Source organism: Rhynchophorus ferrugineus, unplaced genomic scaffold (assembly GCF_030347505.1).
Source record: "Rhynchophorus ferrugineus isolate W39M unplaced genomic scaffold, kcgeb_rfMv2 rfM4, whole genome shotgun sequence".
In the NCBI taxonomy this organism is placed as follows: Eukaryota; Metazoa; Arthropoda; class Insecta; order Coleoptera; family Curculionidae; genus Rhynchophorus; species Rhynchophorus ferrugineus.
In genome coordinates, this window is record NW_027472583.1 from 222,106 (window position 1) to 355,380 (window position 133,275).

The window sequence follows — 133,275 nt, forward strand, 5'->3', positions numbered from 1 at the left end:
AGAAAGTAAAAAATAACACATTAAATATATCCAAAATCATATACTTTGCACTAAATAGTTTAAGAATACTATGAAATTTACCGTTGCACAAATATTGCCACAGATAAGTCAACAGTAAAATCGTTTGAACTTTAACAGTCAATAGGTGCAAAAATCGAAAACAAATGGGCCGGTTTGGTAGCGCAGTGGTAAACGCGACCTAACGGCCCTCCTACTGTTACGATAGCCATGGGTTCGAATCCTGCTGGGGCATGGTCGTAAATTTATGTTTGTGATTGTTTGATAAAAAATATATAATATTTTGATGAAAAAAATGATGATGATAAAAAATATATAATACAATACTGAAAAATAGATATATATATATATATTATCTAATTTTATATTTTTTCTTTTGGGTATATTGTTATCCTAGCAAACATATAGACACATTCCTGCACCTATATGAGTCATCAAGAGAGACTCATTTAGTATCTTTATCTATCTTAGAAAAATTATTTCGGTCATATATCTACTTACTTCTTGCTGTTCTTTTTGCCTTATGTAGTTGTATTATCTTAAACCAAATGTGTTTTAGCTTTTATTCAAAGTAAGTTTCAATTTCAAATAATTTTAGAAACAAACGTTTAAGATATAAAAATCTCTAAAATAATATAATTATATAAATAAAAGCTATACATTCTGATTATTCTTATAGTTTTTATGTTAGTTTGACTAGATTACATGGGCGCAAAAATTTAAGAGAAAATACTTTATTTACATGATTTATATAACGTGATTTACACTTTATTTCCTCCTCATTTACATCTACATTTTGCTTACTGATATATTGTGATTGTTATTAGTTGTTTGCTCTATCCCCTTCTTCCCTTTCAAATTTCGCGTCTCTCTTTTTTTCCATTTTCCAAACTTCTCCATTAATGACGAATTAATCTAAAATTATTGCTCGATTTCCTTTTAGATTATCTATTATCAACTGAGACCTGATTTTCTTTCAAATTCTTCTTGTTCTTTTATATTTGTACTAATTTTATTTTATTTACTTTTGTTAACTTACTCATTAAATTGTGCTGTTCTCAAGTTTCAAAAAAATGTATACGTGAAAAACAAGTTTTATCAAACCAAAATGTAATATTGTAAGAGTAGAAGCGTGTTTCGACATCTTTCCCAATAATCACTTTCGAGATGGAATCCCCTAAGATATCACAATTTGTCGCACGACCTGGTATTCACACACTTTACATATAATAAACAAAACAAGTCAAGCAATAAAAATATCGAATTACTGAGAAGCTACGATTTATTATAATTAGTATATGGACTTTATTTGATAATTTTTTATCAGCGGTCACTTATAAAAGTCGTACTTTCTTATTCGTTAAGTTATTGCGCAGCTGACATGACTGCAATTATTTTTCGAATTATTTTGATCGGGGTATTAGTAACAAGCTGTTTTAGTGGGGTACGTATTTTTAAACCAATTATAGCAATATAAAAGTTAATATTTACTTATTCGTTATTCGTGTCCTTATAAAAGGGTTAGAAAATTATAAAACTAAATTTAATTTGAATTATGAAATTAATATGAAATTGGTGATTATATTATAATCACTTGTTACATTATGTTTATCTATTATGAAATTTTTTGTTAAACTCCTTTTAGGAAATTACAAAAGTAACGCCGGATCACTTTCCTTATCAAGCACTTGTTGAGGCCAATATCGAGTCTGCTTCCGGCGCTTTAATTAGCACAAAACATGTAATAACTCTTGCAAACTATATAAATGGGTACGTAAATACTGATATATGAGGGATAGGATTACACTTTTGTAATAAAAATTAACCGCTTATGAAGTGGTATGCCGCTTTTACTGCATACAAATGAGAGAAAAAGAAGAAATAGCTAGAAACAAGCAACAACATCGAAATAAATACAATTTCTTAAAATTAATACAGAATATCTACACTTATTAAATAATTATATAATCGACACTTAGTTTTTTTTAGGTCAGCCACTGTAACAGTTTATTTAGGCTTTCGCAATATTCCCCATTATGCAAAAAATTTGAATGAAATACAAGGACAAATTATTAAATCTAAAGAGATAATAATTCACAAGAATTTCGTCAATATTGGAGGCAAGTACATCAATAATGTGGCCATCGTAGTACTTAATCGGAGAGTTCAGCTAAGCTCATCGGTAAGGCCCATCGATTTAAGTACGGAACCGCCGTTACCAGGTTTATATGCAAACATCAGTGGCTGGAAGGCAAGAGTGGACAACCCATTACAATACTATCCTGTACGTCTGCATGATATTGATACTTGCATTTATCAGTACGGAAACTCAATTCTACAAACGCAGGAGTTATGCTTTCAAAAATTTTCATCATTGTCATTAAATCTAGTGGGAAATCCATTGACTAATAATAACAGGTTAATCGGTTTTTTAACATATAGTTTAAGATGTGTAATTTCATCCACGAATTGTAACGCTGACAACGCGATAATTAATTTATTTCCGTACGTCAAGTGGATTCACACCCAAATTGGGATAGAAGTAAATTCTCTTGATTCTGGAGGTTCTTCCAGTACCCGAGAGCACAAAATGATTAACAAAATATTGAATAATGATATTAAACAAAGCGAGGAATTACAACGGTTAAGCCAATTAATGGAAGTAAAATCGAGCGAATGTAAAACTTGCTGTTCTAATATGTCCGACCTGCAACAGATAGTTCAAGAAATGAAGGAAAATTACGGCCGGGTCAAAAAAGATCTCGGTGCAGTATTGCTTGTCCAAAACAGGGAGGAAAAGGAACATAACGACATCATAACTGATATTAAGAGGATGAATGAAACTGTTCATAATTTACTACAGAAATTATCTGTCATTTCAATGCTCCCGGATGAAACTTAAGAATATTTCTATTTAATGTGTGTATCAAATATAAAAAATAAATCATATAAGCGAAAATGCCACCTTATTTTTATCCTGATTAACAATAAATAATTTATTAAAATCGAGAGGTGCTCAGTGACTGTCAACTTCTAGTTGAATATTCTTTTTAGATTATTCTCAATTTACACAATAAAATACTACTGTCTAGTTTATTTGACTTATTCTTCCACTATTCGTTCATTATTATAGCATTATCTATAATATAGTACCGAGAGGAAATACCAACTCTATTGCCATTAAAAAAACCATAGAATTGCAGGAATGGTCATTCGAAAGGGCTCGATTTTTGTCTCGATTCTAACGTTTATTTTATTTTCTCCATATGCATATCTTATCGACTAAAAAGCTCTTACAGCTTAGCTAATTCCGCATAATAGCTTGAGCCGTGAATACTATAAGTTCTTTGGTCTCCTGTTTATTTATTCTAAAGTTATTTGACTAGGGAATATGGAATATCAAAAACTTCAACATCTGTCTCATGAAAATCAGATGTATTTCAGTTGTAATGTTTACCTTAACATTAATGTGTGTCAGATTAATTGTCCTATGATTTAAATAATGAGTCACAACACTTCCCAAAATCAACACAACGGAAAAGTAGAAGTATTGTTAATATGTATTCAGAGCATCTATTTTCTAAATGACACATTGTCATAAGCATATTAGAAAACATGTAATTGGCAAACATGAAAACATTTTTAAACTTTCAATTCTTTAACTCTTCTATAATCTTGATAACAGATTATAATGTAATATTTTAGATAAGATACAAAAATAAGTGTTTATTTGTATGATTTAGTAGTAATTAAATTTCAAAATAAAAATTATATACAAATATTTCGTGGAACATGTGTTTATTGATATAATTCTCTACATTTAAAAATACTCGATTATGTTTACTAGTTTAGATTTATCTCATTTTCTTTGATAATTATACCAAATTGAGTAATACGAGGGTAGAACTAATATCATTTAGAATATAATATCTAGCGAAATATGAAATACAAATGACTGTTCCTTAAATAATATATTCTGCTATTTCTCCATGTTAGTTTAGTATGTGAAATTCCGAAGAATAGTATTTATGAAAAATACAGTCGCCATAATCTGTTTAAAAAAAAAATATCATGAATAAATAATTGAGGAAATTTATAATTCTGTATTTTTGGCGATCATGGCTGACGAGTGGATAATACAATTACCAAAATACATCTACAGAAATTAATTTAAAAAAGTAGCTCTACGTAAATGGTTATATCCACCAGTCAAGCTTAACAAGTCAAATATGATTGGTTATTGTAAATAAATCACCCTAATATCTAGAGGTGATACTCTATGTTGTAAAATTCGTAAAAATCTTAAAGAATAATCTAAAACGGGAAGCATATTCACCAGATATTCATCCTGGTGATTACTAAATGCTTTTGTTGATGCCAGGTGGTCTTTACCAAAAGCACGTGGGTTTTTAAGTTATAATTCAAATTCTAATAAAAAAACGACTTAACCGTGAAAATGTACACAATTTTCTACCACAAAGACTTATATAATTTTAGGAAATTAATTATAAATAATAAATGACATATAGTTAGTTATTTATAATTCTATAATTATATGTCAGAAAGTTAAGTAAGTTAGTAATTAAAATTAAAACAATATGAAAATTTATATGCACATTTTTATATTATAAAATAAGAAAACGATTTCACATTGAGGTCTACAATTTTGCATTCACATGAATTGCTACAGCCGCTTCATCATCCCCAGAGCTTAGCTCTACATATACAGATCCTCCACTAACAGTAAGAGTTTTTCCGGTGCATTGGCCATCTACGTAGCTGCCAGAAATCACATCGCAGTAAGTGCCATCAGGTAATCCTGTGGAAATGCTAGTGTTTATGTCACCACTCGCGGTGGCTGCGTAGAAGCCTTTGTCTCCTCTGCTAAACGCTATTTGATTGTCGCCATTGTCCCACCAGTTATTTAGTTCTGTGCCAGCAACAGCATTACGGAAGGCAACCATGTTGAATATGGGAGACCAACGATGCTGACAAACCCATCCATTAGTGCAAGTACCATCGCTGTTGAATCCAGGAGAGAGAATATTATCACCGTCAGCAGGTGGAGCTAAAAGTATTATAATGTGATTGAAATTAAATTGAATACTTTTTTCAACTAATACCTTGGTCGTGTCCGTCAAAGTAATAACTGGATAGAATTCTGGTAGTAGTGTCATATGAGTGAGCCAACATGAAAGCAATAGCTGCTTTATACGGTTTTGCTTCCTTGTAATGCAAGTAACTGTTATCGTCTCTTTCATTATCATGGTTATCCACGAAAGATACGGTATCGCCACCGTCCAACAGACCCCAACCAGTACCCCAGTTCTTTAAATAGTGTAATGCATTTTGACCTCTAAAGCAGGCACCTAATTCCTTACCGAACTTAAATTCGCAAACCTTACCAAATGAAGTATACTCGGTGTTGTAAACTGGATCCGAGCCTGTAATATTTTGATATTTAGCAAGGATATTCCCAATAATTTCGTATATTCTTACCAGTATCAATAACTTCTTGGAAAATAAACGCTCTAGCACCACTGGCGAAACCATGATCGGTATTTAAGTTATCCAAACTTCCGAATATTGCGTCCAAATCTGCGGGCCACATATGTTTGGCCGCATCTACACGGAATCCGGCTACTCCCAAACTGATGAGATGGTTCATGTAATCGCGAATCTTGCCTCTCACATAATCCTGGCTCTGGTCTAAATCTTTCAGGCCTGACAGCTCACAGTTTCTGATGGAGGCAGCGTCGTTGTAATCAATATCACAGGATTCGTGGAAATTTTCATAAGAGTATGACACAGCGGGATATGACTTGCTACCAGGATCACAAGTATTTCCTGCAGTTCCTTGTCCAGTGGAACTTGCCATATGGTTAACAACCAAATCTATGTAAATTCTACAAACGAAGAAATTTGTCGGTGAACATTGGTTATTTTAATAGCACATTTTAACGTACCTGACTCCAACCTGGTTACAGCGTTTAGTCATGTCCGCAAAAGCACTTTCATCGCCAGCTCGATTGTTCAGAACATAACTGACAGGTTGATATTTTTCCCACCATGGTCGGCCATCAACAACAGCATTTTCACTAGGTGGCGAAACCTGGTGAACGTAGAAATTATCATCAAATCATGCCGAAACTACACATATTGTGAAACACTCACTCATTTATTTAGAATGTTATTGTATATATAATATACAGATGCAATATATGAGTGACTCATTACAATATCCCCAAACAATTAATACGATTGATTTTTAATATGGTATATTTCTGCTTCTTTGAAGTAGGCCAACTATCTTAACCTACCATCGTTAAATAAATGATGAACTATTTTACTAATTTTTTGATTTAGGCAAGAAAAATATCATAAATAACAGAGTTTATTATAAACGGCAATGATATCTCTACGTTAATGTATTTATAAGCTTCATATTCTCACCTGAACTCCTCCATATCCCTTTTGACTTAGAAAATTCTCGCATTCTGCCGCTACGTCTGACCATTTCCACTCAAACAAATGCACGATAGTATTTCTGCCATCCCAGAAATGGGGATCTTTCTGGCTAATTGCCACTGCGAAACACACAGTCAGTACTAGAAGCTTGTCAAACATGTTTGTAGCAAAATTTCGCTAATAATGTCCGAATTATCGAACATTTCTGTATTTATACTCAAATGTTTGTTAGAATTCTATTATCTGATTTGTTGTTGACTTTTTTTTATAAATAAAACAGAGATAATAAATTTTCTGCAACTATTCATATCGGCACTTAATATTTTAAAAAGGGTTGTTGAAATTGATTTTTAGATAGTCGAAAAATGGAAATATTACCATTACACAAACTATGTGTGTAATTTTTTAATACGTTTTTTTTTTCTCATAAAAATTTAACAAGCATTATAGTTATATTTAAAAACGAAAGTTTCAATTTATACCCAATCCTATCGACATAACCAATTATAATGACAAAAAATGGAAATGAATAAACATTCGGATCATTTTCATATTATAGGTGAATATACCAAGTGTGTCGTGAATTCCTTTCTGGTTTGTTTCGCTAAAGAAAAGACGTTATTAACAATGGATATTTAAATTTTATCTACATTTCGCATACAGCATATTACTGACGATTTTTCGATTTCCTAAGGGCTTGTCATTTAATTTATATAGCACCTATCTACTCATCTTTTGTATCTTTCTTATTACTCCTGCAATTTCTCATCTTTAAAATCTTTAACATCTAAAAATGTTTAAATCACATCTATCTGAAATGGATAACTTATATAGTGTACGCGTTTTTAAACAAAAATGGACCTTTTCAATAAATTATAACGCTGGTGAAACGTAACTTATATAATTTGGAGACTAATATCGATATAACAAAATTAAATTGTACAAAATTATAATATTGCATAGTAATAGCTAATAAACATTGTGACAGAAAACGTAATTACCGACACTGCTGGTATAAGAATGCAATGAATTAAAAGAATGAATCAGTATTTAAATCACTATGATGCTACAAGTTCAACTGATAAATGTATTTTGCATTAATTAGAAACTCATAAAGAAAAATCAGAGTCACCTAACTCACGTTAGTCAGTACTGAGGAAGACTTGAAGCTTCTCTGTTACAATGTTTCTTAACTTGCTCTGTTAATGCATGACATTCGATATGTTTAACACCAGAGAAAAAGTGTATACTTCCAAAATTAATAATCATTTCAGTTATATCAATTAATCTTAGGTAAGTCTTAGTACGGAAACCGTAATTGACAATATGAAATCAATTATATATCTCAAGAAATTAGAGAAAACTTTATAAACAGTATTTTAAAAAATCATAGTTTTTTTTATTAAGTTACAACTTTTACTCAAAATAATTATATTACTAAAATATCAGTTATTTTAAATTAAACTTTATAATTCATTTAGATATATGTAACTTTTAAGTCTTTTTATGTATTGAAGAATGTCCTTGCTCTTAACTCACATCACATCGATTTTTTAAGAAAAAAGTCAAAATGATTTTAGAAGAAATAGTTAACATTCATGAGGCAGCCAGGAATTTTTAACTTACCGTACCTACGATATTAGAGATGCTAAGTTTTGGCCTAAAACTTAGACCCAGCTACTTTAAATATACTACCTTTGTAATCAAACTAATTCAAAATTAAAATCGAATATCTATGTTCAAATAACATGCTCCAACAGTATAATTTTTGCACAGAAGCTTCTTGTGACTGAGAAAATTTTTAACATAAATTTTTTAAACCATCACAATCTTTAGGCAAAGCTTTTCCAAATATTTCAAATTAAGTTTATTTATGTCAAATTTTGTAGTACTCTAATAGAGTAATCTATTTTAGAAAACACAGTTAAATATTTCACGTGATACAGCAGTGATCCTCTTTTAATCTACCTTTTGAAAATTCCACTGCTTACATATTTTTATATTGGCAACCCTTTTAATTTGTTAAAGTATTAAGTAATTTAGATTTCCACACTAAAGATGAATACTTATTAAAATAAATTTACTATTTATAGTTTATTACTAAAAATATAAAAATGATTAAAAAATTAAGTATAAATTATGATAAGTGTATTAATATACTCTGACCATGTGATCTTCACGTGAATTTATCAACAATTGTATTATATTAATAAATTATCAGGTAGAGTGTGTGTGTAAAGTTTAATAACTCTTAATTATTTTTTATTTTTTTTAAATAACAACCATTGCTGGTAATCAGATAATTAATTATATAAATACTGTGAATAAGCCTCATAAAGAGAGCAGTGTCGCTCAACTAGATCATATATCGTTGATCAATTTAAACAGCAATCAAAAAGATTGATATTCCGTAAATACAGTGGGTGAAGTAGGGCTTCCAGTTTATGCTCAAGGTTAGATTGACCATATGCCTTAATCTGCATTTCAATAGCCATGAATAGATAGTAACACTTATTTTGAAGCTTGTCACTAAATAAATTAAATTAGAACGAATAGCACTGAATGAATAAATAGAATGAAAAATACAATTTTGGTCTAAGAAATTTGAATTCAAATTTATTTCTGTTCTAATAACCCCTCTTGGATGGAATACATTTATTACAGGCTTCGTTTTTTAATATGTTTTCAATTTCTCAAGAACGGTTAATAACCGTTCTCAGCTTTCAATTTGAACTAAACAAAAAGACTTACTCTGAATAGATCATTACTAGAATATTTGAGAAAAATAGTAAAATATTTTAGTTTTTTTAATAAAATATAATATATGTTATAATATCCTTTAATATATTAGTTATGTATGTCTTTATGGAATAGAAAATTGTTTAAATAGACGCCACAACGTTTCCTATACAATACTCTTCGTTTGGTATCAATGTACATATATCTTGATACACGGGTGGTGTTCCTTTGAAATTTAATTTTTGACCCATGATAACCATATATATATATATATATATATATATATATATATATATATATATATATATATATATATATATATATATATATATAGATTATAGATTATCAATTACAATTATTTGATGTGAAAAAATACACGACAAGGAAATTTTCACACAGTAATTGTTTTATGTATTACATGTTCCATGATATCGTTTTCTTGAAGCTTCATGTTGTCTACATTAATACCATCAAATTTAGGTAGAAAAATTGTTTTATGCCCAAATGATGCATCAAATTCCAAGCCAGTATAGGTTCTCTTAAAAAAAATAACTTCAGGTTTAATAATCCAGTCAATAAACGTTCGGTGGTATGCATTATTATTAAGTTTCAATACTTATATCAATTGAACTTCATAAGCACGAAGTCGCAGATGTTTAGCAAGTACAAGTATACCGCAATATGATCCGATTTTAGAAGGATATTATTTGAAATCATTCTGTCTTACGCATAGAATATTTTTGAAGGAAATTAAAACATCTTAATAAAACTACTATTCAAGATTTATTACGATCTAAGGGTTTCATATAAAATATATAGTATCAAATACACAGCCATATTTCATATTCCAGTATCAGTTTATAATTTTGCGTTAACATGGAGAGCAATAGCTCCTTCAAATTCATCAGCTCCCAGTTGAACGTACACTTGCCCACCGCTCACCGTAAGAGATTTTCCGGTACATTGACCGTTGACGTAGCTTCCAGAGATAACATCGCAATAAGTTCCATCAGGTAATCCCGTGGAAATGCTGGTGTTTATGTCACCACTCGCGGTGGCTGCGTAGAAGCCTTTGTCTCCTCTGCTAAACGCTATTTGATTGTCGCCATTGTCCCACCAGTTATTTAGTTCTGTACCAGCAACAGCATTACGGAAGGCAACCATGTTGAATATGGGAGACCAACGATGCTGACAAACCCATCCATTAGTGCAAGTACCATCGCTGTTGAATCCAGGAGAAAGAATACTATCACCATCAGCTGGGGGAGCTGTAAAATCAACGAACAGTTATAACTGCGTTACGTAATGAATCTGATGCACCTACCCTGATCATGTCCGTCAAAGTAATAGCTTGATAAAATTCTTGTGGTGGTATCGTAGGGATGAGCCAACATAAAAGCGATGGCAGCTTTGTATGGTTTTGCATCTTTATAGTGCAAATAAGTGTCATCGTCCCTTTCATTATCATGATTATCCACAAAAGATACGGTATCACCACCGTCTAACAATCCCCATCCGGTTCCCCAGTTGGTCAAGTAATGCAATGGATTTTGTCCTCTGAAGCAGGGCCCTAAATCCTTGCCGAATTTAAATTCGCAAACTTTGCCAAATGATGTATACTCAGTATTGTAAACTGGATCCGAGCCTGTAATGTTTTGATATTTAGCAATAGTAAATCCAATAATTATTTGCATACTTACCGGTATCAATAACTTCTTGGAAAATGAAAGCTCTGGCACCACTGGGGAAACCATGATCGGTATTTAAGTTATCCAAACTTCCAAATATCGCGTCCAGATCAGCGGGCCACATATGTTTCGCCGCATCCACACGGAATCCGGCTACTCCCAAACTAATGAGATGGTTCATGTAATCGCGAATCTTGCCTCTCACATAATCCTGGCTCTGGTCTAAGTCTTTCAAACCAGACAGCTCACAGTTTCTGATAGAGGAGGCATCGTTATAGTTAATATCACAGGATGTGTGGAAGTTTTCACTCGAATACGATACAGCTGGGTAATATTTGCTGCCTGGATCACATGTGTTTCCGGCCGTGCCTTGTCCGCTTGAAGTGGCCATGTGATTCACGACTAAGTCAACATATACTCTAAAAATATTATTGTTAGGTTTTTAAATAATGTTAAATTATAAGAATGTTCCGTGCATACCTTACTCCTACATTATTGCAACGTTTCACCATATCAGCAAGAGCACTTTCATCGCCAGCCCGATTGTTTAGGACATAACTCACAGGCTGATATTTTTCCCACCATGGACGCCCATCAACAACAGCATTTTCACTAGGTGGTGAAATCTATAAAAATCATAACCAATTTGATTCATCATTGACATTTAATCTGATAAAACTATATATAAACCAGGTAGCGTATCAATATTTTTAATTTGCATTGCAGGATCAAGTGCTATTTGAAAATAAACTGATATTTCCATCTTTGTTAAGTACCAAACATGTGCTCGTTATAAAGTATCTTATCTCAGCCAGCACTCCCGCATATTAATTCTGTAGTGATAATTATACACTCGTACAAAAATTCAATGATCTTTACAAAATTAAATCAAATATTTGGCTATAATACACATGTAATACCTTTTATGCTCAACAAGAAATACAATCTCGGTAACGATTTTCTCAAGATGAACAACATTTCCTTTCATCATTATTATTTTAAGTAATTTAGTGGAAACTAACTTAAATAGTTCATAGAAAGCATTAAAAAACTACGAATGCTATTAAACAAAGATGGAATATTTAAAATATATTTATATATATACGTAAAAAGACGATACGTAAAAAAAAATTTCACATATACCAAGAATCTAGGCTAACATATGACTTCGATATGATAATTTTTAATATATGAAACAATTCAGAGTAACAGAAGAAAAATAATATTTTATTGAAAATGATAAAGAATTAAAATGGTTGTTCATATTTCGACAATTTACATAAGTGAAAAAGATCCATAACTCCATCTCGAGAGAGTAATTATTCTTTTTTATATTTCAATAAGAACTTAAATAATAATATATTAATATTAATACATTTAAAATACATCTGTTCATTACCAATATCAATAGAAGGTAATAGCGAATTATATACCTGTACACCAGCAAATCCTTTTTGGCTAAGGAAATTTTCGCATTCGGAAGCTATATCGGAGTGTTTCCATTCGAACAGGTGCACTATCGTGTTTCTTCCATCCCAAAAATGGGGATCTTTTTGGGCCGATGCCAAGGTGGCGATCAATAAAATAAGTGATGCTGGGACTTTCATGTTGAACGCGAAAGAATCTGTGAGTCCGAATTGTTAACGGTGAAACTTTTATACTCGTTCGGCAGTCTTAGGTTCAATCTGGATTTTTTATCGCTCATTTTGTCAAGTATATTACTATGATAATATTATTTTCATACACTCTATATTGTTTTCTAAAGAAGATATTTGCGATAACATTGTTTTTTAATTGAAATTGAAAAACAATTAGAACACCGGTAAGTTATAAATAAATATGTGGCGTTATGTAAACCATTTGATTGAGACTGTTTTTAATAGTTTGATTATTATTTCACTATTAAATGAATGTTATATTATCCTAATGTATTACATTTTGAAATAAAACAAAACAAATAATATAAAATAATTTTTATTTATTCCTATTTTGTAAATATATTCGCCTTCAAACACATAAAATAAGAAATTTATGGTTATGTTCAATTCCAATCCAACTTCTTTCACCGAGCCAAACTGTCGACAGAGAATATTATTTAATTGCCATGAGTTCGTACAACAGAACAAGGGTACAGAAAATATAAAACAAGTAATACCTAAAAATAATAAGAAAAATATAAAAAAGACTTAAATAATAATTTGAATACATCTAGATTAACAAACTAATATAAATAAAAAATTCTAAATCTGTATCTAAGGGGTATAAGCGGATATAAGTTAATAAGCGGTATAAGGAAGGAACAAAGAGAAAATAAGACGAAACAGCGATCTAAATATGTAGAAAATCAACAATAGGACAAAACTAAAGAAAACAAATCGGGATTAGAATACAAAAAAAAAACAAATAGTGGTTACATAGTATACGAACAAACAGAGAAGTGAAGAAGAACATGACTGAACTTACTAAAATAAAGAAACAAATAATTAACTGAGTTAAAAAAAGAACAAATCAAATTAAATATATGGAATATAAAAAAAATGTTGGAAGCTTGAAAAATGGAAGAAATACTATACGAACTGGAATGACATATGTTATAAAAGCAATAGTGTGTCAGTAGTGGTGTCAAAAAAAAAGACTGATCTACTGCATAGGATCTATAAATTTTCTTTAGAAGTGGAATATCCTTTCATGGGGTATTACATCAATCATTCACAAGAAGATTAGAAGACGTATTAGAACAAACGGGTAACACTCAAGAGGAATTTCATATCTAATAAAGGAATGTCCTCCTTTAGGAATTACAATATTACTATATTATATAAAACATTGTTGATTAACTAAAATATGTCTTGCAAACTAAACTGATTAAAGAGTAAATAAACTATAAATTATAACTTATACGTAGTTTCTGACTAATATTACATAACTAGATTTGAAATTTATGAATAAGTAATAGATTATCTATAAAAATCATAAAAAGGTTAATAATCGGTATATAATATCTGCTTCCTCAGTTATTAGATTCTTAACTATAGTTTTGTTATAAAAATAGAATATTTGTGAAACAATAAAAAAAGCTAATCGGTAGTTTTTTAGTATGTATAAAATAACAAAAATTTAAAATAGGTAACGTTACTATACAACACCAAGGTTATCGAACAGTCATTTTTATGTTTTACTTTATTTTTAAGTACTATTTAACACATACATACTTATAATTATATTGTCTAAAATAATATAATATTTTTAGCCCTCAACTTTTGTTTTTAAAAGAATGTGAAAAAAATGCTCCAATTTTTTTGTAAAATAATTTCCAAAAAATAAACACGTGTTTCATATTTTTGAGTTTCATAAATTAAAAAAATTAGTTCAAGGTTTGTTAATTTAAGTTTGTTTTATATTTGAGTGTGAATATGTTTTGATCTTAAAAGATTTGAATATAATGTCTTATCTTGATTTTTACATCAAAAAACAAAGTGCAAATTTCAATAATCATTGTGTCGTTATCGCTTGGCTTTTAAGTTTCATCTTCTATGAGTGTATTTGCCCCAATTAAAGAACAATCAAAATATATTTTATGCATATATACAAAATATGTTTAGTTATTAGCCTCAAAAATATGAAACACGTGTTTATTTTTTACAATTTACTTTACAAAAAAAAACTGCAACGTTAAAAATAATATATAATTATAAGTATGTATGGTTCAAATAATTATGTTATTTCTACAATTCAAGATGTAGCTTTATATGACAATAGCCATCACAATAATCAAATAATTGGATGGAGTATTAATAAAATGACATAACACTATTTATAAAAGAATTGATTTTGCTGACTGATGTTCTGATCCAGGATCATGATCAAATGGTGTCGATTTGTCACTAAAACTAAAATATTCAAGTTCTACAAAATATTTACAAGATAAAAATTCACAATTAAATCCCGAAGTAAAATAAATTATGAAATATTAATTTAATCGATTGTTTGATTAAATAAACCCTATATCTCTATTTAAATATCAGATATTCTAAAAGCTAGTGAGCATTAATATAATAGACAGCTTTAACATTTTTAATGTACTCGAACTTATTGAACAACTTAAACTAAAACCGAGCAAAAACAATTTTAAGCCATATTTAAAAATTGTTATAAAATTATATATAGAGATACAAAATACCGTTGAATAATAAATATATCATAAACTATAACTTTAAAAATTAACAAATAAAGATTCTCTAAAAAATATGCTTCCGTTACCTGTCACTGAACTTTCAAAACTGATTTGCTCTATCGTATCATTTCAGTATCTATGAAAATAAATAATCTAAAAAAACAATCTTAAAGTATTTATTTTATCACAACATGCCCTCGTGGAACAGTCATGCGACAAGGTAATCATATTTTTGCAAAAGTTGTTATGACTAAGAATCTATAAAAAGATATTAAATACGTGTACAATTTGCTAAATTTATTTTTGGTCATTTCGCAGCACAAACAATTGAGTTTATCAATCAACAAAAAAACTTCCATTTCTTATCGTCACTTAGCGATTGTCTAGCGATTGTCCACGTCAAGTACAATTACAAAGTCATATTTGTTTAACTGACAAATAAATTTTATACTCAAATCAATTACATGCAAGTATGAACAATGAACTTCGTACTTCGTATTACTCATGCGTTATGACAGTTCCGGGTCCGAAAATTGTTTCATATTCTATTAAACTATTGTACGGTAACAAATGTTTGTAGCTTAAATGAAGCATCAATACAATATATCTCCTTTATTCCAGGGCCAATCTTAAGTATCCTCCCATATCTGTTCTGCAGTCAATCAATAAATTAATATTACGATCAGCTACATAGTTCTGACCTCAGAAGTATTTCTGGCTAGTGTTTCTGCATCTCAAATAATGGATTGCTATCGAAGCCGTAGCACCATTGGTATAAAGCTTTTAATTGAGTGATGAAGTCTCAACTGAACTAAATTCATTATAACGAAATAAATTTATAAATCAATCGATTTTTAGACCGAAAACTTTTTAACTTTGGCGAAAAGAATCCAAGAACCTTTACACATTTTCTTTAGTCTCATTTATATGATTTTTACAAAAATTAAGGTAGACCATGTGTTAAAGATATATTGCACCATAACTCTTATATTGTTAACTAATCAGCTTTGCTTCAAAAGAAATTGAATATTATAACAATTTTCACACTGTATAATCATCGAATTTGAATTTGAATTTTTAAGAACAAAGGATCGATTTCGCCACAAAAGTCTGTTTCACTGTGAGGAATCCGTTCACTTTTCATTCCACAGATATGTCCAAACCATCGTAAACTGAGCCTCTGAATTTGCTTCTCAATTGTGGGATGATTGTCCCACCTTAAACTAATGACTTCATTTCAGTGTTCAACACTTGGAGTCATACAGAAGGATTGGTAAAATGAACACCGAAAGAGGCAGATTTCTTGATAATAATGTTTCCTCCCTTCCACTTGCACTCTTTGATGCAGAAGAAAACACTAACTTCAATAAGTTGATGATAAATATTTTATATAAAAAAAAATATAATTCAGAAATTATCAGCACTTGATCAGTAACTACTTTTTAGGTAAAGTAAGTAAAAAAAACAATAAGAACCATTATATTATTTATATAATTGAAATGCAAATTAATACAATTAAGTAACATAAATCAATAAACAGTATCCATCAATACGTATATATTTTTGCATTAATGTGAGTGGCCACAGCTGCCTCAAAATCAAACGCCCCAATGTAAACATGGACGTATCCACCGCTAACATTCAATGTTTTTCCTGTACATTTCCCTTTGACAAAACTTCCCGATATAATATCACAGTAACTGCCATCAGGAAGACTTGTTGGTATTTTTGTGTTAATATCACCGTAGACAGTAACGGCGTAAAACCCTTTATTGCCTCTGCTAAAAGCTATTTGTCGATCTCCATTGTCCCACCATTTATTTAAGTCGGTTCCTTCAACTGTGTTACGGAACTCGATCATGTTAAAAATCGGCGACCAACGATGTTGACACACCCATCCGTTCGTACAAGTACCATCCGAACTGAAACCTGGAGACAATATAGTATCACCGACATGTGGCGGAGCTGAAAAAACAAAGATGTTAAAAATATTCCCTATATGAACTAAATTTTACCTTGGTCATTGTTATCAAAGAAATAACTGGACATAATTTTAAGAACAGCATCGTACGGATGAGCGAACATGAAGCCAATGGCAGCTTTGTAAGGTTTAGCATTTTTGTAAGATAGGGTTCGATTTCCTCTTTCGGTATCGTGATTTTCAATAAATATAACCGTTTCAGGGCCTTCTAAAAGGCCCCATCCGGTACCCCAACTTTTTAAGTATTTAAGTGGATTGTGTCCATTGAAACATGGTGCTAATTCATGGCCATTTTTGAATTCGCATACTCTTCCGATTGGTAAATAATCTCGGTTATTTACTACATGGTCATCTGTAAGCACAAAATATTACAAGGATCGTCCAAGGATGAAACGCTAAGGCAAAAGAATGTCCAATGCCTAAAGTCGCATACCTCTAGTAATACCCGTTCAGTCAACGAAAATTATAGCGATTTTGAAAGGTAACATTCTGTGGAATACTTTAGATATAAACGTAACGTTTTTCATTTAACCAGCCTTAAATTATTTTAAATGACATTTTGAAAATGGAGATTCGAGAAAGTAATTTTCACCATATATTTCCTTTTCTGAAAACTTTACATCTGAAAGGGAAGACACGAAACATGTGTGAAATAATTTCGTTAAAGCTGAATTTGGTCTTGGCCAACTAATCGATGATAAAGCATATGAAATTCTCAATCGTATCGACATAAAAGCGGTTTATAAATCAATTTATGTATGGGCAATTTTTAAATCACTTCATAAATTTACAATAATTATGAATAACGGATGAAAAGGCAAAGCTTCAAACAATGTTCGTATTATACATTTGTAAGAAAGAGGTTCTGAGTCGTAAGAGTGAGAAATTAATATAAAACAATGTTTCTTTTATGCTCTTCTGAATACCTCTTTTATCAATCCTAAATACTTGGAATAGAAAATAGACTTATAATGGAGATACATAGGAAAGAAAACGTGAAAACATAGGCATTTTGTTGAACAATTGTAAAACCTATTTGTTAAAATTATTAAGAAAGAAACTACATAATATATGATTAAGAACCAGTCATCTATCTTAAATTCAATCGAATAAAGAGACAAATTGATAAGATTAACATCCAAGTAGGTGGAGTAAATGGATAGCAAACAGGTAAATATATATGTTCTTATCATGCTATTCATATTGAAATTTTATTGGTAAAGATTTGTCTATATAATACTTAATCGTTTTATGTCAAACACCAATAATATTAATAACATGTAATGAAATTGATTATGATGAGAAACAAAAGGATATTATAGAGCTATAATGTTATAAATTGCCAACATATAAATGTAGGTATGTATAAAGATAGAAAAAAAATAGTCTAGTTAACCAGTACTTCGAGTAATAACATAAGAGCTAAACATGAAGCTTTCACTGGTTCAGTGCTGATTTGGTGATTAAAATTGCAAATTAGTTTAATTTGAAGTTTTATTAAATATATTTTCCAGCAATCATAAGTGTATATAGAGAGCAGATTCTCCAGAGAACTTCGAATACGCAAGATAGACCTTTGTATGTCATAGCAAAGCTGTAGAGAAAATACGTATCATGTAATTATAAGTATTTCAAATATTATAGGTTTAAGTTCTTGAAACACTCTCAAAACTGCTCTTGTTTGCAATGTTTTTATAATTCTTAGTTCTTAATAAGCTATGATAGTCGCTTACCAATATTGATAACCTCTTGGTAAATAAACGCCCTTGAATGATTAGGAAATCCATGAGCTGTGTTCAAATATTTAACGCTACTGAAAATTTGCTCCAGATCATTTGGCCACATGTGCTTGGCAGCATCAACTCTAAACCCTGCTACACCAAGATCGATCAAATGATTTACGTATTCAATTATCTTTTCCCGAACATAATGTTGACTTTGATCCAAGTCTTTCAACCCAACCAACTCGCAATTTCTTATCGATTCCGCATTGTTGTAATCAATACCGCATGAAGGGTGAAAGTGTCTACTGGTATAGGGTACCGCTGGATAGGATTTCTTCTCTGTATTATATGTACTGTTGGCAGTACCACGTCCAGGTGCGACAGCCATATGGTTAACAACCAAATCAACGTAGATTCTAAATAACGTAATAATTTTCACATAAGTTTATAATATAACATTACCTGATTTATATAAAACGTTACCTGATACCGGCATTGTTACAGCGCCTTGTCATTTCCAAAAAAGTCGTTTCATCTCCAGCCCTATTATTGAGAATGTAACTGACTGGTTGATACTTCTCCCACCAAGGACGTCCAGCAACAATTGCATTTTCACTTGGAGGGGAAATCTATAAATAAAAATAAATAAAAAATGTATTACATTGAAATAATACTATAGCGCGTTTGAAAGATAACATTTATTCATTTACTGAGTTAACAGTTATTGCTCTTTAAAATTTAGTTTTCTAAAAGGTCCTATTTTACTATTTTACTTTTGAAAAGGAAATTCAAAATCCTATTAACTACGATAGGTCTTTAATTAAAGTTATAAACTCCAAAACTCCTTTGTTCAAAAACTTAGCCGCATTAGTGTTAAAGTAGACACTCTGTTCTCTTTATATATACTCATCATTGTCTCGAATATGGAGTAAACCATTACGAATATTAAACCTAACGAAAATTTTAATTTAGCTTATGACAAATGTTCAAATATTCTATGCAAATATTTTAAACAATCGACATAACCAGAGAGCGTATCTCTCTCAAAATCTTAAACACATGAAATGATAGTCAATAAAGGCAATACATAATATGTGGTGGCGGTAGAGCTAGAAATAATAAATATCCAAATTTTGAATGTAAAGATAAAACAACTAAAAGCACTTGAGTATCTGGGTATAGAAATTGAAAGTTATGAAGTCCAGAAGTTTAATTTGTACTTCTCTATAAGTCGCAAATTTATTAATAAATAGAAAAAAGCAAACTAAAATGGAGGTCTACAATTTACAGACCAACACTTCAGCTGAGACAAGTATTTTCAGAAAGAACACTAAGTAAAATACAAACATAAAATGGACAGGACAAGAAGTACAAAAATAAGAAAACAGCCAATATTGAGGGTACATAGAGTACAGTAGGAGAGTAAATAGAATAATACATATAAAAGAAGACAACTCAGATTGATTGGAATATTAGAAGCAAGAAGAGAAATGATAAAAATAAGAAGGCGACCTAAACGAATCGTAACATAATGTATCAGAAGAGAGGCAAAACCTCAGCCGAAGCAAGAAGACTGAGCAGAGACAAAATTACTGGAAGAAATGTATACAAGAAATAAAAGAGAAGAGTAGAAAGAATAGACAAAAATGACTTATCAATATCACTATGTGGAACAACAGGTTGGTCCTCAGCACAAAAATGTAAGCCTAATAAGCCTGTGTTATTGAAACCTGTTACTATTACATTCTAATTCCAAGAGAACCATAAAATTAGGGTAACTAATATTAATTTTATCACGTATTGTTGATTCAATTCAATACCAGCAAGTCAGGAGTTTACATCCTTGTTTTTTATAAGTTAATATTAATTAAACTGATTTATACACAGAAAACTGATAAATATCTTGATGATTTGATTTAACATTATATGAAATAATATTAAAATTGCATGTATGTACTTACCTGAACTCCACCAAAGCCCCTCTTACTGAGAAAGTTTTCACATTCCGTAGCTATATCGATCCATTTCCATTCAAACAGATGCACAATGCCATTCCTGTTTTTCCAGAAATGGGGATCCTTTTGGGCAGCCGCCAATACAATGAGGATTACAAAAATTATATATATCGGCATCACAGCGTTGTTCTCATCTATAAAGCGAATTTGTAGTAACTAAATTTATATAAAAGATTTATTTAAAAAAATGTTATATACAAAAATGTATATTATTACATTAGTGGTAATTTATTTTAAACGGAGAGAGCGGAAACTTCTATTTATAACAGCACGTATGAACTGTGACATAAATACAATAATCTCAAGCGTGCTAAAATATTATTTTAATATAGTTTAAATTGCAATAACTAGTTTAAATAATGATGAATCATCGACAGGGAAACTTATTATTCATAATCACATTAACAATGATAGTTACACTATTTTGTTTATTTTTATACAAGTATTATAATGTTAAACTAAATATTATTAATGTGCAGTTGTATTAATGTCAGATAACAATAAGACATAAGAAAAAATCTATTCCGATATAAAACCTACTGGTATTTAAATATAAAAAACATTCATTGGCGTAAGTCATGAATATAAATGCAAATAATACAAAATTAGAAATATATCAATACCACCTACCATCAACAAGAAATGCTTTTTATTCAAAAATAAAAAAGGTAAATCTTCATTCATTTTCAGACTATACTTCACTTCACTATATTCAGCTAATTCAGCTTTGCCAGATTTTTTATTATTCCCTAAACTCAATTTTTTAAAAATTATTTCTAATAATTTAATGGAGTAAAAAGTGAGTATACACATCATAGTATATAGATCTTAGAAATATCATAACAATATTCCTATTTTTTTAAAGTTCAAAGAGTTTCAAAACCGAAAGTAAGTAAAGCAAGGTATCAACATTAGTACCTATCACCAGAGAAATATTTTGCCTAAAAGTTTAGTAGACCCCAAAAAAATTACTATATTACCACTAGACCTAAATTTACACTTAATTAAAGAAATTGTAACAGTACTACTCAAAATTGGTGATTGTTTTAAGCATTTGTGTACTATTTGTGTAATTATTTTCAGAGGCTAAACCGAAAGAACAGATTAGATCTGACATTACATGTTGAGTTCTTCAAACTTAGAAGTATCCGAAAGAAATAAGTTGCATTTTTGAACAACGTGAAAGGCCATAGTCAAAATTCTTGGTTGTTTCATGAACACATGAAAGTACAATAAACGTACTTCTAGAAGTAAAATTGATAAAGAAAACATACCAGGAGCGACAGAACATCAAACCCATTATACGTATTATGCACAGTTTATCATTGTTATTTTAAATATGTAAAATGTGCTACTACCGACATGTTTAGTTAAAATTAAATATCTATCATTTAAAATTGTTTTAAATGCAGTGCAATGACAAACCCAGAATTTTGGGTTGGTTTCCATTAATTAATCTAGTTATCTTATTATTTCGACAGTGTACATACAACACTGAAAGATTTATTATATGTTTACGATTTAAATAGATTGATTGATTACCATTATTTAAATAATTAACGGATATGCAACCTCTTCGAAAAATTAAATTAAAATATAACCTTACCTAACTAATAGTGATTAAATATTATAAAACACGGCCTGAAATATATCTCTTCAAGTTTACACAGTTAAAAGATACAGTTATAACTGGCGAAATATGTACGGATCGTATAACGTATTACAGAATTATAACGCCTATTTTTAGGAAGCAAAACAGATGGAGCATAGATTATATGTTTTATTTTCAGTTTGCGGAATTTATGATTTTATAAAAAACTAAAAAATATATTAATTCTAATGACATTTTTATCACTATAGAAACGGCTATATTATTATTATAACTTATGTTCTAAGTGCGGCGATATAAAACAAAAATCAAAGAGTATATAGTGAGGACATTTTTTGAATGGTAATAAAGGCATTTCACAGTCAAAAACAGTCAATTTAACATATTTATTATGAACCCAAAATTCACAACTCAATGGTCTAGACTGTCTTTTGAATCATTTAATTTTTATTTAGACTGTTTAGACACATATTTTATAGAAATTATATAGAAATAGTCGCCTTTTCACAATCACCTCTAACATTAAGAAGAAAACAGGTGCAATTAATTTATTTATATGGGTATAATGTATAAAACATTTTAAATTCAAATTTATTACACTCTAGAGATAATCTCCAGGCTTAAATCACACTTTAAATGTATGAAACCCCCTAAACCAAATAACTAGAAAATAAAAATAAATCATCAAATGTATTTGGATTTTCTTTGTCAGTTAAATCTAAAGTAATTTTAGATATAATAGTGAATTACCCTTATTAATAGCTATGTTTGGTTTTTTATGGTTCAATAATATGTGTTATGATTTAGGATAAGTTGTTAAAAATATTTACACGTTTTATTATTCCAAAAAACTTCTTCAAATAACGAAAAGACAGTAATGTGAACCTTTGTATCTTTAATTAGCTCAAATACCCGTGTGCTGTGATTTCTAATAGTGATAATAAAATGCTACGGGCTATAGTCGGCATATAAAAAGGCAAAGCAAGTTTATATGGTAGAAAATAGTGTAATTCTAATATAGAGTTATGGCATACTAATGTGGACATGGCAAAAATCCAACAGAGGGTTTATTCCATCATTGAATGTCAAACTTCTAAACACCAAACTATTATTTTTTTCAAATATTTACCTGAACAATTGCAGCTTATCAGTTAAATATACGTAGGGGATAGTTGAAAAATAAATTGATATTTTGAGAATAAGTAAGTGTCTTGTTTTTCAAAATTGAAGTGCTCCTTAAACCGATATCTTGAATAGTACTTCGTGTTAATTCTTCCTCATATTTCTATCTTATCGGTTATAAAGAAACAAAATACTTAATAAATAACGCGATTGAATTATATCTCAAAAATTTCGCATACAAAAATACCAACTAATAATATTTTGTCAAATAATCGATTTTTTTAGATTTAAAAAATAAGAGTTTATTTACCTTAGGGTATATACATATTAACATATTTTTCTCAGATTCACATTAAAAAAAGTAAAATTAAAATAAATGGGGCTTTTCATAATTTGTATACTCTATGTTATTATTTAAATAAATGAATAAAGTAATTTCGTTTTTTTTCGTTCAGGTACTTTTTTTCGAAAGTTCTAAAACTGAGGCAATTTTCCCAAATTATTGATCTATGAACTGACTACTGATTAAATTACCGAATTACCAAATAAATTCTGGTCCGCCAAGTAAAAAAAATCTAGTATTAATACATTCAACAATAAAATACATTTCCAGTTGCTGCAATCTCAGATATAATTCCTAACAAACGATTGCTCTACCAGACGTGTATATTACGATATTATTCAATTATACTAAATTGAAACCAACTGAGCTGAATATATCTTCTGTGTAGTTGTAAAATTAATAGTGATGTTTATCAACAAATTCCAGATATTAGTTTAACCGTTTAATTTGCATAAATTAGCCCATACAGATAAGAAAAGAAGATGTTGTTTTTTACTAATATTTAGCCCTAATATTAAATTAATTGAAGGTTATGCGGTTGACTTTAATATTAAGAAGGTACCCATACGTTTAAAAACATCTGCGAAAAAGTGAAGGTACTTTTTTATTTATTGTTTTAGTTGGACAGCCTATTAGAACGTTTTAACATAAATTGCATTAATTATGGGTATATTATTAATATTACTGGAATAAGTTATATATTCTCCCAATATTCCCAAGAATATCATCAAGCTACTGATATTTTTTGGTGACTTCTTATTTTACCAATCCGACTCGGGTATGATATTGTAGTTTGTGTTCGGATATGCCTCAATTGTATAGCCTTTCGTTATTATTCTATTACTAATGTACTACTCGCCCACATAATTCTACCCAATTTTTTAGTTAAGAAACCCGCCATCAATAACACTTCAAACATCTTATTAATAGTCTTAAAAGTGTCTGAGGAAGAAAGAAATGAGAGTAAGGCATATTAGAGCAACCATTCTCAATATATGTTTCTATTTAAACAATAAAATCAATGAGTTATGTTAAGTTAATCTCCGTTTTGTTTGTTAAATGTTATTACTATTAGAAATATTTTGTAAAAAAAGATATTTTTTTCAGAATATTTCACAACTTGTTCAAAATTACAGCCCCATTTTATTCAACGATTATTTGACACTAACCTAATATATGTCAATGTCAAGCGCGGTGCTATTTCTATTGTCGAAATAAAATACTTCAAAAACAAATCAACAGACAAGGACCTACTGCATAGCATAAAGCAATATAAGGCACTTGTTTGTGGCTACTCTATTGACTTCCATAAGTGTAATTGTTTAGATTAAAAAACGCTTACTTTAAAAAAAATGCTAGGTAAATAATCATTGAGACAACAAATAATTAATACTTTAGACGATTTTCTAAAGACTCATTCATGTCTATATATAAATTATATTAAAAGAATAGGACTTATTCCAAACATATTAGTTTTTCGATTGTTCCAGAAAAGCACTTCTACACCTGAAGAGACATTTGTTAAATACATAGTTCTAAAGATAAGCATGCCTTAAACATTTGGAGAGGCCCCAAACTTTTCGAAGAATAATACTAATCGTAAAAATCAACCAAACTAGTCGCCAGACCAGATCATAAAAAACAAGATATTGAGTGGCTAGCCAACAGCACTTGTTTATACATTTAATAAATAAAAAACTAGATTACTTAAAAGTCAATAGAACACGGCACTTGTTTTTGAAGTTACTAACTTAGCGAATATTATAATACAGATAAACAATTGATCATACGACCGTAAATAAAATGAAATAAAACACATACTTGAACTTCATCCATTTTAAGCAGCAACGAAAAAAAAACGTTTTTTTTTCTCGATTTTAATTTGAAGAATTTTATTTCGAGGGCATAAAGGACATTTCAAGATCTAAAGGCTATATAATATTTCCCCCATGATTAAATTAAGAGCGAAAAACTGAGAATGAAGAACCTTCAACTTACGTAACAAATGACTCATACAGTGTATCAGATTTTGCAATAATTTTTGTTGTTCAAACGAAAGCATGATATTTATGTATGATTATATGATTAATACTCGATACAATTTTTAATCAACATAACTTGTTTCATCCCCGACATGAAGAAGCTTTTAGAACAAATGTACTATTTATTAAAAATTACAAAACTTGTTCTATATATTTAATGTTACACAGATATAACCGTACGAAAATATTAATAAAATAAAAATTAAAAGTATAAAAACGATATAAGTGACTTTTTAATCTAATTAAATCAAATAAGTACCTTGTTTTTAAACGTTTAAGTGGCTTATAATCAAATATTTGGAAAATATTTGCTAAGTAATAATATTTTAGCAGATATATTTATTTATATTTGATAAGGTATTAAATAGGCCATTCATGTTGGTTCATGATGCTTATTATTGAAACTTGAAACCATGATGAACTTATTTAATGGCTTTAGGAAGGTGTGTCGATTAAAAATTGATTGGCATTAAAAGTAATGTTAGAATAGGTCTAGGAACTACTCATGTAATTATTGATATATGATTTATTAATAGAATTAAAATCGCATTTCTTTGGTAAAATCAATATGATTTTCCTTCAAAGTTTTGAGCTTTAAGAATGTGTCATCCAAAATCCAATTATTTTTGAAGGTACATCGACTTTTGATGCATACGAATTAAACATTCGAAATGAAGCTCATATATTTGCCAACAGATACTCCGGACCGCTCTGAACAGCTCACTTACCCGAACATCAAGAAATATTAAGTTTTTTTTAACTTCATCTACACGATATTTGAAGCCCCACTTAAAATTTAGTAAAATGGGACCAAGGAGCTTATTTTTTACTATTTCCGAAAAACTAATCAAGAAACAGCCGGATATGTTTCAAATCGTTTTTATTTTCTGCCGTTATCATTCTTTTTAATTTGCTCTCCAAGGTGAACGCCATAACTAAGCCTTCACTAATCAATATTTCTTATTTCTTTTATTCAAAATACTATTTTTAGAGCCTAATTGACTAGCCAACTCTAACTCCACTAATAATTACAGAACGTGGATTGTTGTCATATCTAAGCACTCACAATTCATGTTTTATTTGGTGCAGTTTATAGGCCATTTGTGAAACACCCAAACGCTTCCTAATCGCATGTTTGCTATCGTTAAATGAACGGCAATACTCATTTAACGGAATTTATGTTAAGCAATTTTAAATTGTGCTTAATATTTTTGTTATAGTAATATTTTAAATTACGTGTTTTGTATAAATATTACTCCATATATTTTGCATAAACATTAAATGATGTATATGAAGATGAGGATTTCTTCGCATCTTAAATGATAAATATAAACTTGTAATATTTAGCCTTAACGGCTAAAAAAAATTAAAATACGCATGTGTAAAACTGAATTCAACGAACAGACTAGCGAACCTATTTCAAAATTCAACCGAAGTTGCAGTGAACATGGACTTTGCTTAGTTTCAATTGCCGTATTAATTCCAGAGATACTTTAGACCAAGAAGCTTATTTGTGAAATACGAAATATTATTTAACTTTCGTATTCTTTATACATGTTTGTTACACTTTGTATTGCAAAACTTGTCAATATCAAACAATATCATATTTATCGAATTGCACATACTTATATCTGAACTCTAAATGTAATAATTTCGAATAAGGTGAATAAACTTCACAACTTGGAAAAATATACGCTACACAATGTGGAACTCTAGAGAAACTAATATTTCTTGTATAGAACCAGACAACATTTTTTAAGAAATTTGTAAACTGTGGATAATAAACTTTTTAAAGTGGTCAACAAAGACACCTTTTTCTCTTCATTTTAACTTAATTCCTTACTAACTTAAGTATATAATATCATTTCATTTCATTTATAAAGTGAAGTATCCACTTTTTCAACTAAATACTGTATGATGATTGTATATCCATTACCTACGATACTTAGTAGCATATTTTAATGGTAAAGATTACTTGAGAGTCTGATAATTGTTACTTATAGGTTCAACTTTAATTTTTTTATCAAAATATGCCGAGAAATTGACTATTTGAAATTCGGGTCTCTTTGGTTTTATCAGTTTGTATATTACGCATTTTATATTGACGTCAATGTTTATAATTAGCTTTTAAGTGGCGCAAGTACTTGTAATACTTGAAAACTACAAAAAACGTGATTACTATAAAATATAAGTTGAAAAAATTGCTAATTAGACTATTTTTGAAATGAAACTTCTTTCGCTTTGTTCAATGACAATTCAAGTTCAAAAAATAATCTGATAACAGGATTGAAGTCGATTTATTTTAAAATAAATTATTTTACTAAAAATTGCAATGGATACGTCAAATATGTGCAGATATATAAAATCGATTTAAGTGAAATTAATTGTAGAATAAGTAATTGCTCTAGTAATAAGCTTCTTTTGATTCTAGTCTCTAGTAAATTGATTTATTTTCTTCAAATAGAAATTATAGGCTCGTATATCAACATATTTCAATTTATTAATATTGATTAAATTATTAATTTATTTCAGCAATATTAAACTTGACAAGTATCTGAGGTCATTGATCCAAAAAGCCAGTTATAGTATCATTGGAATTAGAAATATGACTGACAACAACATTATTTTTTACAAAATAATGAGCATGTCAATATTAACGTTTAACTTACGATAAGCAATCGGAAAAATTCAAACTCTTTATATATTAGGGGTATGAAAAAACCTCTTCTGTTAGAGAGCTCACAATATGAGCTTTGAAAATTAGTGAAAATCTACATTGGAAATGGATCTCCCTACATGACGTATTCACCAGAAATTTCGCCTTTCGACTGCCACTTTTTCGGGCAATAACTTACGACCTGACTGAATACAGCAAGAACAATATCTTGACTGAAGTAGAAGACACATTTATGTTAATAAAGTTTCAAATTAAAAAAAAAATTATTGCAGTACTCCTTATATGATAGAAATATATGTTTTATGTACTTGCTTTTTCCATTATAAAGAATTAATTAATAATATCTAATGATCATACAAGCAACATTTGGTGCACTAATTAATAAAATTTAGATTATAACAAGACCAATTAAATATTATATTACTGCGAAAGCTACTACAAAACCAGTGCCAGTTTGAGGAATAATTATTTTATTTTAAGAATGTTTTCGGTAATATAATTAATATTAATAGGAGATGCAAAATATATATCTACTGGCTCCCTCTATACAACTTTTTATTTATGAAAATGTATGCTACAGTGGGAGGAACAATTTACTCCAAATTCCTACCTATTGCTGTATGTATTTAATATGAAAACGTAAACGTCCATTAATTTAACATCGATAAACCTTACTTGTCATAATATTTTTGTTATGTCATTTTATAGATGTTATTTTTATTGTATATATAATATATTGTTCCAATTTTTCCAAGTAAAGCTTCTAATTTACAAAGAAACACCTAAACCTACTTATACACCCTATACGAGTGGTATTAATTAGTTTTTAATACCACACAACAACATATAACCTTAATTGTTTTTAATGAATTTATGTTAGATTAAAGCTAACCTAAAAATAAAAATGTACAGTTATTAGCAATAATGTATAATTAATAACAATGTCTAAACTGTTTCAGTCACGCTGGATATCCGTATATAGAAGATTAAATGATTTCTGCTGCTAAAATATTAGCACTTAAAGGTGTTTATTTATACCAATTCCTGCTAAGTGTCTATGTCGATTCTCGCACTACAGTTGATCTTAATTAACCCATTAACATTGCGAAACGGTTATCTTCACAGATGAAGAGCAATACCAATGAGAGCAAGGACTATCTTCAGCGTAGTCCGCTTAGCAAATTGATAGATAAAAGTAGAACGGCCAATTATCTGTGATTTCGCTTAATATGTCAAACGTTCTTATTATGGAATATTATTTAATCTGATTTATTCCGTATTTAAAGGCGGATATGTTCATGACGTTGAGAATCTTTTTATATCTGATGTAATTTGTAATATTTACAGTATGCCTTTATTGCTATAATCCATTCAAAGTTATGCAAAGTATGAAAAGTAACTGAATTTATAACTAACTTTATTCTGACTATTAATTGTACTCCACGATAAAACCTCTGCATACCGCACTTTTTCATTCAAACTTATTTTTTATTATTTAGGTTCTATTATTAAAGACTATTTGTCAAGAAATCCATCTAAACATTACAAAGAGATCGCTATTTGTTCACTTAAGGATTAAGATCATACTACCCAAATGGTGCGACGATTCTATATTATGTCACAATATTACTCGTTTAAACTAACAATTTATTTTTTCATAATACCTTGCAGAAAAAACAATTTGCCGAAGAACATCTCTTGGAAAAAGCATCATGTAATATTTTCGTTTGAAAAGAAACTCAATTTCGATGACGCTATATAAGCATTATTATCATGATTTAAGAGAAAATCAGATGATTTTAAATGGCAGACAGTCGGGTGAAGGACGTGTTATATGAAGGAAAGACAGAAATAAAATTACATACATAAATTATAAATTATTATTAAATTAAAATAATAAATTTTAAAAATAAAGAATATGCTAAGCAATACAAAAGTATAAACATTATTTTTATTATATTTTGAAATATTATGTTACACAAATACGAGGCATACCATTTCACATGCTGTATATTATTACACAAAATCATGATCTACTTTGTTAATTAATATATCGAAATCTGATAAAAATCCTTAATAATAGAAGGTTCGGATATATCGTGAGAACAATTACCTACTGTATGCGCAATCGTATGTAATTATTTATCTTCCTGATTCGTATCTAAATATAGCAATTCATTCACATTGTCACAACAACGCATTTATAACATAATTTTATGAAAGAGATTTACGGTTGATACACAGATCGATTACCGATTCTTAAATGTAACAATACCTACCCGATATAATATTTCATTCCAGTTAAATGAACTTTCGGCCATTGTTTTCAGTATTAAAATCACTTAGAATTACCGTTATAATAAATTGTATTAAAAGGCTTTCTATTTGATTTCACTTTCAAGTGGATTTGTCTTAGTTAACGGATGTTCTTCAGACTCACACAATCATTGATTTTTTGTCGTTTAGTTATTGTACTAATTATAAATGATACGACCATTTAATGAGGATATTTATCTTTATATAGTTTAAATTGTGGAAGTTTATTTAAATTAAATTATGCTTCGTAATGTGCTTACATATGGTGGTTATTTTCGATCTTTCAAAGATACTTTCCATTAGATCAATCTAAGTTTTTGTATAAAATGGCACTTCCTGGGACTTTCTTCTCTGGATTCACCATATGTAACACGTTCTAAAACACAAAGTAATATCTATGGTACGTCCAATAAAGTAGCCAATGTACGTCATAAAAATGTATATCGTTACGCATCGCAATGGTGCCAAATAGACACATTTAAAACAAATATAGCACCAAAAAAAGTTTACCAGTTTGCAATCTCAAATTATTTTCATTAATATTTTGTGGAATTTTGCAAATATTTGGCAAACAGGCCCATAAGTATTGACACAAATTGAACTTCGTTCATCAACATTTTATCTATTTTTAATTTGAAACAAATATCTTTTACAAGCAGACATAATGGAATAATTTATTATATACACCTAGAAGGATTTTAAAATTAAACATACTAGAAAAGTTTTTTTTATTTAAACAAGACATAAATTAATATATAAAATTTACCAGAATTATATCATAAACGTAATGATATAAATATTTAAATCAACTAAGTATTTTCAATTATACGACGGTAGTACAAAGTTGAAACTCGAATACAGTCAGAAGTTAGTTATTCCAGTAAAATTATTTTAATTTATGCAAACAAAGGTATTCCTTGCATTCCTAGGGATATTCAAATTTGCGTGTAACTTTGAAAGTTACCTTGAAGGTAACGTCCCCTGAAATTAACTTAAATTCTAATTTTCACAATTTTTTATTTTCTGTTTTTTATGTTCTAAAAGTTCTACAGTTTTACTACTAAGAGGAACAAAAAATAAAATATATACAATAAGTTTATAATAATATATTAAAGGTATTTATATACAGTTGTGCGTGGAAATAAAAATTAAAATAGAAAATCAAATTTTCTATGTTAGATATAATAGCAGTAGTCACCATCCTCTTCAATTTTTAGCTAATCTCATCTGTAAATCTCAACATAGATCATTTTTAATCGATTGTAATAATGTACTACCAAATTCGATATAGCATAGCCAACATGATTGTGTTATTTAGGCGTTTTCAAACATTCGCTTATTTTGAACAAGCCTTTTTGACTTTACATAAACTTTTATTTAACGAACATTACTCTAACGAGATTTAATTCTAGTACATTACTACCGGCAAGCTAAATTTTTAGCCCGCACGGATATTCACTAGGTCTTTGTTTGTAATAAATGGGCTAAATTAGATAAAAATAAATATTAATCTACCAAGGCAAAACTTTGCCTACACTTTTTAATAAAAAACTATGCACAAAATGCCAATTTACATATGACATAGAAATACATTGGCAACCATACATACCTGTCAATACGGCTCCCAACTCAAGCATGTATTTATTCGCCGTAAGCTCATACCAAGCGAGCCAGCTCTAGCTTTTATGTTATACAGAAAATCATTATTTTCGAATTTTCTTCTATAGTTTTATAAATATAGCGTCACTTTAAATATAGAAATCCAAGAAATGTAATTTCATACGAAAAGTGAGGCTGCTATGATTTAACTATTAACAATTTTTTAAAAATTATTTAGCCTTATAACAAAATTATTGGGTTTTTGTTAATTATTCCAGTATTATTCGAAATGTGAAAAAACACAATTAAGTTCAAAAAATATTAATATTGTAAATAGTAAAATAGACATTCTCTGTAATAACAATATTTAAATTCCCACAGGCGTCTTTTATCTTAATAATATAAATTTTAAGACCATTATTTTGAATTTTAAAATTTTTCATAATTTTTAAATTTGGAAAGCACAAAACTGAGAAAACCAAGAAAAAAATTAGTTTAAAGGTATATTGCAGTCTGGAATCCACAAAAATACCATTTCTTTCATATTTTCAAAATATAACCCTTTACGATAAAACCATTAAGAGGATTTTTAACGAAAGTTTAACGCGTCTTTCTCGAAATTACTTTCTTGGAGACAGTTAGAACTCACAAACTGCCAGAATGACCACCTTATCATCACATTAATCATCCCTCATCACAAACATAGAGAAGTGAAATAAACACTGGAAAAATAATTTAAGAACTTAAGTAAATAATTTATTACTTTGTCCAAAAATAGTCATATATCGATTTTTCTATAATATATTCTAGGTGAAAATATGGGGTAATTTATATGAAATGAACATGACGTAAATAATGAAATTTAAGATGAGTAACTACATCTTGGTAGGTGATATGAATGAAATATGATAAAGATGTTAAACGATATTACCACGAAATTTAAATTGATGAAACACATGACCTAGGGGTGTTAGCGACCGAAAAAATATCGTCCCTTTAAAATTAACCAAAAAATTCAAATATTTAATATTAAGTACCATTTAAAAAAATTTATTAAAAATTATATTTAATTAATTTCGCAAAAAATATCGTAAAATATCGATTAAAAAAATGATATATCGATAGCTTTTTCAGAAAATATTGATATATTTTCTGCATCCCTAGCATGACCAATAGAATAAATAATTTGTATTTGGTATTGTATTTAGAACTAACAACTGCTACCTTCTTGGAATAACTAAAAACTAGTTGGTTATCGTAATTGAAGTTATCCACAGAATTTGATTATTCAATAATTCAGATTAAAAAAAAAGAAAGAAATCATATTAATAAAATATCACCCAAACCGATAAACAAAACCAAGATTTTAAAGATATAATTGCACAATATATACATAATAGTGCAGCTGCACCAGTAACCATTAACGATTAATAAATAAAATCAATCAATTTAATTATATCCGTAACAGAACGATTTGTAAATGTAACGATTTTTTTTGTACTGCACTCGAATATTTATCACTGTGATTCTTAATTTGATTTTGATGATTTTTAAGGTCGGCTTAGCCAACTGTGGCCTAGCAGGAAAAAGTTCTGCTCATTTATCACGATCATTTGTAGTAATTTACGAAATTGGTTGTCGATATAGAAAGATATGGTGATTATATTAACTGAACAATACTGGTGATCGTATTTCTGATTCAAAATTGATTAGAAAGTCCACTAAAGCATTCATTAAAAATAGATAATATAGATAAGTACTATTCAAGAATTTTTGGGATTACTATTACTGTTAAATATAACATTAATTTCAACAATCTTAACAATATAATACTACATATTCTGCTTTTTTATCTGGAGCTATATTGCATGAGATGAGATTAAGGAATATTGCCATATGTGAACTTGTGTTGTCTCGTTATTTTTTGTTATTATCAATTTAATGAAACCTACTTTACCTATATGTATTTTAGAGTAAAACAAATGAAAAATCAACTTTGAAGTACATAAAACTTTATAGTTCTTAAGATACAAAGATACGTGACGTAAACCAAAACCTACTAATTTCTACACCTAGTATATCATATAATCAAATAGTTCTTTAAAAATGCTTACATTACCATCAGGTTAAGTATAAAATCCTTTATAATTCCTGTAGTTTTAATGAACTTAATATATATATTGGGTTGAAAGTAGCGAAAATATAAGTATTAGATTGGTATTGTATAGCGATTTCGTTTGAGTTAGAATAGAACCCTCGGAATCGTTCTTTTTAAAATCACATCCTAACTTTAATACGTTTTAAAGAAAACAAAAAAAAACCTAAATTACTTCTTCGCCAATTACATAATTTTTTATTTGAATGTGATAAATAGATATAAGTGCAAAAATAAATTTTATAGCGCCGAAAGCACATTTATAACATATTATGACTGTTGGGAACAGTTTGCAACATTACACATCTCTTTTGATGTTAGAGATTATTAAATACCTTCAATGTCAATTATGTCGCGTTTGACCTGAACATAAAAAAAATAATTAACAGTTTTATCTCGGCTGAAAGCGAAAAGGTGAAAGTAAACATAAAAATGATATAAATAATATCTACGACAGTTCAATTATTTGGCTATTCTGCGAATATAAAAAGTGAAATTGATGGCTTATATTTTTTTTAACAATTATTTTTTATTTCATTATAGATATATGACTATTGGATTTTATGTAATACTTTATGCAGTAGCAACTTATGTAAACATACAGTATCATTTTATATATTTTTAAATGCTGTTTAAATATTTACAGTTCAAGAAATATTCACCAAAAGCCTACTAATATTCATGTTAATGAACTTAAAATTTTTACTGTTGTATATTCGAATAGTTTAGGCAAATATCAAAGTAATTGTAACCTTGGTATCAACTAACAGAATAATTTATTGAAATAAATACATGACCGTAATGTCTGGTAAATACGGCGCTAAACCAGGATTTCCCATTTAAATTTTGCTATATGTGAACAGCAGTTGTCACGTCGTGTTTTTATGCCAGTTATCTTATTGTTTTTAACAATTTATTTTTTAAACCAATATATAATATGCAATAAGTATATTTGAAACTAACGTTTTTTAAAGATATCTATATAGCTTCAAAACATACAACCATTGCATCAAAACAGTCTTGAAGAAGTCACCATTTAGGGTATGCGATTGGAGATAATGATGTCTACATAAAATTAGACGTAATTTTTCAGTACACAAAGTTTGTCAAAACAGGATGTAAACAAATATTACATATATATTCAATTTTTTTTCACTATAGAGACATATTTCAACCCATAGATATCTTGAATATACAATTCTACCTTCTGTGTATTTTTAGTTATTTACGATATAATATCTCCCTGTTGTGATTTGAAGATAGACAGAGAGTTTATTAAACCTTAATATGAGTACCACTAATAAAAAATGTATTTATTCTCGTAATAATTATACGTGAGCTTTTAAGTTAAAAACTGTAAAAAAAACTACATCATCACGTTTTAAAAATTTTAATTGTAAACGAAAAAGCATACTAAAAATAGATCTATGATCATATTTTCTTGAAGATAAGTGATATGTTAATAATTTAAGTTTATTTAAGGGTTACTAATTGATTACCGAAAGTTCAAGGGCGCGATGATCACCAGGGAACCATTGAAATCATTGTGTGTTAAATCAAATAACATAATAAATATATTTCTTCAAAAAACAAACAAAAAACATTTTCGTCCGACAATACCAAACACATCACCAGTTAAGAAATGTAATATTGATTAATTCAAAACATCATATCGTGCGATCTGTTACAATAATCTTCAAATATGAAGTAATCAAGAGATGAGACCAAGCAATAATTCAAACACTCAGTTGAATTAAACAAATAATTCGACAAGGCAGCGATATCCGTAACAGTCTGCAGTATATAAATTAACATTTTGAGGATACCATTTTTAAAAATTAAGTTACAAATGTATATAAGTAAAAAGTATACGGTAATTTTTTTTTCACAAAAATGACAATAAAATGTCATTCATGAGCCGCCACTGGTCAGTAGTTTAATTGAATTTTTAAGTCATTTCAGTGGACCGATGACCTAACTGCCCTCATATAATGTATTGATATTAGCTTCTTACATTACCTATTATATTCCTCCGAACTCTACATGTGATGCGTTTTAATCCACTTTTACATTTCAAGTGTACGTTGAGAACCTGCACCAACCCATGTTAATTGATTACAAAATGTTTCCATTATGTTGGCGCAGCAGAAGTCTCTGTACCGGTACGATTGCATTGACGTGTGATAGCGTGATTTAATTCACACGCAAAATAAAATTGAGTAATCCCGACCGTGAGAAAAGGAAATCTTGAAGATACCACCTAATATATTTTTATAAACGGATAAATACGCAACTATTTAAAATATTGATTTTTTTTGGAATACATTTATTTAGTTGTTTTATGTAACATAGTACCGTAGGTATTTTGACATATGCATGAAATATAATATTGAGGAAAAAGCAATTTCGGAATTTCTTAAATAGCTTTAAATGTATTACGATGAAATATAGCCCGTTTAACATACATCCGTCCCATACAACATCCCAGATATAAATATAATACTACTCATTGATTGAATAACATTTTCCTGATTTGTTTGAAGTATATTGGATATAAAAATATACGAATTCATATTCGATTTTTTTGTGCCGAATAACTTTATATTTGTTTGGGCATCTAAGTAATCAGTTTTGTCTGTTTTTACAATTTGAAGTAAGTAATTTCTCTTTATGTTAATGCCAATCAAATAAATCATTACCGTCGCTCATAAACACGTAAGAGATGTATTTATAAACCAACTAATTAGTTTATATAATTAGCTGTAATAAATAGGAAATAAAGACCGGTATAGCTGACTAACTTTTTGTGCGTATGAAGAATCATCTGGTACTTTGTACTAAGTTTTAAAAAAGTATTTAAGATTTTTGACATTACTCCGACTATAATATTATACTTACAAATATATACGATGCAAAACGCCATTGGAATGAGTAAATTAAAAAGAATAGAAAAGAACTGGAATTAAAGTACAACAAGAAGTATTGGTTATTTGGAAAAAAATTTAAATTATCCAAACATAATAAGATGCTGCTACACAAACAAATACTGAGACCTATAAGTGCCTGGAATTCAGTTAGGGGGGATGTTCTGCGAGAAGTAATATCAAAGTAATACAAGTATTTCAGAATAAAGTCCTGTGAAATGTTGTGGGTACATCCAGATACTATAAGAATAAATACTAACACCCGAGACCTTCAAATACCAACTCTCATATCGGAAATTAATAGATTTAACACTACATAAGGAAAGACTCCATTCTCATGTTAACACCGAACTGTTGTAACTTTTAGGTAACCCTCAATCCGTGTGATCTTGTGTAATTATGTAGTGAAACGTACTAAATGGTACTGAGAAGTGATACTAACTTCTATTTTATTAAAGTTTAAGTAATTACTAATGAACCTTCTAGATAAGTACTTAGTTTTAAGTCACTGTAGAGACAAATTGTAAATTAGCGGATAATAATAGTAACAGTATATCAAAAAGTTTTTAAAAATATATATAAGCAAATTAATTAATAAGCTTCTTTTTGTTAAATTGCATTTATTAGTATATCAAATATGGAAGCTGCTTTTTACACAAAATTTAGTCAAATTTGTAAAACACCAAAGAAGTAAACACTTTAATTCAAATAATAATCAATAGTTTACTCCCACAGAATATTTACCTTCATTTATAAATATTCAGAACCAGTAATAGAATTTTTTACATATGTCATACATTTTCTGTAATACTTTGTGCACTTTATAAATAATACTACACAACCTTACTTAACAAAGTTCTTTCATATTCTATAATTGGAAACGCAAACAAAAAACAACTAAGATGGCTACCACGTAATAAAATCAATAAATAGTATAAAATGTGACTAATATTAGCTAACGTAGAATAATGTTAAATTGAAAACACTAACATATTTACCAAGCACTATTATGTTGAAGTATAGTAAATCCTGTTTCGAGTTATTACGTAATTACATTTCACACTCTAAATGACTGTAATATCCGGCAACCAAATTGATATTAAGCCAAAACGTTAGATGAATTGAAAAAGCTTTAAATTAAATAAGGTTAACGCACATATTTCCAAAAAGGAAATTATTCTAACCTTTACAAAATTAATCATATTCATAAGCAAGGTCAGTTTTTTATAATAATTAACGTATTATATATCAAAAATATATAGTTTTTTGTTAATATACATTTCGAATGTTTTATTTCGATACTATAAATATACCTATAAATTAAACTTCTTCAAAACACAGCTATGGAACTCACATATAAATTAATTTCATATATAAACTTATAAACAAAAAATTCCGCAAAATACACACGAGCGCATCGAAATTATTTAAAACTTTTAAATCCAACGTAAAATGGAAACTGTGGGAACAGCTCATCAATACTTAGCAGCCCAAGTTTTTTACTTTCTGAATGTTAGAATAAAATCCATAATGCTCTGTGAACGATCCTGATATATTAAATAATAATTACAACATAAAAATATTTCAACAAAGGCATTACTATTTAAATGAATGTCCATTTCCTATATCAGTTATTTTTTATGTTAATTAGATAGGAAATATTCGTGTTATAGCAAAAACATCAGCGATAACATCTGCATTTTTTATTTTCCAGTTCATGGACCTTAGTATCCTCTTATTTTTTGCGGTGCAGATTAATAACACAACAATTCATGGAGAATGATACAAACGAAAGTAAAAAGCGACACATTTTTACGCTGATAGGGACACTCTCTTTTGTCATTACAGTTGAAAGATGCGATGGTAAAAGTTTACATCGTGTTTTTTTGGTAAGGAAAGCGGTACGACAACATCTGATTGGCTACTAATTAATAAGTGAACATTAGACGTCAGTGGGCGTGTTTTTTAACGGTAACAATTTTTCCACTCATCTTGAAACTTTCTCAATGTATCATTTAAATCACTTACCACTTAAATTTTAAGCTATTAACAATGATATTGTAAGTAATTTTAATACATAATAGAAATTACCTCGATATTTTTAAAATTTTATTTTTGGGAAGCAAAAATAGCAAAAACTAAGTGCACAATAAAAATGCACTATGAATTGGTGTTATATTACATAAAACATCACTAATATAACTTTCCTACTCTGATTTATCCTGTGATATTAATCATAATATAATATCACAGGATAAATCAGAGTAGGAAACAAAAAATTGCTTTGTTGAAAATAGACATATACTTAAGAGCGTGGAGGAAGATGTATCATAAATAAATAATAAATATCATTCATGTTGTTCTTTTTTTAATATAATAACAAATTTCGCTAGTGCCAATATGCCTAAAGTTAATATCAGTAAATAAAATGAATACTTTTAATGAAGAATAAATTATTCTTAATAATAATTGAGACAATCAGGCTTGGTTGAATATGTTTTCGTGAGAAAGATATTTCCAGTTTGCTGATGATTTAAATGATGAAATATTGTGTACTAAATATTCAACATCGTTAGTCAGATCCGTTTTTAATTGCTCCTTTATGTTTCTACAATTTCTTTGAGTCTCTTCAACAGTAGCCCAATTCGAATATAAGATTTATGTATTAAAAATGAACATTACATCCGAAAAATACATATGATACCGTTCATATTCAATATATCATATGAAGCAATACAAAGTAGGCAAATTAAAATAATAAGTCATCGACCATGAAAAATGTTGTCATTAGAATTTAGTGTCAACAAACAAAATTACGTTCTGAATAAATACGGGGACCCATAAATATTAAAAATAACTCTATTCATATTCGAGCGGAGTATGTCAGAAGAGAAAGGGCTCGGAAAGGATAATTAATTAACTAATATTAACATATATTTTCGAATATTTTCAAGAACATCCAAGAAAAAGCAGTGTAACAAATTGTTAACGATAGTATGACATAAGCATAGCGTTAAATGGTATTTTTTTATATTACAACAAAGCAACGTCAATATAAACTTAATTAATAACATTTAGTATATTGATCAAGATACAGCTACTGATAAAAATCTAGATAATTATCGCATATAGTAATATAGTTACTAAATAATTCAAGAAGTGTTAAACATCAAATCGACTGCTCCATTAAAAAAGTATTGATTTTACTACTAATGTTTTGGGAAAAATCTAATTCTGGTTTTGTGTGTAAATGTTTTAGTTACAGTATTTTTAACACAAGAATACTGGTGTACTAAATCAGAAGTAGCAATTTAAAAGTGAAATATAGTTCTTTTATGAATGCTCCAAATAATAACAGACTTGAATATCATTAATCTTCAATCTGAACCTTCAACTACTTTTAATATCTTGAATATGATTACCAAGCATCACTTCTAACCACTTGCAACTTGTCTCAATCTATACCTTGAAATATTTTTATATATTTATACGAAAAATCATGGGCTTGAAATAAAATTAATTTTCCGAAAATAAACAATATTTACATTTAAATAAAAACTCCCTATAAAACGATAAAATATTTTAAGTCCAACATTTCATATAAACGTAATTATTAATGGCAATATGGCACAAAAATTCTTCACCGAAGCTTCTTTCGTCGAGAGAGCCTTGCGAAGCGCGATGATCATAAATATTCAGGACCGTCGAATTGCAGGATCGTTACACTTGACCTACCTAAAGCAGTGCGTCGTACGACACCTTATATTGACATTTTTTCGTAATTTAATTGTAACGATAAAAAGGTTAAGACATCTACCGTAAAAAATCCACTGTTTCGTAAGAAACGGCGATTTTGAAGTGCCCATTATTTTAGTATTTTTGATTATCTCGATTTTTCTTTAGATAACGATGATTATAAATATAAAGAAGTACCTTGATTTAAATACAAAAATATATTCGGTTTTTAAATAACTAAAATATAAATGAATCTATGGCTATATAATAAGTGTATAGACGGGATCACAAATAGAGGAATTAAAAATGAAAACTCGAAAATAATTTCGTTTTCTAATATTTATTCTCGAAACTTTAACTTTTTATTACCTATTAACATCTTCGCGGCACTAATTTAATTGAATTGCTCAACTAATTATACAAAGTAAGAAAATTACACAAGAAAAATTGGAAAGCTTCATTATATTGAATTGTTTTAATATATGCACATTTATTAGTATATGTAGTCTCTCCACCACAATATCACTTTCTTTCCAACGAAATTACCTGGCCCTTATTTTTGCCATGATATTTTCAGCCGATCTATCAACCTCCCATTTTTCTTCCTCTTTCCTCCTACAACCAATCCTATGGAACGATATTCTAGAGCTGAAGCTTCATCTATAACTATATCCTATTGGCATCGATTTATCTCCCTATATATTTTTTATCTCCCTCTATCACATCAAACTTCCACAACACCACCTCTATATTTTATAAAATTCAACACAACCATCCTGGCCAGACTTTAATCTTGGATATTCTTTTTATAATAACAACATTGTTTGTTTCATAACAACATTCAAACACCCCTTTCCGATGTTTCGCCTTGTAAATTTGCTTTCATCTACTGTAAGGGTTAAACCAATCAAAACATACAATGAAATATTTTATACTTTTATTAATTTGTTTTATATGATATAATCTAATGTTCTATTAATGTTTATGATTTAATGATTAGAGTTTATTTAAATTAAACCTACTCGTTAACGTCTGCTTCGAATCACGGTCCACAGCATTAAGTCTACCAACTGGCGAGTGATCAACTTAGAGATCATCCCAGAAGGCATACGGCCTTACACATACTTGTTACCAACGTTCCTGTGATTATTTTCCTTGTCAGATTTTGCATTATTATCATATAAATACTCACAATTACTCACAGATCTTATCAGTCACCAAACAGAACAAAAATGCTGCAGCCGCAGAAGTTACAAAAATTGGATAATGCACCTAAAAATAAAACGGCCATAGAAAACTGTATTCTAATTAGAACATATATTAAATGGATTTAAATCTGGCCTAATTTGTTCAACTCATAAGAAAGATATTCACGTAGTAAATGATGAATTAGTAATCAAAGTATAATGTGACGAGAATAGTAAGAATGTGTATATATTTAGCTCATTAGCAGTTTAACCTACTAAGATTAGTTAGGTTAATAAACTGTGAGTGTCCATCGTTTGACCATTTCTACCACTCTATGATGTAACTTTCGAACGAATATATTTCAATTTTAAATATATCGGATTTTTATTATTAGGTGAGAATTACAAATAATAGGACAAAATTAAATTAATATTACTAAAGGAAATGAAAATATGTTTATAAACAGAATTTTTATAAACAGAAGCAGGTTGTTTCAAGTTGATTAAATTTACTTTCGTAACACCAAAACATTACTTAGACAAAAAAAAATATAAGTTCGATTAATTCTAATACTTATTCAACGATTAGTATAGTTTCGTAGGTGATGTAAGGTAAATCTTGTAATAGGTATAGTTAGTTTAACCAATCAAAAGCTGAAAACAGCTCTTAATAAAAATTCCTGAAATTTTTACTCCCTAAAAGACAAAAAACTAGCGTAGGCTCGTCAAAAATTGTATGGTATTTATGGTGATAGGTGATTAGTTTACTAATTCTGACCAATCACAGAACTAATTCTCAACTTCGCCCAGGTAGTGGATCGTTAAGGACCGACTAAATCCTTTAAAATATCAAGATAAATCAACATTTTTTATATCGCTATAGAACGATGCATCGATTATAAAGCACTTTTATATAAAACTGGACATCAGCTCGATAGCTCGATACTTGGGTTCCACATGAATTAACAATGAGACATTTCTATGTTGAATGATTTGGTGTTTCATATATTATATATATGTATGAATTATTGGTCGAAAAAGCCTTTAAGAAAAACACTCATCACAGAAGAATACTTTCCTTAAAATGTCGAAAGAATATGGAGCACAAATGAAAATAATGTTTTGTTATCATTTAAATAAGCTCTCGTTAGGTTCTTAATGGATATAAATGTAATTATAAAGCTATTTAGCTATAAACTTATAATAGCTAATATGGCAAATAAATTCAAAACTCTACTTGCACAGTCACCTTGTTTTTTTTTATACGTAAGCAATGTGAGTGAAAAGGATGGAAACTATTTCATCAGAATTTAACAGAAATGGAAAAATGAGGTGTGATTATTGTTAGTCGCTTGTTGACACCGAACATTTCATTTCATATTTACATTTTAGTAATGTAACCTTATTACAAATAACAACAAAAAATATGTTTTATTTTTTGTATATAAAAAACCGTTACCAAATATGATTTAAATATCCAAAAATTTGAGAAAAATGTTTTTATGAACATATTTTTGTTTGCCTGTGATATTTCTAATATTGCAACCTGCATACGTAACGAAATATTTATCATAAATATTACCTTATCTAAAAAATTAATTAATGATTTACGTATTGCAGATGCCAGATAAGACAAATTTTCTATTTCACAAGAAAAAAGATAAGACAAATTCGGACAAAAAGCCAAAACGGATTTGAAATCACTTATTAATTATCTTAGGCTACAGCTTATTAGAAATTGACAACTGGTTTGATAGCACTAAAACCGTACTGCTTTCCAATTATTATATGGTCATATGTAAAGTACACACAGAACACAAATGCATAATTAAGTTTAATTAGAGTATTAAGTCAAATTTACCTAAATCTTCGGTTTCCGGTTTATTGAAATATGTTACTTAATTAAACTGATTAAAAATTTAATAACAAAAAAGGGGGTTTCAGTCTGTGGCAACATGTGGCGAAGATATTAATTTGGCGATATCTGTTTAATTTACAACTACCTTGGCAAATTACACAATTGAAGAACACATTCAAGCGACTAATTTTATTATCAAAATACCTGTAATCATTTCATGCTCTGTCTCTATTATTTGGCAAAAGCAGTCACTCTTTCAAGTACTCCGTCTACAGTAAAATCTACAATAATAATCTCCAAAACAGCCAAGAACATCGCCGCTGTCCATCAAAACGTGCAGCTGAACAGGTGGTTAATTTTCCACCGTACACGTCACTTTTCACAATTTCAACTAAGCGAATTTTTCTTTCGGGGCTTCACTATAAATAAAATTTACAAAGTTCAGCTAACCCTAGAGCTCAGAACTCTATATTCTAGTTTAAAAATTTGAAAAAATGTTAGTCCTTTAGAAATATGCCCTTAAGAGTATTTTTCAAAGCTTATATTATTATTTTGTATTTCATTATTTTTGGAGATAATAGATAGCTGTTTTAATGACACGGCATCCAAAAATGAAACTTTAAACGCGTTTCTCCCAATACTACTTTTTTCGAGACGGTTAACATAATATATCAAATTCTACTAAACCGACGGACATGAAATTTGGAGACAGCCTTCTCTAGACATTATTCTATCGTATAAGAGTAAAACAAAAATTGATTAATAAAAATTATAACTATCTTTTAAAGATTCGGAAAATGGTAAAAATACTTCTCGCTTTTTCGAGCAACCGTAGTTTGGCGAAAAAATTACCTTCCAAATAAAAAATGAATTTTGTTAACTCAGATGACTATTTCGGAAACCAAATCGTGTTGTTCTTACATCTTCATATTAAAAATAACTTTTTTCGTGTTCGAAGGCGCCAAAGGAGAACCATATACTGAGCATGTTCGTGAAGCTTTTCACGAATGGGATGCCTGATTCTAGGTGTGTGTGCACGTTCCTCACAAACCATGGGGTATTGAGAAACACGTAGTGCAAGTTGTCTCTCAGAGACGTACCTGTACCATACCTGTGATCCATAGAAGCAGACTGGATGGACTAGCATTTTATACAGAGTCGCTTTCTGAGACATTGGGAGATTTTCTGCAAAGCAGTGGAAAGAGTAGGCTGTACACATCATTGTCCTTGCAAATAACGTGCTGTATTCGAGCTGGCTATTGGAACCTACGGTCGAATTGGAGACTGAGGTATGATAGAGCCAAGACATGGTACCTGTTTCGATTTGGAGGCGATATGCATAGAACTCCTTACGGTGGAACAGAATAGCCTGAGTTTTGCTCAGATTAATCTGCAACCGCCAGAATTTGTACCACGCAATCGCCTTGTTAAGTTTGACTACCACGGATGGCCTCGGAACTGTAATTGGTGGTGAAGAAAACTGTGTCATCTACATAAAATACTCTGTGTGAATGTCTGTGGAGTAGGAAATCAGCCATGTAAAGTTTAAACAGGGCTAGGAGCGCCTTACGGGACTCCTGTGGAGATAATATTCTAGAGAGGAAACTACATCGCCAACCTTTACTTGATAGAATATATCTTCCAAATATGACTCAATGAGAGAAATTAGGTCATTCGGTAGACCTAGTTGGTTTGATTTAAAGACTAGATCATTGTGCCATACTTGATCGAAAGCTTTGGATACATGACTTAGAAAGATGACGCCAGCTTTGCGACCTTTTAATAAATAATAATATATTCACAAAGGGTTATTTTAAATTTTGAATTATTTTACAGCGACTCTTACCTGTAATGTGGCATGGTAACTGAATCAATCGTACTAAATAAATGGAGTAATATATGGTTGACATTGCTCCATTGCCTTAGTTCCCTGGAAATACTCTTTTATATTGCATTAATACTCAAAAACTCAAAACAAGTCAGTTTTCAATTACAAACAACAATTACAATTTCAAATAACTGACTCATTCACCATAATATCGATAAAATCAATAAAATTATTTACAAAAACTTAATTAACAAATTAAATAACAATTTATATTTTTGGTATTACTGAGTACTTCTCAGATTATCCATCACATTCAAAGAAAATATGTTATATATTTTCAAAAATGTTCTAAAATCTGTACGCCTCTGAAACACATCGTAAGATATTATATATAAGTTATACGCTATATCTAAAAAAATTAAATATAATTATAGAGCATAAGGAAAGTAACTATATAAAAATGTTTTATTAATTGTTTATAATTATTCATAGTAATTATGTAATAATGATGATAGTATGAAATAGAGCTGTATCAGATTTTATTACCTTATGTCATCACATAAGTTATGAAGTAATTTCTGCTATATATAACAGCATTAAACAATTATTTTTGTATCTAAGAACCTTAAATTTCAAAACATGTATAATATTGTTATTTTATCAATAAGATAATATTCTTTTAGCGGAGATTAATTTTTAGTTGGAAAATTAGTATTTAGTAAACTTCTCTATGAATTACGATGTGATAGAATAAAGATATATTATTGCAAAACTGTTTAATAGTTTTTTGAAAAAATATTGAAATATCTACTTCATTATATAGTGTCTATTTTACGACACTGTTATTTTTTATTGCGTTATTTACTTTGCTATTAATGACTGCAACAAAAAATTTAAAAACTATTAACGATTGTTGCAAAATTATTTTTTCTCTCAATAAGATAGAACACAAAGAAAAATCATCGTTTTATATAATAAAAAAAATGCATGTTGTGTTTGATAATATTTAATTTTTTTTATAATGTTACGTTAAAGCATAAGGTTGAAATACATATAGTACGAAATTTTAACGTACTATTTATATTAAACTAGTTTTCAATTTTTTTCTGAATATATATTTAACTTTTTGATATATTGCAAATCAATCCGAAAAATTTAATTTTAAATCTCTTAAGTACACATTAAGTTTATCTGTAACCAATCAACAAACCTTACAAAGAAACTTTCTAGGTTAGTTATGTGCTCGATTAACGAATATGTGATTTTTTCCACAAACTAAGAAATTCATGTAGAATGAGTAAACAGATATCACTTACATTTACATTTGAAATATCTGAAGGAAAAAGAAAACGTTAATTGTGTGAAATACATTATTTATTTATATTTTTTATTCTGGTATCCTACATTCGGAAATCACAAATATGTTATTTCATTTATTTTATTCTATTCACAATATAAAATCAATTTGGCAATTTATTATATAAAATGCACGAGATACAAACTAATTATACCTAAAACAGTAGATCGTACAAGTTCTTTTTGGAACAATGTTTTTACTACAAAACTCATAATGCAATAGAATAGATCTTAATAGAAAAATATATAGAATTTATATTGATATTAAAGGAAATAGTATTAAATATTAATATACAGTTTTAAAGTCATTTAAAATTATTTTTATACCTTGTGTCTTATAGAAAAGAGAGTTATTCTATTCATGATCAATATTTTAATTGATGGATAATAAGTATTTGTATACAAAACTCTTTTATGTAGAGAAGAAGCAGTTCTTATGTGAGTGAAATACTGGCAATAATTGGAATCATAATAGAAAAATTTTCAGACATTATTTATAAAATAAACTTGTGGAAATATATATATTTTAATATATATCGCCTAAATAATAGAAATTTTAACTAAAACATTTTATATCTTACTAAATAAATAAAAAGACAGAAGATCTGGATACATAATCAATATTTAGTGTTAATGTAAATAACCATACTTACAATCCCTTATTTAATTAAATATATATATGAATAGCATAGCATAAATGATAAAATTTCGAAATAAAAACTAATATATATGACTAAATTTTGTTCTTATTCACTTATTAGAGGTATTCACTATTATTTTCTACTCAAGCAATCCATATCATATACATGTTCGATACCTTAACAGTTAGCAACATCAAAAACAGACAAAAGCCCAATCAACTCGATGGCCGTCTACTACCATCATGAACGGTCCCACACTGCGTCGACCTTGAGATTTTGCCCATCATTGACGCTCTGAAGATTTTGATCGCATCACTTTCACTAGCGGCGTTCTGCTGAAGAATATAAATAAAGCTTGAAGATGGATTTTGGTCAGAAGTCGGCTAGATCTTCACGGGTCTTGTGTGTTAGTTCTTTTAAGTCTTGGTGTGTGAGGTGCTACGTATAAATATGAAGGGCTTCGTGGTAAGAGAGTTAATATAAGAAAGAAAACCCTTAAACTGAGATTTCTACAAAATAACATTGCGATCTAAAATTAGAAGTGTTTAGAAAATTAGAAAATTCAAAATGAATTCTATATTATGAATCATAATTTCTCTTGCTATCAGAAAACTAAAAAATATATTTCTATTATATTTAACAGAAGAAAGAAAGTGCATTTTATCTAGTGAAACATGGCATTCTGTTACGATACTGTGCTATAGGAAGTAAAAGTAAGAAATAATTTATGTCAGTGAAAGAAAACTTAAGGAATGCAGTTTACTGAAGACTTAGATGTTTTTACCTTATTTATATGGCCTTAATCATCAGATACTTATTAGAAAATATCATAGTATGACATGGCCTCTAAAAGTTTTTATCATAAATAAAAATATTTTCTTATTACAGTTAGAATAGGTTTATGATTCCTACTGAAAATTAATCAAATATTTGTTTAAACATCAACTAAACATATAATTATTTAGAAATCATCGCATAATCCAAATATACCCGCAGAGTCTACATAAAAAATAAAAGATTATAGTATCAGCCACAATAATTAAATTTCCCACGTTTCGTGCTAATTACCAACAATAGAGAAAATAAAATAGAATTACACGTCTGGTGTAAAGTCCAAAATAAAAAGGATATTTAACATAAAAAGATTTTCACATTTGTGATATATATTATATGTTAGGTAAATATAATAAATATATTATCTGTTATTTATAATTATTATATAATTATCATATTTTTCATTTTTCTGTTATAACTATATTGAAAAAAAAGAATCAATAGCTAATAAATACTAATTAAATTAAATAAGATATAAGCTCAAGTTTGATAAACAATAGTAACGAACAAGTTGTTGCAAACAGAACGATAAAATAAATAGTCCAAACATAATTTTTGTTGGAAATATATCGGAGAATATTGAAATAATAGATGTAATAGATATACCTCAAGAAAAAAAATTATAAACTACATCTTTCTGTATTTACATACCACCAGAATATGATTAATATTACAGTTATGGAAATTTTGAACATACGTCTTTACGGGCTATAAGCTAAATAAATATTTTTGACTAATCACTGCAAATCCCTTAGGTATATTTGATTTAACTAAAACGAGGATTTTTTATAGATAGTCGAAAAAATAAAGTTAATGAGATTTTATTATGCAACTAAAAAGGTTTCGAGTACTTCATATTGTTTACTACTGTTTCATCTGTATCGTTAAACACACTTTAGTGGACTTCGTAAGATAACACTGGTTCAAGAGATTTATTTTTTTACCTATTCAAAATGTTAGCAATTATTTGCACATTTTCAGTATGCGTCACGCGCATAGTCTGGCTTTTCCAAATTATTTTATTTGTTGATAAGATATTTTTATTTTGATTAGTCTTAATTAACAATATCAAGTCATATGATTAACGTTAATACTATATTGTTAGTGGCCCACTTCTGCCAAATCCTGAAGATATAATATAATGGTTCAACATAATACTTATATATAAGAAAACAGAGTCCACAAGTTTTTAATCAAAATAGTCAAAGAATTACTTCTTGCTGATCTTATTAATATTGCTTATGCTTAATATTGACGCAAGATTTATTTTTAATATATAGATTTGTTTTCAATATCTGATGGAAATATTTTAGCAATTCAGTCCAACTTAAAATTGTCTTGGATATGAAGGAAATTATAATCACAATTCAAATTTAATACTAGTAAAAATGTTCTATTAACAACTTAAAAATTTAGATAGCCAATCAACAGTCATTATATAAAAGATTTCAATTCACAAACTAATTAGTTTATTAATCTAATGCCTTTAATTCTATTGTGGCAACAATGCCACTAGTTAAATTCATTAAAACAAACTTAAAATACGATTAAACTTAAAATACGATTAAATTTAAAATGCTCTTTATCCAAAATATTTTAACTACTATTCGAACATAAACATCGCAAAAAAAAGAACGAATAACAAACGTATACAATAACAAATTCGAAAGGTCCGCGAACTTGAAACCTCAAGAATAAAAACCACGCCAAGTCGTGATGCATCGTTAATAGTACGCTGTAGTACTTTTACTTTTCATTCAAAGATATACGGTCATCCTAGTTGCTTCAACTTTGTAATTTAGACAGCACTTTCACAGAAGGAATTATAGAAACATGGTATACGAATGTATAAAATATAATATGTTGAAAAATCATGAAGTATCAATAAGCTTCATTGTTCTATATGTTAAATCGGTTTATAACAAAGATAATAAGATATTAGAACGGGATTAGAGAAAGTAGTTTACATTCTAGTGATAGTACGAGTAGAGAAAGCATTGTGTGGGATCACATAAATTGCATTGTGTACTTTGTAGAACAAAAGTTCATTTCACTGCTTCGCGAAACTAACAATTTCCATTTAATTTACACTCGAAAACAATTTTCCGAATAGATATATATAGTGATATAATTTATATTATAATGAAACATCAAATTAAATTATCAAAATGTTTCCATCAAACGTTGGACATCAAACAATGGAAATTTTGTGTTAATTTTATTCTAGATGTCTCAATTACGAAAACAATAAATAAAAGAAGACGTGAAAATGACCGTACTACTCAAGCCGGCCTGTGTGATAAACTTAAAGTTTATAGTAAGGTCACAGTTTGTTGCTGTTTTGAATAAAAACAATGCTTAATTCCACTTGTTTCAGAAAGTTTACTCAATAAAGCCATTTAATATGTATAATTGACATTAGTGGAAGATTTCTATTCGCGTATACAGACCGTTCGCAATATCAAATACCCGACTGTGGAGTAATAGACTATTATTCATATTAAAACCCAAAAAGTAATGATGAATAATTTATTAACACGCAATGTATGTTTACTTTTGGTTTTTAAATCACGAAAAGATCAAACATAATGTAGTGGGTCCTAATAAAAGAAATAAATATTAACTCAGTATAGCTTTAAATGGGTTTCCAAAATAGTTTTGCAATAAAGAACTTGATTTCATTAAAATTTGAAAAAATTAAAGAAATAGCAATGTTGATGAAAACAAGAATAATTATTCTATAAGTTAAATAATCAATTTGATACAGTCTTTAAATTGCTCTGAATTCAACAATCGATTTTCATATTGCAAATAATGTCTCCGATTTCATAGGGATAAAAATTTTAAGAAACATAATCGGGTTTCACTTTTTTTCATAAAATTAATCAAATAATATTGTACTATTCCTGAGATTCTTATAATATAATTTGCTGTTACTGTTTTCTATAATTTTATTTAAAAAATAAAGTCGTTACGAGATCTAATTAATCATAAATTACGTGTATGTATCATATATCATATTAGCATATCTTTGACTTTCACTTAAGTTTTTTTTTTCTATAATTGTACATGTGAAAATGTGTTATAATGTAACAAAACGTCCCAATTATTCAAAAAATAAGTAATTTAGATGCTTTTGTAACGCATCTGAAACTAGGAATTGTTACATTTACGTAATAATAAGCTCCAATAAATTTAGAAAAAAGTGAAAACTACCATTTAACTCCCTTCCGTTTTTACTTCCAGATTGCATTGACAGTCTGCTGTCTCTTTTCCGCATCTTGGGCCGGTCAGCTTACAAAGCGTGATGGTGAGTCTTGATTAAGAATAAACACACTAATATTTCGTATTAAATCAGTAATACAGATATTATAATACATAATAAATAATTAAATGTTGCAGCTCCCATCAGCGGTGGATATTCTTCAGGAAAACCTAGCAACGGTTACTTGCCACCATCAGGCGGAGGAGGTGGATTTGGAGGCGGTGCTCCTTCTTCTTCCTACGGTGCTCCCTCTGTGCCTTCATCTAGTTACGGTGCTCCCTCTTTTGGTGGAAACGGCGGTGGATTCGGAGGTGAGACATCACATTTTCGTATTAATTCGGATACCTGACCGTTCATTTCTAATAGGTCACTCCAGTCCATCCAGCAGCTATGGTGCCCCTGCTCCTTCTTCTAGTTACGGTGCTCCTTCTTCTGGATCAAGCTTCGGTTCAGGTAATACAAATCTCTATATTTATGGAGCCTTTTCAAAATTACTCTCTTAGGTGGAGGATCATTCGGAGGTGGTTTCGTAAAAGGAGGAAGAGGCGGCTCAAACGGTGGTGGATCCAGCAAGTACTTACCACCCTCTACCAGTTATGGAACTCCTGTAGGACCATCAAGGTAATATACATAGTTAGTAAAATTATACAAGGAGACTCAAATATACTTGTTCTTAGACCATCTTCGTCATACGGTGCTCCATCAAGACCATCTAGCAGCTACGGTGCCCCATCTAAACCAAGTTCAAGCTACGGTGCTCCATCTTCTGGTGGCTTCGGATCCAGCGGTGGATTCAGCTCATCAGGATCATTCGGTGGCAGCTTCTCAGCCCCATCCAGCAGCTACGGTGCTCCATCATCCGGTTTCGGAGGCAGTAGCTCATTCTCCGCACCATCCAGCAGCTATGGAGCTCCATCCACCGGAGGTAGCTTTGGAAGTAGTTTTTCCGCCCCATCTAGCAGCTATGGCGCCCCATCATCCGGTAGTAGCTTCAGCGGTAGTTATTCAGCACCATCCAGCAGCTACGGAGCTCCATCGTCTGGTGGAAGCTTCGGAGGTAGTTTCTCCTCTCCATCCACTAGCTACGGAGCTCCCTCATCCAGCAGTTTAGGAGGATATAGCTCCAGCGGAAGTGGTGGATACAGTTCTGGTGGAAGCGGCGGATACAGCTCCGGTGGAAGTGGCGGATACAGTTCCGGTGGAAATGGAGGATACAGTTCCGGTGGAAGTGGAGGATACAGTTCCGGAGGAAGTGGCGGATACAGTTCTGGAGGAAGCGGCGGATACAGCTCCGGTGGAAATGGTGGATACAGTTCCGGAGGAAGTGGAGGATACAGTTCCGGAGGAAGCGGCGGATACAGCTCCGGTGGAAATGGTGGATACAGCTCCGGCGGTAGCGGAGGACAAGGATACGCCAGCAACGGAGGTTACGCTTACTAAAAAATAGCGGACTGAGAAAAACAGATTGGATTATGTAAATAACAAGAGCTTTAATTTATTTTAATACATTGTCTTTCAGTATTACGTAATTATATCACGAACATATTTTCTACTATATTAATTTGTAATTCAGTTTCTACTAGATGTAATAAAGGGATTTTTATAATATGTACATGTTTAATTTCTACTTTAAGAATTATTATTCAAGAAGGCATCATCAAGAGCAAAAAATATTTGCTTGGAAAATTGAAAGAAATGCGAAAAGAACCAAGAAGTAAAAATGTCAAAAAGTTATTACCTGAATATTTGATTTTGTTTTAATTACATGTTACATTACATATGCTTAGTCCAATATTAATTTATTACTATTGTTCTGTTGTTCTTGCATCAATATATAAGACGGACGAGAGCATTTTCCAAATTAAAATTAAATTGAAATACTTAAGTTAAGATTAAACACTTAAACTATCTAAAAATTCATGTGGTTTAGTTTGCTTCAAAAACCGAATAAAAAAGTGTATTAAAGGCTTTTGACAATATTAATATCGATATATATGTCTTGTATTTTCAGCATATCGATTACAATACTTATATTGACTATATATTTACTATAGGTATACTTAGTTCAATCACCGATCGAATTACACACACAAACAAAATAAAACAAAATGCTGAAAGATTAATAAATTGTAGTATTTAAAATATTGATGTCGATATATTACGGGTTGTGGAAAATGTAATTTTGATTGGAGTAAATGTATTTTCAAAGTAAATTTAATCATAAAAATTTCATACACTATCAATAATATAGGAATCGTTTTGATCTATAACCTTTAGCCACTTATTGATGTAGGATTTCCGAGATTTTTTAGCCAAAAACTTAACCAAGTGATTTTCACAAGCCTCTTGTTGTTTGTTGATTTTTTAATGTCTACACAAGCATGCAGTGTTACCATCAAGGAGGTTTTGCAGATATTGCAGTATTGACAAGGTAATAGGGCACATACATCATAACTCTACAACTTGTTCTTTAAAATTTTTTCAGGGTCACTAAATATTTGTATGGTCTGATGTTGTCAAGATAGAAAACAATATCTATTCCATAGACTTGCAGGATTTTCAGGGACCTCCCTTGTCTCACAGCGGTTTTATGTAACAGTTTGTGAACTTTTTCGGGGTTAGCGATATTTGTTTTTTATTATTGTCTTTTCAAAACTGTCTATTCCATTTAAAAAAAACTTTGTCAACAATGGCTTCAAATATCCAGAATGAAAATGAACAAACTAATTCTGACGCTGACTTCTCATTTAAATACCTACCATCACAAACACCATTTCGATGAGCTACCTTTCCCAGGAGCGCTGCATTTTGCCCTGTTGAAAAGTAAAGAAAGCAAATTATGACGAAAATGGTCTTTCAGTTCCATAATCAAAGCGTTATAATTTCCAATAGATGTTTTGAGTATTGGAAAAGAATATTTGGCAAAAAGCATTGTATCCAATAGGTTCCTTAGTGGGATTAAGGTTGTTACAATATAATTAAAGCGCCATCATTACATGTGGCTATAGCAATAATATCGATTAGGCTATTCAATATAATATGGATTTTTTTCTTTATTTAATAAATAATAATGAAAACACTTTTTAATCAATTCATTATTATTTTTATTTCTTCCCATTTTACAACAATAATATGATCTAATATTCCTAAGGTTTTTACACTTAGATGTTTTTACAGCGAAACTAAAATTTTACATCCTTTGACGAAGGTAACAGTCTATCTTTAGGTATACACATAATATATGAAATATATACTATACATTCTTTTTCAATACTGGAACAAGGAAACACATAATTTACGTTGTTGAAATATGTGTCTAGTTGCCTAGTTGTGGTACAATGCTTCATCTAAAGTGAACACGTTAAGAAATCGATTGCAAGTCCTTAATGTGATGGTACTTTAACTTTTAATAAAATATTATAAGGAAATAATTGTAAAAATGTGGTATCTTTTCATATTTTAACATTAACATGTTGCACCTTATTTTAAGCATTATATATTTTTCACAAAAGACAGCAACATACCAATATGACATGGCTTAGAGTTATATGAGTTTATCAATGAGTCTGTCTTACATAAAATAACTATTTAAAAACTCATATATTTACGTAATACTGCACACTAAACTAGAACTTTGTGCTCAAGAACCAAACCTAAATAAAATTATTATCTCATTATTTATATCACAACAGCTTTTAAACTATATAAATCAGCTAATAACATTTATTAGAATAAACATCCTTTAAAAAATACTAATAAATTATCTTCAACTAATGAAAGCCAACGTGGTTTTAAGACTAGATATTGTTTTAATCAATCGAGGAATAGCAAACCACCGAGTGTAGATACTTGATTATTGAGAACACCTATATGTAGTTTAAACTTTCCTCATCCTATGCAATATACTTCCTACAAATCTATTTGTTTTAAAAGTAGCATAAAATTCTTAGCAATATCAACAATAAATAATATCTAAAACATTTCTCTGAATGATATGTATTTAAGTGATATGTATCAATTTACACAGCGTGTGTGATATGTATAGATTTTTTTCAAGGGGTCATACAACATTCACAATATAAAATTAAATACAATAATAAAAATAGAAAAATTACTAACATTTAATAGGAATGTTTACGGTGTGAAAAAAAAAACGGTTTACTTTTCATTGAAGTTAAATATGAATAGGCAAAAGTATCTCTATATATCTATAATGTTACATATCTTCACAACTTTACGCTACAATTATGAAATCAAGAACCAAAAAAAATTCAGACGATCGGATCTTAAAACGATCTGATTACATTCTGTAGTCAAACAATTAACTTGCCTATGTTCTAGTCAATATTTCATAAACAAATAACTCTATCATTTAGATCTTATTTTCACCATTGATATTACATAAAAATTCTTGTCCATCTGTCCTTTGTTTAGCACTTTGTCAATTATTAAGAATATTATATAAAAAATATTGTAAATGTAACGTATCAGAATCAGTTATGTCTAAATATTCAGAAATGTAAAAATATGACTTTAGTGTTAGTACATTTTTATATAGACATATATTAGATACTTCCACCAATTTTTATATATATATTGGGCTTTGAATTAGCATTATTTATTGATCGATTGATCGACGATATTCGATGTTCGTTTAGTTAAGCCAGGAATCAAAACAGAAATGTATTGAACATCAGAAACATGTTGAGTGTACAATGTGTCTATACCAAATTCAAATTAGGACTAACTTATTTAAGTAAATTCATTGGATTAATGTAAATACAGTCTTCTGTTTTGTAAGTTCTATTTCTATATGTTTTTATTGGGAGTATATTTAACCCAGATATAACTGACCTTTAAAAATAGAAGAAACATCTATAAGTTCACATGAAAATTAGTTTCACTTTGAATGCTCACCAATTATATACATATATAGTATCTAAAACAATTTGTACAGATAGAAATTCAGCAAAACTCACTGTACTCACCGACTTTTTTTTATTTCCAAACTTGGTTCCAGAAATGGTTCGATGGAAAATAGTGCATATAGATCTAGGTCATGGCCCAAGCAGATTTTATATTCAAAACATTCGCAACTCTTACTTTACATTAAAATAATACTTTAGGTGAATTTTATATTACTTATCATATCTCGCTTTTCGTTCATGTTACTAATATAATTTTCAGTTGCATGATACAATTGCCAGTTGGTTGCATTAATATTTTGAGTTATTTCATTCCTACGTCCAATTTAACAAAGTAATTTATATGAACACACGCGTTTTCTAATTTAATTTTTACACATATATTGTCTGACATTTAGTAGCTTGTTTACTTAGAATCAGTGCATCTGTTACAATGATGCTTATCCATTTTAATGACTCAATTTCGAAAAGTGATATGTTTCAGGATGCATAAATGTCATGTAGTAATCAGTCGTAGTTTTCTTAGTCAATTTATCACGGTAGTACCTTTTTTCAAAGCCTGTTTACTTTATTTTAATTTGTCACGTACAATAAATCATCATTAACATATCAATTAAGTTTTATCGTATGGTATTAGACCTATATTTATTGTTATATAGTTGAATTTGTTTCAAAATTATAATGTATTTGTTTTCATACTCAAATTACTGAATATGTTTAGGAGTTAATCTCCTAGAAAGTCCTTGTTAAACAGAACTCGAAAAGAAAAGAATTATTTATTGAATAGATTTCAGTTTATTCGATTATTTTTAAAAATCAGTTATGCACCATCTGGACTTTAAAAATAAATAAAAAATTTGAACTTGGTATTACCTTCTACCTTATTATCTGCTAATATTCTAACCTCATGGAACTATTACAGCTTTGTTTGGTAGTTTTCTCCTGGATTCGGATTTCCGGCAACATTACGGCTTCCACCGCCGCTCGCTGAAGAAACGGAACTTCTTAGTTTATCCACTTCGGATGCCGGTATGTCGTCGTCAGCCTCCAACGCCGGATTAACTCTTCCATTGCGCTCATCCTTACCAACCAGTGTAGCAGCCCCATACAACTTTCCCATTGCACCAGAAGCCATCACAGACATCTGTTCGCCTTCTTCAGCAGGCTCTCCTACTCGTTGGATGTCCTCGGGGATGTTGACGACACAATGCATGAAATCGTAACCCGGCGCGAGCATGCCCGTTTCGAAGATGTGTTTCGAAGCCCAGGAAACAACCACCAGAGTGACGAGAGAGCATAGCATGGCCATGGTTCTGAAGGGGAATTTCTGCACTTGATTGACTTCGTCGTAACCGGGATAGTGGATGAGGGCGGGGAGATGCATCAGAGGTTCGCCTCCGGATACGCGAACGACGAAAGCGATGATATAGGCTGTTAAACTACCGTAAGTGTTGCAATATTCCTTGAAATGTACCACCATGAGCAGCTGAGGGAATAGTATGACGTATACCAGGTCCGAGCAGATCGACCTGTAACGAAACACAAACATTAGTAAAGTCGTATGCACATGACGCGACGCTATCGTATTGTTCAGCTGACACACCAAGTTTTGTAGATGAAATGTTGAAAATGATTAACATTTCGAGCGACACTATCCACTGTAATGACAGCATACACAAAATATGGTAAAATATCGTCGACGAAGAAGAATAATAGGCAAAACCCAAACCTAACTAACAGAAACCGACGAAAACTTAAAAATAATTGTTGCCAAATTACATAGAACTATCGCTGCAAAAATGACAGCAGAATTCTGTGCCCCATACTATCAAGCTAACAATGCTGTGATTGCAAAGTCCTTTATAACAGAACCCAACGCAAAGCTGCAAAAAAGTGGTGCAACGAAAAATCACACATGTATGGAGAAATGTGGTATATATACCATACCCAAACAAAATCCCAAAAGAAGCCTACCTTCTAGAACTTCTTCCAATAGTCAAGCGTGGGGGAGCTTTTTTATCCTTTAGCTGGCAAAATAATAATTGGTTTTCTCATTCACAACGCTGTCCAGATTACTGCGAATAGATACTTCGACACCCTAAATGATGAAGCTCTTGGTATGACTAACATATTGCTGCCAACACTGTCATATTTCAAGATGATGTGTGTTGGTTTGAATAACAGCAAAATATCATTAAACATCTTCCCTGGCCAGGACAATAGCCAGGCCTCAATATAATTGAAACGTTACGAGGAATTTTAAGGCAGAAAGTGGGAATTTACATTAATTTTCCATCTTCAGCATCATTGAAGAAATTGGCTGATGTTTTGATACAATAGTAGGTTATTATTTCACTGGAAACTATTTTAACACTGTAAGAATTCTGCAATTCTGCGAAGAACTGCAACTATTTTAAAATCGAATAGTAACTCAAAACATTATTTGCATTATAATTATATGTATTGTATGGTATATTGAATAGTGATATGCCAAGTGTTGATATTATTTTCTCCATCCCATGTAATATCAAATATATATTAGCACAAGATTTCATATTGCCCAAAAATGTAATAACAATTTTTCAAAATAATATCCGAGCTTCATTCCTTCGAATTTAGAATCGAACATCAGCTTAAAAATATGTTATCAGACTCATCTAAAATAGCTTATATTAGTTTAACCTCTGATTGTTATTGACCAAGATACACGAGGACAACTTTTAAATCTTCACATATCAACCAATTATGTTATATAGTTAACTTTCTGTAAAATTTGGTTCAGTTTTATATAAGATTCCTTCATATGAACTGAATGACACAAACTGACTGACTGAGCAGACAACAAAGCATAATCATTCTCTTTATGTAATAACACACATTTGTTTTTAATATTAAAATATAAAAAATTGAAAGCCGATATGGCATTCTTATTATTGTTTTCTAAATCAATAAATTAAATATCATAGCAATTTGTTAAGATTTTTCAAAAATATTGTCATTATTAACTCATATAATCATTACATTTTTCCATTTCTTCTTGTGACAAAACTCAATAAGTCTTGAATAACAATCCACACAACGTTAATAACGATTTTAGTCATATAAATTTAGTCAGAAAGCAAAAATCGACATCAAAAATTCTCTTCATATCAAAATCATTCCTTGTAATATAACAATTTACTAAATTTTTGCCAAATATAATAACAACGCTTTTTTATCTTAAATAATTTAATACACCAAATTATAGGTCATACTACGGATTATCAAAACTACAAAATACCCCCGATATAACCGAAAATGTAAGTTGTATAATAAATTAGTAGTAGTAAATTAGTAAAATAAGAAGATGATATGATTTAAAATATCCATTTGATAGTTAATTACTATTATTTATGGAAACTGTTTATGTATTATCTATTTAAAAATCAATGGAAATACTATATTTAATGACTAGTTGTTATAAATGTCCTTTAATAATTACGATAACTAAAGAAACATATAAAATATATTAGAAGTAATATTTTGGTTAAAAGTTATATGAATTAATTTTAAAGTTTCTGTATATTTCATTGAATGACAAATCTTTATTTGAACCTATTCTCGTCCACTGTAACTACCACCATAATAACCCTTAAGCACAGAAATTCGCCATCATCAACAGACTAATTTTTACGTACATTTTTGTCATATTGTCTAGGGTTGATTCTATTTTGTCTAACTACTGTATATATATCTACTTACCATAATCCATAGATTGAAGGTATTGTAAGAGCCATAATAGTTGCCAACACGCCCACGACCAGAATGGACAGCCTCATAACCCAAATGATTTCCATTTCGGATGCTTTCTGTCTAAATATCAGTCTATATACATTCCTAGCAAACATAGAACTGGCGGAAAGGACACTTGAATCCGCCGAAGACATCACCGCCGCCGATACAGCTCCTAATCCAAAGAACGAAACGAAACTGGGGGTCAGGTGTTGTAGTACCATCGGTAGAATCATTCCCGTCTCGTCAGGGGTTAGTGGATATGGCCCGGTGTAACTGGTCTCGTTCCAAGCTGGAGAATCGAGATATCCTAGAGTCATGTTAATTATCATAATATAGAAATATTACCTGTCCCTTTGGCTATAGCACCAATCAAAACAGGTGGTATCGCCATTATGACACAACCAACAGCAGCCACATAACTGAGAACCTGGGCTCTATCCGCGGACTTGCTAGATAACACTCGTTGAAAGTATGCCTGCCATGGTATACCTCCTAGTATCAGCAGCAAGCCGTAATCCAAATAAGCCAACATATCATCTTTCTCCACTTTGCCTATCCAATCAACGTCCATGGAAGATAAGGGCTGGACATGTTCATTGGACCAAGCGAATGGTATACACATCCACAATCCAGCAAATATACAGAACAGTTGGATGACATCAGTATAGGCAACTGCATATAAGCCTCCAAACAACGTATACATAACTGCTATAAAAGCACTAAAAATGATGCTGGTCTTATGGTCCATATCTATAATAACTGATAGGGTAGCACCTAGTGCAGCTAATATACCAGCAGCCCAAAATACCTGAAAGAACAGTAAACACATATACTTTTAATACTTATAATATATGTAAACGTAATAACCTCTCCACATAAAGCCGGTAAAAATAGTAGTCCGCCCATTCTTTCGCCGAAAGTGTCTTGAAGAGGATCAAGCATAGTGATGTAACCTTGTTGTCTCATTTTATTGGCAAAAAAGAATCCTCCAAAAACTAAACTCAGAGCATAGCCGAATGGTGCCTGACACCAAACCAAACCCGAAGTATACACAGCTTCAGCTGTACCATTGATATAACCACCTCCTACCCAGGTAGCTAAAAAAGAGTAAAGGTACTATAACATATTTATGTAGTGTTCAATGATGCTATGCATATAATAAAAATGTTTTTTGATGATAGGTTTTTAGGGAATTAGAAAGTGAAATTAAGAACATCAACACTTCACTGTAAACAAAAAAATATGTCTATTTATAGTGACTCAAACTTTAGCATTAGTTACCTGTCATTGTAAAAATGCCTACAAACAAGCCAATGTTTCTCCCGGCTAACATAACTTCTTCTTCGGTGTTGTTTCCTGTTTCTTTTTTTCTGGCCGCCCATATTCCCACCACCAAAATGAAGATGTAGAAAATAATAATGGACAAAACTCCCGCGATGTTGATCATTGTGGATGGTGAATATATTTACAGTCTGCAATAAAGAATTAATAAATACTACACTGGAACTTTAACTTTAAATAGCTGGACTATAATAAAAGTTCTTCAAAACTGTCTGGAGACATGTTAGTGAATGCCATTACCTAGTAAAATCTATTAACATACGCTAGCTGAAATTAAAATGGTTTTAACTAGACCCCACTGTATGAACTTTTTAAAACAGTTTGTAAATAATACTTAGAACAGTCACAGAGACAAAGTAAGAGCTAACATTAAAATTCTATTATTTTGTTACATTTTCCAATTTATGTTTAACTTCTATGTAGACTGAACGCGATGTTAGCCAAATCAAGTGATAGTCACAAGCAACTATATACAGAAACATTGTTATAACCGTTCATTCATTACAGTTTGATATAAGAATTATCTTCTTTATTTTTGAACGTGTATCATAATATATTTTAATAAAAAATACGGTACTAAATAAAAAGTACTAAAATACAACATTTATAACACAAACTAAAAACTTCCCCCCACAGTCTTATCGAATATAACAGGAAAATGTTTAAAAATTAAATTAGAGATTTTATTCAAAATTAAGTTTCTTTTTATATTCGAAACGTATTTACGAGATTTTTATACCTCTTTTACTAGAAACTATTGTTGTTGAGAAGTAAACTATCTTATATTCATTTATGTTAAAGAAAACTAATTTTCTTATTATCGATCGGTATATAAAGCCGGATAAAACTTCAAACCTTTAGGGAATACCTCGATGCAAATAGCAGTTGGTTGTATGGTTTACCTGGGGTGTGGAAAATCAATATTTCATTAAAATTCATGGAAGAAATCTAGTTCAACAACAGTCTTGTCCCAAATTCATTTTGATGTGAATAAAGTGCTGATATAGCAAGAAAAATGGGTATAATTTTATAAAATAATGACTGTAATGTGAAATATTGAGCTTGATGACATCAGACAATAGGCACCATTCATGACAGACTAAAGGATAAACAATTCCACATCTATCTTAATATTAGAATCATTATAAACATCATATTAGGTACAAAACCAAGAAGATCTAATTCAAATGTAATGTTGTACTTTATTCAAATTGGGCAGCTAATGAGCACAGGCTTATTGTTAAGATTAAAGAAGAAAACACGTAAAAATGCCCCTGATGCTCACCTGTGCCTTGTCATTACAAGCTACGGTTCAAATTAAATAAAGTTATTATAGGGGATTGCTACAAATAATATAGATTACAGATACTATAGATACTTATAGATTTGAGGAGGGAATTGGTATTTATACAAACAGACATAACACCGTAACATTACAAAAAGTTTGTGTTTAATTAATTTAACATTCAAAAAATTTATCAAATACTTGGATCAATTTACTGCATAATAAATAATATCATTATCTTTAATCTGATTATTTAATGATCCATTTGAAACCTACTTGTTATATATTTATGTTAACTTTCTAATATCAAGTTTACCTTTTAAGGTTATATATTATATTTATTAATAATGAAGTTATAATAATGAATTATTATATATCAAGAACAATTACATTAAAAATTAATCATTTGTTAAATATATTAGGTGTACAAAAACGTTCTTTTTTTCAATAAATATCGTATAATTATGAAATCGTAAGATTTTGTAACAGCTTCATACATTTATCATCTAATTATCGTGTAACTTTTTTTCTAGTTATTTTTCCATGTTATTCTTTTTGACAGAGGATGTGTATTAATTATTCTTAGAATACCGCAATTAAGCTGACTTGTGTATAAAACAAATTGTCAGGAGTGGTTTCAATAGTTTGAACATAACAAAGACGTAAGGAGACACAGGAAAGCTATAAAAATGCAGAATTAAATGTTCGGAGATGCGTTTTCCTAGAAACTATAACTCAAACGTATACGTTCGAGATAAGCATTGAATGACAACTTGAAATATCTCCTTATAATGAACATGTTTATTCTGATTATTTTATTCATATATTTTTATTCAGTTGTTTTATCCGTTTTTGTTTTCAGTTGACTCTTGCAACTTGGATGTTCTCTTTTGTTTCGATTTTGTTCGATCCTTCTTTCCTTTGATTCTTTATATTCTTGTTGCCCACTAGCTTCTCCATTGCATTCCTTAATTTCCCTTTCTCTCTCCCTCTATTTCTTTCTCTAGTTCTAATTTTCACCGCTCTGCGACCACAAATAAAATTATTTTACACAATTATTTTATAAGATATTTACTGTTTATAAGAGTCCCTTTAGAGAGTTTTATTTTTCTTATTCTTTAGTATATCCATTCATTCTATTTTTTTAGTCAATATTAAGAAAGCAATTTGTTTCTCCTTTCTCTCATCTTGTCTCCTTTGCACAATGTTTATTTTTTAATAGCTTTTCTGGTTTTGGTTATTAGTTACTTTATACTTTCTATTTTCACTCCAAATATTATCAGGTTTCTGTCTCTTGTTCTTTTTCTCAGTTGAGGGTTAATACAATTCCCTGAAAAAGTGATGTGTGCTTTTTGTCAGATTTTTCCAGTTACGCCACTTTGCCCTTAACGCAGGACGCTCTTTTACTGTCATTCTTATCAATTTCTTCTTCCTTTTAAGAGTAGGAAATAAATATAATCTCGAATTAACTTAACTGCAGACTTACTGGAACAAACTGGTGCGCTGAAATATTACGTACTTCTACACTACGGTTGACATATAGTACAACTGTATATGGTACTTAAATATAATATTACAGTGTATATTTACAAGAAAATCAATACATAATTGTACTGTATGATGAGATTAGTAAAGGACACAATAAAACCTATACTGTTTTAATGCTTGTCATATTAAGTAACAGAGCTGAGGACAAAAGCACCTCAAAATTGTCAGAAGCACTAAAAGAAGTACCAGGAAAATGAAGAAAACCATGAAGCAAAATTATAGTTCTTGATTTTAACCAAGGGGCTACCTAGACCTGAGTGGTCCATACTTAATTTCCTTCAGAGAAGGTATGGCCGCCATAGTGGAGGCAAGATATACAAATGACAAATTCAAGATAGATGTAAGATGCGGTAACAGTAGGTCCAGACCATATGTCCCCTAGTTGGTGAAGCCCCCAAAAGATGATAAACAAAAACAATTATGTATTTACGGAAAATACATAAACAATTACACCTGTTGGACTTCACGTATAGAAATTACATTTATGTATAATGGAAAAAATATATATGTGCAAACATTAAATAGCAAAAACTTGAATTAAACAGAGACATTAGATATATATATTAAATATGGCCCACCAACGCCTATCCGTTTAACTAATTGATATAATCATTATTCACTCCAATAACGCCACCTCCTTACAGTTCGAAATAAACGATTCTGAGCAAGTATTTCTGTATTTTTTTATATAAGGATATTAAAATCAATTGAAATAGCATAGAGATGAACAAAAATTAACTGCTTATAATAAAATTGTTGCAACAATAATTAATTCACTTAATCGATAAAGAAATTTGAAACACCCTAACGTGAACAATAACGTGACAAATAACCTTTGTCAGGAACCACCGCTTCACCCTACATTATTTTTAAACTGTCAACATGGTACCAATTACTACCTGAACAAATTACTAATTACGTAACTGGCAAAAAAATAATATTTTACCTCCTAGATTGATGGTTGCTGTCGGCAACTGATCGAGATGAGTTCACCAAGCGGTTTTTCCTAAGTGAGAGCCCCAAAGACCAGGTTGGGCGTACAGCAGTCTCCCCACCTGAGCGAGGTCTTTTGCGAAGGGCTATTTCTGGTTCTAAATTTCGGCGGCAACATCTGCCCCACGACGAAACATCAACATTGAACTACGTGCACGACCTGGGGGGGACCTCTCTTCGAATTCGACGCGATGGTCGGCGCGAAACTGCTCCTCCGGAACGACGGATATCGATCCAGGACCGATGACGTCACGGCCCGAACGAGCCCCATTGGTTGGGCGGGGCCTGGACGGGGGGCGGCGCGATGGGGTCGCCCACGTCTGCCCAAGGTCGTCCTGAAGGACGGACCACCAAAGCTGGAACGATTCGGAGCGGAGACTACGAACTTTCGCGTGCGTATAGCTGGTAATTAGTTATATTAATTAATTAGTCATCTAGATGTTTGTTCAGGAGATCTGGAAATGGTTGGTCCGTTGGAATCTAGAATTTTATTGGAAAAATTGTTTCTTTTTTACGGTAGTTTTATTGAAAATTAACTGCCAAATGAATAACATAATTAAGTCTAATTGAACATAACTTCATTTCTTATTAGTTAATATCGATATAGAAGAGCAGCAATTCTTACAACATTGGTATTTCTAGTTACGAACAAGCATTAACTTGTACTGAAAATTTGATTCTAATGTACCAATAAAATACACAAGAACAATTACTATATTTTTTATCAACGTATTATCAATACTTTAAACAAACATTAAAATGTACACATATGTCATATTATACTATTACACATTACTATATATACCTTACTAATACTATATTTACTTATTATATAGTTATTTTTAATATTATATATAAATACATAAAATATATGTAGAGGCGCCATCTAGAAATAATAGACTGTATCTCCGTTTCAACGTTCCTCCATTAGAGGGCCACTTAAGGCAAATTAAAATAGACCTCTTGATCCACATACGAAATATTCCCGATATTGGATATACAATTGAAGACTGGGTCCCCTGGAGACAAAACCCTATACTAGCAGATTAGAGAAAAGAAACCTGTAAAATAAAATTACAGGTTTTTCTCTTAGAGATTTGTGATAACCATTATAAAAACGGTTTATGCACTTTACAAAAATTAATTTCCTGATAAACAACACTCTTAAAAACTTTCATTTTTGCTAGGTATTTTTACATATATCAGAAATTGATGTGTTATCACATTAAGCGAACAAAATTTCAACATAATATTTTGTTATATTAGTGTAATTTTTGCTGAAAGATTTTCAAAATAATAAAACTAAAACTATTAATAAAAGAAATATTTTATTAAACAATTATAGCCATATACTAACACATTATTGGGAATGGTTTAATAAGTCATTGAGACAACTATAATTATGCCAATAAATAACATTACACCTTTAAAGAGAAAATATATACAAGCGTATCTTTACAATAAATCTATCTCTCATTCAGGTTACAATGTTTATAAATGAACACCAATAGCAACATCACAGTTAAACATGGTCAATATATAGTCACTAAAACACTACGGCATGGATTTCTTGGTTCCAAAATTTTATAATTTGTTTGATATAACTATTGGCTTTGAAAAATATCTATTGACATTTTGTTTTAATAAATATTTAATATCAAAATCACATGAATATTCTTGCTATAAAACACCAACCCTTACCAGTTATTCCAGCAGGTACAAATTATTCGAAAACAAATGAAACACATACATGTAATGCGTACATCGCACTTATAATGACAGTAGCTATACATTATGTTATATAGTTTAACACCAATATGCAAATAACTTGTTTATAATATATTCCATATGATAAAAAAATATAATATTTATGAGCATATTTTATTAGCTATGATGATTATTTACATTGTTTAGAAATTTAATAGGTATATGATTCTAATGGATTAAAAGCAATTATTTGCCATGTTTAATCCGATAAAGATTTTATAACAATAGATATATAAAAAGATATAATGTCTTTAAACTATTAAAAAATTTGTCGAAGATTTTTTGCCGTGTTGTCTGATTAATATTTGATGCATGGAATGTTGAGATTAATCTTATGTATGATAAACTCCTAAAGTTAATATTAATCTTTTACGATTTGAAACTGACTCAGTAGAAAAGAAATTGTCTACAAAAAGCTTTTGAAAAAGTACCTTTATATGTTTCATTGACTCAAAGCGCGGTCTAGAAAAGTTATTTATGAAGCTTTATTAAATAAATTAAGCTATTTTTTAAAGCCAGATGATCAGGTTAAAACAAACCTTAGAATCTGTTAATAGGAAAGCTAGAAAGGTATATCTTAGAAAGAAATGAGACTGAGGCAAAAGGTTTTGTGAAATCTGTTAAATATTCAAAACTAAAAGACTTGAACATTGATGGAAGTTATAAGAATAGAGAAATCATAAATTTAGAAACAAATCAAGGAGTAAAACGTTTTGGGGGTAAGAAAAGTTTAGTTTAAAATCATTATAGCAACTTGTAAAGTAGCAAAACGGCTTCCAAGGTTAGATTATGTTAACCCTCCCGATTATGCCTTAAGACGATAACAAAAAATCATGTCAAATCATTCCAAATTTTTTAACAAAAGCACACATAACCAACGAACCATCATATCGCATTTCTGTAAACTAATAATTAATTTTATGTCACTAAATAAATGAGAAAAATTATTTTATTAACTTATAATTTATCAAAAAACGAATAACATCAGAAACGCTAGAAATTTAGCATATTAAATCCCTAATATTTTATAAAATCACGCATCAATTACCTCGTTGAAAATGTGCAATTTGCTGGAAACATATTCAGGATAACAAAATTTATCATAATAAATTTGTTACGGACGAAATTATATAATATTAATTGTTGTCACTTACTTACACGTTAATAATATCAAAGATTATTTGGTATACAAACAAATATTAAAAAACAATTGTTGTATAAGATGATGCTTCTAATCATCTAAACCAATATAATATACTTATATTACAATTGAAAAAATAAAATTACCATAAAGACTGTTACAATAAATTGATAATAAATTTCAATTCAGTTTTTTTAAACGTCGAATATAGTGAGGTGAAAAGTTCTAAAATATTAATTTATTTTTTGAATATCAAATAGACCTTCGCCCTTTTGTCAACGTGCAAGGACGAATATTATCTGAAAATTACAACGCCGACTATAGTCACTTTCTTGTTCGTGATGTTACATTAATTATTCCGAAAATAGTTAATGAATGCAAAAGAAATAACTCATAGCCAAACAACAGATTATTAATATGCAAGCAGCGCTACTGAAAGACAGGACGTATTTAATGGGATGTGGCCTTAATCTTTAAAAATAATTTGCTAATACAAAACAACCTTCAATCAATCGACTTAATAAATATTGGGCATTATCATATTTTAATTACTTTGTCATCAATATTTAAGCCTACACATAGTTGATCTATAACATGATCAATAAAAGTACCGACATTATAACATAGATGAAATCCTAATATAACTTGATTTAAATAAAATTCGTTGCTAAACAAGCATCTTAAATATAATATCTAATCTATATATGCCCGTCCAATAAAACAGCCAATATTCGCATGTCATAAATGTGGTCGAATATATTGCCAATTTTATTTTATAAAAATGTAAAATTTGTTTTAAACTCGAAGCGGATTTTAGTTAAAAACAGTTAGAATGCTGTTTTATACATCAGAACATGTATAGTACTGGTAGACTACGTTGCCAAATTTCTGCAAAATTGTTCAAAACATTAGCGATAATAAATAGAGGTTATAAAGCAACAAATGTTGTAGACTAAAAGTCAAATTTGATGAGGCAACATTGCGACGTTAGGACATGATAAATTTAAATGACGCGAACCGGCGAACCGTCAAAACTCGGAGAGCAGTGGATGGATTTACTTAAAACCTTTACACAGTATTGCACTGTTACCATTGCACACCCTTATATAGAAATTAGAATAGAAAGGAGAATTATAAATATCTAAGTGGTTGGTCTATTAGTCATAATTACTCTATCATATCAATCGTTATTAAAAAAATTACTATTTCATTTTATTTCAGTAAAATCTTATTTTTATATATAAATTCAGTTTTGTGTGCATTTGTGTTAACAAGACTCGAAATGTACTCAATAGATTAATATTTTTAAAAAAACCGATATATTCGCTGAACCAATACCCTCTTTTGGTTCCCGTATTAGTAAATTTATAATATACTTGATAAAAAATAATTATATAGTCGATGTTTTTTTCTACTCCACATCACTGAACATTGACGCAATTTTTTTGAATGATATTCAACTTATCATGGTTGAAAACTGTATTTTCTCGTTATATTTCAACAAATAAATTATCAATTTCGATCTAAATATGAAAAAAAAAAATAAGTCCACTAATAAAATTTCACACATACAATATTTTTGTGATAATTGAACACTCTCACTACCCCAACTGAATGTGACTCAATTTTGTAAGACAAAAAATTTATTATTTTACATACTTCCCAATCAATTCACAAAATGAAACATTACATAAGGTTGAACATTAGTGTTGATTAAAAAGTTTTAATAATCAGTAACTCAGTTTTCATGTTGAAACAATTTATTTAAATTTTATTCAAGAAAAATATTATTTGATCCACGAAAACCATTGTCAAACTTATATTATAAGCACATTAAATGTTTGAAAAGTTATTCCTTTAGACTTAATTAATATTTAATTAGCTCCGCTTAGCTATTAGTTACCTAATTTTGTTTGTTACATTTCTGTTTTACCAATCCATTTAACTTTACCAAACTCCACCAAACTAATGGAATATACGGTGACTTATTCGAAGTAGTTATATATAAACACATCGATTACTAAAATAAACGGAAATTTAATATATAACCCGGCCAGAAACTAGAATCATATTGATTATAGGAAACAGTATTGCGACTTTTTTGTGGTAAACCTGTTTACCTTCTATTCTGTTAATATAGCTCGTTGTTTAGAATAATGACTCTCAAGTCGATGTACTAAAAGAATAATGAAACTTTTCCCTAAAGCTCTAGTAGTCAGTAGCAAAAATGCACTGAATAAGACTTTTCAAAAAAAGAATTGCTAATTTTTTTTTGACCAATACTATGGTAAATATCAGCTAATTTATCTTACTTATTAAGTTAACTATGTCATAACGGGGTTCCTCATGGTATTTTAATTAACAAAATTTAATATAAAAAAGCAAAATCTAAACCATACGACTCAAAATTGTATTAATAACTGGCATTATTTCCTCTCATAGAAATACTCATTCTCCTTTCGTTTTTAAAATAAGTGGCTTCATTGGAATTACCGGAACTTCCCGGTCGGTGCCTGAAAACAGAAGAATATACCAATAGTCAATTTCAACATACATATTTAACTAAGAAAAAAATTTTTTTAACAAATATAATTTATTGATGTATATAAAAGAGCTTAAAGAGTACATATAGTCTATCCAAAATAGCAGTGAACTCAAGTCATTAATATACTTAACATATTACAAAAGCTTTCCTTGCAAACAAATGCTTTACAAGCATGCTTTCCTTTTCATTTCATTCTAGTTAAAAAAGACACAGCTATGCAGCTATGTATACGTTCGAACATATAACTGATCAGCCTGCAAAGTCGCCCGGTTGTCAAATGTTTGCAAAATTCTTCAAACTCTTTATGATAATAAGTGGATAATAAACCGGCAAACGTTCTTTGGTGCTTTGCTTGTTTTAATAAAGTTCAAGTCGCTGCTTATTATTTGTGATTACTCTAGTTGAAAATTCCAACCAATAAATCAGTCAGAAACAAACTAGTATTACCGTATTACTAGTAAAATGCGTTAGAGAAGTGATACTGATATAATAAAATATTAAGCTGCTGGGGCTTTTATTGGAAATATTATTATTGTATTGCAGCTGCACTGAATATTAGTATGGACAATATGACTACATCTTTCAAAAAAAGAAAAATAATATAATTTTGGTTTACTACTATTTTAGATATATTATAGTTAATATTTTTTGAATTACCCAAGTTCCACTGTGGTGTGAAGAAAGAGACGTCATAGGGACATGGTAGGTTATAGACATAGGGGTTTGGTTGATATTAAAATAGATTTAAATTTCTGTATCGCTCTTGGGCTTGTCGTTCAACAATAAACATTTCTTTCCATAAAATAGAATATTTTTGAAGAGAAATAAAAGTTTTGTTATATTAAACCCTTTACATTTTATAAATGGCGTAGTCGGAAGCTCATAAGGCTGTCCATTTTTAAAATGTATTCAATTAAAGGAATCAAATGAATTATCAAGAAACGAAGACAGGTGGGCGTTGGATTGCCTATTGTTCCACTGCTACTCGAAGCATTCCTCAATGCAGTTTAGTGGAATTCGGGAAAAAATATCCCAGATAGATACTGTAAGGTCACAAAGATAGATTGAAGGTGCTCAAAGATCCTAGCAATAAACCATATCAGTTAGGAAACATTCAAGTTTTGAAAAGCACCCTTAGTTCGTGGATTGTCGGTTCAAGGTGTAAGACCACCAAAGGTGGATTACGGTACCTCAGATTATCAGCCGTAAACTATTAGAATTTAAAGGCACTAGAACTTTTGAAATTTGGGTAAAACCAGCGCTAGCCAAAAAGTCATCCAGAATAAACAGACGGGCGAAGATACAGGTGTCTCTTTGTTGTTTTCTTTAGAAAGGTGGTGTTATATTCCGCAACTGAAACGGCTACGAAGACTCTATTCCAAGGAATAAATGAAACGTCTAGAGAACAGGTTTAATTCATATTAGAATAGATCTAAACGCTCACTATCGCTTTGTTCTTTCCATTGAACAGTTACCACTTCTTTCCAAAAAATAAAATAGTTTTTAAAGTAAGGAAAAAGTTTTTTAAATCTTTTACATTTCTTAACTTACATACTCCAAAAAGTAAGCTTTATTTTCAGAAACACCGTTAAAGTGTTGCTATATAAATTCCCTTTGTCTCTAGTAGTTTTTCAAATAAATGACTCTAGACAACAACATAGAAAAATAGTTTCCTCTATACCTCCAACGCCAAGATTTGTGCTGCAAATGTCCATCGGTTGACGCTCTCTCACGGAACGGAGTGGCTTCGCTGGGACTGGACGTGTTGCTGTCCTTGAACTCCGATTCGTCCTCCTCTTCCAGTTCGACCTCGGTCCATCTTCGACCTGTAAAAATACGAGGAAAAAAGCGATGAAAAACATTCTCCCTTTGAAATCAGTGCGCGAAAAAAAAACGTTTTAGGTGAGCTTGCCGCTTGGATACACAAACATCGGCGCGTTAGGAAAACTGTCTGTTTACACCGTGTTTAGATGCGGTAAAAAATATAAGCGGACTTTTTTCCTTGCTTTACCGCTGCTTTGTTTAGATTATTATGTTGGAAATGGTTTATGTTATAGTTCATGACATATTTCTTCGTCAACATTATATTTTTGGATATAAATTTTACAATTGTTAAACAATTATACAATTGTCAGGTCATTTATTTTTACTCCACGACAAAACTTTAGCACAGTACAGATTTTCCTTTTTAACTTTAATAAATATTACTATCATGATTTAAGCCAAGATCAGATGATTTTAGTTCCAGACGTTTCAGTGAAGGAAGTGTTGGGCTACTTTTGGTATGGAGGAAAGACAGAAGGTAAAGTTACATTAAATTGATCAGCGAATAGTGAGCCAATTGCCGGTCAGAAAATTAATCTTGAGCAAGACAGTGCTGCTATGCGTACTGCAAAACTAGTTAAAAACTATTTTCCAGAACACAATATTCAAATTTTAAAGTGGCCATTGTGAATCCCTGGTTTGAACATACTTGAAAATTGTTAGGCAAGAGCTTGCAAGTACTGTTTACTCAATTGGTAAACAACTTAACAATGGCAAACAACTAAAAAATATTATCCGAGATTAATGGAATAGCTAGATCAAGATTATGTTAAGAATCTATTTGAAACACATTGTCGAAGAGATCGGTTCCAGTTCCAGTTGCGTTGTTTGGGGAGCCAACCTATTATTTCCTTATAGATTCTGCATGCATAATCTATAACTAGCTATATCTTTGTAACGTTTACATAAATCGTAGAATCTAAACGCTAACAATTTATTTGATTAATGGTTTGAATTTTTTTTGCCATGTTTTAGATAACATTAAAAAACAGTAAAAATTCTAATTTTATTGTTAGAGTTCTACTCTGATACGATAAAATAATGTATAGACAAGGCTCACAACAAAGTTCAAATAAATCGTTTCAGTAGATCTTGAAATATTATATCATGCTAACCGTCATGTCAGACATGAAAGACATGTTTAAAGTTCATACATCCGAAGATTATTTGAAATTTGAAAAATCCTCTTGAGTCAAGCCCTGAGAATATGAAAAAACCAATTTTTTCAAATTTCTAGACTAGAATACTCCACTCAGATGTCACTACTCGCAGAAAATAGGGGCAATTTTTACACTTTGTCATTATATATAATAAACTGATTTTTTTTGGTACACAATTGTGATCGAAACATGTTTTATCTTCAAAACATTTTTTTAAATCTAAATATTCCAAAAGTATACACTGTAAAAGTAGAATGAGCCAGTTAATGAATTTATTGCTATTGAGTTAAAGAACATTTTAATTCTACCTTCTATAAAAAATAGTTTTGATATAACATTTAGTATAAATTAATGTATTTTCCAGTGAATGTCATTATCCATTAAAATTCGTAATTAATATTTGCAGCTTCATTCAACCAACTTACCCAAAATACCGCTCGGTCGGCAACTATAGGGAATTAACGAACTAGGAGACACCGCTATGGAGCAGAGCAATCGATTTGAATCGGGACTCTCTGGCTCTTTATCGCTTCCTGATCGCCTTAACTTACTCGGATTCTTGTTTAATACTCTCCAGAATCTACAGGTATCTCTAAAAACATTCCAAACCTGAAACCGAAACAATATCTTATTATATTTTTTATATGTAAACTGTTCGGATTTAAATTAAATTACAATAACACAGTCTATCACGTAACTAAAATTTATGATATCAGCATGACAATGCTACAGCATCAATTTTAACTTTGGCTCTTACGACGTTCACTTAGTTATAACCTCTAATTATTGTCACTAATGTTTTGAAGAATTTCGCAGATATTTGGCAACATGGTCAATTAGTACCAATACAATTCGAATTTTATAGCCTGATCCCGTTACATGTTTCGACGCATCAAAGTTTCACTCTATCCTTGTTTATAATAATGAATAAGGGAAAATCCGCTTCGATTTTGAAACACGCTTTATATTTTCACAAAATACAATTTGCAATTCGATGCCATCTATGAATTTTGTACCTGAAAAGGTATGTTTGCACCACGCATTACTTTTCTGATTTCATAAAAAAAAACCTTTTCAGAAGCTGCTAAAATCTATCGTTTGCTGGTAGATACTTACTTGAACCAAACCAAGTGATTTCAGCGTTTATGATAAAGAATGTTCTGGCAGGCGGAAAGCGTTTTAAGATGGGGAATTGCAGGAGTTATTGGGTGAACAACATCACAAACTCAAAAACAATTGGAAGAAAAATTATCCAAAAGATGAGTGAATGGGAAGACCTGGTAATTAGAAAATCAAAGGTTTCAAAAGCATGAAAGAAAGTAATTAAAACTCTTGATGTTTGAAATGAGTGCACCGATTATAGCACATTTTTTGAGCAAACCTTATTTTAATTACAAAGTTTACATTAATAAATAATATTTAAAAGAGAATATCTATCTGTTGAATATATGCAGAGATTTTCATTGTATAGCAAAGTTACCGTTGTAATAAATTATTTACGATAACAATAATTTTTGGTAGACAACTTTTAAAATAGACTCTCAAATGATTAATAAATTCCATCAAGAATAGCATGATTTTGTTTTATTTCAGCAACGATTTCGCTACACATTTTTATAGATGCAGAATACCCTTAGGAAAATATGTTTTATTTTGGTTCGATTTAATACTTATTTTGACTGATTATTTTTGGAAATACTATTATGTTTTTTACCTATTAATATTATTGCTTAAACTTTAATAATCTATAAATTATAACAACATCTTAACCTTTTACAGCAATTAATTTTCTTGAATTTCTATTAAAATAAAAGCCGTCGGAAACTAAATTATACTATTCTCATTAATTATGGCATTAATATATACGGCGTTAATTATAACCCAAGAGCAATATAGGCTTAGATGGAAGGCCTAATAAACCATTCTCGCTCTAGCTACAAACTTTTCCTTCACCACTTCACGGAATTTGTATTAAAGAAACATTAGTTAAGTTTAAGCGGCAATTGATACAATCATTAATGAAATTAATTGAGTTAAAAACTTTTTTCAATCTATTTTTTAACCGAACTTTCGAAGTTCCCGACAAGAAATTTTCGCCCTTATATTCTCTGTATTAATTAAAATTCTTATTAAAAGAATATCCGGATATCTTTAACAGAAAGTTATTGCAAAAAATACGGTGTTTCTTGTTTATTAATAAAATATTTTTAACGAAAAAATTGACTCAAAAAATATATAAGAACAAACAATACAAAAATAATACTATAAGTTAAAAAAGCAAACTAAATGGTTTTTGGTGTGAACTACTTCCGATTTTTCGTCACATCAGCTCATCAATAACATTTTACACAAATACCCGTTTATTTTAGGAAAAAATATGTGAAAACTTTGTACGTGCCCTTGAAATTTCAGGGTTTCCCTCGATTTAACCACCTTCCGCCCCCAACATAACCTAATTTGGTTCCAATGGGACCACCTTGGAAATACACTCTTTGGAATAATATAAAGAATTTTGAAAATCGGCCCACAATTGACGGAAAAATCGGCGAACATACATAAAAAAATATACGGCCGAACATAGGACATGGAATATTTTAATTCTATACTTTAAAGAAATCTGAAGTTTTAACACAATGTGACAACCATATAGATAACTATTTAACAACACAATATCACATCTTACAAATCCGTTAAAATTTACATGGAAAAGCTTGACTTGGAAGTTAGATGCCATTGTTCCTTCCAATCATTACCTGTCCTAACCGACTTAAATTTTATCGAACTGATTTAAAACAAAAGAATACAATATCTCGCATGGATCTGAAATACTACCGGAATAATGAAAACACAACTAGTGACAAACAATAACTTGCAAGGCAATATCAGATGATGAATTTAAATCGTAACGTTTTTATTACGAAAAAAAAATTAAAATGAAATTGAAATGTAATAGTTTGAAATAAACTGAAATAAACTTTCTAGAAATTATGTTTAAGTGTTAAAAGCTAAATTAAAATGAATTCACAATCCTTATATGTCATAAGAAGCTAGCAGGAATTTTACGTTTTAATTATTATTTATAATTATATTAATATTTTAAATTGGTACACATTTTACCACATTTCTTTTCAAAATTTATCTTAATTATATCATACTCATTTATTTGAAAGAAAATGCCGGTGGTATTAAATATAAGTAAAAGGGACACACTGTCTCATTTAAATGAATTATAAAGATATTATTTCAAGAGAGCTATCTCCTTTATTTTGGCTGTTTTAATATTCCCAAATTGTAAAAAATACATTATAATAATTCTTGGATATTACGTTAATCGTTTTTAATTTAAAACAAAAATAATCTTTTTCAGAGTACATACATTAAGAGAATAACAATAGAATTTCTTGAAAATATTAAATCACAGTATATAAATTCTTTCCAACGGACAAAATTGTCAGCAAGGAATATTGTCATTGTTTATATGAAGCTCTTTTTCTTAAAACTTGATTATAACTTTTTTCATCACAAAAATGCGACTTCCAACACGGAATTGTTTTTTTATCTGATTTTTTTATAAATGCATATTATTCTGCAACAGCCATATTTGACTATATTAGATCGCTTAAAGAATATTATTACTGGCTCAACTGAAGAAATCGCGGAAAACTCAATTTACAAAAAAAAGTTGACATAAAACATTTATATCCAGTTTAGTTTAGATTCAAAACAGGATCCGGTAGATAGCATTACGATAGAGTTCCACAATCTTTTAAACATCTTTCGATTATGACAACATATTACAGTAAAATTACTTATAGTATATGTTTTATTGCTGAACTAAATTATTCTATCCAAAGAAAAGCTAATATTGGAACAGGTTAACGTCTGTTGGGTGCGCTAGTTTTATTATAAAAAATTTAAATAAACCTACAAAGATACATTTACCAAAAAAAAAACAACTTGCTAACTGTAACTATTGATAAAATATATAGATATAGTACATTTATTGAAGCTGATTTATAGCATATATGGATAAATATGTTGATAAAATATATGGATATAGTACATTTATTGAAGCTGATTTATAGCATATATGGATAAATATGTTGATAAAATATATGGATATAGTACATTTATTGAAGCTGATTTATAGCATATATGGATAAATATGTTGATAAAATATATGGATATAGTACATTTATTGAAGCTGATTTATAGCATATATGGATAAATATGTTGATAAAATATATGGATATAGTACATTTATTGAAGCTGATTTATAGCATATATGGATAAATATGGTTATAATATATATGGATATAGTACATTTATTGAAGCTGATTTATAGCATATATGGATAAATATGTTGATAAAATATATGGATATAGTACATTTATTGAAGCTGATTTATAGCATATATGGATAAATATGGTTATAATATATATGGATATAGTACATTTATTGAAGCTGATTTATAGCATATATGGATAAATATGTTGATAAAATATATGGATATAGTACATTTATTGAAGCTGATTTATAGCATATATGGATAAATATGGTTATAATATATATGGATATAGTACATTTATTGAAGCTGATTTATAGCATATATGGATAAATATGTTGATAAAATATATGGATATAGTACATTTATTGAAGCTGATTTATAGCATATATGGATAAATATGTTGATAAAATATATGGATATAGTACATTTATTGAAGCTGATTTATAGCATATATGGATAAATATGTTGATAAAATATATGGATATAGTACATTTATTGAAGCTGATTTATAGCATATATGGATAAATATGTTGATAAAATATATGGATATAGTACATTTATTGAAGCTGATTTATAGCATATATGGATAAATATGGTTATAATATATATGGATATAGTACATTTATTGAAGCTGATTTATAGCATATATGGATAAATATGTTGATAAAATATATGGATATAGTACATTTATTGAAGCTGATTTATAGCATATATGGATAAATATGTTGATAAAATATATGGATATAGTACATTTATTGAAGCTGATTTATAGCATATATGGATAAATATGTTGATAAAATATATGGATATAGTACATTTATTGAAGCTGATTTATAGCATTGTAATTTCATTACTTTATAGTAAACTTTTGATTAATTCGCTAGAAATTGTGTAGTAATCATGCAATTTTAAAATTACCATTTTAATATATTAAATTTCTTTGGAACTCAGCTCCATTGTGAAATGGGGACGATATTTAGTAACACAATTAATTTGAATTAAGAGCCATTGTCTATTTGATATATCGGTTAAATCGAATATCGATTTTAAATAATGCTACGGCTGAAGCGAAGATAATTACTTAGCTCTTAATTAAACGACCGTTACATTTAAAAATGGCGTATTGAATGATTTCATGACAAATGGCTTAAATAAACAATATTTAATACATTCGAATCAGTCGAATGTTTCCAAATAGATTTCCATTTGATTTAATGACCTATGCTGGAAAGGTAGAGACTAATTTATGAATATTTCATTTTCATTCAACTGTCTTTCAGTTTCAACCGACTAAGAATTTTAAATGAAGACACATAACAAAAAAATGTATTAAATTTATTATAAATAAAATGTTAATATGCATTTCTTTAATTTTTTTTTCAACAACAAAGTTTTCAACAATTGGAAGCTGGAAATATTGTTCTGCAAATATATTTTGTTTTCGTATATAAAATTATTCACACATATATACATAACATTTTTATTTCAAACATATATTATATAATTTTATACATATTAAAAGTTTTGTTTCAAACACTATATGTTATATGTTATTTCAAGTTTTTAACATTTCCGATTATATAGAAAAAAAAACTAAAATCGATGCTCCCGGACAAAGATATGCGAAGAAGATTTCCACTCAATTTTAAGTCCATCGCGTAAATAGAACCTGAGATAACATGCGGATTAGATCGCAAAAGGTTGTTTCGTGTAAAAATTTCGGGAAGCGTAACTCATTCAACCTAACAACACTCCACCTTCTTCCATCTCAGTTCAAGCTTCGTTGCGTCTGATGCCAATCCCAAAATTTTCAAAATTGATTAAATCAATCTATTAACAGTTATGTAAGTAAAAAATTCAATAATAATATTTGATGACATTGTAGCCATCTTGAGGTATGTCGAATTTTACATCTTCGAATAGCGGTTAACAAAATACCCAGAAAATATCCCAGATATTGAACAAGTAGGGGATACCAGCAGTGCTGGCTAGTAAACAATTACGAAGATATGGAATCTCGAGACGTTGATTTCAGATAGTATTGAAGGATAGTTTGCTCAATCAACTTAGTAATCACCTACTATCACTTACTATCGTTCAGATCAGATATTCTACCATCGACTGCCTAAGCCTCGTCTTGAGGTAAAACCAGCGCCGCTCCCTTTCATCTTTTTGTCTATTTGTATTTACTATGTTTTTATAATACCTCAACAAATAACGGTCACATAATTTAGCCCATCACTGATTTTCTTATACCTCCTTTCACCGTATAATTAAGAATATGTAATAAGAAAATGTAGTAGTAGTAGTAGTAGTATGAAATGTCTACAAACTAGACACGGATCTGCAATTTGTAAAGCTGCAGAGTCGATCTATTGAAACAAAAGGAAAAGTGAAGCAATAATGTTATGTATGGTGGAAAGAGTAGAGTAGGAATTCTCATTTAAGAATAACACCAAAACCAAACAAATGACGATCTCGTAACATGTCAATTTAATCTAAAGTCTTCTAAAACTTCGAAACTTCTAAAACCTATATGTGTATATTATTTTAATATGTTATGGGTTATTATTTGACTTCCTGTACTGCTTCTGTACTATAGTCAAAGTGTTACGTACTCTAATTTTCATAAACGATTAATTAAGTTATTTAAAAATAAAACAAATTAATTGTGTAAAGCATTATACATGAAATGAAATTTAACAATATTTTTTTCAGCAGATAAAATGAAAAGCTTTATAAGTTAACATTTTCATGTTCGACATATTTCGAAACAAACAAGGCAAATAATTATACACACATAGTAATGTGTAGGATATAAATTGATTTTTAAACCCATTAAATTTTTATTAATTATGAGTACTGAGCTTGAAAAATATTTCATTAAAAAGGCCTACATAGAGAAGACAAATTATAAACCTAAAACATTTGAAACTTTTGCTTCTATTAGAATTTCAAAATAAAAAAATATATAAATGTTATATCCAAAAACTTGTCTGTTAATATGCAATGTTGTGTAAAAAATTGCAAGCTACTTCATCGACTACTTTCTGGCTTTTGCAGACAAAAATATAGAAAAGCAGGGTTTTACATTTTACATAATACAGACTTTTACATATAAAGGGCCTAAAATAACAACGTTTTAACGATTTAACAAGCTGTTTGAAGTTTTATTGATTAAAACTAAAAAATTAAAATCAAACTGTTGCGGCAATATCACAAAACTCATTTTATATGCATAACATATGCATAACAAATGCATATTTTAATACTTCATTAGTATTAGAAACACAGTATAATATTCTAGATTTTCATTATTACGTATCAAATCAAAAACTCATTATTCTTGGAAATATTAATTTTATTTCATTTGAAGGATATAACACAATTATAATAAAGCCAGAAAATCATATTACCTCATAAATAAATAAATAATTAATGTAATATCATATGTAAATAATTCTGTAATATGATTTAATATATAATGACTATAAAAAAACAAAAAAATTATAACGAAGGGAATTAGAGAAAGTCTATTGTTTCGACATTTATTAGCCATTATTAACGACATATCATTTAATAACTAAAGAAAATATATTTGTTAAGGTTATTTTGTTTTTCTCGTTATATGTTAAATTGATCGATATAATACTTCCACACAAAACGGCATTTTATAGAGAAACATTTTATATCTTCCATTTTTCAACTATTACTAATAAAATGAACCAAATTCTTTAAATAATCTGCAGTCATTTTATATGCGATTTTATTTCATCATCGGCAAATTCGCATATTCGAAATATTACGCACATATAGTTGTAGAAAAACCATTAAAACTGGTAAAAGTGACAGTTCGATTTCATGGATGTTTGAAACTTTTGGAGTATAATATAATACATAATATATAATAAACAGTACTCTCTCTTCTATCCAAAGTGTCGTTAATAAAGTTGCCATTTGGACTAAAAAATGGCGAATTAAATGAAATGAATCAAAATAGACAAACACAGATTTCAAAAATAAGAGGATCACGTCATAGCTTGTCTTCATTAACAGCATGCAAAATCAGATTATCAAAGTGAAGCCTAGTAAAATGTATTGATTGCTTTGTTGAATCTCCAATCAATTTACAACAAACGTATTTTATATACTAATAATTCTACCAAGAATTCTGCTGAGGGATTTCGCCAAAGAATCCAACAAACAAGTGATTCAAAGGTTCCAAAATAAAGTACTAAAGTTTATTGTAAATGCGTATTGGTATGTACACTGGTAAAAATATAATTCTGCAACTATGATATTTGTCTGATTTAACTCTTTCAGATTTCTAGCAATTACATAAACTCCAAAAATCACTTCGAGGACTTCATTAAAAGAAACGAAATATATTGATTATATTATATACTTGATTATACCGAGAACTAAAGGTTATTCCATAAAACTATTTAGAAAGAAAGACTCTTCAGAATTGAACGAAATGAATAAACCGTGTACAGTTTATAACAAAAGTATTTTTAATTCAATAAACTCTTATATTATTATAATATCCTATATTTTATAAAATTTTCCAATTCTCTTTCAAATTTCATTTCTAAGTTTCAAGTTTCGCCAACTTTTAGGAAAAAATCCGTGCAGTGCCAGTGGTTGAATATTCCAATCTTCCATTTCGGAGTTTAGTTCTTTCGACTTCTGCCCACGAACATAACAGCATCGTGATATCAAAAAGTTCCGATACTTCTGATTTGTTTTGAAGTTTGTATATCAAATTAAAAGTTAGAAATTCATTTATCTTTGATGCGTTTAGCAATTAATTTTACTGTAGTGAAAGCTGATTATCGGAAAACTCGACGGACAGTATCTTAATTAATACCTAAAATGTTTCCTTTTTAAACGATGGAGATGTTTCAAAATATTCCATTTATTTTTAAGGTAAATATTTACGGTAATTTTTTATTTTAATACTCGCCTTAATTTGCGAACGTATTTAATATTTTCAACATGATATTTGAATAGGTGGGAAAAAGTAATTTTCTATATTTTTCATGCACTTTTTGACAAAACTATCATTTCGTCACTGTAGAACTTCTGAGATTTCTAGGCGAAAAGCTGAACAAAATGAAATTCATAATCCTCTTTTGAAGCTAGCTTTACACAATTAATAAGAGACCAGAACAAACGGTGGGTTTCTGAGTCACTAAAGATTTTCCTTTTTTCACACGCCTTTCCTATTAATTAACTTTGGTCGTATTTTTTAGTTCATTTTTAGTCAATTAGTCATCACTATAAATACTGCGGTAGTAAAAAAGCAATATATAACGAACATGATATTCTATAATATTCTTATTCAAAGCCCAATTAACAGTTGATAATAAAACGAGTCAAGTTCTGAATCCATATCTAGAAGGTTTTATGGACCTTTCAAAACCACTATAGTATGGCTAGGATTCACTAAAGACTGCAAGAAAAGGTTTTTAGTGCATTTTATAACTTTAAACCTCTCTCCAGAGAAATTAGTATAATGTATTACTAATATTGTCCATTGTTAGCAACTATTTTTCTCTATCTTTAAGGTCCCTCTTACTTTTAACTAGTCTAATCATAGTTTTAATCATAAAAAGTAATTGAAATTTAAAAAAGACATTCCTTGAAAAACAGTACTTATAAAATTTGCAACTTCAATAATATTTGTTCCTGTACATATGTTGTGATAAAAAAGTCCATGTTAATGGATCAAAGGTCTATTTTTGCTTTATATTTCTGAAGAATAGTTATATTATTATGTTATCTTGTTGACAGTTAACTAGTTATCTAATTCTATGATATCGTTTTTTTATAAAGACATTATATTTATTTGTACAATTATTCTGAAAATATATTATTTATAACTTTCATATATTTTAAGTATTATATCATTATGCTATTATAATATATAACAACATAAAAACCATAAATATTAATCTTATATAAGTCTTAGAATTTATTTAAAGGTAATTAGTTGATAATTAAACGAGTAAACTATTTTTATTTTCTTCTATATCAATGTGTACTCTGAAATAATTTAGAAATACATTTCTAAAAAGGAAATTTATATTACGTAAACATTTATTTTCACAATTTATAATTAAAACTATTATCTCCATTAACCTTTTATTTAAAAAAACCAGTAGAGACCATCAAAATGATTGAATTTGTATTTATTGCAAACTATATTAAAGTCACTTATACTCACTCGTATATTAAAGTAGTACAGCTTTGTAATAATTTTGATTGTTAATAGTGAAAACAAGCTCAACTCTGTATTCTGAATAATTTATTTCGGGAATATTACCATTACATTTTACAATTAGTGATATATGTTCATATGTTCTTATAATATCATTAGATATTTTAGATATCATTAGATCGTTAGATATTTTATTCAAATCGTCATCGTTTTATGAGTTGAATTAATTAGCACCAATTAATGTTGAACCGACATAATAAAACACCAAACATATTAGGGCGTTTAATTACTCCAAACATACTAATCAACTTTCACATACTCAGCTTCATTAAAACGTTTAAATAAACGTCTAAAAATATATTGATCAGACTGCGCGTTTCGTCGGTACTCGTTTCAATTCGCTATTAACACGTGTAACGTGCCACGGCAACTATTTGTTCTGTAAACATCTTAAATTTAATCCAGGGGAGATTCCTAATTAACCCTTAAGCTTGCTTACCTGTTCTATACTTTCTCTCACGGATATTTCATGGAAGCAGACGCATCCTATTTCCTTGCTCCTCTTCTGACCGTCTTCTAACGATACCATTCTATCTTCCACCTGCGAAAATTAATTGTTATTTTTTTCTTATTTTTTATATAAGGAATAAATATAGTGTGTTTCGTTTAGCATACTTTATTTTATTATTTATTCATAGAACGGTTGGAATTCAGTGTCACTCTCAAGGCTGTTTTATAATTTCATAGAACCAAAATGTACTGATAAAATACATTTGGCAAACCCATCTATCCTATTGTGGTCATTATTGATATGAAATCTGATGATATGAAAATATTATACATCTCTCAATCACAACAAAATAAATTATTTCGTAAATTATTTTTCTTATATAACATCTTAAGTTAATGTAAATATAACTAGTAACATGATAAGGATTAAAATACCAATAAGTTTAAAATCCAGCTTATTAAGATTATGATAAGAATATCCCATAAAACTATAGGCCATCAAATAAAACAACCAATGCAAGATGTCAATGCAGATTACCTCGAATATACCGCCAATTGTAGTTTGTAAAAATGTAAAATTCGTGCTTGGAGCGGATTTTTTCTTGTCATTTATCCTAGTTAACAGGAGATAAAAGTTAAGGGTTATGAACCGGCAAATGCTGTAAACCAAATGTCAAATTTGATACGCTAAAATTGAGACGTGCTGACGTCATAAACTTTTATTTCTATATTGGCTGTGTTATTGGAAAGTTTATATATTTCTACAATACCTTTTAAAGATATTTACAATATTGTAATGACTACAAAGAGATCTAAAATTGTCAGTTATATATTTTACTAAGCAACAAACAGTGATGACTACCGCCAAAAGAGTATCCTAGATAAGCAAATGACCCGTTTATAGAATCTGCTTGTATTCAATTAGCTGTACTCTATATTTCAGGTAGAAGATGTGATAGTCGCAAAGATCTTTCTAATTGAATACCTTATGGAAAAAAGAAGTAATGGAAAAGGGCTAAAAAAATATTGGTGAATACAGTTTGGTTAATGACTTGCTATTTTTTCATTAGCGTGTTTGATACATTTTAAAACGCCTGCATTGTATTATGAAAGAAATAAAACTAGTAGTAACATGACATAGTATTCTATAATTTGCTAAACCTATCCCCCCCCCCCAAAAAAAAATCCTTCCAACAAAACAGCCAAAGCACGTCATAAGTGACGTAAAAATGTGCTGTCTTATTCAATTTGTAAAAACGTGAAATTCATTTTAAACTCAGGCCGAATTTTTCCTTCTCAATTTACTAATTAGCATTACTCTAATTAAAAAGAGTCAGAATGAAGTCTGATGCGTCCGAACATGTAACTGAATCAGTCTATAAAATTCGGTTTGTGTTGGCACTGATTGACGCTGTTGTATTGTAATATATTGATACTATCAAATATTAAGCTATTATAGTTTAATTTGAAATATTTTTTAGACATACTTAGAGAGAGAGAAATATTTTATGACAAATCAACGGGTAGCCTTTTAGTTATAAAAATGATTTAACATAATTTCAGAGAGAACTGTTTGTACCATAGAAAGCGTAACTCTTTGAAGGATGTAAGTCATCCCTTCATACAATGTTAGAAAATATAGTATTTAATAGGAGCAAAGATAACACACGATAAAGTCCAATGGAATTATAAGATGTATTATTTCGATTTATGTATCTGTAACAGACATGGATATTTCAAAATGAAGCATTGGGCCGCTTTTAGCAAATTCTTTATAATATTTGCATGAATTTAGGCATTAGATGTTAAAGTTAAAATGAATAAAAACCTAAAGTTGATGCGGCATTACTGCGATGCCGTCATAAATGTTGATGAAGTGCAGTGGCTGTTTTTTTGTACAGATTATATGTTCCAAATAATAAAATAGTGACAAATAATATCCTATGTTTAGTCGTACAACTTTTGTGAAACCTAATTTTGTTAAAAGACTACAAAATTATGTTTTATACGTGTTATTCCCTTCAATTTAATGAACAAAAGACATAACTATTCCTATCATCCCTACATCGGTAACTATAACACAAATAAGTTGTTTAAATTGTACTCTTATGACGTTTAATTGTACTTTTATGACACATGTATTTATGTGCAACTTTAATTTTCGGTATTTGTTCAGCCTGAATGTTACAAATCTCTACTCACCGCTATAGAAACTAGTTTATAAGGAATAATATTAGCTTTTCAAACAAATCTAATTAAATTTAACATACCTGATCTGTTTTATTCCCAACCAACACTACTGGAACATCACATAGTGGGTCTTTGGCGCTCGTGCTTATTCTCTTCTTTCTTTTGTTGTAATTTATGAGGAATTTCAGTCGGTAACACTCGTCGAAGGAACACTTATCCGTGACAGAATACATAAGGATGAAAGCCTCGGCCCAACGAATGTTGGCTTCCAAACCGCAGCATTCGTTCTCCTTGTAAAAGAAAAAAAAAGTAATATTGAGAAAATATGACAGCCACCGAGTATATTTTTAATATAAACCTAAAAGCCGGTTTCCCTTTTCTTATAAGAGGGATAATAAATTCTTGTTGATGTAGCGATATCACGGTAAAGCTTTTTTATATCTTCGACAAGTCGAGATATTTAAAAGCTAAATGTATTTCATGTGCTTCCGTAATCTCGTATTAAATCGTATAAAAACATATTGCCCTTTCATTAAACAGGCAGAAAATAAAACTATTAAAAAGATTTTAGGTCGGGATAAAATAATTGCGTGCTTTCTTAATGTATTGTATACCTCCACTTATTCAATATATACAACATTAAGAAACAATTAATGCATTGATAAATCATAAATAAAATACGTGCGTTCGGAGTCTTTTTTTCCGTATTTTTTAACGAAATTGATTTATTACCTGATAATAAAGCAACAAACCATCCAATATAAATACTTACTATTTATAAACCGTGTATTTCACAAAATATTCAGTTTATGCAAGTCCATCGGTGTGCGAGTAATCGTCTAGGAAAGACTAATTTGAAAATATAATCTAAGTAAAATGAGCCTAAATCAATTATCAGGTGAATTGACAGCCGCAAAGGATCCCTCGTTGAGTGAACAAAATCACGAATGTGTTAAAGAGACGACGTTACCAGATTATGGTGTGAAATTCTCACACTTAGAACATGATCGCCTATTGGAAAATAGGGAATTGCAGAATCCTGAAACACGCAGAAAGAGGAAGACGGGGTTTAGTTAGAACATTTGTCAAATCATCTAGGCTAGATAGAGGACCCCGACGCCTGAAGCGTTCCTTATTTTCAATCATTGTTTTTTTTTATTACTATTTTTCCTCATACGGACCGCACCTTTACTTGGTCTACTCATTGTAATGCCTAATAAAAGAGCTGCATACTTCATTGAGTAAATTTCTAATATTAAAAAAAGAAAAATAAAATATGTTTAACATACAAATTGAACCGACTTCAAAGTATATATAAGGAACTAACTAAAATTTGGGAAATAATGAAATTTAGATTTTTAACAAAAAATTTTTTTTTAATTAAATATGTAATCAATCTACTTCCGATTTTTCATCACATCAGTTCAGCAATAACATTATACACAAGTATCTGATTATTTTAGATAAATAATATGTAAAAACATTGTACGGCCTTTGAAATTTAAGGTTCTCCGTCGATGTACCACCCTCCCCCCATCAGATTTTAACTGGGTTCCAATGGGACCACCTCGGAAGTGCACTCTTTCGAATATAGAAAGAATTTTGAAAATCGGTCGATAATTGACGGAGAAATCGGCGAATATATATTTAAAAAAAAAACATATACAGCCGAACATAGAACCTCCTCCTTTTTTGAAGTCGCTTAAAATGGTCTGATTTTAAAACGAATTTGCAAAGTACAACTGGCAGTACATTCGACGTCGTGATGGCGCGAGTTCAATGCAATTTTGGGCGAACCATATGTATATAATTTAGGTGTTAATTAACTTGATTAAACTTACCGGAGGCTGACCGGCCGTATCCAAGATTTCAAAATATACAGTTTCATTATCTATAACGGTGTGGAATGTATATATCTTCTCTAATGTTGGATCATACTCTCCAATATATCTTTTCGTAATAAATCTAACAACCATGGCTGAAAAAAATAGACAATTAATATTTTGTTATGGTATTTAGTTCTCGTAGCCATAGTCTTAAAATGTTAAATGTTCTATGTTCTACTATTGAATCACAAATCTGGTATTGAGATATCTCAAAAGAAAATACATTCTGTCACACGCAAAAATAAACGCAAAATATATATTATTTACGCAAAAGTATTGCATCGATATCAAATTATGTAACTATAGAAGCATCTATTTTACACTCAGCTTCCTGAAATTTGGCACATCATTGTTCCTATAAAATATTAATTACTGCTGATAGATGATAATCCCTGTATAGATACTTTCAATAATGCTTCATAAATTTATTTTGAAACGTTTTCCAACAATGTAAATGTTAGTACCATACCGTGTTGAGTTTATTTCAATTATTTCGTAGCTAATATACGAGTCAGATGAATCGATCTATGAGAGAACAGAAGAAACATAAAGAAACTCAAATAAAATTTATCTAGATATAGAAAATAGAAAGATGAGAAAATTGCATAAAAAAATCAATAACAGTGAATAAAAAATAGACGATAACTAGAGAGATGGAAATTAGAAAAACTAAACACAGAGAAAAAGAGAAATATTATGCCGATGGATGGAAAAGAAAAGAGCAAATTAAATAAAAGAATACAAAAAAAAGGTGACCTAGATAATATTTATAAGAGAGCTTTTTACAAGCTGGAGGAATGGGTGACATACATAACGGGTGAATAGCGGAAGTATCAAAAAAATGAATTAGAACTGAAACTGAAAAATTATAAAATTAACTAATAAGTAAGTAAGTAAGTATTAAATTTAGCTAGATAAAAAACGGTTCACAATCTACGATTTAGTAATATATTTGGATGTTTATTATGTACCAACTGACCTACTCTCAAAGTCCTTCTAAGTTTAAGGGGTTTGTCTGGAAAAACTTATGGATTGTTTGTCTCATTGACGAAAATAAACCCAACTATATTTGCTGCCTTCAGTGGTGTTGTTATGCAATGTTGGACTTTGTTTCACGTGGTAAGTTTGCGTCGTTTAATGTTTAATGTCGTCTAATGTCGTTTCAAATTACGAAACTAGAATTACTTATAAAAATTATATATATATAGACTGACTTTGACAAGGTTTTAATGATCAATACAAATTTCTACAATCAGAATAAATATCATTTAGTATATTACATATTTTGGCATCATCAGACCAGCAGTGATTCGAAACGCTCATACTTAATTTTCCTAAACTGGAACGTTTCTATTAAAATTAATGTCATGTCAATCAAAAAAGGATTTCAGAAGATTATTCGAAAATTCGAGGCAGAAATAATTTTCCTGTATTTCAATAATTTAGATCATTAAATCGGGTCGAGCTGACTTTATATAAAAGTTTTTATGGCCGCCATTGAATGTTGGAAAATAGGAAGCCGTCAAAGAATTCATTATCAAAATGAATCTTCTAAATATGAAAATGGGAGAGATATAAGTTATTGAGTTATTTATTATTTTATTTTTAGAAAATATATCGGTATCCAAATAATCTTGATTTAGTGATCAATTTAGCGTTGATTTTCCGATGTTATAGGCGCATAACAGCTCAAGTTGAAAATTAAGACGAATTCGCAAAAACAATTCAATTATTGACATGTTATAAGGTCATTCAGCAAACATTGTACATTTCTGTCATATAATTAAGGTCTTTATAACTTTTATTAACTTTTTTTTATAGTTTATACACCCGATAAAATACATTATCATGACAACCAATTTGATTTATTTAACCCCTTGCTTAACTCTCTTCCGAAAGAGTCTCAAAAAGCATGTTTAGAATTTATAGTTTTTATTTATATGACATAAATATAAATCAACTAATATTTTAAAAATACATTTCTAATGTTTACCATTCTATTCAGAGTAAAATTTTTTGTGACTTTCATTATTTGAAAATTTAATGAATTATTTGAAAGAAATTTTTTTTTAATCAGTTTGAATACAACTTACTCAATTCAGCGTAAAATTCTTTATAATATCTGTAATTTTCATTCACATCTGTTTAATTGAAACGAAATAAGAACAAGAAACATGAAAATGGCAAAAAATTAAGTGGGTTTAATGTTTTCGGTAATATTTTAATTTAGAAACTTGAATGATACCAATCTATCAAAAAAACTTACCAGATTTACCGACTCCAGCTTGACCCAGAATCATAACCTTCAGAGTCTTCGGCTTGGGATAGAGCCCCAGCTTGGCCAAAGACAATTTCGGAGATGTGGCGTTCATTTTACGTCATCTGGAACAACGAGAAAACGATTGAAATTTCGTGCGTGTCTTTTTGCGAAAATTTTCATTGTGTGTATATATGAATGGTCCTAAAAATAGGATCATGGCTCTATTATTGGTCTTGATAATATTGGGGGACGACTCATCGTGCGATAAATCAAAGGTGAGTTCGGACTTGCGGACGATGCGGAATCTAATAACGCGAGATGTAAATGTTTGTTTTGATGTCGAGAAAAAAATAATTAGGTAAATATGTTCGGATGAAAAACACGTACTACGAATGTGAACTTGCAATGTTAAACAGTCGATAAAATCAGATAAGTTACCTCTAATAACTTATCTGAATGACAGACACTTTAGACCCTGTTCCCAGATGTGTTCTTCCACTTGCCATTATTCACAAATATTACAATATTCACAAATAATTTACTGAAAGGCATAAAAGATAATATAATGAAGAAACCATAAATTACTTTTTTGATTTGGTATGATATTTAATAACAGTGCGGGTAAAAAGTAATTTTTTCTGGTTAAACTACAACTCCGTCAATGTAAAAACTCTAAGACACTAACTCGAAATAATCTCTAATACACACTTCGAAGGAAGAAAACAGAATAAATTTTGAGTGAGAAAATATTACTATTATTGACTATTATTCTTCAAATACATCATAATATAATTTCACTGAATAAGTATTACTACTTAAAAGCCAGTGTTAGTTAAACCATTTATAACTAAAGAACGACTGGACTGATTTTAATGATCTCTGATTTAGGTAATTGGATTAATTTCCGCCCCGAATAGCAGAATAATATATGAAAAGTACACGAAAAAAAATTATACAGAACATTTATAAGTTTTAAAGCTCCTCCATATTCCGCAATTAACAGCTCACGGCATGCAAGCTCATCGCTTATTTGTAATAATTGATCTCCACTGATAAAAAATATTCCCGAATATCTTTATTAACCACCAATATATATATATACAAATATATTAATAACAGTCAATGAATATTGTGTTATCTTTTTGTTAAATTTAATTAAGGATTTTATTAACATGATAAAATGAATTAAACAACATTAAGTTCAATAATTTATTATGATAATATATAAGGAAAATAAATATCAATAAAAGTACTTAAATCAACTATTTCAATGTCCAGCAAGACTTAAAATTTATATTGGTGGTTAATAAAGATATTCGGGAATATTTTTTATCATATATATATATATATATATATATATATATATATATATATATATATATATATATATATATATAATCTGTTTAAAACGTCGATTCTATTCTTCTTCAATGTAATTACACCCAACCGCCAACGGGGCATCTAAATTTCAAAGAAATTTAAATAATATTGAGAAAGTTTGGTGAGTTTTTGGGTAGGTAATAATTTTGGTATATTTAAATATAATTAATTTTATTTGAAATATTATTTCTCCTAAATAATTTCGTATATGTAACATCCTATCATAAAAACCATTCTTCATGTTAAAACGATATATAAATTAGCTTGTAAAACATAAACAAAAAAATCAAATTATTTCTTTTTTCGCCTATTGTTAAATCTAAACTAAACACTATACAGTTGTTATCGTCTCAATGGAAGCACATTAAGTAATCAGTTTAAAAATGTTTTGATTAAATAAAGATGATTAATATTATCGCAACGCATTAGATTAAATTACTTTAAAACCTTTTAAAGTTGAGAGAATGAATGGTATTTTGTTAACTAATTAATTAATCCAAATTGGAAGGAGAAACTCTTGTGAAGTTTGGCAGGGTACGTTATTATCTTAACAGCAACAAAGAAGGTTGTTTACTGAAGAGATAAAACCGACTTAGTGTAATTAAACAATACATAAATTGGTTAAATTATCGTTAATTGATTCTACTAATATCGTTAATTGAGGAACCATATTTATTTCTACGGAATGTTTTATCTATCTTTTTCTTTTTCTTAAAACAACAAGTATCATAAATCATTATTATTGAAATTATTCTATTGCTATATATTTTTAATCCTTTTCCACAATTTTTATTATATACTGATATGATTATAGTCACTTTTCAGCTTTATGGTTTCTGTTTCAACTTGAATACACCCATTCTACTAAATTCATGGAATCTATTGTAATAGTTTCTCTTTGCAGCATCTATTATCTCTTCGCTTGATGCAAACCATTCCACCTTTTGAAATATGAGAAAAACCTTAAGAACCAGCTAAATATGGGGAATAGAATTTTAAGTGATTGCTTTTTGAATTATGTTAATAAGCTTTTTTTAACTGAGAATTTGTTAATGAATCATAGTAATGACCTGTTTATCATTTGTTCCCTAATTTGACGTTTGTCCGAATTCTAAACTCTTACTTTAATAATTAAATATTCAATATTGCTCTAAATTTTTTTTCTAGTCATCCCTGGTGATTAAAAATTTAATTAGCCCTGTAACTGAGTTAATCATAATTCCCCTTCCAATTTCAGGAGATTTCGTTTTAGCTATCACGGCCTCGTTGTTTAATAATTGACGCCAATTAAACGGCAAAAATGTTTCAGTGAATTCGAATTATTTTCGTATTTAAATGTGTTTAATGTAATTTCAGATAATTCTAGCATTTCTTTATCTTGTAAAAAAATGCAATATAAATGTATTTATAATTTAACAAAATATAGCACAATGATATGGGAGTAATCTCTCTTGTTTGTGAAGATGTTTATGTATAGCATCGGTTCTTTTGTATGGCTCATTCTATTATACTTTTTAGGATTTAAAAAACAAAAACTTCAACACAGTGTTCAAGTCTTCATCTGGTTTAGGATATACCTCCACATTTATAAATGAAGCAATTCACTTTAAATATTATTATTTAAATATATTGTCCTATAATAATCTAATTTATTTTTAAGTGATTAAACCAATTAATTAAAGTACTGTATAGCTCTAACTTAACATACTAGCTGTATAGTTTAATTACCATTACAAACATGAGTATGTTTACCATAGTAATAATTCTAAAATGAGAATGTATTTTTTATTTTTTCCCTTTTACTCTATTCGTTCTCTATGAAAGTAAGAATCATTAGAGTAAAGGACGAGAAAAGTGGATTACCTAACAAGCCATCCAACTCTAATTTACTAACATAATTTACTGAGAGCAACAAATTACGTCAAACTTTAGGAAACGGTTTGGTTATGGCACACCGCACTAACAAACTTATTTAATATACGTGTATATTATGCTTGCCCTTTCATGCCCAAAGAACACGTGATGAATTATTTTTAGAGATATAATAAAAAATTGTTATATAAGTTATTAGCGTTATACAAATAATATTGTTCTTAATACAGAGTTTTTCAATGAAAGTGGTCAATATTAAAATGGAATGATGAATGCTATGCGCAAGGTGTTATTTTTATTTTATTTTTTATTCGCAAGGTTCATGTGTGCCATTATGTTTGAAATATAAAGCTTCTCGTGGTGACATGAATCCAGTTTGGATTGATTGATATTTGACAGTGTCTGCTTAACTTGTTTTCATTATGCTGTCATTGAAATCAAACAATCATAACAAGTCAATTGTGCAAGAATTATTTTGACCAAATAAGAAATATATAGAACGAAACGGAACTTCAGCAGTATCCACCTCATATTGCGATGTTGCCGATTACAAGCAATCTAGAACTAGAATCCAATCATATATTGACGCTGAAACCGGATGAATTTCTAGACATCACTGAGTTGTTTATATCGGATATAAAGATTACTAGATTTGTTTCTCATCGATCAAGAATTATAAGATTATATTAAAAGGCGAATAGCTTTGCTTTGTTATCGTAAGGTTTACATAATGATCCATAAATTATATTTGTTATCACAAATATAACAAACAATTTTAATATTAAATATTTTGTAAGATGTTTATAGTAAGTTCTTTACATTACTTTGTGATGCAATGTTTATAAATGATATTGCATGAATTGATGATAATATAATATTATTAATTTCTAAATTGTATTTGTTATTCTATATATCGCTTATTCCTATTTTCCTATAATAAACATTATGTTAAAATTAAATATTTTTATAAAGCTAAAGTTATAAGTTCTTGGTATTAGTTTTGACAGGTCATAGATGACATTAGTACCAATAAACTTATCAAAATTTCAACTTGAATTTAAAGAGATATTTTATGTTAATTTTTGAATATAAGAAAAGATATACTTTATATTGTATTCTTGAAATATACATATGTTCCTATGGACTAGTTATTACCAAACATAATCCCAATATTACTTAAAAATATTCTTATAAAAAGTTACTATACGTTTATATAAAAGTTATTTCTATCCATGAAGTCATACGACACATATGGATATTACAAATAAGCAGAATGCTTTAAAATAATGTCGACTCCGTACTGAATAAAACAAAAATAAAGTTTTCCAATAACCACCAAAAATGCTATTCTTATTCTCTTATTGCGAAAAACGCAATACGTGCCAAATGCTCGGTCTGAACCCAATTTTAGTTTGTCCATTTGTCAATAAATAAAATTACGTTTTTCGACAAAGATTCTTTTAATCGAAATCCAAGGTTTCATGATGAAATACAATACGTTAGATTTTAGGCGCAAAAACCAATTTGTCTTTTAGTTTGCATCTTACTAATATGAAATTGCTGAATAAAACCAACGTTAATAATCACAAAATTATATTATACACCCAACTAAACCATGTCTATCGACGGTAAATAATTGATTAGGTCTTGAGTGCCTGTCAAAATATGTGCCCTTACCTTGTGTGCCTATATACTGTTCAATATGTGTCTCCTCTCAGTCTAAAACATATATCCCAAATTTAGATGTAAGGTTCCTGGCGAGATATTATCTACCTTTTTAATTTTCTCCCCTTTTCAATGCAATTTTAACTCAAAAAAATCAGATTGCTCCTCAGAAAAGAGCGTGATAATATCTCCCCTGCAGGGCTGACTGTTCTCGGCTATAAAAATAAACCTAATTTTTAAATTTGAACAAGTTTCCAAACGCCCAATAAATCTGATTTATTCCCGTTTTCCTTTTTAATTTCAGGCGTGTTGACTCAAGGTATATAAAAAAATACGAATGTTTTTGTGGTAAATTAATTTTACTGGATCTCAAAGAAAAACATATATTAATAAATTTGCATTTATTGTGTAAATGTTTTCAAACAAATTCATTCTCAAGATGATAGTCAAATATTATTTATAGCGATAATAAATTATTTATAAACTCAAACAAGTTAATTGTACTATAAAACTGATGTATTGGGCAGAATGGACATAATCTGGGGGTTTATTTTTTATTTGCGAGCAATATTTTATTATCTTTTTTTAAGTACTAATTATACTGCCTTACAATGAAAATTTATCAGATTTTCGCGAAAAAATAACTATAACACATACCAAGTAGGTCTTATTTTAGAGATATATGTTATATGATATTTTGTTTTTTGTATTTTACATTTTCAGTTTGTTCGAAATTCGTTTGTCACATTAATGGAATTCTTGTTGTAATTGCAGAATATTGTGTTTTAGAGTAAATTTCATTTTTGTGAATTTAATCGACAATTTTTGTTAGAAATATGAAACACCTATTTTGAAGATAGATCACTAGCAATATTTTGATATGAAAACAGAGAACAAGGATACATTATAGACCTCATATATATTTACTTACAACTTATGTTCAATTATATTGGGATTTGACTTTTACCGTGCCTAAGATTTGATGAGAGCCTACAAACTGCTATTTTACCTTAATTCCACCTACCAAAGATGAATTGTCAATAAAAAAAGAACTTTCTTCTACTATTCTCATATTATTCTCTACTATTGAACATTAATCTGAAGAGATTTTACAAGCGATTGAAAGGCCCCCGTTGTAGCAAAAGATGATGATGCTAAAGGGATAATTACACACTAATAATTTTTTTGAGTCCTTTATGCTATTTTTTTACGATGTTCAATATTCAATTTTTTAAAATGCTTTGGCAGGTAAATTTTAAAATGTTTTAGACTAAGATAGAAATAAAACTTTGAATATACTCTTACGAAAGATGAAAAGTTAAAACAGCCTCTGATTTTTGGTTCTACTAATCTAAGGTCAACTGATTCTAAACATATAGAATATTTAGGGTTTCGGTGAATTTGAAACAAATGATAAATCGAAACGGTTGTGGTTGGTACGATTGCAATCTGGTACGGCTGTTGATATCTTCCGGTCCTACAGATACCGTTGCTTCATCGTCGCTTTGGCACTTGAATGTGGTCCATCGACGACGTTGAAAACAAGTTATTTTTCGGACAGGGCTCCCGTAATCGACGCTGTGGGAGGATCGATTGTTCGACGACGTGGTAGCTTATTTTGTTCGACGACGAGATGTTGGCAATTCTGGTACCTCGGCGAAGACATGACGAGTCTACGGTGACTGCAATCGGTACCTAGCTTCTGGAGCTGCTCTGTGACTAATCCGTAGTCACATACGTTACGGTAATTCAGAAAATACAAATAACGATGGTATCCGACCGAAGCTGCCCAAAGCCTTTCAATTCAAAATGTCTACCATTATGATGGAGACGGCGAGCGAAGGAAGACATTGTGATTTAAACATAGTCCCAAAAGAAATGTTTAGCCAAGACGCTGATAATTAAACAGTGATGTAAAAATCTCTAAGAGTTCAAAAGATTGTGAAAGAAATAAAATTTTGACAAAAAATTTAAAAAAAATGAATTGGAAATAATGAAAATAACGGATGGCAGCGGTGTTACCTGGAGACGAGGCTTGGGCAGCCGATGGTGGCACGTCTCAACCAAACGATGGTCGGGTACTGAATGACTCAAAATACCCTTCAATAACATCCCAGATAAAAGTCTCGGGGTTGCCAGCTATTCGTTATCGGGTTCTAGTTGGCGCTCATCAACATCTGGGATTATATATCTAAAAATCACCCTAATTGGAGAGCACTTTTTCAAAATCCTATTTTGCTAATTCTCATTCTAGCTAATAAATTTAATTGGGTTGTTTACCTTTACTAAGAGAAATTTCGTTCGGGAAGTTAATACGTTTACTATCATCCATTATTAGAACCCATTTTGGTATCAGTATAAAAGCACCTTAACTGAAAATTTCGTTATTTTCTACTAACAAAGCTTGAAAAGTAATATAAACTTTTCCAATAAGGTCAAAGGCGGCCCTGTGATTTGTATCCCCGATGTGATAAATGTGTTTCCATTCCAAGGAAAGTTCAATAAATCGGTAGTTGACAGTACTTAAGCCGAAAAGAATCCTTTCGATATTGGAAAACGTCAATTATATCCAGTTTAGTATGCTTTTACGTCTCTTATATCCCCTATTACAAAGATAACTAAACCAAATAATTAAGAATAGAGTGTTAAATGAAACATATAGTCACTTTCATTATAAAATTTATACTGATGAGATAATATAATTTCGCTTTTTTAATATGTTGTTCAAAGAGAATCTATTTATATAAACACTTATTAAGAACCATTTTAATTGATGAACTTGAGAGAACTTTTGAAATGTCTATAGGAAAAAATGAACTAAATAATTTTTGATATTAAGACCGGAGTTTTGCAAAGACATAAAATACGGTAAATGAATCAGAGTTCCCAGCCAGTCTGTTCGGTTTCTTTTGGTACTTGATATCTTTATATCAAGAATATTATGTGGACTGATATATGAGTATAAAACCAAATATCAGAAAAAACATTGCATTGTGATTTTTTAATTAATATTATAAAAATATTGTCCATTATCATTATTCTGGTAGTGTCTTGGAACCATTCTTATATCTTCTCTCCACTGCTGATATCCTAATAACAATAGAAACATTTATTGGAACATTTACCGACGACATACAAAAAAGTACAAGTAGCAGTGAACAAGATGGACTGTAATTTTAGTAGCTCCAAATTTGTCCATGCTAATTTTGTGTTGCGACAAAATCACAAAAAAACTAATTATATTAATTAACGGATGTCCTATTTCTCAAACAGAATCAGCAAAATATATCAGCATCAATCACGATAGCACGTTTGGACAAAAACCTATTTGGACTTATAGGGTTCAAAAAGAGTTTGGAGTAAAACAACGAAACAACTGGTAATCTACCGCTGACAAAATGGAGCTCTTCCATTAGTTTTTAATGATTATCGCTACGTAACCAACGAAGAACCGCGCTATGACTTCGAAATCAAATTCAAACATGAAATAACGTTATTAAATTGCAGCGATGTGGAAGCAATAAAGCTACTGGACAACATGCAGGAAATCAAAAGATAAAGCCAATTAAGCCACATGAACTTGTATAGTGAATATACATATTTTCATGGTTCAAAATTATTTCTGGTTATCAACTAACAAAAATTATTGAACAACTTAATATTATTCTCTTAGCAATTCACAATATTTTTCCAAGATTTGCCAAGATTTACTAAATCATCTCGGTTTTATTGTCTTCACTTTACCTTGAAACGTTTTGTTCTGGAAAATCTGTTTCATACATCTTCATTTCTCAATAGGTAATAAAAATTTAATTGACCGTTAAAACTGAACTGAAACACCAATGCCAACGACTATTTTTGAGAATTATTTTTCTCACTGTTAACAATACGATTTCCTCGAGGTCTCAATTGTAATGTCCGGTAATCAATAAATCGAACATGAAAGTAGGAAAAACGCGTATTATTGGTTTTATCCAGCTTCCTTCGCAGACGTATACAATATAAACACAGACGTTCTGTGTTATTTGGTGTGGTAATACCAAAAATAATAATGAAAATCTCTCTCTTTTTAATTTTTCGATGTCAAATACAAATTTGCTGGATGACGGAAATGCTGATACTTTTTTGTCTATTATTCTTGGAATATGAAACTTACGAAAATCTCAATATACTTTTATAAAAGCTAACTATAAAACTCATTTTTTGATACTGTATCACTACACTAAATGAGAAAAAATCAAGAATGAATCTCTAGAGATTTGGGTCCAGTATTCATAAGTTGATGTTTAATCACAGTTTCGAAGCAGAGATGAACATATAGCAGGAGTAAAAGGTTTCGATAATTCGAAAAGTTTCGATATCATATCTTAGATATCACATCATTAAAGAAGTTTATAGTAAGTTTGTGGGTAATGTGAAAACATTAAACTATAGACTTATCAAGAAGCGGTACCAGGAACAAAAGAATATCAACCAGAACAAGAAAAGGGAACGCACCAAATACGCACTTTAAAAATTTAATATTATTGTTACTCAAAATTGTAACATACAGATATAAAATTCAAATTGCAGTATGGAATCAAATTGCACTCTCACTCTTCTCAAATGAACACTCTCTTTACGTCTAATTTTACATCATTCAAACCTTTAGTATAATATAATTTTGTTCATTTTTTTATTCCTCAATTAGTGTGTCACAAATATGTTTTTTCATTAATCTCCTAGAACGTCATTAATCTGCCCGTGGGCAATAATTATTATTATGTGATTTCTATTATATAATATAACTACCCTGCCATATAGAAGATCACTTCAGTAAGTGATTTATTGTACAACTTATAATCTAAATCTAATTCTAGATACTATTCTAACTTAGTTAACTTAGTCTCTCCTAACTTATTCTCACATCTCTCATATTAAATCTCACTCTATGTGTCTATTAACCAGTTCGTATGGTAGTTTGCGTTTGAGCCTACGCGCTTCACTGTCATCGCGCACATTTAACTGTTTGGCGATTGCATTGGGATGCACTAATAGTCTTTCAGAGTACTTCGCACTAACACTCCGAATTACACTCGTTATGAGTTCTATAGGGATATCGCGCTAAATCAGTTCGTAGGACACATAATATGGGGCATGGACGATGACTCGCAACACTTTATTCTGGAACCTCTGGAATCACAAATATGATACACATTTTTTGTTACATTAATCTATTTTTACCAACTACGGTTTATATAAAATGAACATACGTGGATTCCGAATCACAGTATTCAACCTACAAATTAGCAATCTAAAGACCATCTATCTACTTTTCGAGTTTTACACTCTCCACAAACATAAATTACATATATGCTCTAAATCAAGAGAACATAAGAAGAAAATACATATATTACGTATATTACATTAATCCAACATACAACAAATAAAGGTAGAATGTTTTTAAAATGATTACTATTAAATATTACGCACTTAAACGCAAAATGTATTGATTCTGCTATAACTGTTGTTCATCAAAAACATAATAATGAAAAAAGTATGGCTAGCATCCATTGTTCGGAAAAAAAGAATACATATCATATTAAATGTCTTTTCCCATTATATTTGACGTGATTTTATCATCAAGCCACATAACAATAAAGAACCTGACACGTACAAAACACTCTGGAAGTGCGACAAATTAGAACAAAAAATAACAGAACAATGTGAAACAATTCATTCGTTTTGTTGTTTTGTTACATATATGTTTACAGACCTACAAAATTATTCTATAGAATATAAATATTTCATTTTTACATTAATAGTTAAATTAATGTTCAGACGCAATTTAATTAATATTATATCAAGAAGTTTGAATATTTAGATATAATAAAAAGGAACTTAAAAGAAATATTGAAATTAAAAAAGTAGCACTGCTAGTAAATAAAACTGAGAATATATAAGTTTATACTATTTAATGCATTTAAGAACTGCGTTAACATCATAATATTAATTAGTAATTGAATATTGTTAATGTATGTAACAACATTTATATAATTCATCTTATCAAGAACAAGAAATTATAATAATAAATAAATATACAATATACAAAAGTTAATAAACAGCATAAATGTTCAGACCTTCTCCTTTTACTCCTGATGATATCTTAAATTATGGTTTTGTTATATTTGACACAAGATATGTTTCTTATTAGATGTCTCGACATTACATTTTAAAGGTGACCTGAATATTTACGCAACGTTGCTTTCTTTGTATACAGAAGATAATAATGCAAGAGAATCTAAATTAGAGATCTAAAAATTCGGATTATATTAAAATGTTATACCAAGAAATATTTATATAAATGATTTGATCCAAATATGCAATATAATTATACGTAATTTAAAAAACAACGTTAAATATTTTTGTTAATAAATATATAATGTTTATATACATCGAAATATTTGATATCTGATTTTTGGTATAATTATAATTATGTTAGTATAGATCATATCTAGCCTCCAGTGACTAGTTTTGAGATCTGTAAGGAGTCGAGTAAAGCAACTTGGGCTGAAATAAAGGACAAATTTTCGAAGGTGGTCAACAATATATTATATTCTACAACAATTATATAATTAAGAATAAAAATTATGTTTACTTAAAACGGAAAATACGATATGAAACAATAAATTTCATTATAACAGAAAATAATTATGTAACAATCATAGAATGGTCTCCATATGTTCTAGCATATAACAAATGGAAATAAAATTACTATACTCTCGAAATAAATTCTGTGTAATAATATATTACTTTGATTTCTACCCAAACCTATCATTAACATGATTTTTGCCTTTGACAGTTTCCATGCCATCAAATTATATTGTCGTGCTTCTTAGATAGTATAAATTTACACATATATATTACAGTATAATATGAATACTGTCTGATTTTAAACAATAAAAAAATTAACGTAATGCAAGTAAAATTAATTCATTCAATACTGAGAATGAAAATAATTGGGCTTCATTGTGAAACGACATTATTACATTAAAAGACAAATTGTTATAAAGTTTTTAAGAAAAATATTTTGCATGTATTATGGCAAATACATCTTCGTTCTAATCAATTCTTATAGATACTATTTAGAACCAAGATAATTTATTAAAAATAGCTGTTGATAATGGTCAAATTTTTTCTAAAATTTATTTTATGACTTTTTGTCAACAGGAAAATCTCCAGGGTATTATTTTTCCTCGTCCTTATAAATTAACTTATCCTCAACCTAATATTTAAATGACGTCAGATATTTTGTTCTACCGTTGACCGATAGATGGTACTTACTGAAATTACTGCACAATCTAGTATATATTCGCACAGTTACGTTCTGAATAATGTAAAACCGATAATACCAATCACACGTAAAATACAGGACAACTGAATTGGTAATTTTGACAATTATGCATCCGCGTAGATCAAGTTCGCTTTGTAATTCTGCTATGCACTTCAGTCGGCAAATTTTCTAAAATTCCAAGCCAATATTGTTCAATCTAGTGGAATTCAACGACATATTGAGGTACTCAATTTCAATAAATAAAAAATGAATAGTACGTATATAATAATTTTCATAATATATTAGATGCAGTATTCAATTTTTTCGAAATTTAAATTTTAATTAAAACCCTTAATAAGAATGGGAATTCTCTATTATATTCGATCTCTACTAATGTCCGATAATGTAATTATGTCAATCTCTACTAATAATCTAGATATTATCAGGGCCATTAGATTCTGAGTCCTTCGAAAGTTCCATGATATGAGAGAAACAATCAAATGTATGGAGAAAAAAGCGTGCCATTAATCTCTGTCAAAGCTCCAAAAAACATTAATGGAGAAGATGACAGACGATTTAATATCAAGAATGTAATCTCTCCTACTTTGCTACAATATCATGTCTTCTTTTGTTACAATTTGTAACAAAAGAAGATCTAGCCAAAAACAAACAGCATAGTGATCCGAGGAAGTAAGAATCGAATTAAAACAAAGGAAAATCAGAAAAAAATATCTGAATAAAAATCAGCCGAAAACCACGAAGTAGATAGCAAGCAGACCAACAGTAAAATTAATTTTATAAAAATAAGTACGATAAACTGTAATACCTCAAAAGAGTCAGAGGTGTAATAAAGACGGGCAGAATGAGATGTAGAGATATAAGAAAAGATATAAGAAAGCAACAAGAACTACTGAATTACACAATACCAAACTAAACAACGAGACTTTAAAAAAGAGATTATAAAAAATTCTTCCTAAATTATTAATTTTAGCGTGTGTCAGCTTAATGAACTGGTTTCAAGTTTAATTGTTGTCAATTGCCCGAAACTGTACACAAGACGACGTTATTTAATTTGCATATTTGCGAAAAATATAGATGACGTTATTTTGATCGGATTATGAATAACATTCTCTATAAATAGATTAACGGTGTAAAGACATTTATGAGTTAGAAAGAAGCGCGAAGGATACTTTTATATGTAACTAGCGACCCGCCCCGGCTTCGCACGGGTGCAATGCTGATACTAAATTAAATACACTACAGAAAAAATATGAACGCTGTATATAAAAACATAGCGGCCCGCTCCGACTTTGCACGGGTATAAAATATATATGCCTATGTCACTCAATGAAAACATGATTAAAATCGATCCAGTATTTTTGGTTCATTCATTACTGCCCTTGGCCTGCACGCATTAAATTTGGAGTAAAACAATTCCTCTTCCCCTATACTTACTATGAAGATTTCCTGCTATCTTTGGAATATCTAAATTCATACAATTTTTATTACATTACACATTTTTAAACGCAAATTTTAAATTTGTAATATCTCCGAAAATATTTGTTTAATTTACATGCTGTAAGGAACCATATTGATCTATATTAATTGCACACTGTATTTAAGGTACTTAATTCGATAAGGATTAATGCCGTATTGCTTAAAATAGCTTCGTAAATAAGCCATTTTCTCACGTAAAAAGTAAACAATAAAAATGGTTAATGTGGGTTATCCCTAAAAGATAAACATATACCATCGCGGACTTTTTTGTAGACCTTTTTATGGTGTACAATACTGTAGTACATTAATTTGATCTAACTCGTAGGGTTAGGCAGCGTTTTTGCTAATTGCTAAATAAGCCTAAAAAATAGGTTAATTTACCTTTAATACGTTAGAAACCTCTAAAATTAGCAATGTTGCCTTAGTATATTATGCATGTATTATACATATAAACCTTCCTCTTGAATCACTCTATCTAATGAAAATAACCGCATCAAAATCCGTTGCGTAGTTTTAAAGATTTAAGCGCACATAGGGATATAGGGACAGAAAAGGTGACTTTGTTTTATACTATGTAGTGATGATCAACAGCAACGTGCTTCAATATTTTGACATATAATCTCTTTGAACAGAGAGAAAAATAATTATATGATTTAATCAATATTTGTATCATTAAATTAGAATTAATTTAAATATAGGGAAATATAAATTATCAATTGATTATCAGTTAATATATAAAATTTAATTATATTAGATTGAAGAGGTGTTCTAGTCTAGAAATTCGATTTATTCTCATATTTTCAAAGCTTAACATGGTATTTTTTCAAAGAGGATTTTTTGAAATTATTTTCGAAGATATGGCTGTTTTAGTTACACGGCTTTCATGTTAGTTTCTTGTCAGACATTTCCATGTAATATTATAAGGATGATATTCAGTTTTCAGTCATGTCAATATCAGGATTTTTATGTTCGAACATATAGCAAGTTATGCATATTTTTGATATTTGTATTTTTCGTTTTCTTAGAATAGCCAAAGATACATTTACACTGTCAAAATTGCATCCTTTGTTATCGTATGGATGGAGAAATATATCGAAACCTAATATCTATAAAATCACGTTCAATACGTTTGGAAATGTGCATTTTATATGCCGCTTGGAAATGTTTTCCTATTTAAATCCTATAAATATAGATATAAGTTACAAATACATGGGTTGCCCAGAAAGAAGGAAAAAGGGACTTGACTTATTGTTATAATTTCACTGACATAATGCGACGTTAATATGTAATAAGTAAATAACGAATTCGGGTATTAAATCATTAAAATAATGTATTTGTCAAATTCATTGTGAATTCTAAAGTATATATGCCAGTTCAATAAAACATCCATCAATAATGTCGCAACAAATTTGACTTTTAGTTTACAACGTTTGCCGGTTTATAACCTCTAATTGTTGTCACTAATATTTTTAAGAATTGGACATTTGCAACATGACCAAAACGAATTTTTTACACTGATGCGGTAACATGTTGTGACGCATCAGACAGTATTCTGTCTTTTTTAGCCAGGACAAAATAAGAAGAAAAAATCTGCTCCGAATTTAAAACGAATTTTACATTTTCACAAAATACATTTGGCATTTTATTCGACCATCTTTTATAACATATATTGGCTATTTAATTGGACAGGCTATATGTGATGTTTAAAAGTATTACCTATTATGCCAGTCAAAAGTATCTTACTACTTATCATTTACAATTTAATTTTTTTTCGAAAACGTTCCAAAATGCTGCTATATTAATTTACAATATACAGTTATTCACAAGCAAACTACAAAAAAACATAAACACACATATATTACATATAAATCTATACAAGCATAAATGCGGCGCGTTACTTTCAAGGTCGCGGCTAGGACGGAAGGCCAGAACATTAAAAATCAGTCGAATGAACTAGTAGAACCGAAAATAGTAACTAAAAGTAAACGACTGAAACAGTCGATAGTAAATAGTAATAAAATCAGTCGGACGAAAATAGCGACTGAAAATAGTCGACTGAAAACAGTTACTAGTAAAAACAGTCGAACCAAAAATAGCTACTGAAATAGTCGATAGAAAAAAGCAGTTATTTACTGAACAGTCGATAGTCGATTTCAGTCAATTGTTCCTAACACTAGTAATTACGTTCCCATCAATACGTCATCGCGGTTTTGTTTTTAAACCAACAATGACCACATTGAGCAGCATCGCCATTAAAAAAACAAGAGCTTGTTATAATTAGAACTCGACAAAAATATCTTAAAACCAAAGTGATGTTACATTGCATCAAAAAATAAAAATAATTGGATTCGTTAACCAAAGAGGAATTTTATATATAAAATTTTCAATCAGTTTCATTTAATCGAATTTTTGAATTTTATCTGGCAGTTGGTTTTTGTTGGGGATTAAAATGAACCAACGTGTCAGAGCGAAGGTTTTCAACGCTGACCTACAAAAAAATACCTACAAACCGAAATTAATCAGGCATTGAATGTCAGAGCGAAAATTTGTGGTAAATATTGAAAGTGTGTCCCATAATAAGACCTCACTATATATAGAGGAAATGTCTATGCGTAATAAAAATCTATAAGTAAGTAAAATTTTAATTTACTTCAGTTATTTAACATTCTACCTGTATGTCCAAGTGCAGCGTACAGAGATGAATATAGAAAATTTGTAATATGTTGTTAATTTTAGCGAATTTTAATTATTTAATTTTAATTAATAATTAATCTAACTGCAGTTATTATGATTTTAAAAATCAATTGAAGAATTGTCCTGAGAATAGCTAAAATATCTAAATATGTATGTAGAGCATCCATTTCATAACGGAACAACTAATGTTTTTAAATTTTCGAAACAATAGATCAAAAAGTATTTAATAAACCTCATTTTAATTAGGAAGAAACATGGCTTGATAAGCATTATGTTGAATTTTAATATTACTATTACTAAATGCTCTACCTTAGCACTAAGACCTGTAGCTGATGTTCAACTCTGTCCGGCAGATGGTTGTTTCTTCCAAGACTTTATAGTTACTTGGAAAATAGTTTCAAATAAGTTCCAAAGTAATATGTTGTGAATTCAGATTTTTAAAAATGATGTCGATGTCTAAAGCTTTATATACTTTAAAGTTTTCGTAGAGGGTTACCTCTATATATAACGTCTAGCTATTAAAGATGTAATGTGTCATGTATGATACTACCTTATTTGTTAACCATAACAAATGCTAAAAATTAATTATTAACAGACAAATAAATGTCGAGCAGAATATAAAAATCTTAGTAAACAATATTAAGACGTGTTCCCAGAATTGTATATAATATATATTGAATTTATATACAGTATCTGAAGCCAAATACTCAGTGGTGACATATATTTATATTATGATTTATAAGTCAATTTAAACAAATTATTTTGGCATGATTATATATATTTTTCAATTAAAATTAAAAACGTTATTTATAATTTGAGCTTTGGCAACACTAAGTGTTGTGAGATGTTATCGGACGTTTTGATAGTTTATTTTTGATATTATTATTGATAGTTTAGCATTTTTGGTCCATAACCTTCTTACATTCCTTCATTATTTAAAACCATTTGTTTTGCTTATAGATATAGATATATTAAAGAAGTGTGACTATTAACATGAATTATTATATTAACTTAATAACAAATTATATTTTTTTAGACTCAAGATTTAAATAATATCCCTCGAATATATATATATATATATATATATATATATATATATATATATATATATATTCCGCAAATACATAATATAAGCATTAAGGGCTATTTAATTTACCCCATCTGGCAACTGAATTCATTCACCAAATCCTCTTCAACATTCAGTGAAGACACTTATTAAGCAGCGTTACTGGTAAACCAAAGCAAGTTTGTAATTCAGCCTAATCTGTTTTAATAGCGTTTTGATCACTTAACGTACACAGTAACTAAAAAATTGTGAAAGGTTACACTAAATTAACTTAGTTATTATATTATTTATTTACAGACTAATGATTTGTTAAGCCATTTGATATTTGTTTTTGTGTATGTTCAACTCAAAGGCATTACACACATCTATAAATTCACGAATAGTGTTAAATTTGTTATAAAAGGATAATAAAACATTAACTGTTAAAAAAAACATCTACAGTTCAATGTTTAAGATGTCAATAATGAAATCATCTAAATTATATTACAAACATTCATATTAGAAACAAAATGGCCAAGATACACATTTAATTAAGATTTACTTATTTGAAGGATATTTAAATATCAAAAATCACGTCGCTTCTCAGAATCCGAAGAATCTGAAAAAGTAAATAATTCCGTCTTCGAATCGTCAACAGCATTTACCGGTATTTTATAAGTAAATATTTTACATCATCTCGTTATTTAACAGACGAGATACAATATTACGTATAATGTTGGAGAAAAGGTAATTTCGGCTTTTTCCTATTAGAACAGATAAATAAACACAAACGTAGAAAATGAATACACAGTTAGTTATTGTCATATCAGTTATTTTCGTCATATCTTGCTCCATTACTACGATATCTCAGAAGTTTCAATATAGTACATCTTGTTCCATATTAGCAAGACTGCTTCCGTTTAATTAATAATAATGTAACAGGTCAATTGAAAAGTCCCCGGCCTACCATAGTAAAACATATTTTTTTGGCAAAATTAGTGTTTTTATTCAACATAATTCCCTTCAAGGGTAATACACTGATTATAGCGACCCTCCAACTTTTGGATACCATTTTTGAAATACGATTTGTACTTTGCTTCAAAACAGGCCTCAGTTTCGTCGATCACCTTTTCATTCAACGAAACATTTTTTCCAGCGAGCATTCTTTTGAGATCTGAGAACAGGAAATTGTCGCTGGGGGTCAGGTCTGGAGAATACGGTGGATCTGGAAGCAATTGGAAACCCAATTCATGGATTTTTGACACGGTGCATTGTCTTGGTGAATCAGCAGCAACTTTTTCCTGAATAGGCGGCCGTGTTTCGGCGATTTCGTCCTTAACGGACGGTCCAATAACGCTATGTAGTAGTCGCTGTTGATGGTCCTTCCTATTTCAAGGTAGACAATGAAAATTATTCTAGGCGCATCTCAAAATACAGATGCCATAACCTTGCTAGCCGACTGTTGCGATTTCCCACGCTTTGGAGCGGGTTCATTGTGTGCAGTCCACTCGGATTGGACTTCGGAATGAAATGATGGAGCCATATTTCATCCATTATCACATATCGACGTAAAAACTCGGGTTTATTATGCTTCATCATCTTCAAACACTGCTCCGAATCATAAACTCGTCGTTGTTTTTGGTGAAAAGTGAGCTCGCGCGGCACCCACTTTGTACAGACCTTTCTCATACCCAAATATTCATGCATGATATGATGTACACGTTCAGTTGATATCATTAGAGTGTCTGCTATTTCATTTAGTTTCAATTTACGGTCATTCAAAATCAATTTGTGGATTTTTTTACTGTTTTCGTCGGTAACGACCACTTTTGGCCGTCCATTGCGTTCACCGCCTTCGGTGTTCAATTCACCACGTCTAAACTTAGCACACCAACCCTTGATGGTTGATTTTCATGGGGCAGTGTCCGAAAACTCGGCATCAAGACAAGTTTTTGCTGCAACTGTATTTTTTAGGATCAGGGCTAACTAAAAACATATGGATTTAATTCTAGTAGCGCCATCTATGTGTCAGACCAAGATCCTTTCAATTTACCTGTTATATCTCTACGATGAAATTTTTACTACGATAATGTAATATGAGAATAAGGAGCTGATCTGCATATCCAACATCATTAAAGCAATTAGCAAATGCTTTATTATAAAAGTAAACATTCTACAAATCCATACCGCAAATAATTGCAGCTGCTTTAAAAGCCAAAGCTCTAATTAATATGTAAGTATTGTGTATATGTCAGATATTCATAATAATTTGCCCATCTCCCGTATCACTGGCAAGTGCTTAAAATGTATATGAATAAATTCGCCTTGACAAACATAAGAAAAACGAAATTATTTTTGTCGGGCCCATTATATAACGTTATATAAAGGTTTTCCACTAATTAATTACATTATTAATATATACACCAGAAAATTATGCGGACGATTTTATTATTAGTAGGTAAATTAATAGTACATAATTCAACAAGAACCGTACATAAACGTATAGAATTAAACAAAAATTTCTTATTTTAAGTAACCAAACCCCGTCCCATCCCTAAGTAAATTAACAATCTTCCGAATCCCAATTCTCCATCCAATTTGATCCCAAAACTCTTCAACTTTCCTGGTCAGCATTTTTCCCGGATTGGGAAGTCAAGAGGGTATTTTCTTGATGTTCGCAGGAAACACTTCACATATATAGTAATAAGTTTACATCAGAGGCTGGGTAAATATATCGAGCTCTAGGGATTACATCAGTTATTAACAGTTAATATAAAATATTGAGTTGATATGAAATTAAAGAAACGTAAAAGTGTCCTTTTATTTATTCATTTTATCTTTTTTTTCTATGGTTCGAAAGCAACATTATACTATTAAGAATCAGTTTAGAGAGACCGAACCAAAGGATAGTCCAATTAGGCAAAATCCGGACTACACAATGGATACTTTTAAACCCCCAATCAGTTTTCAGAGCTCAATTTTTGCTGAGCTTCTAAAAATATGTAATGTCTAGCTACAGAGTAAATGGAATTTAACTATGTATGCAATTTTGAAGAAATGTTTGGCGACGTCCAATATCTAGATCATTAGAATCACCTCTTCGATACATTTTTTCGTTTATTTGAATCATTATGCGAAGATACGCGATCTTGTTTGATTGATTCATTAAGTTTATATGGTACGTTTGTTATTTATTTGTTTTGGTCATCATTTTCGTGGCTAAATTATAAGCAAAAGTTCATTATAATGCACCTTCGGTATTAAAAATATTACCGGATATACCGGATTTTTAACTATGTATACAATAGCACACATAGAGCTTTTATTTCTTTTATATGAACATATATTGTTCTTTTTAGAAAATTAACCTATTTTTCACCGAGTTACAATGTTTAAAGTTATCGAGTTGTTACCGAGTTTAAATGGATGATAAATTGGCTAGAATATAAACCCAAAATGCGTTCAAAAGGAACAATATCAATATAATGAAGATAAATTTGGCTACACTGCAAGAAAACTTTTGTCGCAATGTCAGTAAAGCTTTGAATAGTGTTCAACAAATTCTATTGTCCTTTAAAAAACATGCTCGTTACGGTAGCATAAACTTTTAAAGGGTTAATTTATTTAAAAAAATATATTTTAGCCAAGTATGCAAATGTTGTATCTTAAAGCTATTTAAGGCGTATTTATTATATTATTTATGATTTATGCTTCTTTATGACATAAAGCAATAATGCAAATAATGTAACCATTATATAATGTTAGAACAAAATTATCTTTAGTTGGCTCTGTCGATCTTCATTAAATTTAATTGCATCCTAGCTGGGCTTTTCTATTTACTATTAGTCTGATTTAGTCTCCTCTAATCAGGAATTGCTGCTATTTATAACTGTTGCATTCGAGAAATAACATGGAAAAATAAAACAAAGGATTATTTTGCAAGAAAATGTTTTAGTGATTTTGCTTCATTAGTACTATATAGATAAACATCAGTTTTAAAACTACTTTTTACCATACTGCAGTTACTACTGCTTCACGTGGATTACGAACAGTCGTCAGCATTAAGCATACCTTAGAGATCATCCCAGAAGACATAGATCTTACCCAGCCTTGTTACTTGTGTGTTTGGGATAAATTTTCTTGCATTATGGACAATCACAATTATCATTCCCCAACAGCATTCGAACGTTTGACTAATGATATATTTGATCTCGATATTGATCTATTTTTAAGTTTTTGATATTTAGAATTATCTATATGTCTAAATTTTTAAACAAAAGTGTTCACTAAAACCACAGAAATTTTAAACATTTTAAATCCGCAGAGATCCTCGTCAGATTCATAATATTAAGGATACATTCTGTATTTTATCATGTTGGTCATTGTGAAAACTGGAAAAATTATTATTATTTAAGAAATGATAGCAATACAAATTATTCTTACGACACCTGTACAATAAAACAGCCAACTGGCGTCAGCACGTCGTAATGTTTGGATAATTGTAATGTGAAGATATTTGACAACATAGCCCTCCAGTACAAAACAAATAAAATTTTATGGGCTGATTCGGTTACATGACAACATTTGATCTCTTTTTAACTAACAGACTTTATAATTATAAAATAAGAGAGAAAAATCCTCGCCGAGTTTAAAAAAAAACAAAAATTTTATTGGACAGGGTATATCATTGTATTAAAAGTAATTGTAAAGGTTATTAAGATTTTTCTGCGCAAATTTTGTTTAGAATAATATCAATAATATATAATATATATATATATATATATATATATATATATATATATATATATATATATATATATATAATACAATTAGAATAATATTTGCTATGTAAATGCATAGATTTATATAGTTATGTACCGTACCGGATTAAAAGTTAATCTTTCAAAGACTGTTAATTATAAAAAAAAACTATTAATATTACAGACTTTTTACAGTACAGCATTTAAATGATGTGATATTAAACTACGTGGAAGAGCGAAATAAATAAAAATAAGAAAAAAAAACGACCCATTTTCATTTGGGACTATAAGTAAATAAGTTATTCCTCCGTCAAAAAAGGCTGATATATTGATTGTTCTTTATTGGTGATGGAAAATATGTCGAAGATCTCTTATTGGGTTATAGGAATGGAATAATGGAAAAATTAAGGAAACCAGCCATATAATTTAAATTGATGGAATACATGAATAAAATAAGAAAATAAATGATAATTCTTTTATATGTGAGTAGATTTTATTAGATTTTTAAATTTTATTGAATAATATTTATTATTATAATATATATGTAATTTAATAGTTAAGCCAAATATGCTAAATTTTTAAGAAAATATGTCTTTTGAAAATATTGTTCAGTTTTGAAATTATTAATAATATACGAGCTAATTTTTTATTATTATTATTATTATTTTGAAATTTATTTTGATTATTTATGGTACTAGAATAATTTTATTTCAGAATAGTTTCAAAATAGTTAACAAAATTATGATTAAGGAACTAAATTCAAGAAGATTTTTTTATTCAACTCGCATGTTCTTAAATTATGTACTTACCTAATATATATATATCCGGTGGCGATGTAATCACAGAAACTAGGACTTATGACCTAGAAACAAATTATTTTATATAAATACCCATCACTAACCTTAATAAATTGTAACAATTTATGCTATTTCAGCACATGAATTTCATAAAAAAAAAATTAAAATATTTTTCTTCCTCTGTTTAATTTAAATAATATTCTTATTAATTAATAAAGATATCAAATCAATAAAGCCTTTTTTCAACTTTACATTCCTTTTTCTGAAAATTGAGTGGTTCAAAAATGTCAAGAAAATAAAACGAGCATTTGCGACAAATATAAACAAACACCCAACTGGTATGTAGCTCTAAAAATTCCAGAACAAATGTTTCTATTTTCCACTTTATTCTACATATATTACATCTAAGATTTAACTAGCTTTTTCACAGACAAGCATATACAATAAGGACTTTGTCGTTTCAACGTTCGTTTTGCTTTTGCCTCCTAGATCAAATTCAATAATTATATTTATTTATTAGGTATATTACAAAAAAAATAAAACTTTTGTCAAAATAATATGTATTTAATTGAGTAAATAGAATTTATTTTATTTCATTTTATTGTAAGTTAAAATAAGTCTGTAGTATTGATGTAGATGTTAATATCAAATAACAATATAATATTATATTATAAAGTAATGTCTAAAGAATTGTATTATATTGTAACTTTTGCTAGAAGTCTTTATAAGGAGTTTCTTCATCAATTTTCCAAAAAATATAAATATAAACCATACCTAGTTCTACAGAAAAGAAACTAAGGACAATTTTATTCCAGATATACAGAATGTACTCGTTTTCTTCGCTGAAGCAATATGTATTCCAGTTTCCAAGTGTCACGATGATATTTCATATTTTAAACATATATAACAATTTATTTCATATACCTTAAATATACGCGTTCAGCTCAAATTTGCAAGCTTTATTGAAATCCATTAAATAATATTCCAAAAGAATTACATATTATATTTTATGATTTTCGAAGAAACAAAACAGTTTTTTGTATTTATTTTCCTTTAGAACAAGTATTGTGCTTGAACAATTTAATGTAATAATCCAAATGTAATAATATATTATTAACATTAATTATTAATTTAGTATTAATATATTTTTAAAACACTAAAAAGAACAATATATATATATATATATATATATATATATATATATATATATATATATATATATATATATATATATATATATATATATATATATATATATATATATATATATATATATATATATATATATATATATATATATATATATCACACGCAGCAATGCAACAAAACCGTAATTATATACAAATTAATATAAACTCACCAACTATAGAAAAGCAAGTCGACTTTTATCTTGTCATTTTGATCGCGAAAACAGATTCATCGAGTCGACATAAAAAATAAACAAAAGAATCGCAACGCAATGTCAACAAACACGTAACGCGTTTAATTCCGTTCGGATATTTCCAAAGCGCGCGTTTCGATTTTCCCCGTCCTACTGACTACATTTCCCGATATTTCCCGCTTTTTCACAGCTTCCCGTAACAGGCGCACGCGTGGTACTTTTACGTACATAAGTGAAACCACGAAAAAGTGTCATTTTTAAAAAAGAAACCCATTTCGAAAGGACTATTCTCGTAACATAAACATAAAGTTCGTAATGAAATGTCTGAACGTGAATTGTATCCTAAATTATAATGGAAAAACTTATATGATAGAGTATTTCCCGCTATAAATAGACAAGAAAATAAAAAGTTCTTTACATTGTTACATGTTTATACTTGTTGACGTTGTTTATTCTTGTTATGATTTATTCACAATCAATTTTATTTTAAATTTACTACAGTCGTGCTCCAATAGAATTGTGTTATAATAATTTATTTTACTTAATGAATTGAAAACAACCATTTACTATTTTATATTACAACAAACACGAATCATTTATTTTTTATATTAAACTTTTTGAACAAATATTAAGGCCAGCGAGATTCGACCCTAGTACGTTATTGCTAGCGTTGGGAACTATCGACTGAAAACAGTGCAAACAGTCGATAGTCGCAAAACAGTCAAAACAGTCGATAGTCAAAAAACTAGCGACTGAAAATAGTAATTACTATATTCAGTCAAATGCACGGTTTGACTGTTTTTTTTATTCGTGATGTCAGATGAAGATGTACGAACCCTTTCCTGTATAAATTGTGAAAGAGGAAAGGAGGGAGATAATTGCTCTAATAAGTGAAACGGAGATGTACATATTCCTTAATACTAACTTTAACAAAGGAAAGCAAGAAAATAATTTCTGAATACTATTAACAAGCAAATAAATTCATTTTAAACGAAGTAGAAATACTTACTATATTTGAATGTTCTGTGGATCTGTAAAAAGGAATTGAATTTTTTTAAAGAATGAAACAACAGCCCACAAATGTTTTATCATATTTTAATATGTTAATAGCTATTTTTAAATAATATACTATAATAAATACAGACAATACAATAGAACTTAAACAAAACCTAAAAACTAAATATGTACAATAACCATAAATACTAAATAAAAATTAAACATATACCTAATCATAGAAAAAAAAACATGATTTAATTAAAAATGATCACACAATAACTACATATTTTTAACAAAAAAACGAGAAAGTAATCGAAAAATAATAACCAATTATTGCCATAAAAACAGTCAAAAGTGTTTACTAATTATCATTCACAATTTTAATATTTTTACCCTATTACATTAAGAATTTTGAAAAATATCCTTCCAAAATGCTGCTATACTAATATACAACATATTTTTATTAATAAGAACAACGTTAAAAATCAGTCGAATGAAACTAGTAAAACCAAAAGTAGTAAGTAAAAGTACACGACTGAAACAGTTAATAGTAAATAGTAACAAAAACAATCAACTGAAGCAGTCACTGGCAAAAAGTAGTAAAACCAGTCGAACCAAAAATAGCGACTGAAACAGTCGATAGCAAAAAGTAGTCACTTACTAAACAGTCGATAGTCGATTTCAGTCATAATTCCCAACACTAGTTATTGCCATCAAGTTAGACTCTTATGCCGCATGGCTACAGCTTTGAGAACCACGCTGGTTTGATTTTCTGCTTATAGACAAACAAAATTAATACAACGTAATAAAAAGATGGAGAGAAAGTAATTTCGATAGTAAAGAACTTCAAAATCGTGTAACTCTAGTAACACTTGTTCAAGCCAAACAAAACATTCAATTTGGTGTGAAATAAAAATTATAAATATAGAAAAATTAACATCATAAGTAAAGAAAATAAATAAAATGTTATGTAACAAAAGTGGTTGGGCCACAGTTTTGAAGCTATAAGGAAAAAGTAATCAACTTTTAGTGACAATAATGAAGTTAAAAGGAAACCCATATAATCCTTTTGTATATTCTCATATTAATAATAAATATAGCACTAGTTAATATATATTAACAACTAGATGATCCGGTGAACTACATCATGGTACCACCTACATCTATCTCGCATTTTTTCACCAACATTAACAATAGCCACTTCGTCAATCGTCGGTGAATCACTCCTCTCGAAATCTTCGTGTGCTCACCGCCAAATGTTTTGGCAAGTCTGGTGACGATATTATGACCAGATGGCATCCAATCCAATGGTATTCTGAACATTTGACCAAATCGTTATTTTAATAAAGAAATGTTCGTAATCTTTGGACAATAGTTCGTTTAAATACATTTGTAAGAACTGATTATATCCATCTGGTTGTGATAACAGCACTCCTAATAAGTGATATATGCGTCATTGTATCAGCAATTCTTTAAAATTTCGTTAATTTATTTGTAATGTTGGCTAAGAAGTAATTAGAAGCATTTCCCACGACAGAAACTAATGTGTGAAACGGATCTGGTAGCAAAACCAATTCTGGAATTTTTACTTTTCCACCAGCAGAACTTAACAATGTCATTTCTCCAATTGTAAGTGATTTATTGGGATCATAATCTATTTCCGGATCGCAACGGAATACTGATCTTTCCTGGATCGTGAGTCATGACGTCTTCTCCTCGATATTTTTAATAATAAAAGTAGTGTATTCGTTCTATTTTCCTAGCAATAATTCCATATTTTCTCACCGTATATACACTTTTCCTGGACTTCCAATTAGCAAATTAGCTAAATCACAGACAGACTAACTAAATAGTTCATATCAATGATTTATAATACCAATGATAGATCATAGCGATGGTAATTAATAGCAATGATAACTGAATGCATTAACCGCTCCCTGTCTATCATCGAAAACATATATCAACATATCATAAAATAAAAAGCGGTAATATAATGGTAATTGAGGTTAGGGACACCTAATGTTATAACTCAATTTAAGTCGTAACAACATTCATAGCAAATAATATACGTCTTTTAAAAATATTTCCTTAGCTTTGTAAAGAGCGTAAATTTATTATCTTACGACAAAATGCACCGTATTATAATAGAATATTACCGGAATCTTATAATAGCGCGATATAAATAGCTGCGTTTGACCTTTCGTTATCTATGCACTGATCATAACTTCCAAATATAAAAACAAATTTTCCTCCTACTGTTCCTCATTCAATTACCAGTTGCCAGCTTAATTCTTTTTTATATATTTTTTAGAAATTGTTTTTATTTACGTGGACTCCGAACTACGGCCCTCGGCATTAAAGCCTACCGACTGACGACTGATTACCTTAGAGATTATTTCAGAAGATATCCGGTCTTACCCAGCCTCGTTACTAGCGCAATTTTGATGATTTTCCTTGTCAGATTTTGAACTTGATCTAACTGAATTTCGTTCAAATGTACAGTAGTAAGCGATCCATCAATTGTCAATACTCTAAACTTCTCTTCATTAATTGTCAAGCCATCTCTCAAGCTCAAGCTCTTCAGTGCGATCTATAGCATGAAGAATATCAAAAGCCTCAACATCTGTATCAGCGTGTAAGCGCTAGCACCAGCGGTCGTCAAATCGGTTAAGGAGTTTACAACATCATACGGAAACGCTAAGTTTGTTTTAACTATTTTAGCCAATACAGAAAACCAGCGGTAACAACTCTCAGCACCATCATGTAGCAGAAATAAATAGTAACTGAGTGAGTTGGTAGATTACTCTACTGGTTGACTCGCACTTATTTTAAAGCTTTTCCATCATTATTACGATTCCACTTACGAATACGAAATGTGGAATTGATAAAACAATAAATTATAAATTGAATGATAAAAATTATTTTAGTTTTTGTCCTAAACAAAAAATGAATCATAACATATAAAAATGACATATTATGTGTTGCAATGTTATTTGTAATGCATTATAACAAACACAAATAAGGTGATCTTAATTATCTTCCTGTACTGTATTTCCTTAATGAATTAATCTACAAGATCAAATCAGAACGATATACGTTATTATTAGCCGATTTTTTGTTGAACTTTATAAAGATGCTAATTATCCAAACAATAAATAGATCTAACAGAATTTCTCGACATATCCGTTCACAGTAATTTTATGTTCTTCTAAAATATAAACCGACGAACATACATTATGTTTTATATCTATCTTCGTGAAATAACCATTTATGTTATTATATTTATAACGTACAATCAATCATTGGGATTTGGAAATCAATATTTAGGAATGAAATTACATAAACATTAGCGTGAAAATATCTCCACCATACATCTAAAAATTATTTTGTTTTCTATTAGCAATTGTTTAGGAAATGATATTAAATTGACGAAAAAAGAACATTGTTTTTTTTGTATTTTACAAAATGAATTTTTCATATAAATTTTTAACGCTAAATGATGTTATAGGTGCAGTTTTAATCAATGATCTTTTACCAGTTTTCTGAAAAACAAGTAAAACGATCGCCGGCAAATAGTATTCTTTTTAGGTAGCTTTTGGGCAGATTTTGTACTGATTTACAGCAAACACGACTATATTTGACAAAAAAAGTGTTTTTCCATTAAAATAATACATACGGACGTTCACGTCACCATATCAAAAATCCACAAATCGTGTGCCGGCATATTCTCCAGATTTAGTTTCCAGCGACTCTTTCCTGTTTCCAAATATGAAGGAATGGCTAGATGGTAAGAGATTGGGGTCGAATGACGAGGTTATTACTGAAACGAACCCTATATTGAAGGCCTCGAAAAAACCTATCATTTATAAGGAATATATTTTTTTAATGGTGGGCTAAACGTATCGAGTTAAAAGGATATTATGTTGAGTAATAAAAACACTTTTTTCTAAAAAAAAATATTTAATTCAATAAGTCACTGTTTTATCAAGCCGGCCATCGTATATCCAAAAAAAATGTCTTTGTCATTGGAAAAAAAATGTTTATGGATTAAAGGAATGCGATCCGTTTGAAAATCGGCCTTTAAAGTTATCGAGAGGATGCTACAAAGAAAACGAGATGCTTTTATTGTAGATATGACAGAGATAATGAACAAAAACCACAAAAGGATCAAAAGGTATTGTTTAATGAATTGGATAAGAGTACTAAGGAATTTCGGAAAGAATTTTCAAGATAAAATATAGGGACCGTATTTAAAAAATTCCTATCTCGATATATTAAAGAATTTCTTCGACTTTATATAATTGAAGAAAATTGTTAAATGTGTTATTGTATATATTATTTTGGTTGTTTCATGATCGTATCCACAAATAGGTGTTCATATATTGCCTAATGGCATGAGATTATATGTTTTAATTAACAGCTTACAGCTTTTATTAAACTAACAATATATATTTGTACATCTAGTATTTAATAAAGTAGTTTCGGAAGCTATGTGCCATCATTAACAAACAATATGTTGCATTGCATCGAATATTAAAAGATCATTTTATATTTAATTTAGATATATTTAAATTATTTAGTTCCTAATAATTATCCCAACGTAGCCTGCATATTTAACAATCTACCACAAACAATTCTTCAAATTACATGTTTGTCCCAGCAGGACTCAATCCTACAACGATTTGGTTTGTTAACAAGAGAGCCGATATCCTGCTATAATCAATTGGATATGTAATGTTTTCGCCATTATTTAATTCTTTCAAATCTATCTAATTTTTTTTAAACAATGGAATCTATTTAATGATGGAAAAAAGATTTAATTTATGGCAGAAAATAATTTTAGAAAAGAACTAATTTCATAATAAACGTTAATCATTTTCTTATTTCATCTTCACAACAGATATTTCAAATCTATAACCTAACTTCGTTAATTCACATGTTCCAAAATCATTCTTAAATAAAAACGGATAAAAACTGAGCCCTTCTCGAACCTGGCCAATCTCTACTAAATCGAAATTACGTTTTCTTCAATGCATTATTACTGTTTCCTGTTGCAAGTCACTTTGTGAAATAATATACTAATACATTATCATTTTTAAGCCACAGTCATTCTAGTCTAGCAATTTTTTATTATTTAACTGGTGAACATAAATATCACTTTACCATTGTTATGATATTGATTTTTAACTCGAGCCTTTCTAAACAAAAAAAAATCAGATTAATGACACGTGCTATACATGAATTCATTACTGGAAAACTGGGTATGACATGTAGTGACCAACGCAATCAATGTCTGGTGAAACAAAACCCATACACTTATAATAAAATTTTATTTACTAAAAATTTAATTAAAAAATCATATGCAATATTTATATCTGAAAAATTTATGCTATATCAGATCAGATCAATTATTGAAGCTAGAATGTTAATTATTTATAAATTAGTTGCTAGTTTATAGTCATACGAAAAAAGATAGTAAAATAATAGTTAAATATGTTAATTTTACATGCTAATAATAGAAAAACCAAAGGTTTTGACGAAGGCGCCAGTATTAAACACAGTTAATTTTGAAGTTACCGAAAAAAAACATACTTTTGTTATTTTCCAGAATTATAACTAATTATCATGTAAATATATTAAAATAAAAACGGTTTTAGTCGTCATTTTACTCATTTAATGCCTTTTCTTTTGGAGATGAGAACTGTCTCTGTTTACTTTTAATAGAAATCAGATTAACTGTCATTCACAATCATCGAATATCGGATTATTTCCAAAGTCGAGACGCCGAACAAACATCAATTTACAATAATGAGTTATGCGCCCATTGTCAGGACGTAAATTACAGAAATTGAAAAATAAATGGGAACTATTTTTACTGATCCACACAAAACACTTTTTTAACAAAGTATATATAATATTTGTACCACGTATTATATGTTCATTATATAATCATTTTAAAAACCAATATATCCATAAAATATACTATCGTTATGAAAAAAATATATTATAATATTATTATTGTTCAAATTACTGTATACTAAATATTACCTAAACCTAAATATTTATAAAAAAGACGCCGTTATATAACTAATAATTTCGCCATTTCGTCAAGAAACTATAAATATGTATATTTTCATTTGATTTAATTTAAACTTATTGATGAATTATAAAAAACACTCAAGGTCTATACATAAAAAGCCATTAAATATATTGATAAATAACATTACTATGTCTCATCAAAGACTAATTTAATAATTCATTGAGATATTATTTTATTTTCCTGAAATAATTGGTAATTTTATATCATATTATTATTTATTGTTTTAATAACTTGATATATTATATGATTTATTAAGTTATTTAATAATTGATAGTGTTATTTCTGCTTAATTTGGAAATTGTATATACTATTATATAAAGTATATATTGTAATCATATTTCGAAAACAAAAGTACTAATAAAACGAATATGCATTACAACAAAAATATAATACCGAACATTAGGTCAATTGTCTGTCTATTTGGTCTGTATCTATCGTTATAGTTTCATTTATTATTAAAATGCTTTTTACTAAAGATAGAAATAGTATATACTGATTGATGATGAAACCGTTTCACATTAGTATAAATAATGTATTTTGATAGGTAATCGATAACAGTTCCAATGTATTGCATTAAAATATATGTTTATTCAAATTAGATATACGTGAAGTTATGTTTTTTAATTTACTAAAATTTATCAATCAATAAAAAACCGTCAGTATGGAAGAAAGTGAATTTTTGTCTATTCCGATACTGACAATATAAGTTTCTTATACACACTATTGAGGAATAAGTCTCCTAATCAATTGTCGGAAAAGTATTTATGAAAATTATACAAATAAGACTTCAAAAGGCTTGTGACGAAACACGCCAAGAAGATATTTCGTTCTACTTCCGACTATATACACTGGTCTTCAGTTTGAAACTTTGGAAGCTTTATGAAGTGTTAAACAATTTATCTAATTCATTTGAAATCATAGCTTGTGCTCGTATTCACTAAAGGGATGTCCTTTGTTAACTTTCACATTCATTGAACATTACAGCGGGTGCAATTATGTGCAATAAATATTAAAAAAAAAACATAAATGTACAAATTTCTTGAACAATCTGACATTCGCTAATGATGAATAGATTGAAATTTAATCTAGTAAATTGTATTTTTTCAAGCGTATTTTTCAGACTAGTGAATTGAAAAAGTTTTCAACAATAATCTGAATGTAATTACTTTATAGATTTGTAGATAGCCTGCGAACATTATTCAAAACCCTTTAGATAGCTAAAAGCAATTGTCCAGAGTGTTATATGATATTCTTTCAGCTCGTGTAACGGGAATTGAAAGATAAAAGCCAAGACCTGAAGATGCCAGATTCTGGCGAAACGTACATATGTAACGTATACGAACTAGTTTAGACCATTTTGATAACTTTTATAGCAAATGTGTGTTTATATTTCTTTAATTTATCACATCAAAAAATAGAAATGTATCAGCATTATTTCGAAAGCTTTATTTAATTATCTGTCAGAAAATTTCGTACACTAAAAAAATAGATTTATATATATAGATTATTGAAAACAACATTTTCAATTATATTATACCTAACGCTAATTAATACTTAATTAAATTGTAAATGCAGCCTTTAACACGGCTTGGATAGGCATGCATTTTAATGTTTTTATTTAAAATAGTAACCTTCTAAATGTTCTAGTTAGCAAACTGCTTTAAATATACAATATTTTGATATGATGTATTAAATAAATATTAGTGCAAATAGAACTTATCATAGTCAAATACTAAACGTCAAAATGCCAGTCTGTTACGATGATACTTAATTATTTACGTAAATAGTTAATAAATTGGTTTGACATATTTAATTTATATAACGTTTATGTCTATTTATAAAATAGACAAATTTTAAATAACAAAACACTGATTAAGTTTTAAGATATTCTCTAACTATGCGAAATAAATTGACATAAAATAAATGATGATGATGATATGGAGTTACAGTAAAACATCAAACCAACTAGTAATCCAACGCTGCCAAAAAGTTCTCCGACTAATTTACAAATGCTTACCTCTACGTAAATCAAATGGAATTACGAAGTTATTCATGATTTCGCACTAAAAGCATAGCTATTGCACATCATGCAGAAAATCAGAAGATTGAAGCGATATCTAATGTAAAATTTAATTAAAAAAATAATTTCTTCATCCTCACGATGTTATTTCTTGAAAAGTTGAACCAACAAAAAATGGCATGTTCACCAATCAATCATCAGTTGTAATGTAATATTAGTAATACATTGAAGCCCAAAAAAACTCTTGGTATCAAAAGCATGTTGTCTTCATGCAGACTTATAATTCAAATTACCAAATGCCAAATTACAAGAAGCAAAAGACAATGAAAAGTTTGATTGTTTATTAAATACTGTAACAATTTACAAAAGAATAACCAAAAAAACTGCTTGGTAATAATGGTTGTGTAACTGTTGCTGCTGCTGCCCAGATAAGCACGTTTTACTATATCTAACCAAATATAGGCCAAGCCAAATTTTATTTTAAAAAATTCCATCGACATGGTCATAGAAATAGACGCGCCTTCCTTGAACTTGCAAGTATTCCTAGCGTAATATATAAATAAATTGACAAAAAATCCACATACCCTCCTGATAACCCGTTCACCGATAACGAATCAATTAATTTCTTTAATAATTCGAAATCCATCACAATCGGTACCCCACCCACAATAATTGTCTATTAATTAGATTTGGTCCTTATCGCTATTCTGTTCCACTTAATAATTCCGACTTATTAAAAACCAGCGTCCAGTCCGCATTAGGTTCAGTTCGATTCTTGAAATTCGTCCTCTTGAGGAGACCGCGCGGGTCTCGACGACACCCGCTCTCTGTGGAGGTAAGTCTCCTTTGAAAAAATACTAATTTAGGGCCTCGCTCGCATTTTTCCTAAGTGGGTATTCGGAGGCCCCACGAAATAATTAACTTTGCATCGGCACGAATTCGTTTTCTCCCCCTTTTCGATAAAAGCATTCGGATTTCAATTTTCACATAATTTGTAAACATAATACGGAAAATTCAGATACAGCCAAACTGGTCTAATAATTAAAATTTAAAATAAAAGGCTTCACAGCTTTGGTATAATATATGGTTACCAATGAGTTAACATTAAGTGTATATACAGGGGATAGATAAAACAATATGAAGACCTGACATGTAAACAATATTTATTTAATAATAAGGTGTTGAGACTCCATTTTCTTTTAAAACAACTGCAATTGTTGCAGGATATATTCATAGACAATTTTAATTGTTCTCAGCGGAATGTTGTCCCATTCTTATACCAAAACCTCCGCCAATCACTCTACTCTAAAACTCACCATAACGGTTCAATTATATTGAGCTTTGGCGAATATGTTGTCAAGGGAAGATGTTTTATGATATTGTGATGCTTCTGATATTAAATCTGAACCTTTTTAACTATGGGTATGGGCGCATTACCATCTTGGAATATGGTAATGTTTGGCAGATATATTTCAGTTATAGTAAGAACTTCATCATTGAGAATATCGAGATATTCCCAGTAACCCGGGCATTGGATCCATCTAAATATCACAATATTGTCGCTGTCGCTCAAATTATAACAAAACCTCCCCCATGCTTAACGGTAAGAAGCAGACAGTCCGAATCGTAGGCTTCTTTTTGGGTTCTCCATACGTAAACCCGGTCATTTGTAGGAAACAATATAAACGACTATTCGGATCGGAAGATTCTTTCAACCATCAAGTGTCCAGGTTAAATCCTAATAGTTAAATTAAAATTCCATTATAAAATTTTCCTTAAAAAATTAAGCTGTTTTCGCCACAAAAGCTCCTGTTCATCTAGCACCGATTATTTACCATTCTTGCGAACTCTGAAGTCACACATTTCACCAAGCGCTTGTTGTAACCATCTCAAAACTGAATAATATCCTGAAATATAACCGACTTTGCTCATAAACTGAGCACTACTTATGCGTCGCTTTATTTACACGAAAGCAGTGTCGTTAACATACAATAAGACGTACTATATCAAATGGTGTTCATAATATTTCGTCTATCCTCCGTATTGACTGTAATCGAAATTAATATGAATTATTATTACTAATTATTCGCTCTAAAATCATCAAAAAAACTTGATTTAAATAAGATACCGGACCATTTCGGATGTATATAAACGCGAACAAAGTAGTTTTAATATAGTCAGTGGAAAATCGCACAGAAAGAATAATTTCCCCTAACCTGAAATTCGATAGCTTAGCGGAAAATTAGGAAATAATACAACTGAAATATGATTCCCATTCATCCATTATATTCAAATACCATCGGTTTTATGGGATAGCGTTTTCTTTTAAAGCAGATTAGTAATGCATGTTACAAGCAGTATATATAAACAAGTTTACACATCTCAAGAATCACTCCACCAAAATTGTCCATGGGTATTTTCTATTCCAGTACATTATACAATGGACGGTTTGGGCAGTATAACATCTACCACCGTGTGGTTGGTTTTGTTGAACAACGTGATATTGGAATCGGTTACGTGGCCATCGCCAATGTACACGGAAAGCGAACTAACAAGAGAAAAAAGTTACTGCGGTTCAAGGCTAAGTAATATGTTATCAGAACTGTGTCTAGAAACCTTCAGTCCTGAAGAAGGGCAAGTTGGTAAGTGGCCGCTTTTTTACCACTTCATTTTACTATATACAAATCTCACCAATCGTATTCAAATGATTTGAGACTAGATCTTATACCAAACCCATGATATTGTTTAAAGACAAGAAGCAACTATCCTACGAAACATATCGATCTGGCTGTATATTTGTAAATAATTTAAAATACACTGCCGTCAAAAGTTTCGAAACACTATATTTAGTTGACATAAAAAATATTGAAATAAAAATTTAAATAAACATATTGGTACTGGAGTATATTATTTTTACGGATTTTTTATTACAATAATCAACAAAACTACTAACTTCTTACCGTTCCTTATTTTGAAACAAGACCGGTGCATGTATTTTATAACCACAAAGTATAGTATTATAACACTAAATATAGTATTTTTAATATGGGTTCAGAATTTCAAAAACTATCATTTTAGAGTTCAATGTACTGTGTGACTTTTATGTAAAGTAATGTAACAACAGTTCATAAGCGCATAAAAGGCAAGAAGGGAACAGATTTCTCTTGAATTTTTCAACACAACTGTAAAAAGACTTTGATTTTCCAATGGCATGAGAGGATGCATTCTGTAACTGATAATGGTAGTGTAATGGTTTAGAAAACTGAATAAAGAAGACTACCTGCAATTCCTTCTGAAATGAAACTAATTAGCCGACGCTTTATTTTTTAACACAATAATGATCTGAAACATTCGTCAAAATTACGTCAGAACTTCCTAGAGTAAAAACGAAACAAAGAAACTTTGCAAAATAATAAAATATCCATCATAATTGTTAAACCTCTCTTCTATCGAATTAATATAGGATGAACTTGATAGATAAAGTGAATGAAAGACGCTGAACTCCGAATGCTTAAGGGTAGCCATTTTCACGAAGACAAAATTTCATGAAAAATGTATTCAATTTATTTAATGCACTGATTTGCACTAGATTTAACTAGCTTTAGTTAAATTCTAGTCTAGGGCTTACTTAAGATTTAAGTGTAATAAACAGAAAATTATCTGTTTTATACTCGTTTTTACTAATTAAGGTAACCTTTTCCTAACTCTTGCAGTATGCAGTATTTTTGATGAATTTCTGATTAAGACAATGGTTCTAAAAGAAAATGAGCAAAGATGAAGAAAGAGTTCTATTTTATATTTAAATTTTGCGATATATTTTTTTTTTAATTCCAATTCTTGTATATATCAACCATTGTACCAAATTTGAAACGCTAATATAATTTCTAGATACTTATTCCTATTTACCTATTCTGATTCATAGTATTTAATTACTTGAATTTATTGATTTATTTCATAAATTACCTACTAAATAGACAGAAATTGAAAAATAATGTAAATAACCACAAACATTGTGTTATTGAATGAAAATATCTGGGAAACCGAAGCTATTATTGTAAAGTTGGCAAGCAGAAACCAATATTATGTCATATCCAATTTATTTATGGGTGTATATACTTACTAAAGTAATCCCTAACACTTTTTGGCCGTTTCGCCGCGAAATGGAAACAATGTAACATTTAAAACTAATATTTATGTAATTCAATTTGATCAAACTATATAAATTTCAAATGTCAATCGCCTCTATTCGCCATTAATTCTATTTTTATAAAGGAAAAATTTTAGCTATGTAATACTGTTTAAAGAATCACATTAATTGTCACGATTTAAACTTAAAGATTGTAAATTTAAAGATTTACTTTTTACTGTTTCAGATGATAAGGAAAACCGCATTACCGAAGAGTGTTGTTTAAACTCCTGCACCTTGGAGAAGCTCCTCTACTATTTTTGTAAAACCAGAAACGAGTAAAGTATCTTCCAAAATTGTAAATAATGTCAAATTATTTAAATATTGTTAAATATACAGTGTATTTATTGGGAAAGTTCACAGTTCAAGTTCACTACTAAACCTGCTCAATACGCTTGTTCCTTCTTTGCTGTTCCTCCAACTAATATAACAGTAATATCAAGGTATTGCAAAGAGGACATATTAATAGCAAACCTATTAAACCCATTATTCAAACTTAATAAACTAGAAATGATCTATTACCTGTCTAAAAAATCTTAAATTATCTTCTCCTGTATTACTCATGTTAAGAACTTGAAGAAGAACAAGAACGGGAAATCGTGTAGTTGCTCTAACTGGATCCCATTGAGATTTGCAGCATCAGGCGATCTGTCAGTTGATAATGAATTATTAAGTCAAATAACACTGCAGTACGACCTATATCAAGAAGAATGCTAGAAGCGTTAATATCTGAATCAGCGAATATTAGATCTCTCAAGGAACTTCTATTAAAACATTATAAATGCAATGTCTAATTTTTTAATGTATCGCATAACTGCATCCACTACACCACTACATGTTGAAAAATAGAGACGATATCTCCTTGGCGAACATTATTACGAACCCGTAAACTATTAATGAAACCATCGTAATATGTCTGAAGAAGTGTAATACAACATATTCAGCTTCCAAAGTGAATTTCCTAAACTGAAAGCAAGTACATATAGTTCCTCCATGATATATATATATATATATATATATATATATATATATAAAAACGCGAACCAGTTGATCCAGTTCAGATAAACCGTAGTTAATAAAAAGGACACTCTAAAATATATATAAAAAATACCTCGTCAGTTTTATTTAGTTATTTTAAGTTTCATGCTCAATGAAATCAGCAATTTCTGATTCAAATAACATCCTAGGAAACATTTTCTTTTTTTAATATTTTTTCACAAACGTCTTTTGAGTCAGCTTTACACCATTACACAGACTGGAACATAATTTAATTGAAAATATAATATATCTGTAACATATTAGTAATACTCATAAACCTTTTTCAGAAAGGCTATTAGAAGATATATAGAAACGGGGAGGCTGAATGTTACTGACGATGAATGGGAAACTGATAAGTCAGCAAGAAGAAAACGTCGACGTAGGAATCGTCGCAGAAGACGCAGGAATTGTAAGGCGCAAAGAGAGGTAGGAATTCTTTAACATAACTTATGGGTACGGTAGTAAGATTCCTTTTTTAGCATACAGCTAAAGAAAAACGAATATTGAGCCGACCGGTTCCCCATTACAAAATAGGTTACAATGAATTAGCAGATAATGTACCTCTCGTTATGCCTATGCTATAATGCGACAAAACCAAAGCAAATGGAGCTAAGAATATCTAGATAATTCCATCAAGTACTGTATAATGCAATGCCTATGCCTTATGTAACTAATTATATGAATTTTTACATTTTTACACGTTTTTAAAAATATACTAAACGATTTAAATACAGTTGTAGGAGTTTTAATTCGAAATATTTATATTAAGAATAAGTATAGATTCTTTGAATTGATGGATTGGGGACAAAGTAATTTCTTTTTTTTTTCGTGTTTTTCAATACGATTTTATTTACATAAATATAAAACTCTAAGCAATCATATATGTACCGTTTTGTGTGGATTTAATATAATCCCATGAAAAAGTTCCTAACCTTATAAAAGAAAGACGAAATATTACAATTAAGACTAAAATCCGTCTTTTTCAGACGCTTCTCTTGTCAACCCTATAACTGTTACAGTTACAACATCTTGGTAAGGTTCGATGCTGAAGGTAAATACTATGTTTATAAGATGCGATAACCAGTGCAAAAAGACAGGAATCGGAATAATAGAAAACCATCATAAAAAGAGGATATTAGCATTTTCGAGACCAGCTATGATGAGGTTTTGAAAGGAATCTTCGAAGCCTTATCATTGATTGAGAAGTAGACGCTTTTTGTCATATTTCTAGTAAATCTACCATTAGATCACTGTAGAACTTTTCTAAAGTTATTTTATCACCTTTAGAGAACAGTTTTGCCCAATTAATAAAGCTTTGCTTTGCAGAAACCCGATAATGATATGAGCAATGTTAAAAGAAAGGGACAAGGTCGGGACAATACAGCGAATTCATTTAAACTTCTCAGCCAGCATTATATATCTCAATTTTGGCCGAGGAAGTATAATTGTATCCACGGTCCAACTGTAGTGATGGTAAACAGCGTTTTTCATATTGATCTTGTAGTTTTTTTCTTCTTGTATCAGTCACTTTAAATATTAACTGTAGAGTGTTAAATTAGTGGTGTATTAATGATCCAACAAAATTTTTTTCAGAAATATTAAAATTATCGTATACATTACAAAATGTGTTCGTAATTGATACACCTTCGAGTTAAATATTTCGACGAGGTTACAAATGCGATTTTTCTTGGCAAACAATATTTCCACGTTCAAAAATAATTTATCAATAGAGGCTCGAATATTTGTCCACCATTGGCACAATTTTACAAATGACGCCATCTATTTCTGTTCCGTGGGAAAATATTGCTATTCTAATAAATATAGCTTTACGTATGCTTTTTATTTGTTTCTATATTAGTATAGTCTTATTTCTAATGGTTTTTTTTATAAAACGAAATAAGAAAAATCCGAAAAGAAGGATTAATTTGCGTTTTAATTAGACATAGATAAAAGATACTATAATTTGCTGTAACATGAGAATGAAAAATAATCTTGGAAAATCCGTGAAAATATACATAGTATTGTTCTACCACAAATGCGATCTTACTTTTTCTGAAAATCGCTAAATCGAAATGCCTGGCCGCCGAGAGAGCTTAAAACACTGGCACCTCCATATAAAGTTATTTTACCTCCGCTGTATATACATTTGAGATTGATGAAACAATTTGTAATAGCAATTCCCAAGTATGGGTATTGATTCACATAGTTTCAAAGTTTCCGGGCCTTCTTTTCCTTCCAGGAAGGTATTTTCGTCAGACCAGACATTAGACGGCTTATGACTGACACATAATTCATCACGACCATGACGTGGATTGCTTTTAAGACGCACATGGAGAAAATTTTTGGCAATCATAAACCATAACTATAAATATCTAAAACAAATATGAGTGAAGGGCAAGATGAAAGATATCATCAGGATATTAAAGAGATGGAGAAAAGTTACCAAAAAAAATACAGACTACTGTTGGAAGCTTCAAAGAGACCTTCAAAGAGAAAAAGGAGTCTCACTGGGAATAAGAAGGTGTTGTAAATGGCATTCAAATTTGATTGGATAATCTCATAACGTCTGAAAAC

The 133,275-nt window shown here is 29.4% G+C and overlaps 8 protein-coding genes across 10 annotated transcripts; 3 read left to right on the forward strand and 5 right to left on the reverse strand.

Moving 5' to 3' along the window:
* Positions 1 to 1,307: 1,307 nt before the first annotated feature.
* Positions 1,308 to 2,977, forward strand: LOC143195967 (trypsin beta). Its single transcript, XM_076403513.1, has 3 exons — positions 1,308 to 1,462; positions 1,664 to 1,788; positions 2,008 to 2,977. Exons 1-3 carry the CDS (start codon positions 1,400 to 1,402, stop codon positions 2,918 to 2,920), a joined length of 1,101 nt encoding a protein of 366 aa, XP_076259628.1. The 5' UTR covers positions 1,308 to 1,399; the 3' UTR covers positions 2,921 to 2,977.
* A 1,646-nt stretch (positions 2,978 to 4,623) lies between these two features.
* On the reverse strand, positions 4,624 to 6,675 carry LOC143195966 (alpha-amylase). The gene is made up of 5 exons (XM_076403512.1): positions 6,472 to 6,675; positions 5,985 to 6,130; positions 5,518 to 5,924; positions 5,142 to 5,462; positions 4,624 to 5,086 (listed from the first exon to the last, which is right to left on the reverse strand). The coding sequence occupies exons 1-5, from the start codon at positions 6,643 to 6,645 to the stop codon at positions 4,677 to 4,679; spliced, it is 1,458 nt and encodes a 485-aa protein (XP_076259627.1). The 5' UTR covers positions 6,646 to 6,675; the 3' UTR covers positions 4,624 to 4,676.
* A 3,314-nt stretch (positions 6,676 to 9,989) lies between these two features.
* Positions 9,990 to 12,570, reverse strand: LOC143196735 (alpha-amylase). Its single transcript, XM_076404694.1, has 5 exons — positions 12,347 to 12,570; positions 11,394 to 11,539; positions 10,926 to 11,332; positions 10,550 to 10,870; positions 9,990 to 10,493 (listed from the first exon to the last, which is right to left on the reverse strand). Exons 1-5 carry the CDS (start codon positions 12,518 to 12,520, stop codon positions 10,084 to 10,086), a joined length of 1,458 nt encoding a protein of 485 aa, XP_076260809.1. The 5' UTR covers positions 12,521 to 12,570; the 3' UTR covers positions 9,990 to 10,083.
* A 3,989-nt stretch (positions 12,571 to 16,559) lies between these two features.
* On the reverse strand, positions 16,560 to 22,525 carry LOC143196414 (alpha-amylase). 3 transcript variants are annotated; one of them, XM_076404079.1, is made up of 6 exons: positions 22,414 to 22,525; positions 20,754 to 20,941; positions 19,276 to 19,421; positions 18,802 to 19,208; positions 17,103 to 17,420; positions 16,560 to 17,052 (listed from the first exon to the last, which is right to left on the reverse strand). In XM_076404079.1, exons 2-6 carry the CDS (start codon positions 20,922 to 20,924, stop codon positions 16,634 to 16,636), a joined length of 1,461 nt encoding a protein of 486 aa, XP_076260194.1. In that variant the 5' UTR covers positions 20,925 to 20,941; positions 22,414 to 22,525; the 3' UTR covers positions 16,560 to 16,633. The 3 variants fall into 3 exon arrangements, with proteins under 3 accessions (XP_076260194.1, XP_076260195.1, XP_076260196.1); XM_076404080.1 differs by lacking the exon at positions 22,414 to 22,525 and adding an exon at positions 21,024 to 21,042; XM_076404081.1 differs by lacking the exon at positions 22,414 to 22,525 and having other exon boundaries at positions 20,754 to 20,958.
* Positions 22,526 to 48,573: 26,048 nt separating this feature from the next.
* Positions 48,574 to 53,904, forward strand: LOC143195969 (uncharacterized). Its single transcript, XM_076403514.1, has 6 exons — positions 48,574 to 48,664; positions 52,280 to 52,343; positions 52,436 to 52,609; positions 52,665 to 52,751; positions 52,802 to 52,919; positions 52,976 to 53,904. Exons 1-6 carry the CDS (start codon positions 48,650 to 48,652, stop codon positions 53,736 to 53,738), a joined length of 1,221 nt encoding a protein of 406 aa, XP_076259629.1. The 5' UTR covers positions 48,574 to 48,649; the 3' UTR covers positions 53,739 to 53,904.
* A 4,096-nt stretch (positions 53,905 to 58,000) lies between these two features.
* On the reverse strand, positions 58,001 to 66,257 carry ChT (Choline transporter). The gene is made up of 6 exons (XM_076404571.1): positions 66,118 to 66,257; positions 62,279 to 62,469; positions 61,865 to 62,094; positions 61,343 to 61,805; positions 60,965 to 61,286; positions 58,001 to 58,752 (listed from the first exon to the last, which is right to left on the reverse strand). Exons 2-6 carry the CDS (start codon positions 62,442 to 62,444, stop codon positions 58,140 to 58,142), a joined length of 1,794 nt encoding a protein of 597 aa, XP_076260686.1. The 5' UTR covers positions 62,445 to 62,469; positions 66,118 to 66,257; the 3' UTR covers positions 58,001 to 58,139.
* Positions 66,258 to 71,351: 5,094 nt separating this feature from the next.
* On the reverse strand, positions 71,352 to 116,520 carry LOC143196431 (ras-related and estrogen-regulated growth inhibitor). Its single transcript, XM_076404105.1, has 9 exons — positions 116,341 to 116,520; positions 114,993 to 115,045; positions 91,965 to 92,080; positions 89,654 to 89,790; positions 87,893 to 88,102; positions 85,612 to 85,713; positions 75,027 to 75,210; positions 73,299 to 73,443; positions 71,352 to 71,585 (listed from the first exon to the last, which is right to left on the reverse strand). The coding sequence occupies exons 3-9, from the start codon at positions 92,068 to 92,070 to the stop codon at positions 71,486 to 71,488; spliced, it is 984 nt and encodes a 327-aa protein (XP_076260220.1). The 5' UTR covers positions 92,071 to 92,080; positions 114,993 to 115,045; positions 116,341 to 116,520; the 3' UTR covers positions 71,352 to 71,485.
* Positions 116,521 to 127,917: 11,397 nt separating this feature from the next.
* Positions 127,918 to 131,430, forward strand: LOC143195741 (uncharacterized). Its single transcript, XM_076403174.1, has 4 exons — positions 127,918 to 128,119; positions 129,851 to 129,941; positions 130,989 to 131,127; positions 131,181 to 131,430. Exons 1-4 carry the CDS (start codon positions 127,918 to 127,920, stop codon positions 131,283 to 131,285), a joined length of 537 nt encoding a protein of 178 aa, XP_076259289.1. The 3' UTR covers positions 131,286 to 131,430.
* Positions 131,431 to 133,275: the final 1,845 nt, after the last annotated feature.

Excerpts from the sequence above, each read along its gene's own strand:
- LOC143195967 (XM_076403513.1), top strand. The coding sequence starts at position 1,400 with ATGACTGCAATTATTTTTCGAATTATTTTGATCGGGGTATTAGTAACA. Across the intron at positions 1,463-1,663 it reads TAACAAGCTGTTTTAGTGGG|GAAATTACAAAAGTAACGCC; the intron begins GTACGTATTTTT and ends AACTCCTTTTAG. Across the intron at positions 1,789-2,007 it reads CTTGCAAACTATATAAATGG|GTCAGCCACTGTAACAGTTT; the intron begins GTACGTAAATAC and ends AGTTTTTTTTAG.
- LOC143195966 (XM_076403512.1), bottom strand. The coding sequence starts at position 6,645 with ATGTTTGACAAGCTTCTAGTACTGACTGTGTGTTTCGCAGTGGCAATT. Across the intron at positions 5,463-5,517 it reads CCAAGAAGTTATTGATACTG|GCTCGGATCCAGTTTACAAC; the intron begins GTAAGAATATAC and ends AAAATATTACAG. Across the intron at positions 5,087-5,141 it reads CTTTGACGGACACGACCAAG|CTCCACCTGCTGACGGTGAT; the intron begins GTATTAGTTGAA and ends TAATACTTTTAG.
- LOC143196735 (XM_076404694.1), bottom strand. The coding sequence starts at position 12,520 with ATGAAAGTCCCAGCATCACTTATTTTATTGATCGCCACCTTGGCATCG. Across the intron at positions 11,540-12,346 it reads AAGGATTTGCTGGTGTACAG|ATTTCACCACCTAGTGAAAA; the intron begins GTATATAATTCG and ends TGATTTTTATAG. Across the intron at positions 10,494-10,549 it reads CTTTGACGGACATGATCAGG|CTCCCCCAGCTGATGGTGAT; the intron begins GTAGGTGCATCA and ends TTGATTTTACAG.
- LOC143196414 (XM_076404079.1), bottom strand. The coding sequence starts at position 20,924 with ATGCCGATATATATAATTTTTGTAATCCTCATTGTATTGGCGGCTGCC. Across the intron at positions 19,209-19,275 it reads TGTAACAATGCCGGTATCAG|AATCTACGTTGATTTGGTTG; the intron begins GTAACGTTTTAT and ends TACGTTATTTAG. Across the intron at positions 17,421-18,801 it reads CCAAGAGGTTATCAATATTG|ATGACCATGTAGTAAATAAC; the intron begins GTAAGCGACTAT and ends TTGTGCTTACAG.
- LOC143195969 (XM_076403514.1), top strand. Across the intron at positions 52,610-52,664 it reads AAACGGCGGTGGATTCGGAG|GTCACTCCAGTCCATCCAGC; the intron begins GTGAGACATCAC and ends CATTTCTAATAG. Across the intron at positions 52,752-52,801 it reads TGGATCAAGCTTCGGTTCAG|GTGGAGGATCATTCGGAGGT; the intron begins GTAATACAAATC and ends TTACTCTCTTAG.
- ChT (XM_076404571.1), bottom strand. The coding sequence starts at position 62,444 with ATGATCAACATCGCGGGAGTTTTGTCCATTATTATTTTCTACATCTTC. Across the intron at positions 61,806-61,864 it reads TACCGGCTTTATGTGGAGAG|GTATTTTGGGCTGCTGGTAT; the intron begins GTTATTACGTTT and ends CTGTTCTTTCAG. Across the intron at positions 58,753-60,964 it reads CCTTCAATCTATGGATTATG|GTCGATCTGCTCGGACCTGG; the intron begins GTAAGTAGATAT and ends GTTTCGTTACAG.
- LOC143196431 (XM_076404105.1), bottom strand. The coding sequence starts at position 92,070 with ATGAACGCCACATCTCCGAAATTGTCTTTGGCCAAGCTGGGGCTCTAT. Across the intron at positions 75,211-85,611 it reads TGAGAGAAAGTATAGAACAG|GTTTGGAATGTTTTTAGAGA; the intron begins GTAAGCAAGCTT and ends TTTCGGTTTCAG. Across the intron at positions 71,586-73,298 it reads CACAAATCTTGGCGTTGGAG|GCACCGACCGGGAAGTTCCG; the intron begins GTATAGAGGAAA and ends TTCTGTTTTCAG.
- LOC143195741 (XM_076403174.1), top strand. The coding sequence starts at position 127,918 with ATGGACGGTTTGGGCAGTATAACATCTACCACCGTGTGGTTGGTTTTG. Across the intron at positions 128,120-129,850 it reads TCCTGAAGAAGGGCAAGTTG|ATGATAAGGAAAACCGCATT; the intron begins GTAAGTGGCCGC and ends TTACTGTTTCAG. Across the intron at positions 131,128-131,180 it reads ATTGTAAGGCGCAAAGAGAG|CATACAGCTAAAGAAAAACG; the intron begins GTAGGAATTCTT and ends TTCCTTTTTTAG.